This window comes from Theobroma cacao, chromosome 6 (genome assembly GCF_053813885.1).
Source record: "Theobroma cacao isolate CCN51 chromosome 6, ASM5381388v1, whole genome shotgun sequence".
NCBI classification, from domain to species: domain Eukaryota; kingdom Viridiplantae; phylum Streptophyta; class Magnoliopsida; order Malvales; family Malvaceae; genus Theobroma; species Theobroma cacao.
The window spans coordinates 27,624,627-27,746,522 of NC_142644.1; the positions used below are offsets into that span (position 1 = coordinate 27,624,627).

The window sequence follows — 121,896 nt, forward strand, 5'->3', positions numbered from 1 at the left end:
ATTAGCTCATATTAACTGTTTCACGACCTATCGCATCATGCCACGTCCCCATGCCGCCTAAATTATTGGGTCCTTGTTTTTTTTTACAAGCTTTCCCAACCATTCGTTGTCATTCATATTCATGCAGGTATATAATTTGGTAGGAGAAATGGCATTAACTTGGGATTACAATTGAGCTGACAAATGGTAGCAGAAACAAAAGAGTCTTTTTGACTTTAAGAAACCAGCTTTAATAGTGATGAAATGAAATGAAATGAAAAAAGAGAGAAAGAATCATCATTTTAGGGATTATATTCATACTAGCATATGCATGACTTTTCCTTTTTTTTCCTTGGTTTAAACAAAAGTCTCCACCAAAACCTAGAAAAGACATGGAGAGTGAATCTCTCATATCTTGATCGGATCTTTAAGCATGAGGATTCAGGAAAGTTGAGTAGTCTTTGTCCCAATGACAGCGCCAAACTTATATCGCATGATGGTGGTCCAATTATTCAGACTAATCATTCTTCACAATTTGATGCTGTAGCTAGCCTCTAGGTAGAATAATCTTTACATAAAGAACAACACCGTATGTATTGTTACTATACGCAATAATTTCAGCCGCGGCAAACAATCATTGCTTTCAGTTTCACGTACCAACTAGTGCATGCAGTGTCGCTGAGTCTTCATTTTCGCTTCTTATTACCCTAAGTTAATTAGCTTAGGTTAATTAACTAGTGTCATGATTAATATCAGAATATTTTTGTAACGTCAGGTGCTAATAACTACTGAATATGATGGAAGAACAGTTGGAGTATATTCGTGTCAAAAATAGAATCGAAATCAAATCATTTCTGTTTGAAAAGATAGGTGTTGGTAGTGGCGGAATCAAGATTTTATGTTTAGAAAGGTAAAAAATCGAAGATAATGTTTATAAATTAAACAATCATACTAGAAATTTAATGTTTGACAATAATATAAAACAACTTGGACAAAAAAAAGCTCACATAAAAATTATAAAAATAAATCTTAAAATTTATTCAAAGGAATCAATCTTAATAATTTACTTAAAGGAACTAACTAGTATTATCATAAATAATTTAATAATGACAATAATCTCAATTTTTAGATAAACTTAACAACAAACAAAAATTAACAAATATAATAACAAAAATCTCAATGGGAAGCAACCATTTAAAAATAATTAATACTATCAATAAACAATTCAATAGAGAAGCAATTCTCTCAAATTAATCACAGAAAATAAATACAATAGTAATAAACAATTCAATGAGAAAGCAATCTTCGAATAAAAAACATAATTGTTCAAAAGAATCTAAGCAAAAGAAAAAAGCACAACTAATTTGTAGGAAAACAATCAAGCAATCCCTAAATAAATAAGTAATAACTAACCTTAGGTGCTTAATCAAATTGCTTTCAACAACAAATATCTAAGACAGTAAATTCTAAATCAAAATCATCAAGTAAAAATTATTAAATAAAAAAAATTTAAAGTTGAAAATGTTAAAAATAAAATAAATAAATAAATCAATCTTACCAATTATTATGATATGAAAATTGAATTACTGACTAAAAATTTTTACACAGAGTATGCTGACAAGCAAAAAAATGTAAAAAAATATTTTTTTTGTTTCAATAGTATTTGGTAAATAGAAAAGAGAGTAAATGATGTTTGTGAGGTTTAAGAGTAGTGGAGTTTGAAAATAATTATATTGCAATTGATTTTTTTTTTTGAAAAATACAATTGGTTTTGTTTTAGTCTTATTAAAATTAGTTGTTGATTAATTGTTGTGTGATATTTTACTAAATAAAAAATTATTATAAGGTAAAATTTTAAAAAATTAAAAATTGTTAGGGAAGGGGGACCCAACTAGCCCCCCCACCCCCCCTCCATCTCTTGGTGTTGAGACATGTGTTCTGTTGTGAATAGTTTAGATATTCATGTCATTGTACTAGAAATGTAAAGTCAATCAAACTTGTGCTCTGTTTAGGATTGATTGACAATTGGAAAGGCAATGGAAAACCAGAGGCTATAATAATTGATCATTTTGTGTGGATGGTATACATGCAATCGGCGGGCCGCAATGACTTAACCTTTTTTATCCTTTTAATTTTTGAATAATATATATATGGCTACGGTGCGTTTTTTTCATTGATTTAGGGTATACATACAGGGAAATGGAAGGAAAAGTACTAGCTAGGAGAGCTAACCCTTGGAAGGGACATGAGAATTTCTCTATGGGTAATAATTAAGCTTAGTTCATTTTATATCTATCAAGAGTTTCTTGCACTTAATACTGAGTAAATTACAGGAGAAGAATAGTAGTGTTACTCAATACTGTTAATTAATATATGTGTATTTCCCAATCATTCAAGGGATAACTCAGCAAAGCAATCCTAGTTGGGGATTGCGGCACTTTTTTTCACGTTGAGACTGGATGATTGGTTTGATATGCCACGACAACAACACGTTTTTTCTGTCTTTAGTTGACTTTCTGAGCCACATGGGACATGGCTTCATATCAATTTCGAGCATTTGGTGATGAGAGGGACAGAGAGCATATACTTTTAGTGGAATTACGAAGGAAACTACCAAGGGGTATTATCTTTGGTTCGTCCGACCCATATTTTATATGAATGGAAATCTCCTGTCCCTAGTTAGTGCCTCCATTGGTGACTCTTCTTTAATTTAATGTCAAGTGCCTTTTAAGTTTTAATTGAATGATAAAAGTTAAGCAACGGTGTTAAACCTTAAAGGTATTAGGTTAGCTAATCGTGTTATAAAACTCTCACTGCTTGTTACTGTGCTGTCGGAATACCTCGAGCTGGACAACGAGACACTGCTTTTACAATCGGGAAATTCCTCTTTGACGACAACGTTATTACTTAGAGAAAACAAAGAAGGATCGAATTGTTGAAAAAGATAATCTAGATTTGGTCGTTTATAGCATTAGGAATTAAAGGCTGATGGAAATCCTTAAAGAAAATTTGGGTCTTGATTCTGAAAATGTGACTTACCTAAATAGCAGAAACAAGGAAGGTCACCTTCCATGTTACAACATATATGGTGCTTTGAGGAACAAGCTTGGTTCAAAAGAAAATTGCCAAAAGTTCTTAAGATAGAGAATTCAATGCATCACTCATGATCAAGAACATGTTATTTAGGAATGAAACAGATCCTTTATAGCAAATAAAACAAATAAAAGAAGAAAGAGATTCAAAATATTATTATTTATTTCAAGAAAATTGATGAGAAAAAAATAAAAAAAAAAAGGTGTGGCATCCTTTGCACGAGACCCACATTTAAAGACCCATAAATAAATTTGGTTAATTTCCCAAATCCTTTAAGAATCACGTTTTATAGTAACCCTTCATTTTATTGTCAAAATTTCTACAGAATATGAATCTTTTTGTCCATTTTTAATTTATTTTTCATTATTAATTTTTCTAGGAAAATAAATGAGAAACGATGATGACGGAACGATGATAATGAAGCAAAACAGCCTCCATAAATGATCAAATCTGGGTTCTCTCTTCAACAATCTAATCCTTCTTTGTTTTCTATAAGCAACAACGTTATCATCGAAGAGGAGTTTCCTGATCATAAAAGCAGTGCCTCTTTGGCTAGCCTGAGGTATTCCAACTGCCCAACGACACGCGGCGAGAGTTTTACAACACTATTAGTTAGCCTAGTACCGTTTAGTTCTACCACCGTTAAGTAACTGTTATCATTCAAGGACACTTAGCATCAAATTAGAGAAGAGGTACCAATCGGGGCACTAGCTAGGGGCAGGAGATTTCCATTCATTAAGGGGGTTTCCAAGTTGCAACAAAGGAATAGAGTTGTTGGTAGAATGGTGAACAGGATGGTTGTCCCAAACTAGACAAAGGCAAAGTTAGCAAATAATTTCAAGTTTCCGTTGTTAGTAATTTGCATTCCAACAGGTTTTTATTAGATTAGATAAGTAAATATGTCAGTGGCAGTGCAACGTCTAATCTGCATCTCATTGTTCCCCTAATTTTCTCATCTATAAAAAGAGTTCCCTCTAATTTTCATATATATAATATAGGGTGTCCTCTCCAAAAGTTGATATATAATTTGACACTTGAACAAAACGTGTCAACACATGCTCACGATAGAGATTCTCTCGTGAAAAAAGTGAATGCAATCACAGAGACTGATTCGTAGAGAAGAGAAAACCCTTCGATGAAAGATTAAGGTTTAATTGATTCCCTTTCAGATGCTAGATGAGAAAATGAACGTAATGAAGCTAATTAATCTTATTAGAGCTTAAATATATTAATAGTTGTTTAATAGCTCGGTTTTTATGAAAGAATTTTTTTTATTGTAGAAATAGAAGGAAAGTATTTAGTTTTCAAATTTTTAAAATTTTTTATCTTATATGGAAAGTTTATTTGGGTTTTTAGACAAAATTATGAATCAAAATTTTTTCAAAAAGTGTTCATTTTTAGTAAATATATATTGATATTTTTCTATATTTTCATTTTACCATTCAATAATTCATAAATTATAAGTAGAGTGATTTTTTTCACATTCATCTTTTTTTTATATGGTTCAATTTTTCTTCTTTGTTTTATTTATCTATTGTTTTAATTAATCAAAATTTATTCAATTTTACTCACTTCTTTTATTTTAAAACTTATGATTTAGTTTAAGAAAGTTGAATATTTATTTTATTATTTATTAATTAAGTTTGCCAAATACTGTTTGAACTTTTTTTTACGGTATTTTATTCGAAGAATACTTTTTTTAGAAGCTCCAGCCAAGCTAAACAATTATTAATAAGATCTGTTCTAATAGTTTAAGCTATTGAGATATATTTAATTGGTCACTCAAACTTGTTGGAATTTTTTACTCAAATTTTAATTATATTTGTTTATAATTGCCTTGATTTACAAGTTTCTTGATAACTAACCTTTAACTGAGTAAATAAGTTTAGAGTTTTTTAAGTGATTATAAAACGTGTGCTTTTATTTAAGGTTAAGAGTGTTGTTTTGAAAATTATATAAGATTATAAGAGTTATCAATAGAGTCAAGGGAATGACGGGTAGTAGTAATCGTCACTTTTTAATTTTTAATTTTTTTTGTTATTATATGTATAAAATTATATATATATAATTATAATTACTTTTATAATTACTCTTTTAACTATCTTTAATGTAAAATCATTGATTAATTACACTAAAAGGAAGAGAGAATAAAGAAAGAAGCAGAAAGCCAAGTTGTAATGGTAATGGCAAATACATAGTCCGACACCTAGGAACATAAATCCGCGTGGTATTCAAGTAGGCGGTGGATCCAAATTTTAGGAAACAGTAGGAAAGTGGGAACAAGCAAGATTTCCTAGAACCATGGGAGTTGGGTGTCGGAATGTTGTGAGTGGGAAAAACAAGAAATTCTCAAAGCTTGGCCCCATGTGAAAAAGAATATGCCCTGCCCTGCTGTGCGGGAAAATAAACATTGCAGGTTACCAGTGGCGGGGGCCGCTTTATAGAAATTGAGAGAGATGAAACGAGATAATTGCACTTACCATGTTTGCCTTTTTTTGGTCATGGCATGAGAGATATGATTGAGCCAATTGGAGAAGGTAAAATGTAATCTTCCCCTTTTGCATCTTACTGTGTATGCTTTGCTATGCATTATCACCATCATTATCTCCCAAAGGACTTCAATTTTGGTATCATTGAGAGATGAAATGTCCCATGTTTCAGTCTGAATTATTCATTCATACGTGGTGGTTATACTTATATATGTTGGAAATTAACTGAATCAGAATTACTAATTTGATGTGAAGATTATCCTTACCTTCGTCCTCATATCTCCCAAGCTAAAGCCAAGTACCCCACGACAAAGAATATTTCCCGAGGAAGCAAATTTATGGAGTTGACTAATGTCCAAACGTTTTCTCTAGCCGAAAGCTCTCATGCATTTTTTCAATATATAGAAAATTGAATTGGCGAGAATCCAAGGGCAGACCGAAAGTGATGACGATAGGTGAAACAGTTTTATGTTATAATTTAATTTTATTTTTAAAATAATTAATTTTTATTTCAAATCGAATCATTAATTTGATTTACGATTTTTTATAATTACCTTTTAATCACCTTTCACACAAAATTTTAAATCCGACTTGAATCGCTTTTTTTGATTTAGATGCAAAGAACACCTGTTTCTTTATTCTTTGGGTACGTATGATTAGCTAGTTTTTCACATATTTTCAGATTTCTTATGCCATTCTTTAATCCAACTTCATATCTCAGATCTTCCAGCTAGGCGGGACTCAAACCCAATCTTATCTTACTTAATGGCAAGACCACTATCTTATATTATCTGTAAGTGTCGAAGAGTACTACTAGCCGTGTTCACATAAATCATGTCGTAAGAAATTTAGAATGGAAAAACGATCATGAATGCACAATATTGGCAAACCAACTTGAACTTCTTTTTATTTTTTTCAAATCCTCGGTTGAATATATATGCAAACAAGGAATGTGGAATGGATACTCTTTCACCACTATTTCTGTCGTCTCAGTAGTTGAGAGAACGCACAGCAGCACCTTTCTTAGTGCTCCTCCTAGCTAACTCATCGCCTAGCAAACTAGTCACATCGCCTTATCCAGCCTTTTGTTCCTCTCTAATATGCTCTATCAGTAAGCCTACCACGAATATATAGATACTCAATTTTATCAAAATATTCATCAAGCCATTAAGCTAAGGATGAGCATTTTTCTTCTGCACGACCATGCACGGATTGATGTGATTTCTTATATCCATCTTTCTAGGTTTGGTGATGGTGAGGGGTAGTGGGTGCTGCCGTCCTCTTAATACTGGCAAAACAAAAATATGCGTAGTCTTGTCAAAGCATATGCGTTTGTTGTCATAGCCCAGCATTTTGTGAAAAGATTAAAAAACGAAAGGTATAGGTATAGCAGCAGAATGTACCGTATGAAATGATCAACCTAAAGAGACAGAAATATTAGAGATTGTGCATCCAATGAATTAAGTTCATATTAGAGATTGTGCATCCAATGAATTAAGTTCTTTCTTTCAAAAGATTACATGATGAGAAAGCCTACCACGTGCATATTGTGTACGCATCTCTTGTATCTTTCAGAGTATTTCTATTGGATAAAACTATCAGTGCTCTTATGGGACGTACTTCATCTTCCCTTGTCTTCTGTGCCCTTGTTTTTTCTTTCGAGAGAATGCCTTTTTGAAAACTTAAATTACATATTGAAATTACTTTAAGCTTAATTCTAACTAGATTTTTCTTTTAATGAGTTAGATGACATGGGCATGATGAATCGATGCCCCTTTAAATAACTTGAGTGGAAAGTGAAGTGGCTGGGACAAGAAGCCCTTGTAAATTTTATCTTTGAGAAAAAATTATTTGTGATGCACATCAATTGCCTTGTGGTACTGGTAGGGGATATTGTTTTCATAAAAATCTTTCTACGATATCCAGGGTCATTTTAGTGGTGGCAGATTCTTAGGCAAAGCTCATACATGAACCTTCATCGTTAGTACATGGGTTGGAATTCTTAATCATGCCCAGGATTTTTCTTTTCGTTTTGGGTAGAATTTTCTTTTCTTTTTGGGTAGACGCCCAGCTTGCTTGCCCACTGCTGTTTATGTTCTTCCATACCACTCATATCATTACAAAACACAAAAGATCGAATGAATAAATGTTAGATGGCCACCGGTATGCCGGACAGACAGGGTAGTGGCTTAGTGTTTTCCTTTCTTTTTCTTAAATCTTTTTTATTTGTCGTGGGTAGGTATGCCTGTATATGGCCATCTTCACCAAGCAGATAGCCATAAATCACTTTGGAAAATTACCTTTGCGCAGATTGGACGGTGGAAAGTCAGTCCATACAATTAGGGGTCACGTTGTTTGAAATTTCGTGAGGGTACCTTGAAAATATGGTAATAAGCTTATATAGAAAAAGTTATGGTCCAACTAGATCACTGGTTTTCATTCTCCAACTTATCAATCTTAATTTAGATAATAACAAGTTTATGTACAAATTGCACGTTAAACACAAACTAGAAACAAATTGCCGTACTTCATCTTTTAACTATGGGACATTAAGAAACATTTGGGACAAACAGACATCCCAGCCCTTTGAAGCTAACATGGCCTAATTTTGTCTAAAACATGGATGCTTGCTACTTCATACGGCCCATCAGTTCTGGCTGGATTTTAGTTTAGTACCGTAACGTATCAATTTTTGGCAATAGAAAAGAGTGACGGGGGCATTTGGTTTGGATAAAAAAGGATGATTACTTCCTATATGACAAAGCAAAATCAAACCATTTTTGTCTGCAATAACATAAATCATAACCACTTCTATAGCCATCCAGCTACATGTTCACGTGGCAATTCATCATCAGTTTTGCTGTAAGTCTCACTGAAAAAGGGCAGACCAAAACAAAAGGCTGCAACAAGATGCATTAATGCTTTGAGTAACTCACCATACTGTCATGACAATATGTGATCATGGTCAACGAGACTAACACACACTGCATCTTTTACAACCAAAGGTTTCAAAACACTAGATCAAAGCTCCTACGAGACACATGACCATGATATACAGCATTGAGTAACATCCCACTAGAATGAAAGGAGCCGTGGACAAACATATGGAGATGAGTTATGCCTTTGCTTTTCCAGCTTGATGAGATTGAATCCTCTGCTGCACCTTTAATATCTAGTGAATACAAAATTAATCAATAAAATTCAGTTGTTGCTTTCACTCAATACTATCATTTATTATGCTTAGCAAGAACAGCATATTCTTGCAGCTGTAACATTTTGCAAAATATAAATTAGCAAGTTTGCATGAGAGGAGGTAAACAAAGAGCAAAAAGCAAATATGGCTGGTAAATCTAATTACAATATATTCTCCACTCTAAGGTGATTGGATTGCTAGAATTCAATCTTAAGAGGACATAAACATCTTGCAACAGTTTCACATAATACTTCAGCAAGATTTGATTTCATATCTCGAAGACTTTAACCGAAACTCGCTTTGATGGTTGGTATTCCAGTTTATGGGATGACAACTTCCACAAAAGCCAAACATCAAGATGCATCCATGTAAAATGATCATGGTATTAAGATAAACCAAATGTAATCTGAACTACTAACACCTAAGTCTAACTCAGAGATGCCAAATGCAGACCAACAAACTTATAAACAGCAGAGATGTTTAAGAGAAGAACAAATTTAAATGAGTAACACAGAAGTAATCGGGAGTCAGCTTCCGACTTGACAAGTTCACCTCTAGACAAAGGAAACTGGACCTTGATGAATAAGGTACAATCAACTAAGTAAATAGTGCAAGTTGGGACCAAAAAATAGATAAAAAAAGTACCGAAAAATTAGCACCCGATGAAGTTATTTCTTATTTTCCAGGTACTCGATAAGATCCAAAAAACATTACAACCAGAATACACAATCAAACAAAACAAGGTTCTTAGTAGCAGGAGCAATCAATCCTTGCCTGATGCTTTGCACCATACTAACAATCAATCTTAGTCTCCAATCTTTCATTATGTCATAAAAAGTCATACTTCTGAATAATCATCTAATAGCTATTCAAGAGTTTAACAAGGCAAAATAGTATTAATTTGAACTTCCAAAAAACATGCTACTCTGCTGTTGTTTAAAGTCATATAGAGATAACTTATATAGCATCAAATGGCACATTTAAGGCAATAAAAGAGAAAGAATACAAACCGCTTCTCTCTTGCTGTACTGTTTCTCTTCCAAATCTTGAAGTGATGCATCAAGTCGCTTCCTGTTGACAGAGAAACAAAGTTCTAAAGTTCATAAACATGCAACAACAATCTTCAACAATATGGTAGGACAATTACAATGTTACATGGTGCAAAATATTGTAGAATCAGAAACAGCAGATACGAGGTTATTGGCTAGGCACATAAGATACAAGTAACAAAGGAAGTACATTTCATGACAACACCGCAAAACCTGGGGTTAATAGGACCATCTAATTCTACTTTCAACTAAACAAAAAATTGGCCTTTGATATTGATTGCCTCACTAACCACGTTATTATCAGAAATTTTCCAGATGACACTAGATATTTACTCAAGAAGCCAATGAGTCTGATAATCAAATATAAACCCTTGCAAAAATCATGCTTGAAAGCCACTCTATACATTCAAAACTCGTAATCCGATCAGCATTATGAGTGTGATCTAAACTACAGCTTTTGTATCCAACCCACAATGCCAAACATAAGCCTTAAAATGTCCCAGAAAAAGTAATATCAATAATTCTTTGACAAGATCAATAGAAACTGATCTAAACTATCCATAACCTTTCTCAACAACAAAGTAAAGGTCAAATGTAAAGGAAGCGTACAATTCAGCAGAGATGTACTCAATTCTCTTGCGAACATTCGCATTAGCCTCCGCTAAATCTTGTTTCACAAGCACCGGACCAATCAACTTGTACACATTTGCATCCTCATTTAATAAATCCAACTCCTAATAACATTTACAAAAAAATAATAATAATCATCATCAGCAAGTCATTTTAAGGCCAATTAATTAATCAATCAGATTATATATACAAGGTAAGAAAAATCAATCGACCTTGAGGACTAGCTCGTTCTCTCCTAACTGGATTGTGTACTTCTTCTTGACTTGATGATTCTTAGCTATATCTGGTGGGAGCATCAACAAAGAATATACAATAAAAAAAATCGTTAGGGTTTTGAATGCCAATAGTGAATAAACAAGAAGGCTGGGCATGGGTTTCGTTAGGCTTGCCTTTTTGGAGTTTGCTAAGATCGTTAGCTTTGTTTTCGAGGTCTCGCTGTAGTTCTCGAAGAGCTGTGGATGACGAACTCATGGTTTCCTTTTTTTTTTTTTTGCTGCTTGCTGCTACTGCTTTGTTCTTCCAGGCTCTAGCTGACTGGCTATGTTCTCGAACTTCGATCGAGAGAAGCTGGGTAAAATCTTTGGAAGGCCTGTTCTTTTTCAATTATTTGGGCCGGACCTTGGGTTAACCAATTTGACGTCCTGAGATCCGAAAGCCTGAAAATGCTTTGGGCTTTCTGTTGATTTAATATGAACTTAAGATATATCATGTCAAATGCCCAGTGGGCAAGTATTGGAGATCTATTATTAAATTATATTAATGATAAAATAAAATTAACGGTGCGAAGGAAAAATTATGAAAATAAAAGGTAATAAAATAATTAATATCCAATTTTAAATTTGAAAAATAAATTTACTCTAACTCTCCAAAATATTTATTGGTACCCTGCTTATTTGAGTGATAAATGCTAGTAGCATTAATAAGGAAGAGACGTGTAAGATTGGTGATGTATCATTGTTGAATGTTGACTAAAATGACTGAAATGAGAGAACAAGAGTCAGCACAAGTTTGAAAGTAAGAGGGGAAAATTACACTTCGCAGAGAGAACGAGAAATTGAGAGGAGAAAATGGAAGTCCTCCCAAAATTTGAAGCTGCCATTTGTAAAGATGTCTTCACTTAAATCTGGTCAGTAAAACAAGGAAAGAAAAATGAAACAAAATCTAACAAAAAAACTCTAATCTAGAAATGAAATTAAAACTTAAATATTGGGAGCGGTTTGGTTCCCGAGAAAGTGTGAAAAGCACCTTCAAATTTCTCAGTGGCAATGGCGGCGGCTACAGAAAGAGGGAGACAAAACGGTCTTGAGAAGCGGAGAGGTCTCTTAGGGGTTTTCCCTTCTTTTTTTTTTCAATTTTATTTTCTCCATTGGTTTAAAAGAGGATATAAAGAAAGTTAATTGGAGTCCGAATTATTAAGCCGTCTTGATCAATTTGCTACTATAAAGTTTCTAACCTTTGGAGTCGGCTCGGCTGTGGAAAACAGCTTCTAGACAACCGGCTCCAAAGGCCCATTTGGTGAAGTGTACACTCAAAGCAGGTCCCAATTAAATGCTCAAAGGTTTTAAGAGCTAAATTTTACAGAAAACAATAAATATGGTACTTGCTCATAGAATCAATCACTTGCCAGCTCAAAAGACATGGGAGACTGTTACAGAAGCTGGTTATTACTGAGGCCTTGGAGTGATTGGTATACAGTCTAACCTGAATCATAGGGAGACGGGCTCATGCAGTGTGCTTGCAAAAAAGTACTATGATGTTCCTACGATAGCAATTGAGGTAGATGTCAAAGTCGCTTTTCTCAAATCGTCGAACCGTGTCGATTCTAAGAAGTACACTCTCCGACCTTTACTTTGCCTAGACTTAATTTTTGGGAGCTTTACTTGGCGCTGAGTAAAGCTCCCAAAAGTTATAGTCTTTTTAACCTTCTCCCGCCGATCACGGAGCGGCCAAATTTGGCGCTCACGCCAGATCGCGCGCGGTAAGGACCCTAGCCCGCCCACATTGTTCCGCAGCTCTTATCCCTACGGTGGAGCGGCGAGGGCCAGAGTCGACCCTCCTTGTCAGCGCGAGAAGGAGAAAAGAGGAAAAATGGAGAGAAAATATATTTTTGATAAAAATTAATTTTATTTTTGAAAAAAAAATCAATTTAGCTCTTAATCATAAAATTATTATAATTTTACATTTAAATTATATATTTTTAGCTAAAGAACTTGAATAATAATTACAACCTACACAATTATAAATTAAAATAATATTTATTTTAAAAAACAATAATTTTATCTAATGAAAAAACCATCTTGTATATTTACAATTTTAAATGATAACGAGTAAAATATTTATTAATTTTAAAATACTCGAATCCAAATCTAATTACAAAATTTAATACCTATACTCTATCTAAACTTGATTAATAATCTCCCATTCAAATTCAATTAACCTAAACCTACTTATTTAGATAAAAATAATGTGAATACCTACTACAATATTCAAATTGACTCGAATTTAGTAATAAAAATTAAATTTAATCATATGTATGTATTTTGTTAGTTAAAATTAAATTAATAAATTCAAAGTATATTTTGTATTTAGATAATTTAAAAATTAAAATAAATAATTGCACAATTATAAGTAATACATACATTAAAAAATAGTATAAATATTAAAAAATCATTATCTACACTCAAGTATCCCAACATTTCTACATGTATGCTACTTGAACTTGTTTATAAAATACACTAATCTTCTCGAAACAAGTCGAATAGTTTTAAAAACTCATTTACATACTATCGCATTACCATCCTTACTTTCAATATTGCATATACCAAACACAATATGAGATAAAATTAATTATATATTACTCTTACTTCTTATATGTGCCAATTATAAAATAAAATGATATTAGATACGACATTTAAAAAAGCCCCCGAAACTACTAAAAAAATAAATAAATTTTTATTTGTTTATTATGATTAATTAAATTTTTATATTTATATTTTGAATTAAATAAGTCATTATGATTACTAATTAAGTAATTATTATCAATAAAAATATTATATATCATTTTTTATTATGTGATGCTGTCAAGATATTTTAATATGTCATAATAAATAATAATGTGACATGATGATATTTTTATCTTTTACGAAATGATAAGTGATATTTTAATTAATAATTTAAAAAAATTATTGATAAAAAATAAAAATACACAAATTTAATTAAATATAGTAAAATAATAATAATTGATTTAAATTTTTTTAAATAATTAAAAAAAACTTTTGAACAGTATGATATGATTTTATCTGATTCATTCAGTTTCATATTTTATTTTATCACATCCTATGAAAGTATATACACATTAAAAAAGAACATTATTAATCTATATTCAAACAGGCCGACGAGCCCAAGCCCTGAAGCCGAGTCGTCTTTTGGGAGGTATACTTAAAGGCTAGACTCAATTTTTTTTTTAGTCTTAATTTATTGAGATCAAAACGGATTTTTCAATTTTGCTAAAAAATTGATTGGGCTTACGATTTGCGAATCTGTAATGCTCAGTCCGGACATCCCTCGCAGCGAGCTTCAATGTTGTCGGATATTTATATAATGCAAAAACAAAAAAAAAAAGAAATCTGGATTGGATTGAACATAATGTCAATTTATGGCGGTAGACTGGGCCCGCCGCGCGACCACACTTCTCAAAACACGGAATTAAACTTTATTACTGGTATTATTAATAAGAACAAAAAAAGAAAACAGAAAGAAGCCGGAAGCCGATAAAAATCATAGTGGTGGGAACACCAGGTGGTCCTTTTTCTTTTACTCTTCAATAAAAAATTGGGAAAAAAAAAACCCCTTTCTGTCAATTTAACCATGCCTAAAGTAACAGCGATCAAATAAAATCACTGCTTATCTCGAAAAGCTAAAGTGTAAAGACGATATAGTACTTGGTCCGGAATCTTTGGATAAATAGACAGTGCCTGACCTGCCTCACTCCTCTCACAACAGAGTACGCAAAAGGAGGAGCAGTTCCGAAGAGAGAGACTGAAGCCTTTACTAAAGAAGAGAAAGAAGAAGGATACTTGGCCAAGAAGATGGCTGAGAGCTCCGCAAGTAGCAAATGGGTCTTCCTTTTTATGCTCATCTTTGCTCATTTGGCTACTCTATCACTAGCTGAAGATGGTATGTACTGTTTCTCTGTCTCCATCCTCCATCTGCATTTTATTTTCTCTGTCCATATTTGTCAAACTTAGATAGACATAAAACTTTATTTCTCTTATCTTTTCTTTCTTGCCTTTTCGAGTTCTTACATTGCTTCTGGAGTATGCTTCATGGGTTTCTGTTATGTTTGAGATCTGTTTATCACATTAGCTACAGTTTCTTGATAAATCTGCTATGTAGGAGATTTGATCGTTATTTGCTTTTATGTTTTTTTATTACTACGTGTTGGAATTGGGGTTTCAGTAGATTTACTTTAGAGAATGAGTTGTTCCATTCCTCGTCATTCCTTCAAAGTTCAAAGAGCAATAAATAGACTCAGGATTTTTATACAAAGCGGACCCAATTTTAATGCCCATAGGATTCAGTGACCACCTATTCAGTTTCCTGCAAATGTTCACATGAATTTCCTGCAAAGATGTCTCATCTTGCATTCTTCCCTTTCCGGTAAACTTGGTAATATCTTTCTATATTTTCCTTGATGAAAAGCCACTAAGATCACTGCCATTTTACTGGACGTTGTCTCTTTGTACTAGCAGTGAAGAGTGAGGTTTTGCCCTGCTCCAAAAGAGCCAGTAGAGAGATTTTGTGCCTTAATAACTTTGTACAACTCAAGTTAGTTTTAATTTTGGTAGTGTATCTATTTTTATTTAAAAGTCTAAACGTGGGCCTTAAATGTTTGTCCTAAGGACCTAGATCCTTTGCTCCTTTATCTTTGCTAATTCAAATTGTTTAATCATGCAGTTAGTGACTGTTTATAATTTGAAATTGGCTTTAAATGCAGTCTGTCCCACCATAATTGAGTGTTTCTTGGAGATCCCTTCTCACTTTAAGTATGCAAGCCTGTTATTCCTCTAAATGCTTACCCATTATCTGCTTATCCATTAATTAATTAGTAGTTTTCTTAGCAGATTCTATTAATTTCTTACAATTGAGGCAGCTTTAAATGGAAAAACTCCATCCCCAATAATTCGATGCATTTGGTGAATTTGTTTCCCGGTCGTTGTCGCCTACATTATCAGTCGCCCGTGGGGTAGTAGCATTTTGCATGAGTCATAGGTCCATTGGCCGAAAGCTATATTAACCTATGACTAGGTGCCGAAGTAATTGTACTAGCAAACTTTGAGCATGGCTTGCTGCCCTCTCTTCCAAGTGCGAGTTTTCATAGGTGCAACTGTTCAAGGTCTAATCTTTGGAAGTGTAAAACGTTGGTAGTATTAAAGGAAACGAAAACATAAGGGCAGTCAGAGGAAAATAAAGAGAAAAAAGAACTCGGCAATGTCAAAAAGTTAAAGGAGGTGGTGGGTAGCGTAGAGAAGAGAACTGGGAGTTTCACAAATGGGTCCCTCCATGTTTCCTTTCCCACATTCTAAGGTGGGTGAAATGACCAAAGAGGGACATATTCCCGCCAAATATCTGGTCCTTTTTACCTTAATTTAACAAACGACAAAGGGTTCTTTCCGCAAAATGACCAATCGCATCGAATTATTTCATCCCTGTTCTTTTTCAGCGCACCATCCAAATATCCAGCTCAGTTCTGTCCCATAAAAAGATTCACCTTCACGCTCATAAGCACACACTTCCTACTCACCCAATAAAAAAACAAAAGGAACAAAAAAGAGAAGGCACACATCTCTACCATTTAATGATTTTTTATTTTTTAACTTTCATTTGTCGAGTCAAAGCGGAGAGGACTAGTGTAGAAATGATGGGCTGAAACGGTGGGGTAGGGCCCACACGGTAAACTTAGGCCCACGTTTCAAGTTGGGTGGGACCAGTGTCACAGGCTTAATGTGCTCACATCACATCTTCATCTTTTGTCCCTATTTGGAAATGATGGCTTCTTTTTCTTCTGCAGCATATACCGTGCGAGTCTGTTGGTATTAACTCATTCTTGTTCATGCATGTTCTTAGACGAAGTTTCGTTATCTATCAGGGCATGAGCTCTCTCCTCCAATTCGAGGCTAGTGACTAGATAAGGTTATCCACGGCCTTTGTTATCTTCCCACTAGCTTATGGTTGCCATACATTATGTAGATGTAGATTCAACCACATGTTAACTAAGCCTAGGATTTGGTTCTAATTGAGTTTTAATCTAGGCTTTGTTTGGTATTATCATCCTTGATATGTTGTCTATCAAACTCCATTCTAATCGCACCAAACATATTCCTAGAATTTTAAGGACCGTATTTATGAAAAAGCATTCCCCCAACAAATTTCTCACGAGTTTCAATATTTTAACAGGAAGTTAGAAGTGGAATATATCTAGTATCCATACAGAGAAGATGGGTTGCTCATACATTAATGAGATTTAAATTTATTTAGTATTAATATCGCATACACAAAATTAATTGTTTCCACTTCTCATCTTTTATTTTTAGATTCTCTGTTTGGTAGGCAAGTAAAGTAGAGGTTGCAATATTTTTGTCTCATAGATAGATGGGCCAGCGGGGTCGACTGACCATCAAACAAAATTTCCTTGACAACGAAATATATCTGCTCATTCGTTCCTGTTGTACTTATTTTCTCTAATGTCGTGAACTGTATGGGCACGTGTACGGATAGGCACGCTTGCGTTGGTAAATAGTTCATGGTAGCAAAAATCGATCATCATGTTCGTGCAATCAGTACTATACTTTGGGAAAGAATTTACCAAATTTTATGGAAAATGTACATTGTATTTGATATACCCAGTGCTGAAAGTAATGTGGACAATTATTTTGTAGGGCTGGTGGCGAATGGTGATTTCGAGACAGCACCATCGAACGGCTTCCCGAGCGAGGCGATATCGGATGGGCCCACCGAGATTCCCAGCTGGAAAACCAAAGGCATAGTGGAGCTAGTGTCATCTGGGGAAAAAGTGGGCGGTGGGATGCTCCTCATCGTGCCCCGAGGCAGGCACGCCGCTAGATTGGGCAACGACGCGGAGATCAGCCAGGAACTGTCGGTAGAGAAAGGGTCCACGTACGCAGTTACTTTCAGTGCGGCCCGCACGTGTGCGCAGTTGGAGTCGTTGAACGTGTCCGTGCCACCTGCATCGCAGACGGTCGACCTCCAAACATTGTACAACGTGCAAGGGTGGGACCCGTACTCGATTTCTTTTGAGGCGGAGGACGATAGAGCGCGGTTGATTTTTAGGAACCCGGGCATGGAAGATGATCCGGAATGTGGGCCCATCATTGACGATATTGCCATCAAGAAACTTGTTGCACCCGATAAGCCCAAAGGTAAAACTAAAAACTCTCTCTTTTTTCTTTTTCTTTTTCTTTTTCAGTCACTTTTTTCCTTTCGCGATGCGTGATTTGTGTGGGTCACATCAAAACGTGGTTTCTTTTTCTTTGTTTGAAACCGAAGTGTGGAGGATTAGTCTCAAAATTGTTGTCTTGGGTTTAGGTCCATTGTTTGTCAAAGTAGGGTAACAGAAATTCAAAGCTCGTTGCCCCTATGAAACTGGCAGTAGTAAAGCTATGTTATGGCCTAGAAGGAAGATAATCTGGATTCCATTCCTGGACCCTATAATGGTGGGACCCTACCCTGGAAATTAGATTTTCTTTCTGTTTGTGAACGTGGACTTTAATGGAGTATCAAGTTAATTAAACGAACACTATCATCTTGAAAAATGTTCTGGTTTTCTTGCGCTACCAGAAAGCTGGATTGAAATTAATAAGACTGTCAACGCGGCCATTCTGTTCAAGTAGGGATCATTATTACGACAATCTCAGTCAACCTACCATCTGCAGAAATAAAGTATTAGTTGGTCTATGTCATATAATGTGGTTGTTATAAAGTTCTAATTAATATGTTAACTATGTCATACCAGTAAACTGCTTAACTGGTACTGGACAACCAAGCTCTAGATCAGATGTTAAATTTATAAGTTATAACCCCGAGAAATGTCCAACGAAAAAACACCATTGGCTATGTATTTTATACATCTTGAAGAACCTTAATGAATGCTCTGTGGACTGTGGCATAGGGAGCTGTCACAGGATGCTTGTTTTACTTTATTTTTTCCACGTTGTTGTGTTGATTGTGTTCTCTTTGCTGCTATGTTTTCTTCAGACAACGCAGTAGTTAATAGTGGCTTTGAATTTGGCCCCTGGATGTTCCCAAATGTATCTCTTGGTGTCCTGCTCCCAACCAACCTTGACGAGGAGACATCCCCATTACCGGGATGGATGGTCGAATCAAACAGGGCGGTTCGATACATTGACTCCAACCATTATGCAGTCCCAGAAGGCAAACGTGCCGTTGAGTTGGTCTCAGGCAAGGAAGGCATCATTTCTCAGATGGTCGAAACCACACCAGACAAGCTATATAGCTTGACCTTTTCTTTGGGCCATGCTAGGGACAAATGCAAGGAACCACTTGCAGTTATGGCCTTCGCCGGAGATCAGGCGCAAAATTTTCACTACACGCCTGACTCCAACTCCACCTTTCAAGTTGCTAGTGTCAACTTCACAGCCAAGGCAGAAAGGACACGTATCGCGTTCTACAGTGTGTATTACAATACAAGAACCGATGACATGAGTTCACTTTGTGGTCCTGTAGTGGACGACGTTCGGGTGTGGTTCTCAGGGTCCAGAAGAAACGAGGTTGGAGTATTGTTGGGGCTGGGACTTGCTTTTTGGGCTTTCCTTCTGCTTTTGGTTTAGGGTTGGGTTACGTAGGTAAAGGGTTAAAGTTATGCGTCCTATATGTAAGGTTTTCTGGCATGGTAATTGCTAGCAAAAGCAAAATATCCCACGTTTCTATTGTAATTTGTATGTGATCTTCCTTCCGAGTTTTGCTTTGAGAAATGAGAATCGCTTAAGTTGCATTTTCAGATTTTCTTTGTATCAAAGTAAAGTTAACCCAAAGATTTCCTAGAATCTAGTGCTTTAAAAGCATAATTAAACTAGCAGATGATCATCCTCCCCAATAAAAAGATTTGTGTCACACTTTCATGATTCTACTCCAAGCTGAAACTATCTATGTGTTTTGTTGTGCCTTCGAACGCGAGGGATCATTTGATTCTTTACAAGCAAGATCTCGAGATTTACCATTTTTTATGATGATCATGATTTGGTAGGGGATCGATGTTCTTTGAACGTCAAAGCTCGTGGGGATATTTCACATGCCAATTATCGTAATGAATCTGATTGCACGTCCAGGTCCAGGCAAATTTGATTCGGTATTGGAGAGCATGGTGAGGCTCGATTCCAATGTCCAATCACTATTTAAAGATTAATTTAAGGATTAATAAATTGTAGATTATCTAACACACCTTTTTTTTATATATTTTTTCCTTTCTTTCTTAACGAGGAGCTTCGTGTTCTTGTCGGGTTGTTGAGGATTATTCATTGAACAGAAGGATTGATTAATTAAATCAGTGATGACCGTGCAATTAATGTTGTCATCTTTTGTTGGTTGGGTAAGTCTTTACTTGTGAGATCTGAAAGTTCTTATATGTTAATGGTTTAAATCTTTTTGTATTTTCTAGTATTATTTGATTCAGAAAATATTATCATTTTATGTAGGTATACCAATGGGTATTTTATAATAAAGTATATTACTTAACTCACTCCGATTAAATAAGATTAGATTATTCTATAATCGAACTTAAATAGTAAATTTACCATTCAGCACAGATTTAGGTAAAGTTTGAATGGTATTATTAAAATGCTCATTACTCGAATTCGATTATAAATAATAATTTTTTATTTATTAATTTGTTGTAATTAATGTAATGCTTACTAAAACTAATTAATTGTTATACATATGATTTTAAGCTTTAATTTATTTTTTATGAACTAACCTTAATAATTAATCTTATTTTTTATTAATAATATACATAAAAATTAATTTAAAATTTAATTTAATCGAGTATTTGATAAGTAAGATATTTAATGAGAAATGCATATAATATTCAAATATCAATTTGGATAAAAATTCAAAAGTTTAATTAGATACCTGTAAAGTTCAATTACCTTTTTAAATAATAAGATTTAAATTAAATTACTCAAAAAATAACACAAACCTTATTCATTGACATTCCTAATTCAAAATTAAGTTGCAAAAGGATTGAGCTTACAAGAAATATTATTGTTAGGAAAACAGGGTCATCTCGCGTCCAAAGAAACTTATTTTTAGGTGACATTTGGTACTTTATAATATAATGTGATTGTAAGAAAAATAATATTACAGCATTTAGTATACAAATAAAATAATGATTAAAATACACAAAAAAAAACATTATAGTATTTGATTTACAAGTATTTTGTTGAGAATGTAATGTTAATTTTTAAAATTATCTTTATTTATTAAAATAAAAATTTAATACATTTGTATTTTTTATTATTAATTTTTATATAATATCATATCTTAAATATATTTTTAATGCCATATATTTTATTTTTATTATTATTATAATATTATATGTTTTATTTTCATTTCTTTAATATAATTTTTATATTATATATTTATTTTAATTTTTTTACCTATATTATATAATTTTAATTTCATATATTTTTATTTTACTTTAATTTTTATATTATATATTTTTATTTTTATTTTAATTATAACATTACCAAATATTTTTAATAAAATAATTAAGTTGAAGGGTAAAAATATTTTTAATAATATTATAAAACGCAATATAATACGATTGTATTAGTTTTCAACTGCAATTACATTAAAGCCGATTGTAATCACATTACATCTCTTGGCTTTAATGTGATTACATTATAATCTTATATTACAGTAGTATGTTGTAAAATAAATATTATAATATAATTTAATTAGACACATTATAAAAAATATGCTCTCACTTTTTTTGTACTAAATGTTATCTTAGTGTAATGAAAATCTTAGATAATATAAATGGAAAAAAAGAAAAAAAAACTTAAAAGAAGAAAATCTAAAAAAATTTTGCATTGTTACTTGTATGTAGTATTTCTAGCATGGAACGATTTGACCAAAACACCCTTGACTTGACAAAAATGGAAATTTCCCGGTTCAGTATAAAGAGCCCTGGGAAAACCAGAGAGAGCAGGAGAAAAAGAGAAAAAGAAAGGGCGGGAGGGTTTTGATTTTTGATCCGTTTAATCAAAACTTTTTCCCTTCCCCTCTCCTCTCTCTCCCCAAGATGGACAGCCACGTGGGGCCCACCACCGCCACCGCCACCGCCACCGCTGGCCCCACCCCGAACTCTCCGCCGCGTGATCTTCTTGATTTCATTCCCGTCGGATCCCCAGAGGAGGAGATTACATCGCCGCCGTCCGAAGAGGATCACGACCACGATCACGACCGCGACCATTACCATTACCACGAGCACGGTCAAGATCAGGATCAGAATCAGAGTCACGACAACTCGTCGGCGACTGGTGTCCTTACTGAGGATCTTAAAAACAAGATCATTAAGCAGGCAAGGGGCACAAAATCTTTCTCTCTCGCGTTGTTGGAATTAAAACCCTAGAATATGCCCTGCCTCTTTTATTTTTATATTTTCCCTTTTTTCGTTTTTATTTTCTTTTAGATGAACTTTGCTACTACGTTGGCTTCCATCTCATTTCTCATATTTTCGATTTGTACTTTGTAGGTGGAATACTACTTTAGCGATGTAAATTTGCCGACGGATAAGTATATGATGAGTTTGATTAAGAAAAACAAAGACGGTTTTGGTAAGTGCATAAACTTCTCGCTTGGTTTGATTTTTTTTTTTCATTTCTTTAAGTTGTAGCACTAAGAATTTAACATGCTTATTCCATCTGCACTATGTGTTGGAGGCTGATTTCGCTTTGAGAATATAATAAAATCTGTATTTTAACATTTTAGTTGAACTAAAATGTTTTGATTTGTAGCGTCACTGTATATAGTATTTCAGAATGTGAACTGGGATTCAGTTTGTTAGTAATTTATGGGATGAACGTATGATGTATAAGAATTAGTTTGGAAGGATGAGTTGGAGAAATAACAACTATTCATAGGTATGTCAAATTGACAAATTATTTAAGATTAATTAATAATTATGGTTGTGGTTTTGTGTAAAAAACTGAAACATCAGTTTTCCTCAAGCAATTAAAAGGGCTAGTTGATCATATATTTCCTGTACAAGTGACATGGGAACGGCTTAATTACCGTGTCCAAATTTCTCGCTTTTACTTATCTTGACAGTATTTTTGTTTGTTCAATTGGAAGAAAACTGCAGTGTCTTCTCTTTGCCTTATATTTTTCTCTCGTGTTTTCTCTTTCATTTTTTTGTGAGGAATTCAGTATATAATATATTGCACTTTTGAAATTTTTGTAGAAGGAAGCTAAACTGATGAGCACAGTATTAGATTAGGCTGGAACCGATCACAAGCATGCTTCTATAAAACCATCTTCCTTGTTATGTGACATATGAAGAAGAGATTGTTGATATCCTTGCTGTCCTTTTCTTCAAAAGCTATAGATTTCTAAGCTTTCAATGTGTGCTCTTTTGTTATGCTTGTCTAGGAAGAGCCGAAACCTTATAAATTGATTAATTAATCTGAAAATATATCTAACTGGTACAGAAAATATCTTTATACTTTCTTTAAAAGAAAAGATCCCATCTGGAACTCTTTTTTATTTAACAAGCAATAAATCTAGAGAGATTCTCTTGAATAGAGATGATGAAGGTGATGAAGTACAGCAGGTACTTATGACAGGTCTCAGCCTCAATGTTTTCCTGGTGTGGCCAATTTGTGCTGTGCCGAACTTCTGAGGTTGGTTTGACCAAATGAATGGACAACTTACTGCTCTCTGATTCATTCTCTATTCTTATAACTCCAATTTGACATCTCTCAATAAGTGATAGTTACGAAAATTGTCAATAGACCAACTATTTTGAGCTTAAACCCCTGTTTTCTGTTCTTTTGTATTTGATTCTGGTAATAAGTTTAAAAAATGAGATTTTTTTGTCAATTCCTTGTTAGTGTTGCAAAATGGATATACACAGTATTCACTTCATTAATGTGTGTCTCATTTTCTCATTCCACCTTGCTACTTTACTTGGAAAGTGAAGTGAAATATTTTATTTGTTTTTAATGAAGATCCTTTTTTGTTGTAAGTTAATATATAAATTTGCCAACGATAGTTGCATCCACTTGGAAGTGATTGTGTCTGCTTTCAACATTGTCCTGCCTGTGCATATGTACTCTGTTTATGAATGTTTGTTTTATGGATAATTCCAGTGATCAGTCGAAAATTATGTAAGTTCGAGAATAGGGTAACCCCCTTCATTTTCTAGCATTATTGTATGACTACTGTTATTATTTGAGGCCTTGTTCACTTGATTATTAATAGAGGGTTAATTGCCTTCATTTTTCAAATAGAATATCTATTTTTATTACCTTGATATCTTGTTATTAACAAATATAAGGTTTTTATTTTTTCTTGCAGTTCCTATTTCAGTTATTGCTTCTTTTAGGAAAATGAAAAAACTCACCAGAAATTATCCATCAATAATTACTGCACTCAAAGAGTCTTCCCTACTTGTATGTTTCTAGACTCTCACTCCTTATACAGATTGCTTTTTTTTCTTATGGATATAATGCTGAAATCTCAATTCCAAGAAACTTAGAAGGTTCTGTTTCTTTCTGGCATGTAATTTCTAGTTTTATCAAAACCTCTCAGGTTGTGAGTTCTGATGAGAAGAAGGTGAAGCGCAAAAATCCTCTGCCATTCATTGAGGTCAGGGATCCAAAGGTATTTATTTTATGGAACTTGATGGCTTCACTCTTATTTTCATTTGTTTAATTTTGTGGCATCTAATTTGTGGATCCTAGTTATTCACTGTTTTGGTAGAAAATCTTCCAGAGGATCATTCAGTGGAAAACATTAGGAGGATATTTGGTGAAGTTGGACGGTAAGCTTTTTATTTTTTTTAAAATAATGGTCATTCTTTCATCTTGCTGTTGCCTATGAGGTTTATACTTCTCTCATTTAGATGATTGTAGATTTCTTTCTGAAATTTCAGCATAAAGAACATATCCATTTATGATCCTCTTGCTGTGGAAGAATCAAAGAAAAAGGGTAGGGCAGATATTTTGATCAGTAGTAAGGTAAGAAAACTGGTTTTAACTTTGCAGATACTATGTTGTGAATTCATTTGCAGCCCTTTTCCCTTCTTTTTATCTGCTCAATTCTTTGTTATAATAACCTCATCAGCAGTCGTATTGAGATGACATTCTTTCTTGGATATTGAATAAAGCGTTGAAGTAAATAACTAATGAACAGCATTTTGTGTTATTTGTGGTTCGTTGGTTATAAATCAGTGGCATATTAGTTTGCATTTTTATTATGGAACTTGATCAAGTTTTATTGGTAAAATTTATGATATTTAACTTCTGTTTCTTTGAGTTTTGTGTAGATTGTGAGCAGGACATGACTTTCTTTACAATAGCTATGTACTGAAAATTTCTACCTATATTCCTTTTGTGTGAAAACCCCTTGAGTTTGTAACATAAGTGTTGTTAATGCTTTTAAGGAGCCTTTCTGAAATGGATTAGACAAAAAGATTCTTAATTCTAGTTAAAAGTTTAGACAGGAGGGAATTATGAGAATATGTATGGTTTATGGTCAAAATCAAATTTATAGGAGTTTAGGTGGGCTATAACTGGTTGACTGGGCAAACTGTAAGCTTAATGATTATTTTTCTGGTGTGCACTTTTAGACTTTTAGGCTTAGGCTAAGCTGCCCCTGAACAATACTTGGTAAAAGATGTGTAAACTACAAGTATAAAACCCTGTTGAGTATATTTGGGTTTATGTGATTTTTGAAGTTTGTTTTGATGCAGAATAGTTATCTTGCTTGTTCACTGGTTGTAAAATTACTGTCTTTACATGTTTTTAACCTGGTTTATGATCTGCTTAATTTCCTGGTTTTGGGATCTAGATACATGCTCTGGTGGAGTATGAGACTGTCGAGGCTGCTGAAAAAGCTGTAAGTGTCAAGGAAGTCTTCAATCTACTGTAACTGATATCATAATTAATCGATTAATTGATTTTGAGCACTTCTCTGGTTATTGGATAGGTGGCTACTTTGAATGATGAACAGGACTGGAGAAATGGCATGCGGGTTAAGCTTCTTAAGCGAGTGGTATTACTTCTTGCTTACTTAACTTCTCTAACTTAGGAATAAACTCGTATAATGTTAGTTCCCCTGTTACAGAGCAAGTATGGACAGCGAAGACAAGCTTGGAGGGGATCTGATCCTGAAAAGAACAGCACTGGTCGAGCATCTGATCAAACAGGAGATGAAGAGAATAATACATCAAGCGAGCATCATGAAGATATACCTGATGAGGAGGTAGGCTCTACGTTCTTTTATGGTAGTGTAAGTGTATCAAATTGCTCAACTGTTTTTGTTACATAGATTATTGATCATAGATACAGTCATGGAACTTAAAGAAAGAAAAGAGTAATGATAACAAGAGCAACAAATATTAGATAAGAAGGAAGAGGTTGTTTATCTTTTAAATTATTTCTTCGCTGCTGCATTTGAGGATGGGGAGCATTTATCCAAGGATAAGAATGGACATCGATTTAGAAATAGAGGACGTGCAAGGAGACAGAAACATCGTGGTACCAATGGACTAGGTATTGAAATAATCACAGCTCATGCTTTTGCAATATGTTGCTTCTTTCCCTATTTGACTAGAATTCATTATGTATCGTAGGCCATGGATCTACATCTGCTCATGCCATTGAACCATCAAAGCCACCCCCTGGCCCAAGAATGCCTGATGGAACCAGGGGATTCACAATGGGACGTGGACGACCTCTTGATTCTAAGCAGAGCTAAGTTAATTTGTGTCTGCGTTTGGTGTAATCTTGCATTTTGTGCTGTTTATTGTGCTTTGTACAGATGTGGGAGTTGGAAGCGGGTTTTCCAACTTGCTTTTAAGTTTGAAGGGCGAAGTGTAAAATCCAATGGATATGGTGTTAGTTTTATCTTTTGAAACTGGCATTACAACGAGATGTAATACGCGGCCTAATGGCTTGCGTTTTGGGTTATGTTTATACAAATTCTATTGGGTAGTTGAAATGTTTCTTCTGACAATTTTTTACTTGTCTCACACGTTAACTCTTGCCTTCTCCTGAAAGCTTTTTGGTTCTCAAAATGCCTAGGGATTCTAGTGCCAAAATTTGAAACCTCTTTAACGTTGAATTTTGGGGTGGGGATGACTGTTTCATTTTATACAATGAGAACAAAAGCTTTATCTGTTGCTGTGTAATTTAAAATTAAGTGAGTCCCAATATATATATATATATATACACGTAAACAAAAAATCATTCAACAAAAAGACTAGGAAAGGGAACTCAATTCAACATTATTCATACATCTTTTGGTTGCTTCATGCCTCTATGAGGAACTGTTTGTAAACCTTATGCCTAATTTTTTTTATTTAATAAATTATCTTCTCTTTTTTTGGTCCCAAAGGACAATATTAATTTATTTATAAAATTATGCAATATTTCTTTGGTTATTTCAAATTCAAAATTTTTCTTAATTCATTAATTACCAAAACTTTTAACCTTTTGAATATTTCAAAATGTTTCTAATTACAAAATTTGGGCTTGGTTGTGTCCTTTTTGGGTCAAATCTATCATATATTATCAAACGATATCCAATATTAATCCAGGCCACTTGAAATCCACAGATTTTTTAATGCCCCCTTCACGCTCTCAATGGGCGCGTCCCTTACGAAACCCAGACGGCCTTCCAAATCTCAACGTTTCTTCCGACTTCCGATATTTTCAAAGTTTCCTTTTTTTTTTTTTTTATTTGGTTTTGTTTTGGAACAAAAACAGCCCCCGGCTTTCCTCGCAACAACCATTTTCAGTTCGTCACTCGAAATCTCGAAATTATCGTTGTGGAATGGCCCCCGATATCTCCATCAAATGAATTTTTGATCTTATGTGTTGTTTTTGTTCTAAACAGTCATGCGATTCCATTCCTTGTCTCTGAATCTACAGTATTTCTCTTCTTCGGGACTCCTTCCATCCCCAAAACGACACAGCTTTGTCCCCGTTTTATCTCGCCTCGGGTTCCTGTCCTCTTCTCGGCTTCGCGGTGCTGCTGCTTCCAGTTTCTACTCGCCTCTCAAGTTACAGTTAAAACGATCAGAAAATGTACGGAAGCGAAGGAGACGATCTCGACACGACGTCGTTCAAGTTAACGCTACCGATGATGTAAGTAACAACATTGTTGTTCTTTGTCTAATTTTAATAATTTCCAATATGGTTTCTGAAATGCATTTTGTTGTTTTTTTTTGAAGGACTCGGCGGGAATTTCTTCGTTTGATGACTGGGTGGTTGACGATTCGGTGGCAGCGTATATGTTTTCTTCATCAAGTGATGGGGAAGATAGCGATGGGGAAATTTTATTAAACCCTTTGACTGAGGTGGATTTGCCACCTGTGAGAGTCTCGACTGATGATGCCATAACCATGACTACCCATCGGCTTGCTTTGATTGGAAGAGGCCAAAGAAGACACAGGCAAGTTTGCTGCTCTATTAGTAATTTGCCGACTCACGGGGCTTCCAATAGTTGTATTTGGTTGAATGAAAATTAATTAATTATTGGCAGTCTTCATGAAATCATCTTCTTTTCAAGGCTTTTGTTGATATATTGCTCAAAACAATCGCAGGATATATCTTGGGCTGTTAATCAACTTGGCTCTTGTAATCTTCCTGACAATGGTTCTTTTATTTGTGGATTGGTGCGGATGGAAAATTGTCAGGCTACCCTTGGCCCCATTCTACTTGACCTCCCCATTTTTCATATCTTTGATTTTGGCGGCATGTGCAGGTTATGTTTGTGTCCCGTTGCTTAAAGGTCTTAAGTTCCTCCAAATAATTAGGAAAGAAGGACCTGCTAGACATTCCAGAAAGAAGAGAACCCCAACGATGGGTGGACTGTTTTTTATTCCAGCTGGTATATCTGTTGCGAAATTCGTAACTGGTTTTTCTTCTATTGAAGTTTCTGCTGCCACAGCGGCAACCTTAGCATTTGCTGCAATTGGGCTACTTGATGACGTCTTAAGTTTCATCAAGCAACAAAACAGTGGCTTATCTCCGTGGTTAAGACTATTTTTGGAGGTAGCTCTTTCTTTAATTGTATATGCTTTGTCCTTGTCATTTTAGGAGCTCACTGTTGCCCCAGTTATTGGACTAATTTGAACTATTTGTCATTACAGGCAACTGTAGGTATTTGGTTTTCATTTTGGTTGGATGCTGCAAGTTTATCCTCACCCTATGGCATGTATATCTTCTTGTAACTAATCTGATCAACATTTATATGATGGTAACTCACATATCTATTCTTATGCCGTAAAAATCATGACAAAATACCAACTTTCCTTAACTTTCCATTTGAAAAATTTAGGCTTTTCCGATATTATTGAAGTTCTTTGACAGAAAAGCATGTTAGATAATCCATTCTTTTTTATATCTTAGATAATAAGCTTTTTTCTTTCTTATTGTACTCCAGACAATTTTGAAAACGCAGATAACACTTTGAAGAAGAATATCATTATAGGAACTATTTGGGAGAATTGTAGCACTTGGGTTAATGAATATCGATGTGAGTATGTTAGTGAGGGAAGCTGGAACTTAATGAAAAGAGGAAATACTAGCTACTTAAATAGAATAAATTGGCAACGTCAGTTCACTCGTCCTTTATTGACTTCCTATTTGACACTGGAACACAGTTTTTAAATATATGGATACCCATCTTTCTTGTCAATCAACCCCTTGGTCTTTAATGAATGCTTGCCTGATTAATAAAACTGCCACTTGGTCTTTCACATTTCTTCTCCCATTGCTTCAATTCCCACTTTTGTCTACCGTTTAAAGATTATACTGGTTGTTATTATCTTTTTTGCCCAAATGATAATTTTGGTTTTCACTCAGATCGTTTTATAACATTTTCATGCAGGAAAATGTTGGTTCCTCTACCTCCACCAATGGGCATCATTTACTTGGGAAAATATTACCTATTGTTGACTTCATTTTGTTTTGTTTCCATGGGAAATGGGGTTAACTTAACAGATGGTCTTGATGGTCTGGCTGGAGGAACTGCTGCATTAGCTTTCATTGGAATGTCAATTGCAGTGCTTCCAGTATGCCCTGGTTCGTATATATTTCTTTTGAACAAGCAATATAATTAGTTGGAGGAAAGGTGGGAAGTTTTCTCTATTCTCTGGAATGTCACATAGCTTTGTAGATCCCACATGCATTTTTGTTGTGTGTTTCCTTTTATATTTGATTCGGGAAAGTAGTTGTTTGATTTGTAGAAAATGCCAAAAATATGTGGGACAGTGAAATGTTGGTCAGATTTCGAGTTCTTTATCTTTGACAGGAAGATGCTGTTATTTTGGGAAACTATTTGTTGTCACTCCTTGTATTCTTACGTAAGTTTTTTATCTGCATAAATCCATTAATTCTCTAACTTATTTGTGTTTGAAGACCAATATTTAAGTATTTTTCTTCAAAACTTCAGATTTAATCCCCTTAAATGAGAAGACAATTTATATGATTGCACTTTCCAGTTACATCATCTGGATGACATGTGGAAGACAGTATTTTAAAGCTTACTGTTGGAAATTTTTTGCAGTTTTTTCACCTCTTCGATTGCTTTTCCATCTTATCATAACATTAAAATGTTATTCTTGCAATGGCCAGTTAATCCATCTTAGTGAAACACTAAAATATGATTATAATGTTGAAAGTTGTGATTGTGAATCTTCTTTGATGCTATTTTAAGTATGACAATGCTGTCATTTGCTGCATTCTTTTTCAACACTAAACGAGTTAATGTAAATTTTCTATCCCAATTAGAACTTGCTATATTTGGAGCATCAATGGCGGGGGCCTGTGTTGGTTTTCTTTTGCACAACCGGTATAAAGCATCTGTTTTTATGGGTGATACTGGATCCTTGGCCCTTGGTGGTGCATTAGCTGCAATGGCTGCTTGTACCGGAATGTTCTTTCCCTTATTCATTTCATCAGGTTTCTTTGTTTTGGAAGCATCATCGGTTATTTTGCAGGTATGCTATGTCAGTTATATGTCTTATTCTCCTGCAATTTTGGTGGAAAACTACCAAATGCAAATGTATCAACGTTTTCATCATGATGTGTTACGTTCAGTCACTTCTTGTAATAATCAATCAATGATGAGTATTTCTTCCATCTACGTTTTATTAAGTTGGCCTCAGTTACCCTCTTAACATTTACCTAATGGTTGCCCATGCTTTTGTTTTCCTTTGATTCTGAGTCATAAATAAGATATTTACATAAAGTAGTTTGGGTTTATCTGATCATCTTTCCAAGTTTGCATATGATAAAAGTGTTCTTTAGACTGCATGTCATTTTCTCTGGCATTATAACTGACACTGTATATTTGTTAGGTGTTATACTTCAAGACAACAAAGCACTTGCGAGGAAGTGGGCGCCGCCTGTTTAGAATGGCACCTTTTCATCATCATCTGGAATTATTGGGGCTCAAAGAACCAATGATTGTTGCTGTTGCATACATTGTATCCTGTGTGTTGGCCTTATTAGCTGGTTATATAGGACTTATATCGGCATAACATCTGCAATCATTTTTACTCACCCCCAATTTATTTCCTTAGTTAAAGTCATAAAATATTCATTTCCTCTTCTTTCTGAATCTATTATTTAAAATTTTCACCCTTCACACATTTAGCCTTTACAAAATTGGAAGAGAAAATGTACCCACATACAACTTCTGTATGCATTTTTTGACCTGGAGAACTGATTGTAACATGAGCCTATAAAACAAAACACAGCAGTTTATTTACCTTGGATGAATGAGAGTTATACTTTCAGAAGTTCTTTGGTTGTACTTGAGGTCATCCTCTAATTAAATGCAAGATAAGATATAGCATAGATGTCTTTGCATTTTCCTTATCATTCTCAAAACTCTTGCTTGGATCAGCACTACTCATGGGGAGGTTTTTGTTATATTTCCTTTTGTAGATTGTATAATATCACTCAAGCTCATTACAGAGAAATGTTAATGTGCCTACTTATGGGCCCTAACAATGGCAGGAGAATCCTGAATACCACCATCTACATCATGACAACTCCTATCATGCTTAAATTAGATATTGAATGTAATTTTTTTAATATGTCCTTTTAGGTAAATTTGTATATTATGTCATTTATTTCATATGAGATATTAATTCTTTGAAGCACTAAACATCATTGATCTTTATATGCATATGCTCTAGATTATTATCCTTGTAAATATGGAATATCAGCCTTGAAATATTTTTTAGCCCAGAAAAAAAAACCTTTAGAATTTTCCTAAGGACAGAAGGAAAAGAATAAATAAATGAGACCCATCAACAAATTGTTATACTGAAGGTAATTTCTGAAAAGCTATTCTGAGGCAGCTTCAACAGTTTAACACAAATCAAAGGGACCAATCAGTAAATTCAACATTGTTCCACCTTCATTCTAAAACCCTAATCCACCTTTTGTGTAATAGGTAATTAACCTAACCTAATTTTGAGCTCCCTTTTCTTTAGGGTTCACCGCGGATTGTTACTGCAAATAGAAAGTAGAGAAAGAGCCTTCCGAAACACTAGCTCTCTCATACTCTTCGTCTATCAGCCATGCTGAGCTATCCTTCCTAATCCATCCCAAATTTCACTTCTTTCTGCAACGTCTTATTTTTCCAGAGCTTAAATAATCATGCTTATTTCTACCTCTATGTAATTTTGATTCAATGCTTCAAAAGCTGGCTTATAATTGTTAATTATGTGTTGTAATTGATTGGATAAATTCTGGTGATGTGTGGGAAAAATGTATTGAATCTAAAGTTGGTTGATTTGTGAGGTGGGTTCTTACAGTCTAGGAGAAAAACTAGGGAACCCAAGGAAGAAAATTTGACACTTGGACCTGCTGTCAGAGAGGGAGAACATGTTTTCGGTGTCGCCCACATTTTTGCATCATTTAATGACACTTTCATTGTAAGTATACCAAATAGCAATTTGGGTTCTTTCAGTAGTTTCTGAATCCATGTCTTAATCGAATTGTCGTTTTGTTTGAAATGCAGCATGTGACTGATCTGTCTGGAAGAGAAACCATGGTTCGTATAACTGGTAAGAATTCCCTCCCTTTTGAGGTTTAATTAATGTAGTCTCATTAAATCTGCCATTGGAATGTAGTATAAGGTATCCACATCGTTTACACTTTGTTAAAACAGGTGGAATGAAAGTGAAAGCTGATAGAGACGAGTCATCACCATATGCTGCCATGCTTGCTGCGCAGGATGTTTCTCAAAGATGCAAGGTTATTATCTTTTTCTGACTTTCATCTGTAACTCAATATTGGCATGTTGCTCCTAGTTTACTATTGCTTCTTTCATATATATATATATATATTTATGTAACTGATGTGAAAAACCATGACTGTCAAACTATTTTCCTTTTATCTTCTTTTGTTTTAATTCTGGCTTAAATCACCTTAACTTAACATACTGTTGTCAAAGTTGTTCATTATTTCCTTGTTTTTTGCTGTTGCAAAATACATTCTTAATTTTGTTGTTTTGAACCAGGAACTAGGCATTACTGCTCTTCATATTAAGCTCCGAGCTACCGGTGGTAACAAGACTAAAACACCTGGTCCAGGTGCCCAGTCTGCTCTTCGTGCACTTGCTCGTTGTGGGATGAAAATTGGTCGTATTGGTAAGCTTCATATTAATTTTTGCAAAGCCTTATTGGCTCATCATACAGACTTCTGTACGGTTTTCCTACCTGTATCCCTTTGTGTCCTTTGAACTATTTCAAATAAACTCTTTTCAAATCGAAATACAACAAATAAAAACAGTGTCATAGTTGTTAGTTCTGTATGGCTTATCCGATGCTTGTTTCAAAGCAATTGATTAATACCAAAAACCATTTGTTGATAAATATTGCTTTTTTTAGCAGATTACAGTTTGAATCTGCATTCTGCCATGGATTCACCAAGTTGTCTCGTACCCATTTTTAAGTGGGCATCAGTAGAGTTGCTTTCAGGATACGGTTTAATTTACTCATTAAAATCACGTGGCCCCTTTTTTATGCTCAGCTGCTTAGGTCTACCGTTGATTTTCATTTTCATTACTTTCAACTGCTTACCTGTGCACTTCCTCATTGTTTTCCATTTCCATAGCCCTCTGCTCGGCTCCTTTTGGGGAATTCATTTAATCCATACATGCTCCTAATTTGTCATGAAATAAGCTAATATATCTCAAGGTACATGATGTTTTCACTGTTCTAATGTGTCAAACGGTATTGACATTTCAAGAATCCTTGTCTATTTTTTGATCCATTTCAAGGTTTTAACACCCCTATCTTCCTTCATTTGGTAAAGCTTTCTTCATGAGTGCTGTAAGCGGTGTAATATTTGGTATCTCTACATTTTATTTTACAGAGGATGCTACACCCATTCCAACAGACGGTACTCGCAGAAAGGGAGGTAGAAGAGGACGAAGGCTGTAAGCTTTTGCAGATTTGATTCAATGGGTTATGAGTGGGGTAATTATTCCTAAAAACTCTAGCTCAATCTGCTTGACAGTTTCGAAACTGATTGGTAGTCTTTTTTGTTTGAAGATAAACCTATATCATGAATTACTTGTAAAGACAAGTCATTGAGACTACCTGCAATCTACTGAAATTTGTAGATGAAAACATTTTGTTTTACATTCCATTCCACGTCTGTGAAAACTGCAGCTGTCTTGCTTTTCAATGACAATGATTATAGGGCCATGCATTTGCCATAATCTTTACATCTCTGAACGTTCTTGCCATCAGCAATTAAGTGCCAGGCTCTGGACCAATCACTAAAATGTCGAGTAAAAATGGCTCTTCCTGCCGGTTTAGGGGAAGCTATCTCCATGGGTTTTCCTCGTTTTTACCCCAAAAATTGCATTTGCCAGACGCAATGGGGGACCTTTGCTATTCAAAATTATAAACTTTGATTCTAAATGTGTTGTATAACTTGTAAGAGTCGTGTGGGCTTTGCTTGATATCTCAACTTTTAAGTAAAATCGTTTGGTGTTTCGAATAACAAATATTTTTTACCCAATGCAAATCCTTCCTTTGTAACCAATGCAGCTATCAGTCTATCACAACCATCTTTTTACCATTGAACAAACTCAATCAAATTAAAATGAAATCAACAAGAAAAACAACGACGAATCTCTGGAAAATAACACAAACAACAATTTCATGACTCAACAGCTTGTTTCAATCGAAAACCTCTTGTAAAGTTAAAGAAGCAATAAGCTACAAAATCATCTTTATCGAGTTTTTCCTCCTCTTGCAGCAAAGAAGAAAAAGAAACCATTAACAATCCCATTTTTATTATAAATTTTCTTTTAGAAGCACCCACAGCTTGAAAACTTGAAAAAAAAAAAAATGACGATTATTTGAATTATCTGGGGCTAGAGACATGATTTGGATGAGAAGGAGAGGGAGTTCCAAGGATGAATGAGGGAATTTGAGTGTGTTGGCGATCAGTTGATGGAGAAACAGAGAAAGGAAATGGGCAACTAGATTTGCTTATTAACATGGGAGTTTGGGGAGGAAAGAATAATTTTTGGAGAAGGAGAAGGGAGGTCGAAAGACGAGAGACGGAATACATGTGAGAGAAAGAGAGGAGACTCCGTATTGAATTTTTACCTTCCACTTTTATATTTTTTTACCTTTTAAACGAGAAAAAAAGTAGAATTTTTTTTTCAAAAAAATATTTACATGCTTCCCAAAATGGAAATCTTACGTTGAGCTACGTAAATGCAGAGTGTTATAACCCTTTTCCCTACTTGCTGGAGTAGGAAACGGCATGGCAGTAGGTTGAGCTGCATTTTTATCTAATGTTCCCGAAGGGACATCGGTTGACCCATAGTAATGGGGCACTTATAGGCTGAGCTATATAGCCATATATAGGTTAGATGGAGAAACGGAGAATGAAATACAATAATATTCGGAGAAGGAGAAGGAGGTCGAAAGGGGCTAGACGAAATTGGGTTTCACCGGCGGCTGTCGACGGAGATAATATATCGTCGATGTTTGTGAACACACGCGGGAGATGAGTTAATTTGACAAATGAGAGACAAAGAGTATTAAGCATAGAGTCTTTATTTTTTTCGAAATATTTAAACTCATTTATTTAAAAGAATTTATATTTTACTGATTTTAAACATGAAAAAAATGTTTGAAAAACTTTATCATAAAATATTTTCATGGTTTTGGAATGGAGTCTAATCCTACGCTGAGCTTTTACATAAACCTTACCTATCCCCTTGCCTGCTGGTGTATGAGATAGCATAGCAATAGATTGAGCCATATAGCTATATAAAAAAATGGGGCAGTTTGGGTAGTCGAGTGTATCACACGTTGGGTTTATGTAATTTAAGGATTTATTTAGTAACCGAAAAATAATTTTATAGAAAAAAAAAATTTATTTGTAAAATATTTTACAGAAAAATTTAATGTTTTTAGTTGTTTGAATAAACTGTTGAAAATATTTTTTGTTATTTGAATCATTTTATGAAAAGTATTTTTCATCATAGTAGACCTATTTAAGTGTTAAAATAATAAATAAGAGTTTATTGCAAAACAATATTGCTATTTAATTTTCACTAATTTTAGATCAAAATTAAGAATAAAAATGAAAATTGATAAAATCAATAATGATATTTTCTAAACTATTTAACCACATATTTGTAATGAAAATAAATTTTAATTTTTAAAACAAATTCTATCTAATCACTTTTTTATCATAATTATAAAAATATAAATATTCATAAATTGTGTAAGATATTCAAAACTTATATTTATAAATATGTATTAATTAAAGATAATAATTGAAATATTTTTTATTATAATTATTAGTAAGATTTTCTCTATTTATAAATAAAAAATTTAATTGTATTAAATGGCTTCATTAAAATAATATTTTTTAATTTTAATAGTATTGTATAATTTAAATATTAATATATTAAATTAATTATTTTATAGTTAGATATAAATATTTTTATTTTTTAATATTTTAAATTAAATATTAATATTCATTAAACTTATACTTATAAACTTAATATAAAAGTGTTTTTATTATTTTTAAAAAAATATCTTACGCCTTTCAAGGGCGTAAGACATTTCCGTAATTAATCTTGTTGACTAGTAAAATGTTTTACATTTAGAATTAATTTTTCATCTGCCAAATAAATATAAGTCTTGAAAACGTTTTTGAAAAAATATTTTACTGTAAAACAAACGGATCCTAAGTAAGACTAGATTTTTCATTTATCCAATAAAATGATTTCACATTCCCAATGATGTTGTTTTAATCTCAAGTCATCACTCATTAATCTTAGATAAAGATTTAACCAAACAATTTCAAAAATATTAAAAAAAATACATATTGAGTCAAAGATTTTTTAAGCATCCCTCGTTTTGGACATTGATTTTTCATTGAAGGGGTAACAATTCAATCCAGTGGTTGATTTACATTATGATTTTATACTGTCATTTTACTTGCCCATCTTACATCACAACTCAAATTCAAGATCTCAAAAGTTCTTCTTAAAAGAATAACATACCCCAATATTTAAAATATATTTATTTCTTAACTAGTTTACATGATTATTTTAAAGGGCAAAAACTCAATGAAAAGAATAGTAAAGCTTAAATTGCAAGCTTAATCAAGTTTTATGTGTAATTGTCACATATTTTATATCATTAAAAAATGAGATAGATTTTGAGTTTATAAATAAGATTTTTTTTCACTTAATAGATAATTTTCTTTTGTATTGATATCAAAACTTATTTAATTTTTCACAAACATGAGACTTTTCATGGGAAATATTAAAATTAAAATAAATCCGAGTTTAAATAAATATGATTAATAAACATATCTTTCATATTAAAAATCTGTAACCTTGCCTAACGGGGATGCCGAAGCCTCTTATTCGAAGCTCTTGCAAAGATGGTGCCTGGCGCTATGTGTCCCACACCTAACCCATCATTTTTAAGATTAAGACCACAACTTGGAAGTTAGGCTATTCCCTCGCTGCCCTAGCTAATTCATCAGGTCCTGCCTAAAGGTAAGTGTGGAAATATTAGTAGCTGATACGTATATGATTAAAAAGGCAAAACTCCAACTTGCGCTTTTTAGTAGCTCATCGAAAATTTCATGCATAAGTTTGGCACAAGTAAAAAAACCAGAACCTTCAACTTTCAGATGAGAACATGGAAAAGCCGATTTTCTATTTTCTTCTTTCAGGAAAAGGGGAAAAAAAAAGAAACCCTTCTATTTTGTCTTAATCGAAATACGCTGACTATGCCACTTCACCTCATACCTTTTTCCAGCTGGACCGCTGTTCCCCTTCATCCGCCGTCCTATTTATCCACCCCACAAACCTCCCTATCCTCTTCTCCTCCCCCGTAGGTGCTTCCCTTGTTCTCTCTTCCTCCCCGCCTCCGCTGGTCCAGTCTCTCCGTACAAAGTAAAGTAAAATGTGTAAAACCGCATTTTACATGAAGCTCGTTGGGTTGTGCTTCAGTCACCAGACACTCTTTAATTGAAAATTCAAACCCATAAACCTCTCTCTTTCTCCTTTGACTACCACTTCCCTTCTTCACCCTCTATTTAAACCCTTCTTGCTCCATCAATTTCCTCTCAAACAGAAACTTTAAAAAGAAAAAGAAAAATGACTTCTTTTCTATCCTTTCTTTCTTCTTTAACTCCATATTTGGTCACCTTTTTCGTTCTTGTACTTTTTTTGGAACAGATCTCTTACTTGCGAAAGAAACGAAATGCCCCTGGTCCAAACATCGTCCTTCCCTTCTTGGGCAACGCAATCTCATTGATCAGAAAGCCGACAAGATTCTGGGAGCTTCAAGCTGAGTTGGCAGCTTCCGTTGGATTTTCCGTTAATTATGTCGTCGGCAGATTCATCGTCTTTATCCGAAGCACTGAACTCTCTCACCTTATCTTCGCCAACGTCCGACCCGATGCTTTTTTACTTGTAGGACATCCTTTTGGTAAAAAACTCTTTGGCGAACATAACTTGATCTATATGTTCGGACAGGATCACAAAGATCTCCGCCGTCAGATCGCTCCTAACTTCACTCCCAGAGCACTGTCAACCTACACCACGTTGCAGCAGATCATCATTCTCAAACACTTAAAATTATGGGAGCGTCTTTCCTCGGAATCGCCGGTGGAGCCGATTTCTCTCCGCCTTTTAGCTCGCGAGATGAATCTAGAAACCTCTCAAACCGTTTTCGTTGGCAGGTATTTGTCTCGTGAATCTCGTGAGAAATTCAGGGACGATTATAATCTTTTCAACACTGGTTTAATGAAGCTCCCGTTTGATCTCCCCGGTTTCGCGTTCCGAAACGCCAGGCTGGCAGTTGAGCGATTGGTCAAAACCCTTACTGATTGCGCTGCTCAAAGTAAAGAGAGAATGCTCCAAGGAGACGAGCCTTCTTGTTTAATCGATTATTGGATGCAAGAAACCGTTAGAGAAATCACAGAGTCAAAAGCGGCGCCGCCTCGCTCCGCCGACGAAGAAATCGGCAGTTACCTCTTCGACTTCCTCTTCGCCGCACAAGATGCCTCCACGTCATCGCTTCTCTGGGCGGTGACGCTCCTCGACTCGCACCCCGATGTTCTTCGAAAAGTTCGGGAGGAAGTTTCGAGGATATGGTCGCCGGAATCGGATGTTTTAATAAGCGCCGATCAAGTGAGGGAAATGAAGTACACGCAAGCGGTGGCGCGTGAGGTGGTGAGATATCGGGCGCCGGCGACGTTAGTGCCGCACATTGCGATGGAGGACTTCCCGTTGACCGGGTCGTACACGATTCCCAAGGGCACGATTGTTTTCCCATCGGTTTTTGAGTCGTCATTCCAAGGGTTTACGGAGGCTGACCGGTTCGAACCGGAGCGGTTCTCGGAGGAGAGGCAAGAGGACGTGATTTTCAAGCGGAACTACCTGGCGTTCGGGGCTGGACCACACCAGTGTGTGGGCCAAAGGTACGCCTTGAATCATCTGGTTCTGTTCATTGCCATGTTCGCCACGTTGCTCGATTTCAAGAGGCACCGGACTGACGGCTGTGATGAAATCATGTATTGTCCTACCATTTGTCCGAAAGACGGGTGCAAGGTTTTCCTCTCCCGGCGGTGCGCACGCTATCCTAATCTCTCTATTAATTGACCAAAATGCCCTTCTTTTATTCCCTTGTTCTCTTTTCTCCGTGGCTTGGTGGTCTGCTGGGGTTGTCGTTGTTTCCCACGTTCTTCAAGGGGTGGAACAGTCAAACGTTGTTCTCGTTAATGATTCTTTGTGTGTGGGGGGTACGTGTATAGAGAAGTTGATGAACGCTTCAGATATATTCTTTTAAAAAAAAAAAAAAAATTGTGTTGGAGACATTGATTGGGGGCTAATTGGGTTGGTGTTTGTTTTAGGCGTCAAATAAAAATGTACTTCAAAACTTCAATCAGATTGTCCTTTGTATCTCACTGTTACATTGTTTCATAGAATTTGATTCTATTTTCAATTAATCATGGTTTGAGTACTAAGCGAAGAGAGTGAGTTAAGATAAGCGGTTCATAGCAATATGTTTAATTCGAGTCATTTGGATGGATGCGTACAAAAAGATATATTTAAAATAATTAAATGTACTAACTACTATAAAGGATAACCCTACTTAAAAAACATATTAATAACAACAAATTTATGCGTCATAGGTTTGGTTGGAAATTGACAACTCAAATAATTGAGGCATGTGATCATTATCTTTAAATAGAAAATATTTTGAAAAAACAATCCCTAACCTTCTTGGTTAGAAATTAATTCATCTATTGCATCATTGTTATGAGGCAAATTTCATATTGGCTTTGAAAATTTTTGCCTAACAATTCAACGGGACGGCGGCATCATAGCAAAGATAATTAGCTAATGTTGCGTCATTACTCATTGCTCGTTTAAGCTGTGGGACTTTTGTGAGTTTCAACTTGTTTGTGCATTAACTTTTGAATTTGTTTCACATTGTGTTTTGAAATGTAGCTAAATATGGCATTCCAAACTTACTTTTAAGGTCTCAATCGGAGTCTCTCAAGTTTCAACCGCAATGATAACGATAAGTCTTGTTTATTTTCGCTATCCAACACTCAAAAAATCATGGAAAACAAAGGAAAATAATTGAAGGTGTTGTACCATAAATTTTATGTACCATACGTTTTAAAAGGTGAAAAAGTATTATCTTTGGCGTGCTTTCTTTGGAATTGTGTCATGCATTGTCACATAGTACATGTTCAATTATCTGTGATTTCATTGTTGACAACGAAGGCCAACACGCATACCATTTATAGCAAATAATACTAGTATTTAATTATAAATATTAATACCAAATATCAAAAAACACAAAAATAGAAAAAAAAAAAAAAAAAAAAAGGCAACAAGAGGTCAAATATGCCCAAGGCGCGGCACTGTTTCTACCCTTTCACTTCATTCATTGACGGGAAGTTATTGAGAGGCTGAGCCAGTAGTACTTGACCTATAATTATAGACAGAATGTTTGAATTAAAATATACTTAGCATCTCCCTTCGAGTAAAAGCATATCAAGTATATGCACTTGTGTCCACCACCATTCTTTCTTTTCTCTCTTGAGTACTCTTAAAAATTTTATTATCAAAATGGCAATAAAAGGAGAAAAAAAATGACAGGTGCCGCTTTCAATCATTTAGTTGTAATAAAATGGAAAATGACAGGCATCTTAAAAATTATCCCTTCATTTGGTCCAAACTCCAAACGGATGCATAGACCACAGCATTTTACTTTTTTATTTGTTGGTTACCAAGCAAAACATTGTCAGCTCAACCAACAATCAACAATAACGGCTACCTGGACCTGCCTAAGTTCCTGGTCCAAACTAGTACCTATATGGAGATTCACATTTGGCAAATGGCACTTGAACCAAAGCCAAATTTTGCAGCCAATGGGTAAAAAAAGTCATAATTGTGTCTGAAAAGATTGGGTTGAATGGCTAATCTAAGATTTGATGCATGTATGACGCATTGAGAGCGCAGATGTTCCCTGGGAGAAGAGCTGTTTCAGTAGTGGGATTTTCCAACTACCCCAAGTCTTTAAGAAAGAAGATAACTTTGGAACCTGCTAGTGTTGTGCTGTGGTTTTTTTTTTTTTTTTCATTTGTGCTTTGACCGAAAATAATTAATGTTTAGAACATTTTGGCCCACTTAAATTCTTCAGGCAGAGCTGCAAAATGAGGCATTCTGTCAGAAGCTGGTGGGCTCCGTCACGTTTGAGCAGATGCAGGAGAATCCAAGAAAACTGAAAGAAAAAAACACGCTACTCCTACAACATACCACGTGGCAGAATGTGTTAGCAAATCAAAACCAAAATCATCTACATGGAATTGTGCATGGTCAACCGTATATGGCGGGGAAACCAATCACTCTTCACAAGCTGACATATATGCCTCATGCGTACCCCGTTGCAGGCAGGGGACCAAAAAGTTTTGAATTATTTTTTAAGCTATCCTAATTAATATAAACCTAATACTGGGCACAACTCAAAAGTTTCGAACTGCCACTCTGTTTAGGGAAGTCTAACTGTCTTTATACTCAAACTCATTCCCTAATGCTTATCAGGTACGGCCAAATGGTAGCTGTCCATGTGTATATTCAAAATCCATTTAAGATAAAATAAATAATATTTTTTATTATACCAAAACACCAACATTTGCCCGGCATTTTGTGTTTGCTAATTATTTAAAACAAAGTAAAAATTTGTGAACGTGATATTACTTTTTGATTAAGTTATTAATCAAGATATATGTTTATAGGCATAGCACCTAATTTAGCTTCATATCCTCTCAAAGTTTATTATCGGGTTTTTTAATTCTTTCCTTAAGAGAAGAATTTTGTGCATTTGGAGTTACAATTATAATTTAAAATCTAATTAGGATCTTCCATAATCATATAGGAGTATTAGTTGAAGTGAACCTGAACCTTACTTTTTAGTATTATTCTCTTGTAACTTAACATTCATCTTCATAATCAAATTTTTTTTTATTTGTAAAAAAATTAGCATGACATCACATTATTCATATCATAGGAATATAATATTATTTGCTGACGTTAGAAATGACTTTGATTCAAACATCTTGTTTTTGTTTCTTAATTTGGGAAAAATTAGAATTTGACCGTCTTTTTGGTATAAACTAATACACTTCCACCAACAACAAACCTTGCATTTGCCTTCTTTCTCCTTGTGGTGACTATGCTCTTGGCGTCTTGACACCTTATTCGACATTTCGATGAGACAGAAAGAAGTAGCCGTCCTAGGAAGATTTTGACACTAAAAAGGATGATTTATATGCATGAATGTGACAATTTCACCTGCGTGTCAATGTGGGTCTATTAATTATCCTTTTCTTGTTCTCAACGCCAATCAAATGGAAGATGGACCTTTCTCTAAAAGTATTTCTCCTACATCGGTCCATTGCGTAAGTTAGTTCAATTTCTTTTTTTATTTGAAAGACAAAAGGTAAAAGATGGAAAAGGTCGACAAAAGATGTACGTCGTATATTTGAAAAGTGATCGACATTTTTAGTAATAATAAGTGTGGGATATAATTTTATAATTTTAATATATAGTAAACTTTGAACAATGACATAAAATATAATGAAGAAGAGAGAAAGCAGCCTAGCAAACGTGGTTATTGATTTTGCCTTCTATGTTGCTTCCCTTTTTTTTAATTTTTAAATGAAGGGTTTCATTTCTTTTTGATTCAACACATGTAATCTTCTCCTGTTTTATAGCACATTGGTCGTATCTCTCGTTTCTCTGCCCCCTGATTCGTCATACAGGCTGCAAATAAACAATTGAATGGAAGACAGATATGTAATATAGTAATAACTTCTAGCATATCTTTGAAAATATAAATAGACTAAAACAACACAAGTTATCTTTGGGACAACCACGTGAGAAGAAAGAGACAGACATGAAAACTATGGAGGGCAGTGGATTGAGTCTGCCTTTCCCATCGTGCTCCAATCAATTCTCTTAATAACATGAACGTTGCCTTGCCTTATATTTGATTGGATTCGATAGGATCAAAACTTAAAAAACAATCCATAGTTTTAGATAATTTAATAATAAATATACGATTTCTCTATTCAAAGAATAGAATTCAAGTTCTCAAGTTTTTTTTTTTTCCAAATTAAACAAAAAAAAAAAGAAGAGAAAAATCAGATAATTTAATTCAGGCGCGCATGAAGCTTTTGCCTAATGATCAGTTGCAATGCAGAAGGGTCCGGCACCATTTGATTGATTCTGTAACTCTGGCAACACCTGTTTCTAGAACATTAGTTTCTTGTTCCTGAAGCTGCTCGGTCCAAGACGTAACCAAGAAAAGTAGTATTACCTTGAGTTTTCAAGTTGGTAATTCCTCTGGCTGCTGCATATAATTGCTGAGATTGTTCATGCTGAATGAGGAAAGAATCTGGTGGACCAGACCGGATTATATATGGATTTGCATTATTATTTTCGGCAGTATTGGAAACAGTGGAAAGGGGTTACAATATATATTGGCATCAAACCTATCAAATCGTTTGAAAGAAAATTTCAGGAAAGAGGGTGGTCCTGGTCAACATTGAAAGTTCAATGTCTTGGAAAAAGTATAAGAAAAATAATTATGTATTACTAGATAACTTAATCCATGTTTAGATTAACTCATTTGAAGCCTAATGGCCTTTCATATATACAAGATAGAATAAGTTTCATCATATATTAAATATATAATATGCATAAATCTAATCATTTTGATTACAATTTAATAACTCTAAAACGTCATGCTTTTCTTTTTTTTTTTAAATTTTGTCTTTTAAAGTAAATTTAAACAAAAAAAATTATGAGGATTTATTTTTAAAAATTTTTAATTTATTTATTAACATTGTGATAATATTTGATTCACTAATAGTGTCTACATACTATATACTGAAAATGCATCAAATAAAAATTCATTATTTTTAAGGTTTTCCGTAACATTATATAGTTTTTACATTTTTTTGTAAGTTTTTAGTAAGCATTTTATGAGAAGCAAAAGTATCATATATTTATATTATACCATTAATATAACACCCACCCTCTCCAAAGAAAGGAACAGAGAAAAAAAACCCAGTCCAATCGAAAAAGTAAAATCCTGGCCGTATCATTGTAAACCCAAAAAAATCTAGCCCAAATCCAGGAATTGGGAATTTAGGTCCAAAAACAAATTCTAATTGCCAGCTCTTAATCCGCCAAAACACCGTCAATTCCCAGCGAAAATAGCACGATCGATATTTTTAATCTATCAACCACCACTCTGCCGCTTACAATTTTCACCGCGGCGGAGGAGTTAATAGACGAAACGCCACCAACTCGAAACCCTCACGGGCAAAAAAAAAAAAAAAAATGAGCGAAGAAGGGAAAAATAGAGGCGTAACTTCCAACCCTCAAAGTCAATATCGATACGGCACGTTTCAAGGCGTAGCCAACTACTACCCTCCTTTCCCTCTACAACCGCCTCAGCCGTTTGTTGGCTTCCCTCAGCCGGTTCCTCCGCCGGGCTCCGCCAACCCCTATGTCCACGGCTACCAGACGGTTACAGGTACATGAAACATATTAAGAATTTTTTTTATATTGGTAAATATTCCCATAAATGAGATTTTATTACTGGTATTTATTTTGGTTTTCGTTGAGTGGGTTATTGATAATTAAAGTGAATTGAGTTTCTGAATCTTTGGTTGAATTTGATGTTATTGAAGGCTATCCTGTTGTAGAAGCAACGCCTTTGAGGCGACGTCGCCTTCCTGTTTGTGGTCTTGGAATGGGCTGGTTATTGTAAGTTTTGGATTTTAGTATTTGTTATTGTTTAATAACAATCTGGGAGTAGGTTTTCCCATAGATTCTTATGGCCATTTAGAGGTATTTTTTGTTGTGCATAGATTGTTAGGGATGCTGGCAGATAAACATACTGATGTAACTATGACTTGTTTTTTATCAGTTGTTTTGTTTTGGGTTCTGTCAAGTAATAAATATGCGTGTCATCTAGCTGTCAATATCGACATTTGTAAGCTGACTGGCTGCGAAAGACTCAGATATTGATTCCTTTAGGGTCTGCTTATATGAGATTTGATTCAGAAATTATTGTCCCTATTGTAGTCATTCGCAATCAGTTAAGGCACAAAAATGCATCTCATGGTAATGCCACCTATTTGATTGACTTAGTGAAAATTAGAACCTGTTTGAGTTGTGGGAAATGTGAACAAAGAAAAATATGCATGCTCCAAGAACTTGAGGTGTCAATGTATGGGAAAATAGATAGGTATTAGAGATACACTGTGTTGCTGGAATAATTTTCATGGAATGGAGCTCTAAATTGGACTGGATTAAATTGGTGTTTGATTCCTGTTCTCGCTTTTAGGATTTTGAGAAGCAAAAACTCCAGCATTTGTTGCTAGTCCAAATTTATTCCATCTTTTAAATGAGTTTCTTGTTAACTGGCTATAATTTTTTGGTTGCCATGGCTAGGTTTTTCCTTGGCTTCTTCTTTGGTGGCATTCCCTGGTACATTGGAACATTCATTCTACTCTGTGTCCAAGTGGATTGTAGAGAAAAAGCGGGATACCTCGCATGTGCAATTGCTGTAAGTGTTCATTTTCTATCATTTCTTTTCTTATTTGCCTATGGTTTCTTTGAGTACCATTCTTGTCTTGCTCTTTTATCCACTGTACTGGAGATTGATACTCATGCGTCTGCATTTTAAAAATATGTTTGGAAACTCACAAGGAAGTAATGAAAGCAAAAGTCCTCTTATTTTTGTATGTCATTCCATCATCAGTTGGGTGGACTACCCTATTTGCCACCCGATACTTATTACTGTAAAGTTACACGTTCAGTTTTCATGATTTAACAGGTGCTGATGTTGTTCTTTTGTCGTCTATGAATGCCGATAGAACTACTATTTGCCACTGCTTTCTTTCTGGCTGCTTCATTGTCTACTCTAGATAAGTCCCTTGTGTTCTAGTGCCTTGCTTGTTTCTTTTGCTTGTTTTTTTTTGTCGAAAAGATTTTTCAACATCATGAGTCATCATTGCCGATCATGCACTGATGCAACTTTGTTTATTTGATATAGGTTTCATAACTGTTTAAGAAGGGTTTTATCTGTTAAACTTATCTTGATTTCTAAGAAATTCAATTATGAGCAGTGCTGCCAGCAGACATAATGTTGTTTTACACTTTTACTTATTTGAGGCAACCAAAGGTATTGGCATGTGTGGTTGACATGATCACTGCGTTTTGAAACTGAGTGCTATACATAGCCTCACTGGTTTGTGCATCATGCTTCATTAATCTTGACTGCTCATTCCGCAGCTGTTTCTCTGGAAATTAAATATAGATGGTTCTTTTGTTTGTGAGAAATGAGGATCAATGCCTCCATTGCAGCCCACTAAAATCTTTTCCTTTTTGGTGCTCTCCATTCTAATTGTGCAGTCTGTTATCGCAATGATTGCTGTCACGTTTGGTGTGACAAAAGGAGCTCATGCCTGGTGAGGTCAAGATGGACTGTAAGGTGGCTGTACATTTGTGAAGCATCCCAGAATGATTGGTGGTTGTAATTTGTGAAAAATTTATTCAGAAAAACTCTTGTTCTATTCATTAAAGCCAACCCCCAGAATTGGGTATTCATGTTTATGCCTATAGTTGTATATACTTCGGAATTGCTGCCATTATTATGACTGACTTACTGATTTGAAAGAACCTGTGATTCCGCTCCCTAGTTACTTGAAATCGGGACTTCCTCATTGCGAGGATTTAATTTGAAGTTGGAAGCAAACCCAGTCTCTAATTGGACCGGGTAACATTTCTTAACGCCTGGTGAGTACGGGCGTAGACAACGGCTAATGAGAAGGAAAATCAACATTATAGCTAACAGAGCTGATCTCCACGATGATGCATATTGTTTTTCGGCAATTTTTAGTTTACTGATAGGATGAGAATATTAATGGGTAAGGTATCTGTTATTTTGAAAATATTTTATTTTTTCAATAAAATATTTGATTTTTATAAATATCTGATTTTTTTTAAATTATTACTTGAATTAAGATTTAAATATTTAAGATATTACTTGTTAAATATTTTTATCCATTAAATATCTTATTAAATTAAATTTAAAATTAATATATATATTTATTAATAAAAATTAGTTTAATGAATTAAAGTTCATAAAAAGTAAATTAAGTTTAGAATCATATTTAGGACAGTAATGAATTTTAGCAAGTATTACATTAATTATAAGAAATTCATGAATAAAAAAAATAATATATAAAATTAAAATTTAATATTAAAAATTATTATTTATAATCAAATTCGAATAGTAAGTTTTATAAGATCACTACTCAAAATCATGAATAGTGATTTTACCACTCAAACCCGTGGATAGAATATCTTCATTTTGCTTAATCGAATTAGATAACATACAGTACCCGAATATAAAAAACCCATTTATATATCTAAATGCGGTCTCGGAAAGAGAAAGGTGTTCTTTTTGGGTCAAAGCAGAAGATATCAAAAGATATAATGTTCACTATTGGGTTGATATTAGTTGGATTTTGGGCCGAAATGGAAAAAGGATCTAAGTTTCACCATGGGCTTTCATATAAGACCCAGAAGGCCAAAACTGACAGAATTTTGGACCGAGATGTAATGTGCCGACCCGGAACAAATGAGTGACATGAACTCAACTAAATACAACCCGACCCAGCCCCGTTTGAGAAGTCTAGGGTTTTGATCAGTCAAAGAGCTAGTATATAAGGGAAAGAAAATCCTACATTCCTCTTCTCCTACATCGAGCGAAAGAGTGAGAGAGAGAGGGCTGCGAATTTCTTCAGATATTCTCTTTCCTCAGAAATGGTTACTTTCAGGGTAAGTGGCCAATGATTCTCTTCTCTCAGATCTTCCCCCCTCTAACCCTCTCGATTTCCATCTTTAAGTTTCAAAGTTTTATAATTACTCCTCTGAAGGCAATTTTAGTTTGTTATGTTTGGTTTCGATCCATGCGAACTTTTCCTTTTTCATCTCGTTGGAAATGGTTTGTAAAATATAGGATAAAAAACTTCATTTTCTATCGTTTTAATGAGTTTTCTTAGCAACAAAGGGAGTTGTAACTCGTTTAAGCAAATGTTGAATTAATACAAGAAAAAAAAAGTCTTGATTTTGGTTTTGTTAATGGTTGCAGTATCACCAGTACCAGGTTGTTGGGAGGGCTCTCCCAACGGAGAGCGATGAGCACCCCAAGATCTACAGGATGAGGCTGTGGGCCACCAATGAGGTTCGGGCCAAGTCCAAGTTCTGGTTAGTGGTTATTTTTTGGGCGATTAATTTGATTCCCATTTGATTGAAGTTGTTGAAGGTTTCTGACTTTGGTGTTTGTCCATGAATATTCATCAGGTACTTCTTGAGGAAGCTGAAGAAGGTTAAGAAGAGCAATGGTCAGGTCCTTGCCATCAATGAGGTAATAATTTGATGGTGCACTCTATAACTAGTAATTTCTTATGGTATGATATTTTGAAATGTGAATAGGAGAAGTATCCTTTGGTATGTATGTTTAAATGTTTTTGTTAGAGCTAGGGTCATTTTGATTAGTGTCTGAAGTAATTTTATGTGACTTGCCAACATTTAGTTTATGTCTGTGCAATTTAGATGGGAATTTGTGTTTGATCAGCAGCTGTCTGTAAATTTGTTGTGTGAGAAACAGGGAAGTTAGATAGTAAAGAAACAACCTAAATTTGTCTAGGCTTTAAGCTTTTTATACATCTTGAATATAGAATTTCTGGTTCTTTATAGAAAAGTATTGTGAAGGCTTATTTGTGTTTTGTTTGTAAATGTCATTGCTTTGAATTATTGATTGCTCAATTTTTTGTGCTACATATTTAAGATTTTGAATTTGAAAGCGGTTGTTGGAATTTAAATTGGTTTGAAATCTTTGACAAGAAGATGCTACAGCAAGTTACATCTTTTACTTATTGTGGTTTCCTAACTTGTTGATCAAAAGTCATTAACTATCCGTATGGTGGCTTCTATTAAAAAAGAAAAAATTATAGTGATTGCATATTGATTATCTGATGCACCAAAGGGAACTTGATTTCTAATACATTCATCAGCTTTCTTTTCAATGCCCTTTGTCTAATTTAGATTCTCTGCAGATTTTTGAGAAGAATCCAACCAAGATTAAGAATTATGGTATTTGGCTTCGCTATCAAAGTCGTACTGGTTATCATAACATGTACAAGGAATACCGTGACACTACTTTGAATGGAGCTGTTGAGCAGATGTACAACGAGATGGCTTCTCGGCATAGGGTCAGGTTCCCTTGCATCCAGATTATCAAGACTGCAACCATCCCTGCTAAACTATGCAAGAGGGATAGCACCAAGCAGTTCCACAACTCCAAAATCAAGTTCCCCTTGGTGTTCAAGAAGGTGAGGCCACCTACCAGGAAGCTGAAGACAACCTACAAGGCATCAAGGCCCAACTTGTTTATGTAATTTCTCCCATTTCATAAAGGAGAGAGTTAAAATGGTTCTAATTCTGAAATTTTTGGTAGTGCACTTCTATCAGTTTGTTTATCGGATATTGTTTTTATTTGAGAAGCCTAGGCTGTCAGACAGGTTGAACTTGGTTCTTTTGGGTTTCAATATCTCATTTTCATTACTTATAAAAGCTGGTATGGTATGTGATTGTCGTCTCTCTTTCATTATAAAGTATAATAGTAAGTACAAGTTAATGTTTGAGTTAATTTCGTTAGGGTTTTGATTTCTGAATGCAACTTGCATTCAATTGTCAAAATGCTAGAAGAAATTTCTGCACGGTCCTTGAACAATTTACTTTCAAAAATTTGGACAGGAAAAGTTTAGATTTTTATATTTTTGGATTGGAAATGGAAATACAAACCTATTAAAAATTGTCACATTTTCCGTCAAAACTAGTAGAAAATGGGAAGTCTTAGCTGCAGGAATGTCAATTGGTTCTTCAAGTTAGGGATTTCTACTATTATTGCTTCTTCAAACTAGGGGTTTCTACCATTTTTCGGGCTAGTGGTGCAGTTACAAGGCGTCCCATCTGTGTTATAAAGTATTGCTGCACCTGTTATTTTTTTTTCGCTCTAGAGATATAACTGGTGAATTTTCCTCGGGTTGCCTGGAGCTAAGGGCTCCAAATGCTCATTTCTGCCATGCTTGGCCCTGTTTCATTGGGCGACAATGCATCAGAGAAACGTGGGATTTGACAACGGAAAAAGACATTTGTTTCTTTCTTCCAATCAAATAGCCCACAAAATTATGCAAGTCAAAACAAATTGCTCTCGTCTAATTATTCTACTTCCAGTCCTTGTTCAAATCATGCAATTATCACTTCACCAAATTTCGTGTGTTTCTGTCGATCGTATCTTCCGACATGGATGCAGTGCAAACCCTATCCTCACAGGGAAAGGGCAGTGAATAAATCAGTGGTCCGTCGTCTCTTCACGCATATGACACATCACATTTAGGACAGCATCGTCGTCTACCCATGGTAAACAAACGACGACGTTGGAAGCAACAGGAAAGTACTTGGTCAGACATCTACACATACATTGTTTAACTTTGGGTTATAACTTGCTATTCCATAAGATGTTGATAGATTCGCCATTGGGGACTTGAGTTGAGCTGATGATTAAGAAGATTGGGCCAGCTCTTCCTGCATAGTCTGGACACCCTGATAACCAGTTTTAATCATTTGGCTGGATGCCTTTATACACTTGCCCAAAGGAGGCTGTTGTGATTAAAAGAATTTATCAAATCTCTCCCTTCAATTTTTTGACTTTCTGTTTCACACGTATGAACCCAACTGTGATTTCTTAACCCCAATCGTTCCCATTCTCAACGTAAAATCTGAGTTAGGAACTAACGAAAGTCATCTCGCTTATCTAACCCGATGACTCAACTACTTCATTTGCAGCTCTACAAGTTAATACCGTAAGCATGACAGTTACCACTATGACTATGGAATCTTCCCCAAACCACCCTTTTTTTTTCTTTGTGATGAATACCCAATCACGCATATCCAGTTAGAAAATCATGAGGAGTCTTGAACAATAACTCCATCAGCATTTCACCCTCTAAGAAAAGAAGCTTCTTTTCCTCACTTTATACTAATCAATTATTAACTAATTGGCTGTTGCTAATTAATAGCAAATAACAATACTAATTCAGAAACACCCTACCCATCAAGAAAAGTATTAACCATAAACATAATCATATCAGCCAGCCAAGACCACTGAAACTTTTCCATCTTATAATTATAGTTTCGATATACTGGTAAAAATCGATATTAAACACTGCCTCTCTCATAAATTTTTATAACTAATAATGTTAATTTGTTGTTTTCCTTTTGAACTGGTACGAGAAAAGCAGATAGTGGCGCACTAAGGCACGGTACCCAAAGAAAAGAAAAGCAAAAGTTTTGCAAAGGTAAAGATCATTTGTTCTCCACTTTTGAGTTTGATATAAGAGGTGTAGGCTGTAGCATTTGACATTTGATGTATGAACTATATATAAATATGAAGCATACAAAATCTACCAGGTTAAACAATTTTCTTTTTGGTTAGCATAGGGCAAAGGATAATGAGGATGATGATGCTGATTGCCTACCAAATCTGTGATGATCTCCTTTGCTCTCTTTAAGAATTGCTCATTGAATATAATGCAATGGGTAATGATTACTACGACTTTGCAAAAGATCTAATGTCATTATTTAGTCGAGGAATTAGTGAAAAGAGATGTTTTGCTACATATATTTGAGAGGACCGTCTTAATCCGAAATACTCTTTTCAAGTTTTTTGCAGTCAATTTTCCAAACAAAAGGGTTTGGAAAACCAATAATTGGAATTTAGAGTACTTATAATAACTTTTAAGTTTCAAGTTTAAGCTCTCTTGATTAAAAAAATGAATGGTGTTTATAAGATAAAAAGATGATTATTTCTTGTTAAATAATGTAATATATTATAAGACTGAATGAACCTCTTCAAGCAAAAATAAAAAAGAAAATCCAGTAACGAAGTTCTTTGCCTACAAGTGAGGAGAGGAACTAATTGCAAGTTTTGGTTAGACGAGTTCAGGTTCAGCTGCAAGATTAATGATTCTGTGGGTGATTTTCTTTTTCTATGTCCATTTCCACTTTAATTAGCTGAAGTTGGCATTGAACTAAATTCATTGGATTTACTGGAAAGTTGTCAAATAGAATCATCTTCGTTCATACATATGGTAGCTCATTTCAAACAATAATTGGATTTAATCTGGATAATTGGAGTGAAGCATATTCACATGTGAGTTAACACGACTGGATTATCTTCATAAAATAGCCAAATTAATGGCAACCTCTCTGGATTCTGTCAGTTTGTGTTTGTGCGCGTCGTTATCTTGTATCTGAAGAAATCGAGTGCAGCGCTCAATTGCCCTGGTGGGACGAAGAGCAGTTGAAGTTTCAATCTCAAGCTTTGATTTTTGCCTGCACCAAAAGTTGCACTGTCTCTGTAAGCCCACATGTCTTGTACCATTCTCCCTATCTTTTTACCTTTACAATCCATGGAATAATATTGGTCATGCAAGTATATTTCTTCTCTTTTTCTCATGCATTACTTTGAAACTTTGTCAACATCAGCCAAAACAAAAAAGGGGATTGGAATAATGTAGAGTAAGTTTGAAATGCGGAATATGGTTGGTGTCTGTCTGTCCAAGAATTTGGTACATATCCCGTGTTGTGGGTTGAAGCGTCTTTTGTTTTGAACATAGGTCAAAAGATTGCTGATAAACTGAAAACGATGTTGCTAGCTAGCTGCTGCCATTATTGAGAACTAAGTAACTACCTAATGTCAAGCACAAGGCAGAGAAGAGAGATGGTAGATTGGAGAACAAAGGGGAAAGGGGAAAGGGAAAAGAGAAAGGAATATTGACTCTAGTCTTATTTCAAAACTATGAACATTGCCTCCTCAAGAGAGGGTCGGTGGATAAAATTTACTCATTTGTATGTCTCCCCTTTATATTGTAAAGCTCCATTTGTTCATAATTCTTTAAAGAACTTCAACACAGCAATAATTCTGTTGCTTTTAATGTTCAATGACCAATTATTGTTTTCAAAATGAAAGCAAATGGTAGAGATATCACATTTTGTTGTTGCTTTTCAAGCCTCTAAAACAGTGGTTATTGAACCATTAGATATGATTCAAGACTTACATATTTTCAGCATTAAGAACCTTAAATCTTAATCCATTACCTAGGTAGTGAATCAGATATTGTAATATTAAGATTTAATGAAGTCTAAATCATTGAGTAATCTAGGATTAGATCATAAGCTTCTTTATCAACTGTGTAATCCCACTACACCGCCCCCTTGTTCCATCCATTGAATCCTTGACCATCTTGTGTTTTTGGCCATTTTATGCAACCAAAAAGTGCAGGCAATGTCAACCCCACAATTTTGAAATTCTTATTTGTCTATTGATATCCCTCAGTTACTTTTTTACCCTATATAATAATCTTCTTTCTACAACCAACCATAGATTGCCCATGCTTATAAAATCTTTAGCCAATACTGAATGGTAGGTTGCACCTCCCCTTTTGTATTCACTAATTATAGCACATTAGCTTCTTTATACAAAAAGGAGAGATGCAGTTTCTTTAAGAGCTGACGCATTTAAACAACTTTTTCCTCTCCTCTCTAATGCTTTAATGGCCACTCAGATTAACTGTAGTCAAATGAGTCTTTCTTTACCTTCATAAAGAAAGATATGAAAAGCTGAGGTTTCTTAGAGGAAGGAAAAAGGAAAGAGAGGGTTGGTAGTTGAAGCAGGGTTATATGCTTTAAGTTCTTTTCTTCATTGCTTGGATATTGAAGATGCAAGTTTCTCATTTTCTAGGGTCATTCACCATTCCTGCATTATATGTTTTTCTTTTAGCCCTTGTTTCTTGTTCATCTCATGGGGAGGATACTGCATCCAGCAATCACAAGAGCATTAAAGAGAATGTACACAAGGTATGCCAAATTTTGTCCAAGTTTGTTTTGCTTCCAAGGAAGTTCGAATCAATTGATATATTACCTCTCTTAATTCCATCCTCATGTCATCTTCCCCTACTTTTGTTTTTGGAATGCATCAAGTACTAATAAATCTAAGTTCAGAAGATAATCAACATGATTGAGTTTAACCATTCCTCTTTAATGAACAATATTGCAGCTGAGTCCTCAAATGACATCTTATATCGCCATACACGGCCTTCTGCTCTGGGTTTCCATGGGGTTCTTAATGCCTGCTGGGATTCTTTTTATTAGAATGGCCAATAAAGAGGAAGGTGGGAGAAGGGTTAAAGTTTTATTCTATCTCCATGCCATGTTGCAGGTATCCTTCAATATTAACACTACATTCACCAAGGAAATATGCTTTTGTAACAAATTTTACTGATTGCTGCAGATATAACTCTTATTTGGGGTGCAAAGAAGAGATCACATAGAGCTGGTTGTTCGTTTTATTTCATTACTATTATAACCCACTTTCACTTTAATGATGCTGTCCACAATTTTTAATTTCTTCTAACAGCCCATGGTTTTTTTTTTTCCAGTAACTGATCTAAACCAACTTAATCATATTTATCATGAAGACTTGAATAAGAAGAAAGGGAGATCATGTTCTTTATTTGTCCATATAATCATGATCATGTGCCTGCTTCATGTGTCAATGTTTTTGTGCTTGGTTGGTTTGCTCGGTACTACATTTTTTATTGATTCCGATTTTCTTCTTAAATTTACTACGTTATATATATGGAGGTGTACTATAATTGCATAAGCAAACTATATAGTGAAGAGGAAAAAGAAGGTTGACAAGAAATTTAGAACCGGCTGCAATGATGGCCTCTCTGATCACAGGCTATGAATTACTTTAAAGCTAGAAGACTACATACATTTCTTACAGATCGAGATGGTTTAGAAATTGCTAGTTGTTGCCATGATTACTTAATTTCCCTTTCATTTAACTCTTTCTATTTTTGTTTCCCTATCTATACAGATACTTGCAGTGCTTCTTGCAACAATTGGAGCTATCATGTCCATAAAGAATTTTGAGAATTCATTCAATAACAGCCACCAAAGATTAGGTCTAGCCCTTTATGGTGCCATTTGGATGCAAGCCTTGATTGGATTTTTCAGGCCTCCTAGGTACCATTTATTCTCTGACATTTGAAATTAATACTGGTTCACCTAACCTCATACTTAATATTTCCATCTTTGTATCAATTCCTGGTTTACAGAGGAAATAAAAGAAGAAGTACATGGTACTTAACGCATTGGATTCTTGGAACAGCGGTATCTCTGGTGGGGATCATTAACATCTACACTGGCTTAAATGCCTACCATAAGAAAACATCGAGAAGTACTGGCATTTGGACTATACTTTTCACTGCTGAGGTCTCTTTCGTTGCTTTCTTTTACCTCTTCCAAGACAAATGGGAGTATATACAAAAGCAAGGGCTGATACTAGGCAATGCTCCCCAGCCAACCCCACCTTCTGATCAAGAGAATGCCACTGAGCAAAGAGATAACCAAAAGGTCATGTTGCCTGAACCATGTGGCAAGCGTAATGCACTTAGGAATTTGTTTGACTGACTTTGGATTCTTTTTCTTTTCTTTTTTTTTTTTTTTTTTGCAAATTGATCTTTATCTAGTAGTCAAAAGTTTCATACTCTACTTTTTGATGCCTTTCCTGGCTGATACAAAGCACACCCTTTGAAGAATACTTTTGATGGAGAACATATACATGCATCAAAAAGTGGAGTATGAACAACTTATCATTTTTCTCTTTTATATATATATAGATATATATATATTCATTGTGTTGTGATCAAAATTGGGGTGTCCAGGTAATTGAGATGTATGTATATATGTAGGAAATGAAATACTAGCATATAGTGTGGCTATGTTTGAGAAGTGTAATCAAAGTTTGTAAACCTCTATATCTGGAGATGCTGATGAATGAATGATAATTTATTAATGTTATTCTAATTTTTGTTTGATTAACCTAACCCAACGGAATTGTGATATCATGGGGCTCAATCTTTCTTTGCAGTAAACCAGGTGATTTGACAAGCCCATTACAAGGGATCCTCAATACTGACGGCCTGGCATATCCGGCGAATGAGCCAGAGACCCGAATAGAAATCTAACATCTCCCAACTTTTCTCTGTTCTACTTGGCTTATCCATGTACTGTCAATCATTGTTGCATGATGGTTTTAATTTCGAAACTTCAATACTTGTTCATAATTTCATTGATAATTCTGCTATTACCAATTCATGAATAATGGATTAGTGTTGCACTAATTAACTATTATTCATGCCGCAATTTGTAAAATTAGCTGCCATTAAACATTAAGTTTTGTCAACACTGAAAGATAGTTTTTGATCAGTTTTTGATCATAAAATAAGATTGTTGTCTCGAATGCCTCATCAATTCTTAATTAATACTATTATCTTACATTAAGATTCCCACTTATCATTTAGTAAATGCTCTCTTCTCAATCAGAATCCAACGAATGTACTAACCAGTCAAAGACAATGACAAAAGATACCGAATCACATGTGACAGGGGCATTGTTGTGATTTCATTATCCTAATCCATTAATCCTCATGTACTCCCCTCATTTCTCTTTGAACACACACGGAGAGGGACTCTCCCACAGTAAAACCTTTGCAGATTGTAGTCAAATGGCTTCCAATGATCACCATGTCCATGATCATCACCACCATGACCATGACCATGACCATGACCACCACCACCACCATCATGATCATGACCATGAGTAAGTAACAATCTCATAGTATAAATTTTGCTGTTTTAATGGGGTATAACTCTTTGATGATCTGGTTTCTGGTTAAATTTTGTTATGCAACAGTAAATCAACAACATCCTGGGTGGGAGCTGATGGGAGGGTTTACCATAGCCATGATGGACTGGCACCACACTCACATGAACCCATTTACTCACCTGGATTCTTCAGCAGAAGAGCTCCACCACTTGGCAATAGGGATTTCAATGAAAGAGCTTTTACTGTTGGTATTGGTGGTCCTGTTGGTACTGGGTATTTCCTAGTTTCCTTTAATTCTTCCTCAGTATCAACAATTAACATTGCTTTGACTTACTCAGTTACTCTGCATTTTTGTATATCAGTATCTGTTGTTATTCCTCGCTACAACTGTTTGAGAAATGATAAATTTATGCTACTTCACGAAGTTTCAACAAAGATGATGCTTTATTGTATATGAATTAGTGGAGACTCCGGCTTGGTGATTCCTGGTAAATTGTATGAAATGCGCTCCGCAAATTCCATAGTGTTACATTTTTTGTGAAGTCTCTTGTATTTTCCAATTCCCTGGAGTTTATACTCTTTTGGTCTTTGTTTGTTAAGTAATATTAGTTTTTCAAGGTTTTCGTGTTATGTTTTGCTGACATTCTTGAATTCTTTTGTCCTGGTTGCTTCTTTCTTTTCAAGTCAGGGTCTATCATTGTTTTTCCTCAGTTTATTATATGGGTATAATGCAACTCTTGGTTCTATGTTAAAACATCCTAATAAATTTCTGACATGATATTGGTTCATGCCATACAGGAAAACCGCTTTAATGCTGGCTTTGTGTAAATTCCTGCGGGATAAGTACAGTCTTGCTGCTGTAAGTATCATGCATCTTGTACTTTGAGATAGCATTTGATAGTAACAGTTTACCTACCTTTTTAAATTTAAATCTTTAGCTCTTTGACGTCCACATGCGCTCAGAGAGAGGTGTTCTGAATGTCATCTGGACTGTGGGATTAATTGATTAAGCTGTGCCATTGTGGTCATTCTTTAAGAAGATGCGACCCGGTGGCTGATAGTTTCTTTAAGTAGGCAGATTGATAGATTGACCCGAGGTGTACCATGTGATACAAAGCAGGGCCCCCACTTTTTATAAAATTTAAGAAAGGGCGTCAGGTCACTCATTGCATCTACAGCTGCAGCAAATTTGTTTACTGGATCTCCTAACTCTGCTTTTGAGTAAGGTTACATCGGAGATACCAAACTTAAGAATACATTGCTTACTTTGAGGAGAATCCATTTCTTTTGGACTGCCATTCAGCCTTCTTACTGATGGCTGGCATATATTAACAATCATCATTGCTTTGAGTTCTTCAAAATCAGCATGAGGACTTAAAAATGGGTTAAACTTAAATGATACATTGGGAAGCATGTCATAACTTCAGGTGACAAATGATATATTCACAAAGGAGGATGGTGAGTTCTTGGTGAAACACGGGGCACTTCCAGAGGAAAGGATACGTGCTGTAGAAACAGGAGGCTGCCCGCATGCTGCTATTCGTGAAGACATCAGCATCAATCTTGGTCCTCTTGAGGAGCTTTCTAACTTGTACAAAACAGATATCCTTCTTTGTGAATCTGGAGGAGGTAAGTATAATGTTTTATTGAAGTGATTTTGTATGTAAATTTTGAGAATGAAGCACATTGTGAAGATTACCTAAAAAAGATTTTTTTTTTCCTCAAAGAAAAATGAAAAAGAAAGAGTAGTAGATGGTGTTGTGAGTGAATCGTTTTTGAAATTCACAAATGAGGCATAAGGTACTGCTTAACATATATTGGAATTGCACCTTTAAATTAGTGAAACAGTTATAATTTCCGAGTGTCAGCGATGGAGGAATGAGTTCAAATCAGAAAAGTTCCACATTTATGGGAATCTTTGTGAGTGCAGATAATTTAGCTGCCAACTTCAGCAGAGAACTGGCTGACTATATCATCTATATCATAGATGTATCTGGAGGTGATAAAATCCCCAGGAAAGGGGGCCCAGGCATAACCCAAGCTGATCTCTTGGTATTTGATTTAATATTATTGTGCTGTTTGATACCCCTTTGATCTATTTATTGTCATGGTGTCCCCAGTTTTATAAGTAAAATTATTGGGATTTTGACATGAATTTTGTTATATCTAATTATAGGTGATAAACAAGACTGACCTTGCACCTGCAGTTGGAGCTGATTTGGGTGTCATGGAGCGTGATGCACTTCGCATGCGAGATGGAGGGCCCTTTGTTTTTGCTCAGGTTGGTTGAGTAACCATATTGTGAAATAAAAGCATACTATTTTTCTGTGTGTTGCATATCAATTACTGTACAAATCAACACATATGTCAATATCAGGAAACTTGTATCATTCCCTTCATTCCCTCAAACCTTATCTTGATTTCATCTTCCACAAAATGCAAAGTAGAAACACATTTTATTGCTTGGGGCCCTTGACATTACATTACAAAATTTAGTTGTTAATGATTTGAGTAAATTTTAAATTTGCAGGTGAAGCATGGGCATGGTGTCGAGGATATAGTAAACCACATATTACAGGCTTGGGAAGCAGCAACAGGAAAGAAGCGCAAATGATCTTTCTTTGAAGAGCCTGTAGTTCATACCCCGTATTATTATTCATTTTATTCTACTGGGTTTTTCTTTAGTAATAATTAACTATGAATAGGACTGTTAATAAGTTCATTAAACACTACAAACTAACTAGTCCGTCAAAGTGAAAAAGTTGGGGGTTCCACTGTTTCCCTGTTTACATTCTTGGAAAGCACAGAAAGAGTGAAATATCCACCTGTTAACTGAAATCTGATGCATATATGAAAGTCATGTATTTCATTCTTCTAAATTGAGTTTTATTTTTGTTGCTTGTTCTTCACTTTGAATAGGGTTAATAATAATAAAAAAAAAATCAAGGGTAGGAGAACAAATAGTTGGGGTCAATGTAGAATTTTAAAAAATTGAGGGAGAAAAGAAAAAAAAATCTGGGACACACCACAGCCCCACAAGCGAATTCGAAGTCGGCTAGTCTGCGTGCTATGCACGCGTCGGGTTTTTATTCAAAAATGAAAACCACCCGACCCGGGTTTTCACGGGAGGACAACTCGATATCTTTTCAACATTGGGGATTTGGAAGGAGACAACTTTACAACTGCAAGCATAAAATTTCCTTCTCTACAAATCTTTTCGTTTCGTAACGAAAGAAATTTCGGGGAATAGCATAGAACATAGAAACGTAAGATATCTGAATTGTAGAAATATTATAAAAAAAATGGGCGAGGAAGAGAGAAAGAAGAGGGTGGTGGTGGAGTCGTTAGGATGGCTAACGGAATCCTCCATCATGCCCAAGAAACACCGCGCCATCGAAGGCGTCGGCGCTTCTTCAATCCTAGAACTCAAAGCCCAACTCTACAAATCCCAGGAAGAATCGAAGAAATCCAAGGAATTGAGCGGTCCCGATGTCGAGTACCACCGCGCCAAGAGAAAGATCGCCCCACACGATACTTTCTCCCTCAAGAACTCCGGCGTCGAAGCCCGCGCCCTCAAGTAAATCTATTTACCCTTCTTTTTATTATTATTTGTATAAACGTTAACCTAATTGGGGGAAATTAGAGGTTTTTCTTTTCGGGGTGTCATAATTTTGTTGTTTGATTACAGGGACAAGCTTGAGCTGAAAGCGGTTAATGATGGATCAGTCAGCTACGCGGCTTTGGAGAAGAAAGCTGAGTTATATGATAAGTTAGTGAGAGGAGAATTGTCGGATGAGGAAGATAAGGAGAAGTATTGTGTTGACTTTTTCACGAAGGGTGTTGAGCAGGAGGAATCCCAGCAGCCGCAAGTTGATCGTGCTTCGGATAATGTACAGGCAGGAGATGAAGACGGCGACAGTGATGGTGGACCTTCACTGTTTAACACTAACTTTGTAGGGCCGGGAAGAACCGCTGGAATCATAGACAATGATGAGCATAAGCGTTTTGTAAGGTGAGGGTCTGAGTTTCCTTATTGGTTAATGTTTATAATAATTGAGGTAAATTTAAGATGAAATGTTCGATGGAGTTACTATTTCAAATGGTATGTTACTGCTATGACGGTTTGGATATTTGCCTATAGGATAGCTTTGGTTATAGCTTTGATTTGTTCATTTGAGGTACAACTGATAGGTTGGGTTTGAGATTTTAACCACTTAGTGTGGTGAAGCACTCTCCTAGTAGCCCGAGGTTTCATCCCTTGTTATCATTGGCCTTCATTCCCCTCATAGGATAGGTTGTTGATGGATTTTAGGTAATATTCTGCATAAGAGTAGAAAGGGTTACTTTTTATAGGAATGGAATGGTAAAGTTTAGGAATCAATGCCATAAAGTTGTGTTGACGTCCTTTTTCAACCCATTTACAAACCCATAGTTGGCTGGTTGTTTTTATCTTGCTTATTGTTTATGACTTAATTGCCTGATGGAGTGGTATACACTAGTCACTAGTCCATGGATTCACAGTTTAAAGTAGTTGATAAATGAAGATGCTAATCTAAAACATGACAAAAGGTACTGAAAATTGAAAGTAATTATTAAAACCTTGAACTTTATAGCTAACTAAGATGTTTTTGGATGGCCAGTTTACATTTTCACAAGGCCACGTTTTGTAACATATTAATATAGATGTTTTAGTCGTGAAACTAAGACTTAAGGCCTTAATTATTTAATCGGTGGTTATTCCCAGGGAAGTTCATGAAGAAGCAAATCAAGCAAGGGAAAAGGTGTCTGAGCTTAAATTGCGAAGGCAAGAGCAAGCAGCAGCTCGTCGTGAGAAACTCAGGCAGGCCTATCTTCGGAAACAACTAGAGAAACTGAAGGCTGCATCAAAAACAGAACAGACTTGACTGGGATAGCTAGAAAGGAGATTAGTGCATTATTTTATTAGCAAGGATCAGGCTGTAAGCTCGAGTAGCTGCCTTATTTCTGAGCTCAAGCATATGACAGGCTCTGTCATTGCTTTTATCTGCAATGACGAAAGGATGGATTTTTCTTGAGCGCTCTTTCTGAAACTCTCTTATTGTTGACTAACTTCTATTGATTTTCTCTTTTGTACATAACAGTTTTGACAATACAAATGAGCACCAGGTTTGCTCACTAGAATAGAATTATTCACTGGTTTTAATATCATTCTTCTCGCAGATATGGCCATTGTAGTCAAGCCATCCCCATTTATCCATCCAATGAGGTTGCTGTGTGGTCTTGAGGCCGCCTTTTCTGTCAAAAGTTATTTCATATTATGCCTGTGTAGGATTGCTGCATTGGTCTAGAAAATCAGTATGATCTTCGTTTGCTAGTATGTAGAATATGTTTTAACCAATGAACTTGCTTTAGGACTATTAATCTGAGACTTTCATTCATCTTTAGACTGTCAACAGTTTAACTTGGGTAGAGCAGGGCACTAAGTGAAGCTAATGTTTGTACACTGTAACTGTCAATCGCAAGTGAAGGACTGATAGATGGACTCATAGATTATATTTATATGATGGTATTAGTGATTTGTAGCAGTTGCTCCTTGTTTAGCCCAAAACAGAACTTTCGTTAACAAAGCTGTTTCTAGCAATGTTCAGGAAACAGAAGCAGAATGATCAAGTTACAAACCAAAAAAGACAAAGTATATTACTCCACTGGGGATCGAACTCAGAATCTCTGGTTCCGTAGACCAGCGCCTTATTCATGGGTGGAGTCGTGGATGCTTAGCACGGTGTCGAGTTAATTTCTTTTTTTTATTTCTATTAAATTTTTAAAAAAGGACCAACAATTTTGACCTATATTTTGGCTAACAAGTAACGACTCCGCTGGGGATCGAACCCAGAATCTCTGGTTCCGTAGACCAGCGCCTTATCCATTGGGCCACGGAGTCAGTTGCTGACGATGATTATTTTTCAGTCCTTTCATGGCTAGAGGATTTCTACTCTTTATCTACTCTTTATCTACATCTTTTTTGGTCATGACATCTATAACTTGATCAGTAAGAGAGTACAACAAATTAAAAAAAGTAATCAAATTTTTCATTGGAAGTCATATTTAAAAAAAAAAAAATTTGTTATAAAATTTAGTTTTAGGTGATCACATCATTAATAACTTGTATAAGTGATAAATCGTAATTGATAAGATTTGTTAGATTAAATTTTAATATATATTAAAATTCACTTGATATTTGAACATATGAAGTTCCAACCATGAATGTTCCTTGCTTTCATGCTGCATCGTAAAGTTCAACATTCAACCTACTCTTTAGATAAAAAAAATTATGTATAAATTAATGAAATAAATATTCGAGTGCAGCAACAAGCTTAAACTTGACACATGTCTTAGATGCACTCTTCCATGCCAAAAAACAAAAACATCACCCACCGTCTGCACCACCACTACTCACCCCTCCCCTGCCACCCTCAAGCGCAAGCACCACCTCTCTTTCAACCATCTCTTCCTCCGCCAACTCCTTCACGCTAAACGACAAAGATTCCCTCCTCATGAAGAACCTCCCCGTGGGTGGAACTCACAAGTTAAGTAACCCTTGGGGCCTACCCGAGCTCCTCCAAACATACACCGTCATGCTCTGGACCGGGTTATCAACCGGCTCGGAAGTATCCCCTCCTTTCAACACATCGCAAAGCAAAACCCTGGCGCCCCCCACAGGCTTCTCCCTCATGTGACCATGCGCGTATATGTCAAAATTCAGAGCGGCCAAGACATCCTTTTCCGGCAGCTTCGCATGGAACTTCACCTTCACCACTTCGTTCCACGAGGGGTTGGTCCCCCCATGCTCGTCCACGTGGGCTTTCGCCACGTGATCATCCTCCACGTAGACGACTGCGTATGTTTTCATTTTGGTCACGTGCTTCACGTTCTTGAGGTCTTGTGCTGAGATTATGAGAACTTCAATTTCTCTTAGTTGATCTTCCCGTCGTTGGGACTTTTTCCGGCAATCGGGGATGATGCTCACTATGTAGACCTTTTGATTTTGGTAACTGGATCTTGCTTTTCTTTTGATTTGCTAAGCAAACCAACCTTTCAATTTATCCATCCTCTGTTGGGCTCTGGTTTCAGTTTTATGGCCCAAAAAACCCAATTTCGTAAACCCTTTGAGGTGAGAATTTCCTTGGGCCAGAGTCAATTCTCGCCTTTTGTTTACGTAAATTGGGCCTACTGTTTCTATAATGGACCTATCTTTGGACTTTGGCCCAATATGCATTAAGCTAGAGCTGCTAGTAGCTATAAACAATGATCGACAAATAATACTGAAGAGCTTCCTGAATAAAAATGATCCAGCTGTTGCTGCTAACTGCTAAAGTGTTTCCGCTTCCAAAAGCAAGAAAATTACAATCAAAATGCCAACTAAACCATTGCCAACTTAATTATTTAAGCAGATTGTCCTGCTTAATTTATTCTTTTTAGGCTACTAACCACGTTACTTATATGTTAAACTATGCCTTAAGATGCCCTTATCATGTCTATTTGTCAATGTAAAGAATCTTCAGGGGTGATTCTCTAACAAGATCCCCCTTTTTCTGAATTGGCCAAAATTTTGTCACTGATTAAGGGAGATTGACAACTTCAATTTAGATGGAGTAATCAATATTGAAAGACTTAAGAAGATAATATATAGTCTAATAAGGATAAAGTTTCCAAGCCGATCGAAACCCAATTATCTAATGCTGGAATATAATCATTTGATACAGGATCATCCTCACTGGGGAGTGGGTACTAGCAAAAACTTGCCTGGATGGACTATATATTATATTCAATCCCATTTCCATGATTGTAAATAATGAATTAATGTGCCGTTATATAGTCAGTCCAGGCTGGCATAGAGTTTACAAGAGTGAGAAAGGAAAAAACAAAAGGAAAGGAAATTAGCTGACAACAAACACACTGCCTTCAAATGATTCTGTTTGTGGTTAAACCAACAAAACATAGCTGGCAAGTACTTGATTATTACCATAATCTTTCCCTATAAAAACATTTGAATTCTGCTCCCATTTCAGTCAGGCTCAAAACACTCACTTCAATAGCTTCTCTCACTTTGTTCTTAAAGAGTTCTTGTTTATCTGAGTTGGTCAGAAATGGCGGGTAGCAAAGAGGCCATGATTTTGATTGCCTACATCACGGTTCTTGCTGTTGTTGCGACGGGAGCCACAGCTGTGAGTGAAGATCTAGGGGCGACTGCTCCGTCGCCAATGCAAAGTGCTGGAGTGGCTCTGGGTGTTCCTGCTGCTCTTGCTGCCGTAGCTTGTATGGTTGCATGGTTCTTTTGAATTTAGTTACTTCATGTTTCCCTTTTCACTTGGTGAATATCGTCCAAGTGTTTTTCTTCTTTCGGAGTTTCGTTCTGTTGGTAGATTGCTTGAGTTTATTCCAAGCAACTGGTATTATGAACGGATTCATTGTTCTTTGAGGTAATTAAATGTTAATAAAATCTTGATTTATTCTCTTTGTTTATTCCACTCTCCACTGCAAAAAAATATGTTTCAAGGTTAACAACTTTATAATTCTATTTATCTTCTGAAAATTGGAATGGTAAATCCCATGACATAGTATTAGAATAGCACTGATCTTAGTCATGGTGAGTTGCTCCATGGTCAAGACTATCATACAGGACAATATTTCCATGATAATGGTAACTTGATCTTTGAAATTATCTGAGGATTAAGAAGGCAAATATTCAAGGGTGACAGAGAAAAGTATTCACATATTACAGTTATGGAATGAAGGCACCAAAGACGAGCCAATTCAGGTAAACAAATAACTGCACAGTGGAGAGCATGAAAATGAATGGTCAAAAATTATGTTTGCTTTATGGAACCAAAAAGATCCTTGTAAGAACGCTTGGGAGCCTCAGTGCGAGAAACTATCTCCACAACTTTGAAAGATGATTCTGGATGGACTAATGACTCAACAGCAACTTCTGCAACTTGATCACGGGATATGGTTCCTTCATAAAGAGTATCCTAAGAAGAGAAAGAAAAGCTTATGTTAGGTTACATGAGAAAAAGATGAAAAACAGCAGAAAACAAAATAAAAATCTCTTGGTGTTAAAGGTGGCAAAATGAATCCAAACCCGAAAACCAATTAAAAAAACTGAACTTGAATCAAACCTGACCAGACCTGAACTAACCAAAAAGTCAAAGACCCATATTTGAACAATCTGAACCCCAAATCAATCCGGTCTAAAACCATAATAATTCAAACTTAACATTAAAAATGTAAAATTTAATTATCAATTTCATTTTAACCCGAACATGAGCTCAGCCTATTCCTGAAATGTTCCAAGTCTGAAAAAATTCCAAATCTGAAATTATCTAAACCCGTTGTGACCCGAACCACAAAAGGACCCAATCCAAACTAACTGTTTACCACCTCTACATGGTATACATCATTACCTCCGGCTCCATGACAACATTTCCTGTTGGCGGCTCATTTCTCAACCCACCAGGCCTTATTATCGTGTAGTCAATACCAGATTTCCTGATATACTGCTCAGCTTGAAGTTTTGCTATCAAGGTGAGTCCAAAAACATTGAGAAAGATGTAAGCTGGATTAAAAAGCTGTCCCATTGCTGCTCCATTGACTAAAATAGAGCTGATAAGAATGAATCTGTTAACACCAAGTTTTCGGCATGCTTCAACAAGGTTTACGGTGCCAAAGTTATCAACCTGCACAAGATAATTGATTGAATACTAAAAACTATGGAAGAGTGCCAATGAGAAATTGCAGTCATGCAACTTTAAGGCTATCAAGTAAAGAAGGGCATATGAATTAAATTATAGCCTTTCAATGAAAAAAGGGGTCATATACTTGGGCTGCTTGTGGGAATTATCAAACTGCAAATTTAACATGACAGAATCATATGATATTATAAAGTATAACAAATTTCACTAATGAGCACTAACTACATATCCAATATACATGAAAATTATCTTTGAGCAGAAGATCTACATCCTGTCTTCTAAATGCAGGCAGCATATTCAATACAAGATCATGCTAACAGAATACAAATAAATGGCTATTGGTAAATGGTATTGCAATAACAAATGATATCAACTCATTACTGTGCTGGAGACAATCTGGCTATGGGGTTAATTAGCATCAACATCTACAGGTTAGTAGTTCTAAAATTAAAAGATCATATGCACAATGTATATATAGTTATTCGTGTTGATCATAGTTATGGCCATATGATTATTCACCACAACGTTTAACAAACAAGAATTTGACAATAGGGCATAGTCATCAGTACAGCGTCATTATGCAGCTCCATTTCAAAGCTTCAAATTTGGAAAAAGAAACATAAAAGAAAGCGGCAGGAAAGGGCAATACCAACCCCATCCTCTGCTGAACCCCTTGGAAAATAGACAGCCAAATGTACCATCAAGATGCACCACCACATCTCAAAAGGGCACATCATATCGTCATAACCCCAGAATTTTCTGGAGAACACAAGAATCACGGGAAAAAAACACAATAGACATTGTTGATACATTATTCCTCTAGATTATCGTAAATTAATTTAATATCAGGAAACAAAAAGTTGCAATATAAACGAAATAGCATAAATCTCAACTGGAATAGAAAGATTTAACCTTCCATGGAGCAAACAAGTCCCATCCTGGCCGAAATCCTGTAGCACATATCACAGCTTCTGAATCATCACCAATTGCTTCTACTAGCTTTGCAGAACCCTCCGTGACATCTGCTTTCACCTGCAAAACCGGATACTCACATTTCCAAAACCAAATAAACTCTATATAATGCACATAATGAACAGAAACAAATTACACAATCAGAGGACACTTTCACTTTGGAATTCTAACAAACGCCACCAAAATAATCTTAAACATAGATTTTATAGACACCCAATTGAACTTTCAGCGTGTAAGTTAAATTTTCACTTCAAGACCAGGAAAAGAACTAACAACTTGAAGAGCTGGGTTGTCCTTTGAAAGCAAATTTTTGGCCTTGTCCAAATCACGAACCCCAGCCTTGACAGCAAAACCCTTTGCAAGTAGCTGTTCAACAACCCGTTTCCCAGTACTTCCAGTAGCTCCAGCCACAAATATTTTCTTTTTTACATTCGCATTTGTCTCACTACTTTCAGAACGCTCCTCTGTTATTTCACTTCCTTCCATCTAACAAAAACACAGACAAAGAGCAAGGAATCAAATTCAAACAAAAAATAAAAACACTAAAAAGAGAGAAAAAGAAGAGAGCTTGTCCTAAGGTAAGTGTTACCTTAGTGGAATTTAGGGGACTGGTTCTGCTGGTGGTGGTTAAGGAAACGGAAGGAAAAGTTTTGGTGAAGGAGAGAGAGCAAAGGTGGAGATGTGACAGAAGAGAGTTTCTGAGATGAAGAGTGGCCATACATAGGTTTGGTGAACTCAAAATTATAGAAAAGCCGACCCCCGCTACAAGTCTCCCTTCTTCTTCTGCTCGATTGGAGGAAAGTTCTAGTTCTGCCACGTGCCGGGTTATATTTTGTGTTCTCAGGATTTTTTTGTTCACATGGAGATAAGAGTAATCCATTTTTCATTATTCCACCTTTTCTTTATACTCCTACTTATTTACTCTCTTTTTTCTTTTTAATTAATACAACTTAAACCTTTTGTGCTGTTCCCTCTCTCAAACTTGCTTCTCTTCTTTTATAATCTTTCATTAGCTATATTGGGACATGAACAGCCAATTCGGAGAGATCACCCACCAATCGATGACGCTAAAGAAGAATAAAAAGTGAACTACGCTGCCCATGTTGTAAATCAGTATCTGGATGAAGGCTTGGTTTTGTTAGAAGGAAAGCCAGTTTTACATCCGCATATTAATAAAAGATAAACAAAAAATAAGGTTTACAAGGTGATCCTAGTAAGTTCACAGTCATGAGTAACTTAACTAAGCTGGTCCAACTTCCGAGCAGTACTTGACTTTGTATAAACAAATGGGCTAAGTTCGACAAGCCTTTTGAAGAGATGAAAATACATCAAAACTTGCATGTGAAAAGAATTGATTGAGGAAAAGAGAGCAAGATCCATCCCCACAATGCCGCAGCCAGATTGCATGACACAAAGCAGCTCCGTAACTTGCTTAGTTTGGTGAATCCAGGTCTTCTCTTACATCTCATACTATCATATGCACTGTGTCGCCAGCTATCATCAATATATTATCATCTTGTAGTTTCTGACAATTGTGAAAAAGTGGCTGTTACTACATAGTTTTCATATATTTTGGCAAGTTGGAATAAAAAACATGTAAACTTCTGGTGTGACCCACATGTGGATATGAGCTTCAAAGTGTTGTACCAACTAAGAATTAAGGGGGGGAAAAACAAGTATCATTCATATTTAGAATATGAAAACTTCATATCAATATTCCCATCCACAACCATTTATCCATATTACCTCTAATAATGACTTGATCTCTGCACTTGAATAACGGACATCTGCTCTGGTGTTGACAACATCCTCCACTTCTGCAATAGATATAGTATCCTTGTGATTCGCACGCATATGCTGACCAAATATAGTTTTAAATGCTTCTATTCTGCAATCCATCAACAAGGAGATACATATAAGAATTTATGTGAACCATTGAACAATAAAGTAGAGCTGACTTTGGGTAATTCATAATTGAAGCATTTGTTAGGACTCAGACCTTTCAACTGAGTCAGTGGCAGTGGGCTGCTGGGCTGTTGGAGGATCATCTACTTCCATAGCATCTGTAGTTGGGCTAATCAAAGCAAAAGAAGAGAAGGTCAACCACATGAGTACAAATTTTGATCCAATACTAATTTTCTGCTGAAGTTTATAAGAACTAAAGCAAGTATCTGAATTATAAAGATAATTTAATTGCTTATAAGCAATATTTATTTGTAAAACTATAAGCAACTTGAATTTGTAAAACCCACAGCTTTTTTTTTTTTAAGGCTTATTGCATGCTCACCCTTGACGATCAGCTCTCCGAGTTCTCACTTCTTCTCTCTGTCGTTCTTGTTCACGCTCCTCCATATCTGACAATTCTTTATGATAAATAGCAAAATTTAGAACTTTCAGAGCAGCTTCAACATCAATATTTGTAACCTGCCATGATGAATCATCATGCAATAGAAGTATTAATAAGATTCATACCCAAATGTGTATAGAAGGAAATATAATGGAGCAGCCACAAGCAAGGGCCAAACATGCAATTCAAATAGACATATAAACATGAAATCAACATATAGTTTTGGTCACAGTTGATCCTACAGATTAAAATTTAAATTTAAAGAGCAATAAAAGCAAGTTTTGAAAAGAAAAAAAGAAGTTACAATGAACAGGCTGAGGTCCCAAATACTATAACATTACAGGAAATGGCTTTTCTTTTTTTCAGGAAATAAGATACCTTTCTGCTTAACTTCAATTTTGCATGAGCAGTTGACAGACGAATTATGGTTTCCAAGGTTCTAGCCGTGATTGGAAGGGTTCCACCAGTCTACAAGTACCAATCAGAGTATTAGAATTACCAATTGAGGTAAGTATATCAAGGTGTTTGTTGGTAGATTGCAAAAGCAAACCTTTGCATTTGAACTGGCATTTCTGAGCTCTGCATAAGCTGTTGCAATGTGTTCTGAAGCCTGCAGATTAGAATATTTTAGGGTAAGCCCAGGATAAGTATATTACAGATGGTTGGGGAGACAAGTTAACAGGTAATCAAGGTTTGTTTTAGAGAAGATATTGCGGAATACCATGCACAGTATTTCCACTGATTACAACAGAGGAAAGAAGAAAAGAAGAAAGCAATCAATTTAAATGACAGGATAATATAAATGAATACTGAAAAACGAAAAAATATACATTTAAAAAATAATAATCACAACCTCATCAGTCAGCTCAGGCTGAATCCTGTGTTTTGCATAATGAATATACTTTTTGAGAAATTTTATGGTAAGAGTATCACGCTTCCGACCTCTTTCTGTTTTTCTCCCATGTAGCATTCGGTTATACTTGACAAAAACAGATGAGTCAGCATCAGCTTCATCTTCTCTTCCATATCTTGAACTTCCATCAAGAGCTGCCTCGCCTGAATTACTAATTGCATTAGTACGTATACGTGCCACCGATCTTTAAGCACACAAGATAATTATTTGCCTACCTCCATCAATAGCTGAGCGATATCGATGCATTCTCAAGACATGCTCTGAGATTTGACGATCAATATCAGCATCCATTTGATCCAAAACAATAAACAGTAAATCAAAGCGAGAAAGCAAAGAGTCTGGAAGTCCAATGTTCTTTGTTGGAGTCAATGATCGATCATACTGCACATTCAACCAACAACTGGTGTAAACTCAAGATTCACAACCTTGCTAGTGGAGTGACAGTGCATCTTAGCAACCAATATATACTTACAGTTCCATATATGGGATTTGCTGCAGCCACAACACTGCAACGAGCATTCAATGATGCATGGATACCAGCTTTGGCAATAGTTACTGTCTGCTGCTCCATGACTTCATGTATCGCAACGCGATCTTGATCATTCATCTTGTCAAACTCATCAATGCAGACAACACCTCTATCACCAAGGACCATTGCACCTGCTTCCAGTCTTCTTTCTCCTGATCATAGAGATATTTAATTACCCCAACAGCACCAAAAATAAGACCATAGGCAGAAATGCTAGAATCATTGAAATACTTTACCTGTTTCTTGATCAGAGGTGACAGCAGCTGTCAAACCAACACCAGAAGAACCTCGACCAGTGGTTGAAATGGCCAAGGGAGCAATGTTCATGATTGCTCTTAAAAGTTGGGATTTTGCTACAGATGGATCACCAACCATCATCATGTTAATGTCCCTAAAAAAGAGCAGGAAATTAGCTTATGTTAAGGCCTAAACTCTACCTAATCCAAGGCATAGTTTTATAGATTGCATAAAGCATAAAATGAGAAGAAACAAGATGCAGCTTATAGGATGGAAAACAACCAGTAGGGCCATTATTTACCAGATATACAACTACAAAAACAATTAAATGATAAGAGTACAACTAACCCTCGTAAATGAGTGCCATTCTTCAAATTCTTTTCCACTCCACCAAGCATCAGTAAAACCACAGCTTTCTTTATCCATGAATGCCCAAATATAGAAGGTGCAAGGGAGTTACCAAGCAGGTCAAACGTGTCATCTCTCTCTGCTATCTTTTTAATGTTTTTCAGGTCTTCAGGACTGTAGATTGGTGCATTGGCCTCCTTGTTGAGCAGAGAGACATTATTAGCTATAAGGACAGTCCTACATTGCAAAATCACTCGTTAAAGATAGTAAACAGAAAAGACCAAACTACAATGAGGATTAAGATTTACTTCCAATGATGCACGACATAAGAGATACCTGAATACACCGTTCACACTACCCTTGCTTTTTCCTGGAAGAGCTTTATATATCCCTACAATAGCCAAACGATCTCCAGGCTTGCATGAGTCAACCAGGTCATCCTCTACTATAACATCCACAGTTCGTGGAAGCTGACCAGGTGCAGCATTCTCAGGAACTTCTTGAATTGATAAGGTCTGGTGATCTTTGTATTGGCACAACCCATACTCAGTCACCAATAAGTTGCCATTTTCATCCTGAAACAATATTCCCCACAAGTCAGGCTTAATCCAGTAGCCATACTGATACTAGAAGATCTAAAGCGTAGGAATTACCCTGGTAGGATACACAGACCCAGTTGGCAAACCATTGTTGGAGGTGATGTCTCGATATTCCCTAACAGTGAAGTTTTCAGTCGCAGGACAAAAGTGAACACTTTTGACAACCTTTGGTCTAACCAGAGAACCTAAACGGAGATAGGTTCATGTTAGATATATATACACACACAGAGCATAACATTAAAAACCATTGATGGGGAAAATGCCAAACCATATTACTAGGATTGCAAACCTTATCGACAGCATGCCAAAGCGTCTTTAGAGCATTAGGGACTTTCAGGGCCCAAAATAAGCAAATTTCAAAGCAAGTGCCCACTTTTTACAAAATCCCATATTCACATTTTTGTTACATTATGTGAACAAGTAAAGTAATTTATACTTGAATTTAGAAAGTAAAAGGGGGATAAAAAGGGTACATTTGGTGACAATGCCCTCGACGCAGACCATGGAGCCAATGAATTCGGAGAGGAGCTCTCTGGGTGTGACACGACGAGAAACAAAAGGGCCTTCAAAGCCCACCTGAAGTATTTCTCCTTCTTTCAAGTACTTTGGGTCAATGCTTCTAGCGGCTTCCGTCACCGCATCGCAAAATGGTTGCATATATTCACTCGGATTCTTCAGAATCCTAAAAGTCAGAACAATAAAAACAAAAACCCAATGCACTTAACTAAAGCTCAAAAGGGGGGAAAAAAAGAAAAGGAAAAGGAGAGAAGAGGAGCAGACCTAGGAGCCAAGTTGCTGAAGGAGTGGAGATCGGAGATGTTGACGATGAGGCGGCGGCGCTTGTGATTTATCATAGCCTTGATTTCATCTTGATAAATCTGATCAATTAGACAAAAATTAAAACCATGGATAAATTATTACTGGGAATTTATAAAGAATGAAAGAAAAATGAGAAGAGAGGGGAATGAATATAGATAGATTAAGGAAAAGTACATCTTGAGACAAGAATTGGCTGATATCTTTCTTCCGATCTGCATAATCTTGAGCTCCCATCTCCATCTTTTTGCTTCTCTCTTTTCTTTTCTTCTGTTACTAGTCTACGCTTTGAGAAGAAAACCAAACGTTATCGCAAATGAGCAGAAGAGGGGGGGAAATGAGGCTCTCTTTTCTGCTTTTTTTTCTTTGCCCTTTTTTCTTCAGCCGCACTGGAGAGATCGTGGTTTTGGCGGGAAGCACTGAGGGGATGTCTCTGTTTTGGCGGGAATTGAGCCGATACATCGTCCAGATGCCTATAGCATTGGAAGTCCTCCTAAACGACTCCATGGCCCAATGGATAAGGCGCTGGTCTACGGAACCAGAGATTCTGGGTTCGATCCCCAGTGGAGTCGAGCTAGCTTGCTAGCTGGCTTTTTAGACCTAGACTACTTGTCATTTAAAAAATGCAATAAAATTAATAGTGACCCTTTTTCACAAAATTTAGAAATGGATGAGTTTTTGCCCAATTAACTTTGTGGGGCCTCATTTACATATATAGGCTGTCCATCCTGGACATCGGAAGAACTCTTGGCCCAATTGATACAATAATTGATTCAAAAGATAGTGAGCCCCTAGGCCCAGTCTTCCATTCATTACATTATTCAGAACAGAACAGAACAAAATCTCTCATTGCTGATTAGCCTTTTAAATAAAATAAGTTTAAAGAAAAAAAAAATGAAATTGGTCCAGACTTCTTTGGCTATCTAGAATCCAACTCAAAATTATTACAACACTAACGATTACAAATTGCTCAAGAAAGTTACAAGAATGAAGCAGCCTGATCACAGATTAATAGCTGACTCATCTTCCATAATAAATGCAAACTAAGTGACCAACCACCGATGAGATTTTCATGGCTTGAAAGCAGAAAATGCCACGACCGAGTTGTGTCCACCAAATCCAAAAGAGTTGGAAATTGCTGAATCATAAACAGCTCAGTTAGTATTATGGTTTCAGTTCCAAATCCACAAAAAGTACGTAAAGTGGAGACAGGCTTGAAGAAATTGCAACAGGAACTAGTTATGTGGTTTCCAAGGGTTAGGAGTCTTACCAACATTAACCTCATGCTGCTGCTTTACATTGGCAACAGTGTCAAACTCAACTGAAGGCTCTGGATTCTGCATTCAAAAATTCAGCACTTCAAGCACTTAATCTATGAGAATAAAAATCACAAGATGTTCTGTTTTGAGGAGAAATCCTAAAATGGTTTTTGGGTAACCAAAAAAAGCCTATCGATAAAACTGAAAATTAAAAGTAATAATAACAGAGGAGGAGACCTGGTGTTTGGTGGACATTTAATAAAATAACAGAGACAGGTGCAGACTGGCAGTTTGAAGAAAAAGTAGAAATGGGCAACTATTGTATTATAATCATGCATGAACAAGGCTTACACACTATCTTAAGTTGGTTTAAATACATTTCCCAGTGCAAACATGGTGTTAGACAAGTAACTAATACGTACAAATTGATTTATGGAGGGATGCAGCCATCCTGTCGTAATGGCCTTCACAGTGGCAATGGCTTCTAAACCACCCGCTGCACCCAGGCAGTGCCCTATCATAGACTGAAACAAGAAGAAAAGCAATCAGCCAATAGCAAGAGAGCAACATTACAGTATGGTCATCTCAAATTTTTCATATTTTGGGATAGAAAGAGAAGGTACCTTTGTTGCATTGATTTTGATGTCTGATGTATTCTTGAATACTTTTTTAATAGCATTTATCTCAGCCAGGTCACCAGCAAGGGTAGAAGTTGCATGTGCGTTAATATGGTTAACCTGAAAAATAAGACTTGCTTAGTTTACTAATTTTCACCTTTGAATGAATATATTTCAGAAAATAATTACATTCTGAACCGTATTAGTAGCACTTTAACATCTGAAGTAGACAAAAACAATTACACAGTCACTGTACTGACTTATGAGATAATTATGAGGTCAGATTTCAACAGTCTCACTTAAATTGAAACCTAAATCTAATTGACAATAAAAGCAATGAGAAAATTAGAAGTTAACCATGGTCATATTTCAAGGAGTCTCAACTCAAAGACTATCATTACATTTACCATAAAACAGAATTAGCTGGTGCTATTGAATTTCTTTTTCAAAAAAAAAAAATGCTTGCAGAGGTGTCATCGGACCTTGATAAAAAGAAACAACATAAAATGGGAAATGAGAAATAACTGAAACCAGACCAAACTTGATTACTCTTATGAAAACATTATTCCTAACATATAACAAGAGAATTGGTCGAAAAGAAGAAAGAATTACCTCCTCAGGGGACACACCAGCATCTTCAAGGCTTCTCTCAATGCAGGAAGACACCCCAAGACCATCAGCTCTTGGATCAGTCATATGATAAGCATCACAATTAACAGCTCCGCCTAAGTACTCAGCAATAATTGGTGCACCTCTTTTCATTGCATGCTCCAAGCTTTCCATTACCTGGAAAGTAAAAAAATTATAACTCTTTGTAAAAGGCTCTTGCATCATCCCCCTCATCAAGATCAGTCAGTTTAATAACATGTAGAGACTGAGGGTTATATTCATAACAGCCAACTATGTCGAAATCAAACCAAGAATCGGCAAGCAAAAGCACCAATCCATTAACTGAATACTAAGTCCCATTATTCAACCAAGTAGTTCAACGTGATAAAAGAGGCGTAATGTATGCAAGTATTACTGGAAATCTTTGCCTCACTTTCCAAGTCAGTGAACATTTATACTTCATTCCTAACAATCGTACCAACAATCCGTTAGAAAGTTCACATAAATGGTGAATTAGGCTCCATCTCCATCAGAAAAACATACTCCAAGGACCAAGATTTCGACACTATGTTGGAAACAGTCAGTCTCTCGTTGCACACACACACACACACACCATATCCACGGTCCATCACAGGTACTCTTAAAGTATGGCAAAAATGCCTACTTCTCTTAACAACATTATCACATGTCACCAATGGAGGCAAAATAAGATGCTAACCAAAAATAGACAACATAAAAACCACAAGAAGCTAAATGATGCATCTATACAATTAGAATGTAACAAATGCAAGCTTACCAACACTCCAGAACCTTCACCCATAACAAAGCCATCTCTATCTTTGTCCCACGGCCTTGATGCAGTTTGAGGATCATCATTTCTTTGAGACAATGCCCTACATGCAACAAAACCCCCCAGCCCAATAGGAATAATTGCAGCTTCTGTTCCACCAGCAAGCATCAATTCAGCCTCACCTCGACGGATGTGGTTAGCAGCAGCATAGAAGCAATAATTGGAGGTAGCACAAGCAGTTGAAATTGAATAATTGGGACCCATGAAACCAAGCTCAATTCCAAGCAAAGCAGATGCCATGTTTGTTATGGCATAAGGAATGAAGAATGGTGTTATTTTTCTGTAACCTTTCTCTATCAGATTTTGAACACCATCAGAAAACACTGTAAGACCACCCATACCAGTTCCAACAAGAACTCCAGTTCGCTCCTTATCGATCTGCAATGAACACAAATCAATAAATTGTGCGAGCACAGGGGGAGAAAAAGTTGTAAGAGAACACATTGTTTTAATGAAGCACTACTAACAAAAGCTGAAATTTCAACACAAAGCTAAAGCACAAAATAAATTAAATAATGTATGATAAGCTAAAACACTTTACAAGAGAAAGAATGAGAATAATGATTCCAAAGTCCTGCGAGCGCTCATATTTTTCTTAAACAAAAAAAAAAAAACAGATATCACTATCAACACATCTATTATTCTCGGATCTTTTCATTTTGTAGGGTAAGAAATCATTCACAGGGATCATAAATTTAACTGATAATCTTATCTTTTCAAAAGACCTTATCCAAAGCATATTTCTGGTGCATGCATCACATGTATGTAAAATTAGTAAATTTCATAACGTAATTGCTTCCAAATATAAGATCACATTAATATTTTTTATAATTGTTCCAATGAAGGTTCTCTAAAGCAAATATAAAAGATAACTCAATTTTGCATTATCTAAGGATTCTCAATATGGAAACGTTGCATCAAGTTGTGGAAAGAAAAGCTTTGTGTTTGAGTGAAACAAAGAGATCGGAAGACCTAGTAAATAGAGTTTGAAAATGGAGCAAAAAAATTGTGATGAACCCATTACTTAAATCAAAACAAGTAATATATTTGTTCTAGTCAAAGGAAAATGAACTTATCTTTACATCACAATTATGAAATACATATAAATATGACGTGACACAAAGCATATCTACATAGATTCCTTGGAGAAAGAAAAGTTCTGATGGGGGAAAGGAGAAAGAGACGCTAAGAAAGAAATTCCAATGATCCGATTGCTTAACCAAACCAAGACTATAGAACATTCAACACAATTAAATATGCACAAAAAAGAATCTATCCAGTCAAATAACAAAACAATGACTACAAAACAATTGCACTAAGGACATATGCAGCAGCAACCACAGAAAAGCATCAGGATCCTTAGAATTAAGCTCTACCATGCTAAGTTTCAAAAGACACCTGTAATGAAAAACAAATTCACAAAAATAAAGAAGCAACTCTTTCTTGTAAATATCGCACATTGGGCAAGCCAGTAAACGAATAATCTTTGGATCAGTAATTCAAAAATTAAACATGCAAATCACTTGCAAAACAATAACTACCCATTTTATAAAACAGCTCAATTGACAAAACCCATCAAACAAAACCATAAAAAAAAAGGCCACCTTAGATAACTTATCACCCCCGAGATCAGCATCTTCCAACGCCTTCTTGCCCGCAACAATGCAGTACCTCAAGCAATCGTCAAGCCTCCTATCGTTCTTTCCATCAATGTACCCTTGAGAAGTGAATCCCCGGATCTGACCGCCGAACCGAGTTGGAAACTTGGAAGCATCGAAACGGTCGATAGGTCCGATCCCACTCTCTCCAGCCAGCAATTTATCATAGTAAGCATCGACATCATTTCCAAAAACGGAAACCAAGCCCATCCCCGTAATGACGACCCGTTTTTTGGGGTCCTTCTCGCGCTTGGGAGCGGAAACTGTGGGCGACGAAGCGGTAATGGAAGAGAATCTCTTGGTCGGCCTTGGTCGAAGCCTCGATACATTGGAAAAATGGGGATTGGGATTGGGTTTTTGGAGAGGGTTTAGAGGGGAACCTCGAAGCGATGGGGCTTGGAGAGCTTGCATGGTTGAGGGAGGTAGCAGAGGGGGCGATGACAACGAAGTGAAGAGGGAAACAAAAGAGAACGAGAGAAAAAAAAAGGCGTGTGTGGATTTCGTGTGTTGCGGAAAATTGGAATTGGCAGGTACAGCCGAAAACAAAAGCAGGCAAAACAGAACCAAACTCGACTGCTTATGAATGGAATTAAAAGAAAAATACTGGCCACTACTCTTATTTATGGACGCTCGCATCGGCACTCTAGCAATGGTTTGATGGGCCGCTGAGCTGCACTTACCTTCCACACAGGCATTCGACACGAGTTGATGTGATGAAATTTTTTTTGTCAAAGCTACAACCTTTTTTCCTTCTTTTTTACAAAACTAAATAAATTATGCTAATATCATGCTCAGTATTCTATCTTTTCTTAAAACATTATCTTAATAAAATATACAAGATCAAGGATTATAAGTTTTTCAAAAAACTCAAGTTTCACATCTTAATTATTTTTTTTTAAACTATTGACTCGACATCGTTTAATGAATTATTAATAAATAAATAAAATCATCAATGTCAATAATATGAATTCATATATATCAATAATAAAAAATTATTAAATTAATGAAAACTATGAATCTATTTCTTAAATGACTTCATAATTGATACAATAAGAAAATTTTATTTTATCATTTGTCATATCTATAAGTTAAACGTTTATTTCCTACAAAACCTTGTTTTTTACGTTACATCTTACAATAATCAATGCTTCTCGTGGCTTCTATTGTTCAATAACTCAAATATTAAATGCTAAGTACTTGTTATGATGTCAGGGGTTCGGATAAAATACCTAATTTTCTTAAATTTTGATCAAAATTATATAAAAATTTATTAATTTTTGAAATAAATATTCCGTCTCAATATTACAAACATAATTAATAAAAATAATAAAAATATAATTATATTATAAAAATTAATCAAATATAAAATTATCTTTCTATCCTTACCATGTCAGCAATTTAACGACAATACTAATGGTTGATTAATGGCTGAACTTACGTATGTAGCAAAAAATATTTTTTTTCAGTCGGAATATTCATTTCAAAAACTAATAAACCTTCGTATAATTTCGATCAAAACTTAAGGGATCAAAGTATTTTACCTTTAAGTGTTAACATGAAAGTTTGGAGTTTTGGATTATATTGATTTTTGATTTTTTTTCTTTCCTACATTTTGATATGTTACGTTCGGGATATTCCAAAATACACTTGTTAAATTGTGACATAAGAGAACATTGAAACATTATATACAATAAAAAGGATTTTATAATGGTTATTTTGCATAAGCAATTCACTTTCATTTAAATTTCGATATATGATAAATATCTAAATATTTTTTAATCACTTGTGAAATTCAAGTAATATAGTTTCTTTATGTGGTATATAAGTTAATTGTACCATTAGATTCTAATCTTTTTACAATATTTCATTTTGATATAATATTTCAAAAATTTTATGAATTATTAAGTAAAATTTAAATAAATTTTTATTATATTTAATCAAGTTATTAATTTTTATTTTAATTCAAATAAGTTTTTATAACTAATGATTAATTAAACTTTCATTAATTAAATGTCACTTGTCATTTTATAATACATGTTGATGATGTGACACACTGATATATAATAATGAATAATAACATGACATGTTAATGTAATATAATAAGACTGCAACATGACATTTTTATGTTCAATGTCATGTGAGATGAAAAAGCAAATAGTATTTTGACTAATACTAGTTAGTCAACCATTAATTAAAAAGTTTTATTTAGTCATTGATATGTCATAATAAATGATCATATGATATGTTGATGTAACATAATGAGATTGCCTTGTGATAGAGATTGCCATGTGACATTTTCATGGTATTTCAATTAATATTAATTAGTCAACTATTAATTTAAATATAAAACTTAATTGAATATAATAAAACAATAAAAATTTATTTAAAAATTTTAAATAATTTAAAAAACTTTTTAAAATATCATGCCTTTCTTTTATTCATCTATGAACATGTTTCTAAAATATAAATGAAAGTTGCCATATGTATATCTACCTAAGTATTATGTGGTAAATTTTGTTTATATATTATTATAATGATATGTTGTCGATGAATGAATAAATTCAAAAGAGTTTGAATTAAAAATATATTTTTAATTATAAATAAAAATAAAATATTATAAAAAAATCACAAACTAATAGAGCAATTTCCACTATGCCTAAGCAATTATTTTTCTCTATCTTTGGACAGGAAAACAGAAAAAAGAAATGAAATTTTGAGAAAATCATGACTAATTTGCTAATACAAAAAGAAAAAAAAAGAAAAACGGTAAGCAGTAGCAGCATGGAATTAGGCCTGTGGCAGAGTTAGCAAGAGCCCAAGTGTTTTGTTGTCAAAATTAACGGAAGCCCAAGCTTTTAGCTGTGAAATGAATCCTTTGCCGATAAAACCATGCCAACACTCAACCTCACGCGTGGAAGTCCAAATTCCAACCCGGTCGACTGGAAACGAACAGGTCACAGGTGAGTGGTGGTAACTGGAGAGAGCCGGCCGACGCGAAACAAAGAAGAGGCTCTCTGTCTCGGTCTCCTGCCTGACTGAGCGGTAGAGAGTTAAAAGAACAAAATGGCAAAGAAAGCTACAAAGTCGAAAAAATCTCGTTCATCCTCAACCTCCGCTGCATCTGCTAAGAACCCCTCAACACCCTCCAATCAGTATTTCTCTCTTTTCCTTGCTTTATAGTGTTTGTTGCTGTTCATCTCAATTTTCTTTGGTTGGGAGATTTGCAAAACAAAATTATAGCTTTCTTTGTTTGTTGTGTTTATTTGTATTGGTGGTGAGGATTTTTAGGGGTTAACAATAGATACTGTTTTTGCTTGGGAAAAATGTTAGGAAAATGGTGTTAAGGGTAAAATCAAGTGAGAAAATGAAGAGGTCAGCTCAACAGAGTGTTGTTAGCGAGAGAGAAAAGAGACGCACGTCGAAGTCAAGGCCCAAATCGAAGCAGAAGAAGAAAAACACACGAATTGATGCTAAAATGCCCAAGAAACCCCCTACTGCTTTCTTTTACTTCTTGTGAGTATTCCTCATGTATCATTTCTGTTCATAGGTTTGCTTAATTTTTGTTGTTAATAACATATCTTTATGGCTGCTGTTTCCCATGCTTCCTTGATTTTGTCTTTGTTGCTTTATTCGTTTGGCTTGGAAGATTTTCTTGTTGTGTTGAGTTGAAATCTATCTGCATATTCGCTGGCTGGCTGTCCTCATATGCAAAATTTGAGTTGTTTTCATTTTAGGTTTACCACTGAATTGTGTTTCCTTGCCTTAAGTTGTATATTCTTTATGGGGCCTTGGGAGGTCTTAGGTTCAAACGTATGTAAAAAATATATATATTTTGGGATGGTACGTGTTGGTGCTTTTATCAAACGAGTTGCCTGCTAGTTTCATTGACTCAAATCTAACTGAGTTTTCCTTCTCTTTTACTCAAGGGAGGATTTTCGTAAGGAATTTCAAGAGCAGAATCCAGATATTAAGTCAATGCGCGATGTATGTTATGGTTTGAAATCACAAATCCTAGTTTAGCCCACAATTCTTTCTGTGTGTGTCTCTCTCTTACATATATGTTACTGAATCTTGCAATATATTGTTTCAGATTGGGAGGGCGTGTGGTGAGAAGTGGAAGACAATGACATATGAGGTTCGTGCCTTAAAATCTTGCATTGGCTATCTTTATTCCCTGTCGCTTAAGAATTTATATAATCGGCATATGCTATTTTCAGTTCACCTGCAATATGAATTGTTCCATGTTCAGCCTGTAAATCGTAATCTGGCTGTTATCATGATATTGCAAAATAGTAGCAGTAGCAGTTATGATAACTTATATCGACCTTTTATGAATATGCTTATAAGAGTTAATTATTGGAGACATTTATTTTGGGATTGAGAGAAGCAATTTTAGTAATGATGTTTGTTCCTGTGCTAGTAAATATCAAAGCCATGATCATGGGTGACATTGGCTTGTCAAAGCCTACTTTAAGTTCCCTCTAAATACAAGGTGAACCACATTCATGATCCACTCATGCAATTATTTGCATAAAGTTGTAGAAAATACTTTTGACATCGTACTGCTTCATACTTTTAAGCATGTATAGAGATATTGTAGCAATCAATATTAGTGCATAGCAAGGACCCCAATGATCTTGAGGGGGCAAGTGGTGTTGATTGTTCTTCCCCATTTGGACTCGAAGAAAATAGAAATTAGCTTTAAATGGCAAATTAAGGACTTTATGGAGAAAATTAAGAAACAATTGTCAGGGTTTGCCTAACTTCGTGATTTCTATTTTGTCTTTGATAGGAAAAGGTTAAATATTATGATATCGCAACTGAGAAACGAGCAGAGTTTGATAGAGCCATGGCAGACTATATTAAAAGAAAGGTAAAGTTACTTTAGGTTTTCTCTTGTACTTTATCTCCAAAGAAGTCTTTAGTATTTATTTGCAGAACAGCTGCAATGGATTTTAAGCAGTTTAACTTGCTCAAAATTTTCATTGCAGGAAAATGGTGAAGATCAAGAAACTGAAGATGACTCAGAGTTTGATGAATAAACGTTAGGGTTGTTGTACTAAGAAATTTCATTGTTCAGTAGGAATAGGTGTATCAGTTACGACTTGCAAGATGTATATTAATGCATTGAATATGTTCATGTCTGTCATTTTTCTGTAAATCACTGCTTGGAGAACGAATGCCTTTATGTTATTGCCGCACAGATTTGACAGTTTATGCAACTATTCTTCTAGTAAATGTTCATGCCAATTAAGAGCTGCTTTTATTTTTCCTGGTTTGAAGCACTTTCTCTGGTCCTCTAGTAGTTGGAACTCGGGATCTGGCCTTTTCTGAGTTAGCTTTGGTTGATAATTAAATCCAATCTCTATTACTTCATGCTCTCTCTCTTTAGAATAGTGCTAGAATAGAGGATGGCCTTTTAATTTAACATGATTTCACTGAACAGTGGAATTCCTGGTAACAAAAATTTCAAAGAACGGATTTATTACTTTTTCAATTGTTCTCTTCATTGGCAAATTTATCAACTCGTGGTCGACCCACAATTCATTTGTAACAATATTGTTGGACTAAAATGAACAAAAAACACTCTAACCTAGATGTTGAAGCTCCTTTCTCTGGTTGTCGTTTGTCTATCAGCTACTGTGCTCAATGATTCAGCAATGCTTCTGACTTCTGCAACCATTGCTATGACATCGTTGAGCTTATTGACTGCTGAGCCCACACCCTGTGTTAGAAAATTATAGTACTAATTCAGTAGTTTACCACAGAAATAACAGATAAATATGTCACAAACCTTAAAATTGCAATATAGGGTATAAAATAATTACTATATTCTTCAGAATTGGGCAGTGTTTTACATACCACACCGGCAGCCCCTGCAGTGATTGCCATTGGTGCTGTAACTGCACTGAGTCCAGATGAGCACATAACGGGAATCCTTACAGCCCTTGAAATAGAATATGCTGCTGCTAAAGTTGGTGTAGCCTGTGGATACAAATAACAGAAAGAAGAAAGCGTGTACCATGTAATCAAACCAAGGAATTTTTTTGCTTTAACATAATTGGAACACAGGATAAGACTTCAAACATGCACGCATTGCATCAGATATTTCTTTTTTGTCTACCGAAGCACAATTACCTTCTCAATCAAACCAAGGACACCAGATTTTGAGGGAGTGGAACATTTGCCTCCTTCAGTTTGGATAATGTCAACACCTTCCCTTTCCAGCAGCTCTGCAAGCTTGACCTGTTGGTAAGTTGTAAAATGTTTAGTTCACGCCCCTTAAAATGGCGATAGTAAGGGCCGACATATTTAACTTGAAAACATTATATCTCTGTTGGTAACCTGATCAGGGAGGCTAAGTGTGTGAGGCACGGTTACTGACAGGGTCACAGAAGGAAGAATGCTCCTTGTCTCCTTTGTGAGCTTTAGTATCTGCAAAACATAATCAACAGAACTATAAATCTAGGCTGGTGAATGATGACCTTTACTGCTGAACTAGTAAACACATTTAACATGCTATATCATACTTACAGTAGTCTATTAGAATCCCATCAAGGCTAAAGTTTCTCTTTTAAAGCTATCTCCTTTCATTTTTGTCCTTAATTTTTCCATGAAAAGGATCTAACTTGTTTCAGTGAAGAAAACTTTTGGTATCTGAATATCTCGTAATTTCCCTCAAGTTTTAGCTCGACAGTTTTACAGTTAAATATAAGATTGCTTTATAGGGATCACAGGATTATATGTTTGGTACCTGTTCTGGAGAGAAAACTACACCTGTTTCGTAAAAGGAATCATAATTTCCAATCTCCACCTGCATTTGCCATCAACTTCATTAACTTAAACTAACAAATTTGATCTGATTTTCTTTTCATTGCATGTCACACTACAACATCAAAAACCAAACTGTCACAGAATTCAAGCTTATTAGTTTTGAACTTCAAATGGACAGTGAGTTTCCGGTCAAACCATCAATGCTCCTGCTTCAACAGCTGCTGAAAATGCAGCTGGATCTACTGATGAAACACAAACCTGCATAAAGGAGACATGTTCGGATTAGTAAGACCAGAATGTCACTCTGATGAAAACAAAGCTGCAAAATTATTGAGGCGGCCGCCTAGGAAGCCAGATTATATTTAACATGTCAGATCCTATAATTCCTGATTTACTCAATTTCGTGAGTAAATATTGTTTAGCTCTGCTCTGTTTGGGGTACCCACTGCTGTACTGTACCACCTTCTTCCTGTTATTAACATGGTGGCAATAAGCCCTAGGCAAGATTAAGAATTTACCGGAAGAGAAGTTAGGCTAATGGCCAGTTTCACTAATTCTGGGTCACAAGCTATATCCACATGAGTTGCTCCCCCCTGAATTACAATCACAGTTAAATTATCGATTTCAAATAAAAAAACAAAAACAATAGTAAAATGGAATGACCCTGACCTTATCTGCAGCAGTAACAACTGAAGCCACGTTGTTTCTATCGAAATTCTGTAACCCTGAGATAATCTGTAGAGGATAAAATTTGAATCAAATGACATTATTAAACAACAAAAGGGAAAAGGAATACATAAAAACGAGAAGTTGGGTTTTGGAATTACCTTGAGAGCTCTTCGTTCATGGAAGTCTTTCAACGCTGCTTCTTTAGTAGTTGATAGAAGTGCTTTTGCAGTAGTTACACAAGCACTTCTTCTGACATGTGCATATGGTTTTGAAGGGAGAAAGTTACCAAGAAAAGAGTTTAGGCTGTATTTTAAAGCAGTGTTAGAAGAAGGAGAAATTGACATGCAGATTGAACTATGCATGTTTCACTCTTTTTCTTTATCCAGGTAAGGTTGTAGCTGGAGTTGGAGGGAAGAGATAAGAGATGCTGGCAGCTTTGAAGATCTTTAAACTGCTTACACTACAGCAGATATTTTCGGTTGGCTACCTTGGGTTTGGGTTGTTCCCCAACTATTATTCGACCCTGGTGATTAATGGGCTGTTGGGCACAGATTTGCTAGAATGGGCCCCAATCATCAGTGGATATGCATCATATGATACGAATAGCATAAACAGGAAAGGGCAAATCCCCGTCAGGCATTTTAGACCAATTGACCATCAAATGAAAACCACATAAGAAGAAGATACCTTCACCAAATTGAGCGGATAACCTTGTATTCTTACACTTCCTCGTTAGAAGATAGAACCTAGTATTCCACAAAACGCTTGTCTTCTGTTTTTTTTTTGAGCCTTTTCCTCTCCCTCTCTCTCCTTCCACCTTTCTCCAAATTCAACCCACAACTCGGTGTATCCTCAGAGCCAACACAGCCACCAGTTGCCATACCGAGAGGATGTTGTGGCGGAGGAACCAAAAATGGATCCTGATATAGAAAATGCTGAACACAATGAAATAAACAATGCCTCTATTCAATGTTTTATTTTGAATATAACCAAACACAATGGAATTTGGCAAGGTGATAACCCCTTTACCGAGTCTCTCCCTCTCTTGGTCACCCAACTCGCCGCCATCCTAATCCTCACTCGCTCTCTTTACCACCTTCTCAAACCCCTCCGTCAACCCCGCATCATATCGGATATTCTTGTAAGTGGCATTGTTGATTGTTTTCCATTTCCATAGATCTTTTTACATATTACCAAGTTCATTATCTGAATTTATTCGCAAGAGATTCCTTATCATAAATGGAATGTAATGATTTATAAAGCCATATTTGATGTGCAGGGTGGCATCTTGTTAGGTCCATCTGCATTGGGGACGACAATTTACTTTGCAGATTTGTTTCCCACAATAAATGTTATTACAGTAGAAACGTTGGCGTACATGGCCCTTGTTTTTCACATGTTCTTAGTTGGCTTAGAGATTGACCTAAATGTCATCGGGCGCATAAGCAAAAAGGCAATAAGTTTCACTGTGACTGGACTTCTTTTCCCCTTCACCGTAGGGATTGGCTTCTTTTATCTATTGCATGCTTATTGGGAACATGATCAGTCTCAAGGTTTTGAAGTTAATGTACAAGGTAGTTTTCTATGGGCTGCTGCACTAGCAGTCACGAGCTTCCCTGTTGTTAGCGGAATTTTATCGGATCTCAAGCTACTGAACTCAGACATTGGACGACTGGCAATGCCCATTGCCCTTGTCAGCGATATGGGCTCTTGGGTTCTTATAGTCATTGTCATCCCATTCTGTGCTAATCCCACAAATGCACCATACATCATCACTACAACAATAGCCTACGTATTAGCCTGCGTTTACACATTTCGTCCATTCCTTGCATGGATCATTCGCCGCACTTCTAAAGGGAAGGACCAAAACTACAGTAAATTTTACTTGTGTTTTGTTCTTGTTGGGGTTGTACTGAGTGCATTTGTGACGGATGTGACTGGAACTCATTCCATTGTTGGGGCTTTCGTATTTGGGCTTATTCTGCCTACTGAGCTGGCGCTTGTGTTGATCGAGAGGTTCGAGTACTTTGTTTCAGGGCTTCTGATGCCGGTATTCTTTGCAGTTTCTGGGGTTAGAGTCGACATCTTCAAAATATCAGAGTGGAGGCTTGTATTGCTTATCGTAGTTTGGCTTTGCGCTGTTAAGATTATTAGTTTCCTACCAATTTCTTTAGTCTCTGACATTAAGCCTAAAGATAGTTTTGCTCTCGGATTACTCATGAACACAAAAGGAGTATGGGCGATTCTTATCATTCACACTGGCTTGGATAGAGGGGTACTTCCTTTTCTATATTTACACATTTATGCCAAGGTAATTGATGAAACATTATGATTTACATGTCAGTTTTCAACTCTATTTAGGTTTTGCAAGACGATGACTATGCGGTAATGATGATTACAATTCTATTAATGACCAGCATAGTTGCTCCTATCATTGCTGCCATTTACAAGCGGACCAATCTTTCTACAAGATACGAGCGTAGAACTATACAACATGCTAGTACAGAAGCAGAGCTGCGAATCCTCGCGTGCATCCATTCGTTTTGCAGTGTACCTGGAATATTAAAGCTCCTTGATGTATCTCAAACTACCCAAAATGGTCATATCACAGTTTTCACTCTTCACCTTGTTGAGCTCAGTGGCTGTGCATCAGCTATGCTTATAGTGCATGACTCACAGAACCGCAGGTTTGAGGATCCTGTCTTCGACCCTGACTATGGTGATAGCTCTGAAACGGAAAAAATCGTCAACGCCTTTAGAGAATATGAAAACAAGAACGGCAATATCAGCATCCAATCCCTTACTGCAGTTTCTCCTTTTGTGGCTATGCATGGGGATATTTGTAGTCTAGCTGAAGACAAGCAGGCGACATTCTTGATCTTACCATTCCACAAGCAAGCCACAAAAGAGGGGACTCTCCCGGAGATAAATGCTGCTTTTCGCGACATAAACAAAAACGTGCTTCTCAATGCTCCTTGTTCTGTAGGAATCTACATAGACCGTGGCCTTCAAGAGACCGCAGGTGCCAAATCCAACAATAAAATCCATCAAATAGCCATGGTATTCCTTGGTGGACCTGATGACTGTGAAGCATTAGCTTATGCATGGAGGATGGCAAAGAATCCAGGAGTTCGCCTAACGGTGATAAGATTATTAGAAATGGATACTATGGATTTCCCAAACGGCAAGGCCTCAATGCTATACTCAAGATCATACCTTGACAGGCAAAGGGAGATTGCTGATGAGTACATAAATGAGTTCAGGCTACGAACTGTTGGGGAGGAACTTATTCACTACGAAGAGAAGATTTTACTTAACGGAGAAGAGCTGGCTGTGACATTGAAAGAAATAGAAAATAAATTTGAGCTATTCATTGTAGGGAGAAGGGAAGGGTTAGAGTCACCCTTGACAACACTGTTAGTTACCAGGGTCGATTGTCCAGAACTAGGGGTCATTGGTGACTTGTTGGCTAATTCCAATTCTGCTACGGGTTCAGTCCTGGTGGTGCAACAGTTCATTGATTCTAGCCAAGGCATTGAAGATTTGGTTGCGACACCAAGGTCGTCAATGCACGGAACAGTACGGGAAGTCGGAAGTGGGCGGCTATCAACTGTGAGTGGTATTGGGTTAGGGATGTACACGAGGCAGAAATGAAGGATCGATGATAAGATTAAAAGAAAACTGTTTTGAGTTACGAAAAGACTTATGGTAGAATGCTAGATTCATAGGACACTAGAAAAATTAGGAAGATTTTTGATAGCAGAATCCTCCTTGTACCGTGGGATCACGTCTTTCCCTTTGCTCCCACTATTATTTGGAATTTTTAATTGAAAATCTTTTGTCATCTTTGTGGATGGTTCAAACCATTGTAATATTATTGTACATTGAATTTCTTCTCACCTGCAAGATAAATTGCTTTGCAAATTGCAAACTTCAGGACTCTAATGCATAAAACTGTTATAGCACGTTTGGTTCGTGGAATAGACAGAAATGGAATAGAATAGCTATTACGTGGAAATAGAATGAAATGAGAATAGAATAAAATAGGTATTACGTAGTTTGGTATGATAAATGGAACAGAGCAGGAATGATTATTATGACGTATTACAGTGTTTGGTTGGAAAAAATAACTTTGGAATAAGAAAAGAATAAAAATAAAAAGACAAAAATATCCTTTATTATATAATGATTATTTTATTTTTTAAATATTAATATTTTATTTATAATCTAATCATTAATATTACAAAATACTAATATTTTATTTATAATTTAAATGTTATAATGATTATTTATTTTTAAATTATTTTATTTTTAAACATTAATAATGTATAATTTATTTAAAATATTAAAAATTGATAGTTTAAATATTAATATTTTATTTATACTTTAATCATTAATATTAAATGTTATTGTGATTATTTATTTTTATTTTATTTTATCTTTTAAATATTAATAATTTATATTTTTAAATATTAATAGTTGATTATTTAAGTATTAATATTTTATTTGTAATTTAATCATTAATATTATAAAATACTACTATTTTATTTATAATTTAAATGTTATTATGATTATTTGTTTTTATTTTATTTTTTAAATATTAATAATTTATAATTGATTGAAATTATTAATAATTGGTAATTTAATTTATAAATTAAATATTATTATGATTAAAATATTAATACTTTTAATTAATTTTTAAATTCAAAATATTTTATAATATATAATTAATAACTTAACCTTTTTATTATAATAAGATTTATTTTTCTCTATTTGCATTTTTCATTTTTTAATTTAAATTTCACTTAATAATTTAAAAATTAATATTTTAAAATACTAATTTTTATTTATAATTTAAATATGTTATAATTAAAATATAAAAATATTAATATTTTTATATTTTAATTTAAAATATTAATTTTATAAATTTAAATTTGTAATTTTTAAAAATAAACAATGACATTTTAATCCAAAATGTATAAATTTTATTCCCATAGGTGTGGAATAGCTAATACCATGGGGATGGTGATATTAGCTATTCTAAGCTTTTGCCTAATTTTAAAGAATAGCCATTCCTTTTGAAATGGTTATTCCTTCCTCAAGAGCAAACCAAACAAGAAGATAAAATTTTGTAAGGAATAGAGGGAGAATGACTTAGTCATTCCACCTACCAAACATGACCTTAGTGTTCATATAATGTAAGTGTTTGGAAGGCTTGCGAGCATGCCAACTAAAACAGCACTCTTAAGGTTCAGATCATAGTATTTGGTTTTTCTTAAGGGCTAAGGTAAAGGATTATCCAATTTTGAGCTGGCTCGGTATTAAACTATAAAATCAATTGACCTATCTATCAAGATCAATATTGACTAGGGAAGAAAGTACAGTGTAAATGCGAGGAAAATGTATAAGTCGCTGAGCTGTCTCTTTTGATCGAGCCGCACATTTGAAAAGAATCCCGGTAAGCAACAAAATATTACAGCTTTAGGACTTAGGAGGATCATCCAATTGCTTATTAATCGGTTATGATCGGGCACTTAAATTGTTTTCGACCAAGATTGACTCTTTGCTTTATTTTGTCAAAGATTATAATACTGTATTCATGTATGTGCCCCCTCTATTCCTTCTCCTGGAGGAAAATTTTATAGTCTCATGTTACAGGCTTACAGGTTACAGCTAAGCCTGAATTTTGTCATTATATATATATGTATTTGTTGTTTATTTTGGAAAGTAAGGACAATGCGGCACACCTAACCGAAACCATTTCTTCAGCTTCACACGTTACCTGGAGCCCCCGTCTCTTCTGGAAAAGGATGCTGAGATCATTGTCGCGTCTCCTTGTCTTCATCGACGATTGTTTTGGACACGTAAAGCCACCTGCCCATATCTCTCAGCTATTGCCTAGTTAACTAGTTACTTAAAAAATTATTAACCTCCATCTTACAGTTCTAGTTGGGTACTTTTCTGAAATATCTAAAGCAAACAGGGGAGGAACCAAAACCCATGCCAGTGCTAATGGTGTCACGTTGCTTGAGTTGTTAAGTGGAAAATTTACTTTTTGAAAGGGTCAAGCGGCCTGGTTAATTACTGGGTTAGGTTTTAACAATTGGGCTGGAACTTTGCTTTGTCTAACACAGGCAAGCCAGATATCCACGCACTCACTGAACCATGGAGTTCGCAATTTCATTGCAATTATTGGTGGCAACGTGCAAGGGATTTTCTCAGCTCTATCTGCCTTTTTCGGTAAAGGTTCTGCAAACTTCAAAAGTACCTATAATGCTTGTGAACGAGCACATGGACTTAAAAATCAAATGCTTCGACCTTTCGATTGTCCCGAGATCCTAGGGGCTCTAGCTACATGAGAGCAGTTGGCTTTGCTCCTAGGTGCTTGCCTTTGCCTTTGTCTCGTTTCTTTTGTTAAATTTGGTTGCTATAGTCCTGTTTCCCCTAGGAAACAAAATTTTCCTGTCCTGCATAAGGCAACTCGTAAGTCATAATTTGGTGAATTCGGCAACTCTGTCCCTTAAACAGTATCACAGTAAGCAGCAAAATTCCTTGCATTTCCTTGGTTAGCATGGTTAATAATTTATTCATAGCAAAAGGAAGAAAAAGAATGCTTAATCAATAATGCATTGCAATGCCCTACTACTTAAAGCTACCGTATAACATCAATCCAGGATTCTGAATTATAAAAGCAAGCAAGAACATGTGCTTTTTCCATCAATGATTCAAGGAGCCAGCCATCTATATAAATATATTCTCAGGCGTCGTTGTATAAACACTCAGATTTGGAAATTGAAAGTGGCTCAATCAATCTTGTATAAATGCCAGAGAAGACTGTGTCTCCTCCTTTGTATTCACCATTTTTCAAAGAGGAAAACCACACTCATGGAACTTTATAAAACAAATAGAAAAGCTGAGAAAGAGAAAGAAAGAACATTTCTCCAACAGAGGTTAATTTAATTCACCATTAAGATCATTTCTCCAACAGAGGTTAATTTAATTCACCATTAACTTTATACATTAAGAAACTCGTGCAATTAGCACAAGAACTTCCTCAACAAAGGTGGAAGTTACCAAGTTAGCTTTGACCAAGTTAGCTTTCTTCTCTACGTCTCCAGTTTTCCACCACCCTTCAACCCTGGAATTCAAAGCTCACATAATGGTGAAAAGCAATTTCTTCTCCATGAAAACCACCATGCAGTCCTTTCCCTCTCAAAACCCAGGTCAGAACTCAGAATACTACTACACCCAGAAGGACAAAAAAAAAAGGAACAAAGAAAGAAAGAAAAGGAAGAAAGAACAACGAAGACAGATACATACATATACCGCTGTCAAAAGTGACAGCCACAACAAAGATAGAAGAAACAGAGAGTGGCCACCAAGAAAATAGCCTCTAAAACCGACGCAATCCGGAAAAGCACATCATCAACGAAGGAAAGCTGAATGTTTAGCCTCTTCCACTTGAAAGCAGACCCCAAAAACTTCCACCTCCATGACTCCTTCTTTATCAGCCTCTTGAACAACACCCATCTCTTCGTCCCACCCATCACTTCCTTTTTTTTCTTCTTGTTTTTTCTTTTTTTCCTTTTTGGCACTTTGGCCTTTGGTTGGAGAGGAAGACGAGTCTCGAGGCAGTTATATATTGGAGAAGAAAAGTTCAGTTTAAGAAGTACACGAATAAAAGGAATCGTGGGAGAAGGGGGATTAATTTTAGTCGGAGAGGGTAGTTTGGTAAACTTGAGACGACCAACCGCCCCGCGTTTTAGTGAGTCAAAATCAGAAATCGTATTGGTGTGGAACGTGGGGGGGGTCCTGGCCTCATGGAATTTTCAATTTTAATTTGCTATTTCCCAGTTTTCTAAAAACTGTCAAGTGGTGTTTGCGGTAGTGGAGGAAGTAAATTGGAATGGAAAATTTCTCGGCCTCCACGCCCGTCATCATGTTGAAGGGAAGAAACTGGGAAAGCACCCCGTGCGCGTGGACTGTTTGTCTTTGAAATCGAATGTTCCTTTCCTTCCATTCCTTTGTAAGAATAGTAGTAGTAGTGGTCGTATTTCTGTATTAGCATTATATTTGGACTTTGACCTCAAATACAGGTAGCTGATCGTGACTCAATTACTAAATATACTTGGTTAAAATTCAATAAAAAATTGCCTTTCATGTTGAAATATCCTTGTGCTTGATGTCATGGGAAGAAGAAATAAGACTGGTTTTGATTATATAAAACTAAATATTTTTTTTATTTATTAAATATGTTTTCTAGATTATAAATATAAATTTGTGACAATTGGAATGTGATGTCACGTTAGAAAGAACGGATTGTGTTAAGAAAAATAATTTTGATCCGTTTTAAGAAGAAGGAGGTGTGAAAGAACCTACTTTTCTTCTTTATTTTTGTTCCATGATGTGGCTGCCTTTGTGGATTCTGTGTCTTTATAGTCATTCATGAAGAAATGTCCTTAAATCAAATAAATTGCTTGGACGTCTCATTTTTCCTTATAAAGCTAAGAAAAGTCACATAATAATTAAAAAAAAAAACAAAATGGAAAAATATTATTCCATTTGATAATCACAACTATTTCCAGCTATAGCTTTAAAAAAGGGGCCAAATACTTGAATATGGGGCAATTGGGATCTTACCGAAAGGAGAAGAGAGCAACAAAGAACTTCGGAAGTTTGAAAACAACGTGTAGAGTATAATTTTATTTAAATTATTCACAAAAGTCAATTTAGTTGATAAAGAAAGAAGTTTTTTTCTTTATCAATTAGGTTTTGATTTTTGTGAAAGTATTTCAAAATAAAATTTTAAATGCGTTTCATTACTGTAAATGAGGGTGTCTTTAAAATCACTCAATTAATGGATTAGATTAAAGTAAAATCTAAGGATACTTTTGATTTTATAATCAAAACAAATATTTTAATTAAATTAACATTACTAATTTTTCACTTTAAAAGTGTTTATGTAAAAATTGCGATATCATTAATAATTAAAGATTATATTATAATTTTATATATAATGTGTTTTCATTTATGAGATGGAATGCAATTTAACAATCTTGACATCAATATGTTTTGACTAATAAGTAAGAGCACCGATGCCTCGTAGCCGGCTGTTGAACAATCTTTGCATCAACAAAGAGGAATTAATGCGTGATACTTAAATGATTTTTTTTTTTGTTATTTTCCAATTCAACGATAATTTGTTGGTCAGATTCTATTGTAAGTATAGTGTTTGAATTTGAGAGTGACCTTTGAGTTAAAAAAAAAAAAAGGTTATGGGTTCACCTTTTCAAAGTGCTCTTTTTCATGGCCATTTGTCTAACAAATCCAACTTTTTATTAACAGAAATGTTAATCAGTGGCTAGTGCCTGAAGAATGTGCAGCACCAAATCGAATCTTAGCTGCTGGAAACCATCAAAGACAGAATCTATAGGTTTCTGTCAATTAATTTGATGGTTATTGATGTTAATGCCAATGGTTCACATCTCCAACAAACGACTTGGTTACTCTTTCTTGATTGGGCTAGAGTGTAAAGTCTATGGAGGAATAAAGGTTTCAATCCTAGTTCCAGATGCCGTACTAGGTCGGTTTATACATAAGCATATATTTTCTTTCAAAGATTCACTTTTCAAGATTGGGGAATAATCTTTTTGTTTCCTTTTCATATTTTACCATGTGTATACCAAGCATGTTACAGATGCTCCAACTCATATTGGTTTTTATGGAAACTTTATATTTGAATGCATGGTTTAAAAAAAAACCAGCTAATGCAGGCATAATGTAAGCTGGATGGATTTGAATCTGAGCAAATCAAAAAAGGGCTTGTGGATACATGGGAAAAGAATTTCAGATTTGGAGGAAGAAGACCATAATGTTGTTAGAGTTCACCCATGTATGCTTCTTTTAATTACTAGCTGCAAAAAGAAATGGTATGCTAAAGAATCTGACCAAACAAGAAGAAATGTCACAAAAACCTTGCTGTCCAATGAATTCTATCTGTACAGCCATGTGTCTCAAGGAGCATCGTCACCAATAAAGTGGGGAAAGATCCTTTTTCCCCGTAAGTAACTAGAAAGGGCTCGTTCTAAAGATGGTGAGGAAACATTTATTAAGTGTTAACAAATTTATGTAGACCATGCAACCAGAAAACGTGATAGAGTTGGTCACTCCTTTTGCCAACAGTTTCAAGAAAATGCTCAAATTAAACAAATTGCATGCCAGCGCCTGTGCCCAAAAAGCAGGGGAGGGATGAGCATGAGCCCACATATTTTACCAATTCAAGTCTCCATAATCTATGCAGCTTCCAGCCGTATGGCCCTTTCCTGGTCTTCCAAAGCCTAGGACACCATCATTTTATCACCTTTTTAATATAACTTTGACTTGGCGTGCTTCATCAAAAGCCTCAGAAACTCACTGATTTGGTGCATGCACATGGCAGCTTATTGCCTTGCCAATTTGCCATGCAACAGTACTGTCATTAGGTACAATTTTTAATCTTCCCATCACTGATTAAAAAGTGCTGCTTGTTTGTATTTGCAATTGCAAAATCAAGGCAAGTTTTGACAGTGCTGCTTTCCCATGTAACATGTTCTTCATTTGCTCCAAAACATGTCCGAAATCAAAGTCGCAGAACAAACTTAATTCTTGCTGTCAAAACGATGCTGACTAGACTATAATTAACTTGCATGACAGCATGTACAGATCGGTAATCTTTTAGAGCCACCAAAATCATCCCTTAGGACTGTTCAATCTTGGTGGTGACTTTTTTATAAAGTGTTCATTCAAGTCAATAAGTGCTAATTTTAAGTTGGATTAACTAATGGATCAAATGCTAATTAATGGGCTTAATTCGGCCTAAAAAAGTTTTAGTGTACTAGCTATGCTTGCCTGCATCTAGGCTGTGGGCTTGTTAAATATTTGAAGTCTTTGATATAACCAGATAAAGTATGTTGACTCGAGTGCTTAATGGACAATTTATTTTCATGATGCATAAGATAATACCTAAAATTACATAACTTACCAAATCCAACTAAAAGATTATTTTTATATTTGAAATTTGAAAATGCCTAAAACTATACAACTTATCATAAGCATATAATTTTTGCCATTAAATTTATTTATTTTTCAATCTTTCTAATATGAAAATCATGCATATCCCTTTTATCTCTATTAATTTAATTAAAATATTTTATTATTAAGCTCTTTCTAAAATAAATAATCACTTCTTTTCATTTCATTTGCATATATCTTTATGCCCTTTTGCAGATCAATTTTAACGTTTGGTGGTTAGTTAGAACCTTAATTAATTTCAATCTAAGTATTAAAGCTTCATATGTGATTCTCAATTTAAATGTTGAACTATTTTTTTAATTCAAGGTTGAACTATGTTTGTTCTTAGAATCAAATACCGACCATTTAATTAATACGAGTGTCAAGATTGATAGACATTGGTAGTTACCAAAATATACATATCCATTTAAATAATAACAAGGATAATTTCTTGCAAAGAATTAAAAAATAGATAAATTAATTATATTAATAAGAACCTTAGCTCCTTCAAATAAAAGGTACAATTTTAAATGAAATTGTCATTTTTGAGATTTAACTAATATCTCTTTTAGCATAAGTATCACCGATACACCAAAATAAAAAAAATTGAAAGTTCTCGAGCACTTATATACCAATTTAATTTAAAATATATTGATCATGTAATACAGTATACAATTTTGTTATAACATAGTATATAATATTCATTTGGGCATGCTTAATTTAAAAGTTAAACGTTCAAATTGGGGTTAAACATTTAGGCACTTTTTCAATTAAGAGCCAAACATTTTAATTGTTACAATTAAAAGCGAAACGTTTTCAATTCTTTATACAATTAAGGGCTAAGTTGACAGGTGGATAAAATGTGTATCATACGTGACAAAAAATTATATGTAGTTATTACACATTATGTTGAAAATTTAGTTACCATACGTCATGTTGAAAAATGTAGTTATTACATGTGATGTTGAAAATTTAGTTGTTATATGTTGTGTTGAAATTTTAGTTTTTACATAACATATTGAAAATGTAGTTGTTATATGTTATGTTGAAGATTTAATTGTTACACGTCATGTTAAAAATTTAGTTATTACTCGTCATGATGAAAAAATTATAACATGTCACACCATAATTTGAACTGTTTTGACTTGACAAAAAAGACTTTCTAACAAAACCACTTTTTTGTCTCTTATCTTTCCAAGTTAGTGTCTATGTCATGTGCGTGTCCTACGCGCGTCCTACACATGCTAGACACCTCTTTTTTTAACTCTTAATCGTAAGGAACCAAAAATATTTGACTATTAATTATTTTTTTTAAAAAAATTTTGACTCTTAATTGTTATAATTAAAACATTAGACCTTAAATCGACAAAACTTAATAATTTTGACCCTAAATTGAACATTTAGTCTAATTTAAACAATTATGCTAAAGTTGCATTGATTCTTTGCTACCATGTGCATTTAACTATATCTCTTTGTTTAATACAATTGCCAAAACATTAATAGGAGGAATGAGTTTCACTTTTTATTAAAATGGTGGTTATTCACTTAAAATATGGGGAATGAATATTCATGTATATTGTTGGATTTTACCTTTTTGGAATAATATTAACCCATGTTTTTTAAGTATTTGATTATGCTTTCTAAGGTTATAGATTTTTACTATTATGTAATGCAATTAAGAGTAAATAATATCTATAATTCATTTGGCTATATTAAAAGTTGAGCAATAATTTGATTATACATATAAAAGTACTTTTTAATTGTTAATTTAAAATATTTTTAATTATAATTTCAAAAATTTTTAATTTATTTATATTATAATTTCATAAATTTTGATATCTAAACTAATTAAGTTCATATTAAGAAATTCATCTGAGTTTGGAGTTACAAAGTTATCAATATCGTACGATATGATATACTACTAGTAGAAAATAATACATATCAATAATTGTATCATAGTTGATCCAATATGGATAACGTATTGCACGATATGCGATTTGTATCTTACGATACAAAAGCATATCATATGATACGATTGATATGTTTTTTACACTACAACCAATTTGAGTTTTAATATAATGAAATTTTAAAAAATATAGCACTTTTAGCTTCACATTTTTCACATATGGTAGCAATATAAAAAAGTACAAACTTTGCTAATGTATGCAATTTCTATCATTACATTTTATTCATAATACATATAAAAATTTATATAGTGAAGTCAGATCTATAAAAATATTCTAAAAAGTATAAAAAAAGTATTATTAAAAATATTTTTAGTAATATATTTTAAAAATGTATTGTTTTAAGTCAAATTTGTTGTAGTGCTATAAGTTTAATTCTAACTAATTATTAAAAGGTTTTTTTATCTTTAAGATTTAGATTTTAAACAAAAAAATACTAAAAAATCAAATTCTTTTTTTACTTTTTACTTTTTAATTAATAAATCAATATGAACAATATATATTTTATTTAAAATATATATTATTAAGAAATATGTTGAGAGTTTAAATTTAAAAATTATCATGTTTTCAATTTATGCCTTATAATATTCAATTCTATTAAAAAATATATTTTAATTTTTTTATTTTACATATATAAATGTTATTTATAATTAATTTTAAAATTTTTTATCGTATTTTACTTGATACTAAAATTAAAATTTTGATTAACAACAATGGAGTTACCTTGTGGGAAAAAAATGAAACAGTGAATTACCCCACCGTTAGGGTTTCACCTAATTCATTCAGAATCATTAATATTCAAAATAAACATTTTGTCCCAAAATAATATATTTTATAAAACTCATAAGTCTTGCCGTTACTCCATAATTTGAGTTTTTATTAACTTAATGACGTGACATGAATTTTATACTCATTTTACCCTTCATGTATTAGAGAAATAATAAAGTTAGACTTAATACATTGGGTAGGGAAAGGAGTTCTTGGAAGGTTTATAAATGGTGGCGTTACACAGCTCATTAGGTTAGCTTTTTGGGGTAAGGTAGTGGCCTCGTGACAAATGGTATTAAAGCAAATTCGATTATGACTCAATCCACGCCAAGCACTTTCGAGGGAGATAGGCAGGGTGGTCGACGGTGACAAGGACGTCACTGGATTAGGTATTGTTGAACCAAGCACTTTCGAGGAGAGGCAAGCAAGGTAGCCGATAGTGACGAGGACGTTGCTGGATTAGGTACTATCGGACAGTGTTAGATTCTAAGCGGTTCAAGGAAGTAGGCAACGTCCTTCAATCCTACATTTGGGCAGGTATGGGAGTTCTTCGAAGGCTTATAAACAGTGACACCACAGACCCTATCAAGCTTGACAATATCTGGAGTTGAATTCATTAACGGCGACGTTCTAGGGCAAAGTATTGAATTCATTAACGGCGGCGATTCTAGGGCAAAGTATTCATTTTGAATACAATGGATCCAAAATGAATTAAGGTGAAACCCTAAGAGAGTGGGGGTAATTTATCAAAGAAAAAAAAACGCTATGAAAGAGAACTCATATTGGGATTATTTATATTCAAAAACCAATCATATGCTTGTATATTTAGATTTAGATGGAATGTGTGTAGAACAAATTAGTAGCAAGCATTCACCAGAATGTTACAAAATAAAGTTATGTCGGGAAAATTTTAAGAACAATGAAAAAGGAAATGATTTTGGAAAATATATTTGAGAAGAGAACAATCAAAAGTTACTGAAGAAAAAAAAAAAACATAACATAATGCTCTATCTAATGAACGAAGATACATAATTAAAATATCAAATTGCTCAAGCATGTATGAACATGGATAGACATGCAATTAGATATTTGCTAACATTACTAATTAAAACCATCAAAGAAATGATCACCTCAACACATTTATTTGGGAAATTGGGATCAATTCTATTCAAGAACAAACCATCTACTTGTATGCTCAGATTCAGGGTTATAGGAGATGGTTTACAACATTCTTTTCTTTTTTCGTTTTAATCAACTTGATTACTTAATTAGCAGGATCAGCTTCTTTCGCACCATTGTTTGACAGGAGCAGCAAAGAGGACGATGCCTCAATCTCGCTAACCCGCCCTTTCAGTTTCTCACGAAGCTCCTCCATTGATTGTTTCATCTGCAAAAGCTCATCCAGGCTAAGTTCGTTGACGGGTTTCTGGCACTTGTGTTTTCCACTTGCCTTGATCTCCTTATCAAGCATCTCTCCTCGTTTCTTCTCTGCTTGTATCTGCTTGAGAAGGTCATTAAGCTGCTGGCTAAGCTTTTCAACTTTCGCCTGCTGCTGAGACCCGACCTGAGCAGAAATAGAAACTTTTGGTTTCGTATCCTGATTTAGAAACTGCTGCGTCACTGCCTCAACGCTCGGATGGCCAAACGAAAAGGGCTTGCCTCCAGGGGAGAAAACGACGATGGCAACTTGAGCGCCGCAAAGGGTAGCAAGCTCGTTTGCTTTCTTGAAGAGCCCTGTTCGGCGCTTCGAGAAAGTGACCTGCCTCGAGCTGCTATCCTTCACCATTTCCATCTCAATTTTTCTCCGGCCCATGATTTTATTTTTATTTTTATTTTTGAGAGGAAAGAAAGAAAGGATATGACTTTGCTCTTAAAATGGACCAATATTTATAAGAAAAAACCTAGCGAAAATGGAAGGTTTTTGTTGAGTTGGAAATGTTTCTAATATTAGGTAGTACTAATTAATATCCTTCTTTGTTTCCATGTATTCTTAATTTTTCCTAATTATGGTAAGAATTTAAACATGTTTCCTTGTTAGGGTAACTCCTGCCATAATGAAACTTCAACATTGTTTTGCTGGCACAATTTAATTCTCTCAAGAGAAAATTATCAGATATTAGAAAGCAATTAAATTTTCAACTATTTTTATGGATTCTCCCTCTTTTTAAAATTATCAGTGTACAATGAATAATGATGCCATTAGGTGTACTGCTCTCCATGGATTGGTTCCCTTAGCCCTCCATGGTTTTCCACTGTTCTTGCATTGCCTCAGAGCCAAACTTGTTTGTAATTCACTTGGCTACTCTCGCTAAGAAGAGCAGAACGTTTGAACTCGGCTTGTCCAAATTCGATAAGAGAACAGCATGTGCGTAATCAACTCATTCAAAGCAAGTGGTCCCACTACGGTGCTTTCTTGGCACTGCTAACGTGTGCATTTATTCAATCTTTTATGAATTGATAGAAAGAATTAATTAGCACAAATTATACATTAAGAACCAACAAAACTTGCTGTAATATTTAAGTGTCCAGGCACAATCATCTTAAAATAGAGTGTCAAAGGCAAACTTACCATAAATCCTTCATTCTTGGGTCCACACAAATGAAATACACATAATTTTGGAAGTCATAGTTGTCAACCTGGGGCCATTCAAACACTTACCATCTAAACTTCTACTAAAATGGTAACCTATCCTATTCAGTTTTACTTTCCAAACTAATAGAAGGGTTTCTCCCTTAAAAAAGATCAAAAGCAAATAACAACAAAAGTCATCTAAACTTGGGATTTTCCCTTTTCCAAAGCAGGCTAGTCAGTGGCCCTTGCCTTGGTTTTTTTTAATACAATGAACGATGCCCAATTCTTGGTTCGTTTCTCATTTGGAACATCCATTATTCAAAATATCCTGATTTAGAATAAAGAGCTTGAGTAATTTAGACAATTAATATGTTCTGAGTGTAGATAGTAAGTACAATTGTAATCAATAATTAGACAATTAATGTAAGTCTAGTATAGATAAAAAGAATAATTGTAATATTATTAACAATAATTAGACAATTAATGATTGGTATGTGGTAGGGTTAATCTTATGTTTTGCATCAATAATTGGTTTTCTTAATTCTTCTTGTCATTTAATGTTAAGGAATGGAATCAAATATCAGCAAAAAACCACTGGAATCGTATGTAGCAACCAATTTTCAGGTTAAATCTAGGTGCTGTGGGACTTTTGATATGGAAATTGCTCTGAAGGTTTTGGGTTGCATGCAATGCAAAACACTAAAATAAGTAAACCCCAAACCTTTGCCTAAATTATTTATTGAAATTTGCCCCTTTTTGAAGGACTAGAATGACTAATTAACTGGAACTTAATGAATGGTGAAAAAAGAGAAGAAAAAGTGAATGCGGTTCTTCAAATCAATTATTTTAATTCCATTTACATTAATGCATTCAACACCATAAATTCACAATGCAACCTGTTTCCATGCAATATAATATTAGCAATGAGTCATATGAAGTGTGAAATTTATTAGAAGAAAGATTCCTACCACAAATTCCATACAGTATAATTAGTTTCTTAAAGATAGGTTTTGTCTGTCGACAAGAACTGTGCTCAATCCTGACGTGAAAACTAAGATAATTCATGGCAGAGGAGTCTTCCAGAAATTCCACTGATTGTAATAACTATACATCCCCATTTTTATCTGGCTGCAAAACCTGATACGAAAAGAGAGCATATTCCATTGTAATATATTTTCTATTTCCTTAATATGAAAACATTTTAAGTTTATCTTGAGAGTGAAGGTGCCACGGATGTAAGTCATGTTTAGTATCGAGCTCAAATGTTTACTTACAGATAAGTTTTCTCTTAAGGAGTAATAGTGATAAGAATGGATGAAAGACTTCATTATAATCACCAGTTTAATGAAAGAAGATAAGCAGGTACTGGTTCTCTGATGCATAACTGAAAGAGACCTAGGAAGATAACCTAGGAATACTATAACTGATCATTGACTTGATGTTCGCTGGTTACATGATCATGTATGTCTTCAGCGGTGCCAAAATTCACCAGCCTAAGATCAATACGAAAAAGATAAATAACAACTAACAAGGTAAACTTAATTTTGGCTTAAGTAAAAGATTTTACTTATCCAAACAAGCAGGGGAAAACTCCTCCTACCGAAACAAGGTAGTCTTTATTATTCCGCAAGATAGTTTCAGTTGGTCGGGACTACTGGCGACCAGGGCCGAAGCCAGGAGGAAAGAAACCAGGAACTTGCTCATTTAGATTGGTAGGGAATGGATTGGTAGGAAATGGAGTGGTCAGCTGAGCAGGAACTTGCACATTTAGATTGGTAGGGAATGGATTGGTAGGAAATGGAGCGTTCAGCTGAGCAGGAACTTGCTCATTTAGATTGGTAGGGAATGGATTGGTAGGAAATGGAGCGTTCAGCTGAGCAGGAACTTGCTCATTTAGATAGGTAGGGAATGGATTGGCAGGAAATGGAGTGGTCAGCTGAGCAGGATCCATTAGAGCAAGCTGTGACGAAGTGGCTTCAGCACTCTTCTCTTTCATCTTGCTATGGAGACTGGTGCGAAGCTCCGCAAAAGATAAATACAGTTTTTCGAGCTCCTGCTGGTTAAGTTGATCAATGGGAGCTTCCCACCAGCCTTTAGTTTCTTTCCCTCTGGTCAGCTGGTCGAGCATCTTTCCTCTCTCTTTCTCTGCATCCAGTTGGGTAACGAGCTCATTGTGCTGCTGGGCTAGAGTATTGATTCTGACCTTTCGGTGAGCCTCCACAAGAGGGTGAGTGTTGTCATTTGGAAGGGGGTTTTGGTTAAGATAGCGGTTAACAACAGATTCAACAGAGGGGTGACCATATGAAAAGGGCTTACCTGCTGGTGAGAAAACTATAAAAGCAATCTCAGCACCACACATAGTAGCTAGCTCACTTGCTTTCTTGTAGATCCCTGATCTGCGTTTTGAGAATGTGATCAACCTGTCATCCTCATTTTCGATCTTCTTCATCTCAATCTTTTGCCTGCCCCTAGTTTTCTTGCCAGAGCCTGACATCTTATGAGAACAGAAGAAACAAGGTTAGAAAGGAGTGTTAGACAAGCCTTCTAGGCTGTTTGGGATGAAGGTCTTGTTGGCTGGAGATGCATATATATAGGACAGGGAAACTCAAGAAATTAAATGCATAAGGTAGCCCTCTAGTTGTCTCCTTTCTGTCTTTGCCTCTCTTAGCATATGAAGAACAAATGTCTCCATTGGCACTATAAATTCTCACTTTAGAATGTTTAATACTAACCATCTCTCTCATATAATATAAGAAGTGTCTAATAAGCGATTAACCATGTATCATTAGGCTATGGCACTATGATGTATCCCTTTCAACAACTATTAACATCCATTGGATGTTTTTCATCAAGGATCATGTTAGCAATTGAGAGTCCGGTCTCCGATCAGTAGGTAGCTATGTTTCTTAAATTCTTTACATATAAAATCTTGACTCATCGATCGTGTTTTTAAGGATGCGATCATTGCCAAATAACGTGCTGATCAGCAGTGCAGTTGCGCTGTATAACTACCCGGTCTAGTATATAATTGTTGTGCAAAAATTTTAACTGATAGAATTAGGAGCATGCTTTGCCAGTGGGGAAGACTCATTAAGAGTCCTCTTAATGGTGAACAAATCAAGAGCTGTCTTTGATGCCAAGAAATTAAGATGGTAACAAATTAATTATCAGTAAAATAGTTTCTGATACAGCACTGCTTTCCTGTACAATATTAATTTCCAAGGCTGAGGATTACTTCTTTTACTATCTGCTATTCTGTGCCAAAATGAGTGCTTAAAGAGGGACAGTGCAAGTATGTTCAAAGTTACGTAGCTGCTATCTTATATATGCCTATAACAATAGTATTTCTTAAGGACAGTCATAAGTTGACACCTCAGCTATCATAAGTTGAAAAAGGTTTATCATGGTGCATTCTAAGTCAGTTATATCTTGAAAAGTATCAGGAAAAATTGATATGTACCATCACTCAGTAAAGTTAGAGGGCTTACCCTGGAATAACTGATTGAATTAGGGAAAAAAGTAAAGGAAGAAAAAGTGGGAGGACTTCAAAAGAAATCAAGAAAAACGACTCCAAGGACATAGAGGAAAATATCTGCTCTCTAATTTTTTACATAGCACGTTATTGTAAATTTAAGCAAAAGTCAGGCTGTAGCATTACCTGTTTCTATCAATGCTTTATGATGATGCTATCAGTAGCATCCACAATAAACCTGGTTTTGCATCTCTACTAAGCGTTACTATGAAAGAGTGCAATATTTGCAGCAGAGTAATATAGAATGGAATAGATGAAAGCATTGAGTTATTCTGATAATTCAACTTCTAGTGTTTTTGCAAATTGCAGTACTAAAAAGGTTCTTGGATGCAAACATTGTGTTGAAGTACTTTTAATATATCAGTCATATGGCCATGTATTACAAAGAAATTGTAAAAAAAGAGAAGCATTGCTGTATGGAAGACACAATAAACAACATAACTCCCCACAGAACAGGGTTATCCAGTTCAGCATTTTCCATATGCAAAAGCAAAAACCATGAAAAAAGATGTAGTATCAATTTTATTAATAATTAATGGTGAGTTCATTGCCTGCTTTCATGGAGTTCATTGGTTGGAGCGATAAGAATGAGGCTTGAATGATGACTGGTGATGGTACTCAATGGAGTTCTTCCTATCACCACTCCACTGTTTATTTGTTGGAGCTGTTGCATGTTCATTGGATCTATAGAAATGAAAGTACTGAACTTGATTGCTATAAATCAGTACTGCCATTCTGGTTATAGACTTAAAAGTGTTGTTCCAATGAAGCCAGCAGCGAAGTCCTTTGGCCATAAAGCGATAGAATTTGTTGCAGGTTTGCAGCCTACTTCAACCAAAATCCAGAACTCTCTCCACCTATAATATCAATCCCTCTCTTCTTGCTTTGGTATTTTTACACTTTTGGTTGTTTTAATTTGAAGGAAAGAAGAAGATAATTCTTTTTATTCTTTTATTGTTCTTAATTCATATACATAAATTGTAGGATTCTATTTATTTTCATAATTTAATTTCCATAGCATACATGCTCATATAACTGCACAGTGATAAATACCAACTACTTTGTTCACAGAAATGTTGCCATTTCTCTTATGGTCATCTTCATTTCTGAAGTATTCATGCCTGTAACTTGCAAATGGATTAGTTGCTTGAGCAGGATTTGTTGAAGGCAAGGACGAAGCAGAAGCTCTAATCTTAATCTCATATACACGTCTAAGCAAACTCCTATGGCGCAGGCACCTATTTGTAATGGATTCAATGGACGGATGGCCATAATAGAAGGGCTTGCCAGCTGATGAAAACACCAGTATGCCAATTCCATCTCCACATAAAGTGACGTGCAGCTCGATAGCTTTCTTGTAAATACCTGATTTTCTTTCAGAGAATGTTATGAACCTTTCACCATCATCTTCATTTCTCTTGATTTCAATCTTTTGGCAAGCTTTGGTCTGCTTGCCACAAATCCACGATCAAGAATTCAGCATATCAAACTTAAACAAGGAAGAGGGTTTATTTTAACTATTTATATGTACACAGTTGCACACAAGAAGGGATGCAATGGCAGTTCTTCTTCTATAATCAATCTAGGGATTTAACTATAAGAGGAAAACACAGGTTATCAGTGAATATCTAAAGGAGCCTAGATTCCTTGCAATGCCGAAATCTAAAACCATCCATTTTGTAGATACTTATACAGGAACCATATTCATGAATATGCTTCATATCATGACTGTACTCTGATGAAATGCATTGCAAGGGACTGTAGGGAAGATTTGGTCCTATGAAAACTGTCTAGGTTGTCACCTTTCCTATATTTAATTTTCCTTCCAAATTGAGCGTTTAGGATGATTGCATTTCTATGTATATAGAGAAAAAACAAATGCGGAACCCTCACAAAACTGAGTTGGCGTTTACCTGTTCTGGTTTAGTACTAATTAGATTTGTTTATATTATGTCAATATATACTATAATGCGAAAATTCAATTGGACAAGAGCTATATTACGAAGGGGCCACTTTTCGCATATGGAACATTATAGCATAAATATTTCATCTTAACTATCAAACCTGAGGGGATTAATTTACTTGTCATTTAGAATGAACTATTGTTCTGCATTAGATAAAAAGGAAAACTGAGTTACAATAACAATAGTTGAGTACTTGAGTTGGAGTGGGAGACATCTATAACCCTACTGCCTTTTTTTTTTGGTTTCATTACTATATTGTTGTCCATAGAATCTTTTCCAAGAATCAACACACGAGTCATGATTTGATGATGTTGGAAGCATTTCCCAAAACAAAATAATATGGTTAGTTCAGCTGTGCCCTCTCTAAAAGATGCTCGACCATCCAACCACTTTAATAACTTATTACTTATTTCTACACATAATTTTGTATTGTACAGCTTTTCAAACATTAGAGCCAGAGATACTGTCAATAATCATTCATTCATTATTGCTTTCGTGAAGATGGCATGAGGGCTAATTCCGACTAAACCAATTATGCATAGTCAGCCATAAGGAGGCAAAGGGCTTTGTCTTATAGGAGTGTGCCTATGTCTGCAAGAGAGAGTTTTCCAATACTACAAAGAGAAGATGCCAAGAGTGAAATATGTAATGAGAAAAGAACCACCTTATGAAACAAACCTTTTGTTTTTAATAGAGTAAAGTAGGCATGCACGTGATGAATTGAAAAAGCAAATTGCAATTGACTAATAACTAGGATAATCAGTGGTCTTTGTCGCAAAGTATAGAATATTAATTAAGCCAAACCTGACGTAAACCTTTTGTCCTCTCTTGTATTCTTTGCTGATGGTGGCGTGGTTGGAAAGTCCTGGCTTTTGGGATACATTTCATATGCCTAATAAAACAAGTGGAGCATGTTCGATGGTGATGGTGATGATGATGACGAGAAATGGCACTCTAAAACTGGATGCTAATATATTTAAATTAAAAAGAACTATCTCTTCGTTCACTGATAACATGTAAATAATATGATAAATTTAAGACTGTCAGAGGGAAAAAGATTTGTAGCTTGAATCCCAATCAGTTTAGATAGGGATGACAATGGTATCTTGTTACAAGATACCCGTGGATATTTGACCCGGTTATATAAAGTTAGAGTACTCTATAATCCAGTTTGAGATGAGTTTAGATAGTAAATTCACTATTCGTATTAGGTTTGAGTACTTTATTACTTAATCTTAAATCTGAATTTAGTTGAAGAAGGTTATGAAGTTAGACCTCTTCTGTTTGCATTTTTTAAGAGGAAAGGTGTGTATATGTCTACCAATATCTGTTCAGGGTCTCTTTATTTTCTATTTAAGGGAGAAGGAACGAAGTTCTCATTATGAACTTTCAACAAAGTTGGTCCAAAGTGAAGAGGGGGAAAAGAAAAGGAAAGAAAGAAATCAACTTGCAATATTAGGGAACTGAGAGACAAACAGTGGGATAAGATTAATGTTAAAACCAGTAGCATAGGCAAGGCTGTCTGTGGTCACGGTTGAAAGTGAATTGTCCCAAGACAATGAAGCTCTTGTAATTCTCAACATAGAACAGTGGTGCTGAATAATTATGGGACCTAATTGAATGAGGAGTGGTTAAAGTTGGTTGTAGAGTCTGATTCTCAAATTTCTCTTCATTTTATCATTAATGGGGTTTCCTCTTGTCATTCTCTTAGCACTCTTGTTAATGATTGCAGGTATCTGCTCCACCTCATTCCTAGTAGCAGGGTGAAGCATATCTACGGAGAGGAGAACAATTGTGCTGATCAGCTTGCCAAGTTAGGGGCCATGTTGGACTCTGATTTTGTTGGTATGAATTTAAAGTGCTTGGTGATGGAATGGGGATTACTTTCCCCAGGACCATCTAATTCCGGGCGTTGTTGCCTGCTATTTTGTGTGTTTTGATTGTATTCTCCTTTCTTCACCAAAAGACATAGAACAGTCGTTTTCTTCAAGCATTCAACCACAAAAGAAAGTCAACACAGGAGCAATTAAGAGCAACGAGAGATTGAAGGCCTAGTTTCTTCAGGCCCATCCATGCTCTGGCTGACTCAAGACAAGCATCTCCCATATATGGAGAAAGAATGGAAATTGATTGGTGGAACAATTATTGGTCATGGACCATTTCTGTTTCCCACCACTTTGCTTACTATCTCGCACACGTGTATCTGGTTTAGGGTTAAGTTTGTACAATAGTACTCTTCATAGGGAAAAACAAAGATGGTATAAAAAGGAAAAAAAAAATCAAAACATTGATAATACCTCTCTAATTTATATGACATCATAATTGGATTTTATTTTTGGGTGTGACTAAATAACAAAAATTATGAGAGTAGACCCTAGGGTAATGTTGATGGATTTTGATTCCATTCACCAAGGTTACTTGAACTTTTAAATGATTTCAGCAAAAGAAATGATCCAAAAAGGATGGAAAACAACTTTATATTTTTCTCTAATATCTCTTCATTTACGTGATTTTAATTCACGATTTTAAACAGTCCAATATCTAATAACACACATTAAAAGAAAAAAGAATATATATTTTATAATTATAATTTTTACAATATTCTCATTTCAATATATTAATCAATACCTTTTCATATATATCAAATGTTATAGTATTATTTTTTTAATAATCATATTTTTTGTAATTACATTTAAGTATTATAACATTGTCTAAAAATAAAACGATATCTTTATTATGATCACATGTGCCTAAAACAAACATTAGTTTATTTCCATAGAATTTTAATCGTAAAAATATAAACTTAAATTAAACAAAGGTTAAGTACTAAGAAAGTGAAAGTATATAATATATGAAAAAAAACTATATAAAAACTGTCATTTTTTAGGGTCCCTAATAAAGGTCAAAGCTTTGGGTCAAAAAGAGATCACACTATCACAGGTATCTGCTTGTTTTCTCAACGCTTGAAAGCCACCCGCGCGTTGGTCTCTGGCAAAAGCCCGTATCGTTTTTTCTCCACAAACTTCCATTAGAAAGTCTCCAATTTACCCTTCCCCAAGAGGACTAGAAAAGTACTGCGAAAATAAATAGCTTCCTCTTAATTAAGACCATATTGGTTTTATATTTTTCTGAGTATGGAAAAAGAAAAAAAATTCCCATAGATAGCAACTAAATCACTGAATCAGCAACAAAAAGGAAACAACAAGATCTTCCATGAAAGATACTTCGAAAAGATTTCATTTCGAGGCCGTACACTTCTTTGTTTTAAAGACCCAGAAGCGTTTTAGCCTCTTTTACTCTCTCTTTCTTTTTTCGAGCAGAGGGAATAATAATAGGATACAAATATAGTCCTTTATTTTTTGTTTTGTAAAGCAGGGGAAAAGGAGAGATAGACAAATGTTTGAAGAAAAGGAAAAGTCTTGTACTTTTCCGCGAGAACTAGTTGGAGTGAATGTGGGTCTTGCGTTCTTTGATGGCATTATTGCTGTTATTGCTTTTAGTCAGGTTTGTTCTTTTTTTTTTTTCCTTTTCTGAGTTCTTGTTGTAAAAAATTTGATATTTTTGGATGTTTAGTGAGCTTTTGATTGATGGGTAGTTTGAAATATGGGAGAAATGCGGGCAGCAATGTGTTTTAGGATTGTTCCATCTGGGTTTTGCATTCGGCATATTGTGATTATAGTTTCTGTTTTCTTCTTCATTTGATGATTGTAGAAAAGAAGACTTTGATAACTTGATGGATTGGTCATTGACTCATTGGTTTTTCTCTTTAATGTTAAATAAAGGTTATTTGGCATAGATGGAAAGGGTATGGTGTTGTGTTTAATTGTTAATTAACTTCCATTTATGACTAATACAATTAAATTCATGTTAGGAAAGTAATTGAAAAAAAAAAAAGGTCATTGTTAGCTGGAGAAAGAATAGTCCTACCAGGCTACTAAACTTAATTGTTGGCTCTGTTGATGAACCAAGTGTTAGCTGGTTGAATAAGCAGATTCTTAGATTCAATATATAGGTTGTGCTGTCATTCTTACTATATCTTTATGAACCATGTACCAAGTAGCATTTCATATTTATGGCTAAAAGGCGCACATATTAGTGATTTTGCATGCTCCTAAAAAAATTTGAAATTGGTAGTAGAAACAGAAAATATAAGAAAATTCTCCATGTTCAGGATTTAAGCAATATGTAACCTGGACCCTAGTGATATGAGCAATATATGCAGTTCTTTTCTTTGGAAAAAAAAAATTGAAGCCATGAAGTGAGACATCTTTATTTATTCAATTTGTGGTTGACTGGTTGGCAATCTTTCTTTTTTGTTTCCATGAAACCAAGACATAGCTACAACTTTGGTGCAATAGTTGGCTTGTTGATCATTGTACTGAAAAGTAGAGGGTTGCGTAGCTTGCACATCGAGGAAAGTTATATTTCTCTAAATCCAAAAGGCACTTGGTCCAAGCAATTCATGAAGAATATGTCTTACAAATGGTTGGTTCTTATGAGATAAGGAGGATTAACCTTAACTTTTCCATGGGTTCAGTATGCTTAATTTGAATATGAAATGGGCTGGTTGAGCAAGCCATGCTTAGTTGAATCAATTTCTTTATATCATAAGCATAGTTTGGAAGAACAGCATAAAGTGCTTGAATTGGGCTCAATCTGAGCTTTTCTCGAACTTAATAATTGAGCTTTCATAGTAATCTTGATATTTGGCTTAGCTTTCTTTTAGTTGCAACCTTATTTCTATTTCAATTGATAACTTAGCAACGATCCTATTTTTGCAGTTAGTCCAGCTCCACCCTTTTGCTTGCAGCCCTATTTGTTTACCCAAACGCAATGGTGGTTTGAGCTGCTGTAATCTTGGCATCCTTCCTATTCTCTAACATGTTCAAGATCTGTTGTTTTACATTACATCATATTCGTGTAGTTTGTTATACATCTTCCATACTGTATTGTGGTTATGAAAACTTTATTGGGCTGGCGAGTTATGCTTACAAGAGAAAGCAGGCCTGAAACAAAAGAAAAGGAACTTAGCTGCATCAACCACTCTTAGGCTTAACTAGTTGTTCGAGATAATGATATTGTCTTTATGTATATCAGACTGGTGAATTTTACACGCATTCATCATCCATAGGTGGCTGGGTTTATGCATATGTGCTGATAGATGTATCTGTCTTTTTGTAGAGAGTAACATCCAGGTGGTAATATTGTACATCAGAATTTGTTACTGTGATATACTAATAATGACAGAGAGATTATGGTGTTTCTTGTTTCTTTTCCTTTTTGGTTTGTTGTTTGTAATGACTATTTACTTTCACCACTTTGTGGCCAGCTAGCACGGATTCACTTCAGGAATTTACAACTAGGATGGACTCGCCAGAAAGTAAGTGCATATTGCCTTCTGTAACTTTTTAGTTGAATTAAAAAATTTCTATTTAAATGTAAACTAATTCATAGGCTAGCTAGATTAACCCTATGTCATCAGACAAGCTGGTTGAGTGGGGACTTGCACCTTGATCTGATCTGTTTGAGTCGTCTGACCCCTTAAGGCAGAACCTGGTGAAATTGTCTGAACAGGAAGGATTTTGGTGACTCTTCTGACTCCGCTTGAATTTGGAGAAACGGGTAGGTTGAAATTAAGTTGTAGCTACAACATGCATTAGTTTTAAAAAGTTTGGGCTGCAGGAGTTAATAGTTGGACCTTGCAGGAGACACCAATTTGACCAACATTCCCCGGGCTTCAACTCTTTCCACAATGTCTTGCTTGCTTTTATAGTTTCTAAACTTCTTGCAAGTAACAGAAGAATTTTTGTGTTTGGCCTTGAACTGGCAAAAAACCCACTGTTGGACTGTGTTTTACTTTTCTTTAAGCCTTATAAGTTATTGCCCATTGAGGAAACTGCAATAAAACATTAATATTTACTGAAAAAAAGTTCCAATAAGTTGTTTAGTTGTGTTTTGGAAACACTAAGAACCTTAATTGCGTAATAAAGTGGTTACATCATTAACCTAGTATCTGGCCCTTATACTGTGATGATTAAGCAACAGGGTATACCATTCTGGAATGAGTAGAATGGAAGAGAGAGGATCAATCTTATCTATGGTCCAGTGGAGGCAGAAGATAGACTTGGGGTTGAAGTCAATGTTTAGTAAGGTCCATGCATTGGTTCTCATATATGTTAACTGACAGATGTATGAATATGGTTCATGTTAGTGCTTGGGTATTGTTTTGTCTTTTCTCCTTTTTCCCCTCTTTTCTTTTCTAATGTGGTACAGCTAAGTTACTACGTTGATTTGTATTGTCAAGTGTATTGACTTGTTCTTGATCCAAATGAATGTGAATTACAGGTGTTCCATTTACTGATTGGTTCTACTAATGCTGGTAAGAATTTGTAGTTTACACTTATATTGACCTTTTGGCTTTATACGCATACCTTGATTTGAATCATATCTCTGATTCCAACTGAATTGCCAAATTCTCACCAAACCTGGCAGGTTACTTCGTTTATTTTGTCTTGACTCTGGTTGCTGCATGCAGAGGGTGGCTTTGCTGGTCATACTCTTGTGGTTTTATAGCCATGGGTATGTGTAGATGCTTGAAATATGAACCCCATTTCTTTCTTTCTTTGCAGCAGATAAGTTTAAGCATTAATTAGTGCAAATATGTTGTGTTGCAGCCTTCCCCAGAATTCTATTCTTTGCAACATTTCTTCTACTTTTGTCATTCTGGTATGTTCTCTGTTCAAATAACTTATTTATATTTTCTTTGAGTGAAATATGAAAATGTATCTAAGATAACTTTTCTGAATGCAAGGAAAATGTGGTCTCTAGAAATTTCCTCATACCAGATGGTATCATTATGTCAAGACATTCAAGAATGATATGAAAAGGGAAAATATGTGAAATAATTTCCAGCCATATCGATGTGGTAGAAATTGGACAGTCAAAACTCACTGTTCTTTTTGATGGAGATTTTAGAGCAAATTCAACTTTTTGTTATTCTGAAGTGTCAGGCTCTCTTTGCTAAATGATTTGCTGAACATCCACTTTCCTCTTTTCTGTGACTACCTTGTGTTTCTGCTGAAACAAATCACTAGTTGATTAGGCTGCACATGGTTGTTCTTGTCAGGTGTGAAATTATTTTCTTCTCTTTCAAATAGATTATGAATGAGAAGATTTATCATATGGATGCATATAAAATGCATGTGTCATCCTTTGTTCCCATCTCAGCAACCATTTTTTTATGCATTGGCTGGAAGCTGATTCTTGTATCTAAATATATAGTGGCATAAGTTTCTTTTTCTCCCCTTTCTTGACCAATTGATGTCAAGGAACTGGAGAGCATATTTCTGAGAATTAAGAAATTCACTTTTCATTTTTTCTAATAAAAATAAGAAAAAGGAAATAGAAAAAAGAAAAGGAAGATCGACTTTAGTGGCTGATTCTAAATCATATCGTGTTAATCATTTTATATACAGGACAGTTTTCTTTCTTCGTCTTCTTTTCCCAGGGTTATCCGATGCAATGTTACTGAAGCTTAGTGCAGGATGATATCTTTCCTAGTTTTAGTTACTTTCAAGTTTGATATTTTCTTTCAGAGTGAAAATTAGTGTTTCTTCATCAGCTATACCCCATGTCTCTCTGGCGGATTTTTTATAGGGTCGACCTTTGCCACCAGGCAGATGATGAAGAGGAAGAGGATGATGAACAGGGCTTTCTAGAAGCTTTACTACAAAATTCCTTAAATAGACCAAGGTCTTCAACTACAGATAGTCGCAGAATATGTTATCCTTTCCGTTTAATTCATGTTGGAAGCCGTCAAAAAATAGTGATTCTGGTATAGCAATGCAGTTTCTTCTTTTGTTTCTTATCACGGTTTGAATGTTTTGAATGTTTCTATATTACTTTCTTGTTGCATCATTGCGTAAAAACTTGTGTTCATGAACTCATTAATTCTGTTTTCTCTGACTAGGTTACTGTTTTAGTTTTTCTTTTTATGCTGACATTTGCTGTGCTAATCTGGATTGGGATGGAAGATAATCCTATTGATTCCTCAACTGTAGCTCGGGTATGGACATCTGGCAAGCTATTTTCGTTTTAACTATTATTACTTTCCTAGGGTACCGTCTATTTCAGTCTGATTGTCAGAGAGAAGGTTATGGTGAAGATAGTGTGTATAAATTTTCTCTTTTAATTTATTGGTTGGAAAATGACAAGAGAAAATGAAAACTTGAGTTTTCTGGACTTCCTTTGTGTTCTTTTATATCTTTTATAAATAGTGAAGCCATAAAGTTTGGACTGTCTATCTCATGCAGGTTTATGTAGATCTTTTTGCTGCTGCAATACTATTGTTAGGTGGAGCATTAGCATGTTATGGTAAGCAACTAGCAATATAGATGGACCTTTTTTTTCCTCATTGTTTGAAGATTTTGTCCCTTATTGTGATAACTTTGTGATGGCAAAGATTGTCTAATATCAGGCTACACACATTCTTATTCCATGTCTCTCATCCATAGTATTTAACAGCATGCATGTGTAGATGGCTTTGTTGATCAGTATGAAGTTTATTGCAACTTCTACTTAAATGGCTGATATGATTTAAGGCTGGCCTAAATGCATGGAAAAATTTTACTGGTTAGTCGTTGTAGTAGATTGACTAATTCCTATTTTTAAAGTGTCACCAGAATAGATGACTATTTTAACTTACATATATTTTTCTCTCTTGGAAGTCTTGGAGATACACACATGTTTTTATATATTTGTTTCTTTCTCATACTCAGGGCTCCTATTATGCCGTAAAATGAGAAATGTTAGATCTGAAAGAGCTTCATCTGAGATCTGGAAGGTAGTATTCTATTATCCTTTATATTTACGTGTCATTTTGGTATCAAGTTAGAAGATACCCTTTTCTTTGGCCTTTATGTTTACAGGTGATTTATTTATCTTTGTTTAAAATCCGGTGGCTTTATAGTTATCTGGTCTGTGCCTTAGTTATTTCATTGATGTTGTGTTGAAGTGCATTGGTTTCTGTAGGTTGCAGGTTTGGCCATTGTATCTGTTCTGTGTTTCACATCGAGTGCTTTGGTGGCTCTTTTGACTGATATTCCAGTACACATCTTTCTCTATTGGTTGTTTGTTCTATGTTTGAATTTCTAGCTTCATTAATCCTTCCAACTTAAATGTGTTATCATGATTGCAGGTACTTTATCACTGGCATGAACTGCACATAGATGGTGTTTATACTTCGCTTTTACTGATTTTATATTATTTTATAGGTACTTGTCTACTTTTCCCTTGATGTTTTCAAAATTTGCTCCAAATAGATTAATGGCTTTTGACTATTGATTGATGGTATCACTAGTCTACATTAGAGATCAGTTTTTAGGACTTGGAATATCCTAAACATTATGTACTATTGATCAATATTTTGCATTAATTCTGTATTAGAAATGTTTCGTGTGTAATTTCTCTTTTTTGTTCAACCTCATCTGGCAATCTAAAGTTGTAGAGAACATGTTGTGGATTGATGAGTATAAGAACCTTCTTCCACCGAACTCTGATAATAGACATTGTATGAGAAATCAGGATATATCCAGGGGAAGTAGAGATACACATGTTTTAAACTTTATATCTCAACAGAATGACTTGGGTGGTCTGGGAGTTTGGGACTGTTAAGAGTTTCCGATAGAGTATGTTGCTCCAACGTAAAAAAAACACTACTGTATTAGAATTGTGCCTTAAAACCTGTTCTTTTTTTTTAAATCCATCTACTCTTGTCGGACTGACAAATAATTTTCACGTGAAGATGGTAAATTCTTTTGTTGGATCCATGTTATCATTAAGTAGACTGCTAGCTGAATTTATGGATGGTGAATTGGTAATTGACATGGTTATGCCTTGTTGACAACAGAATTGAAACAGCATTATCATGATAATAGTGAAAGATATAAACTCTGAAACCCTATCTTTTTACGCTCGTCATCATTGCTGCCTTATTGAAAAGTAGGTCACGTAGTCCAGTTCATGATGGGATGTTCATATTGCTTTTCTAGGTTCAGCAGTGCCCTCAGCTTTTGTATTATGGGTCATGAGAGAATTACCACCCATGTCTGCTAACATACAAGAAGAATCAACAACAGTTTTCATTACTGATGATCCAGTTGAAATCCGTCGTCCCCAGAGCTGGGCTACCGCAGCAAGCTCGCAGAATCAGGTTCACATCCCTTCTTTGTCTTGTCTATATATTCAGTTTATTTACAGAATTTGCTTATTCAACAATGTTTTGTTCACACCATCAGCCTGATCTTTCAAATTTTAACTTGTATTTATATGAGATGTGGTCTTCTATTGCAACCTACCTGTATTGAGAATTTCTTAGGCATGATATTGTCTTTATATCAGATATACCCCCGAGACTGGCTCTGATTTAGTCAGGGATTGGTACAAAATATTGCAACATTTATTTGTAGCTGAGAATAAAAAACAAACTTTTATGCTGACTCATGTTTGAAGTTTAAAAAGATGAACATTGGATAACGTTAGTGGTGTTTTCTTGGCTCTTACAAACATCATTCCTCTAATTTATACATCGATAGGTAATTAATAAGACCTTTTTTCGCACTGGAAAATAGAGACAAAAGCTTACATCAGTTCAATAAAATATGTAATTAACAATATCTGATAGAATGGTTCTAAATTGCTCTAACAAGGCCAGGGTTCTTTTATCTCTATGCTGTGCTTCCCTAGTGGACTTAATCTTGTTGTATGCAGTTGATATTATTTCATGCATTGCTGCATCTTTCTTATTTGCTTTTTGATATTATTTTGTGCACTGCTACATCTTTTGTATTTGCTTGAATGATGTTCAATAAGATGGTTGTAGGATATACGGAAGGGACCCTTTGACTTGTGGCTGTTATCGCAGGGATCAAGAGGTAGTCCTATATAATTGCTCCGTCATTCGTAAACATGTATGCTTATCTTCCCAAGCGAGCAACGTCAGCTGGAAACTGGAAAAATCCGATGCAATAAGAGTGGATTGCGCAATGAGCAGCGATCAAAAGGTTACAATTGCTGACTTGACAGGGCAGTCGGAGTACAGCCGTAAGGTTGCCATTGCCCATGCCATGTTTTTGACATTTGGAGCATGGAAATAGCACCGGAATGCTGGATGATTTTTTCTGTTGGTCTTTTAACTTCCACATGGTTGTCCAATTGTAAAGACATTTGATATGCTTACGTCTTCACCACACACGTAGGTATTTAATGGTTCCTCAATAGATAAATTAAAGCCATTATTTTTTATGAAGGGTGTTCATATGTGCCTTTCCTTTCTAGATGATGAACCTACCAGCTGCTCCTTTCTATTCTTCCCCTGCCCCCTAGAATGGCATGCCTTGAGTTCAGGGCTATGGCGCATCATTGGAGAAATATGTTATCCCCAAGGATATATAAGCATGCCTCCTTGTGATTGTCACATGGATCATGTCGAAATTAACTTCATAAAATCAGCAGATCAACATTTAACTTCATAAAATCACCAGACATCAAGACTGCAAACAAACAAAGGCTGGACCTAAAATAGAATCTATCCAACTTCACACCATCTTCCTGAGAAGTCAAAACATAGATTTTTCAGTTGGACAAAACAATGTAATCCTTTTCCTACAACTTAGCGGCCACTCCTCTTCATTGCGCAGCCCGATGGAACTTTCAGGTTCGCTTCTGCCTCCAGCCAATTCTTGTGCGTGCGAGGCACTAAAAGAAAGCTGAAGAAGACAAGTTTACTAACAGAAGGATTTGTGTTAGGCAACTATTTTCACCAAAAGCAAATCTTTAAGAGATTAATACACGTAGCAAACTATACTTAAAAGTGTAGAAGTCCAATTAAAAACCAGAAGCTGTCTCAATATATCATAGTACAAAAGAGGAATTGATTTCAGAACATGCTGATAACAAGAATAATTGTTTATACAGGATAGTCTCCAAGGACCCCAAAGGTGCAAAACGATCCAGGATTAGTTTTCTACTATAATGACAAAACTATCAGATTTTACGTTCATTTCAAGTCATAGATTATCTTGTTATCATCATTATCAAATATCCAGCAAATTTTTGGACCAGACAAGCTTCAACGTAAAGCACCAGGTTTGAACTTTTATCTCATGGAAAACTATGGACATACAAATACAGATTGAAGCATACCTTATATGTAAAGATTGAAGCAATTATTTTGGTTTAGGTGCCAAGGATCCGAAATCTTTACGGGGCAATACCTGCAAACGAATATGATCAAATTTGTTAGTACCGTGAACAATATAGAACATATAAAAAACAAACAAACAAAAATAGTTAAAAATGAAGAAAAAAGGCTAACCGTCCAGAACACTCTGCCTTTAAGAAGGCCGTAAGGAACAGCTCCAAAATTCCTGGAATCCTTCGAAGCGTAGATGTTATCTCCCTCTACCCAAACATGCCCTTTGGGAACCTAAAGCAAATAAATACAACAATAACTGGAAAAAAAGAAAAAGAATTTTTGAGTATAGCAAAATTTGAAAGCACGGAAAAAGAAATACCACAACAGTTTGGCATCTATCACTGTTCATGGGGTCGACGACATAGGTGACCTGATCACCTTCCATTCCGATCAGCCGTTTGCAGACAATCTTCCTAGGAGACTCAGGGGAGCGTAGGATCACAACATCTCCGGGTCGAAGCTTGCCGGTGCGGGTCGAAATGCGCTCCGCCAACAACAAATTGCCTGATATGTTCAAGGTCGGGAGCATGCTGGGACCGTAAGTCTGTAACTTACCCAGCCATTGCCCAGAAGTAAAAAAAAGCTAAATTAAAACAGTCTCAAAACAGTAATAGAAATGATGAGTTTGAAAACAGCAGTTCGGGGATGGTTGAAAGATTGCTTACAAAAACGGCAGTGCCGAGATAGTTGTTGGTAACATGAAGCAAACAGAAGGCTCTCACTATAGAGATAAAGCTGCTCCATCCTCCCATTCCTCTTCTCTCCTCTCAAACCAATTTAGATTTGGCTCTAAAAGAAAAAGAAAAAGAAAAATCATGGTAATGAATTTTAAAAAACTAAGGAAAATGAACTTGGTTAGCTAATGCTGCTGGGCAGTGGGCTTACAAACCGGAATCCTTGATTCTTGAATCCAATACCTCCTATGGGTCATGACCCATTTAGCTTACTTTGGGCCTTATTCTCTTTTTGTTTTGGTCAAAGGGCTATTGCACAGCCTATACTTTTCCATGTCTGTGCAATTGGTTGGCTTTAAGATATATAAGCTTGAAAAAGATAGTGTTTCTCGTATATCTTTCAACTTATCAAAGGCACAAGTACAACAATCTACAGTAAGTGGCCTATTCAAGGTAAAAGTCATGGTGGATAATTAACAGCCTTCAAAGTTCTTGAATAAAAATACATCATCATGCCTTGAAATGTACTGCCAAAAACATTTATCTCGAGAAATTAGCATTTTCTCCAACATTT

At 35.2% G+C, this 121,896-nt stretch overlaps 21 protein-coding genes and 2 non-coding genes across 36 annotated transcripts; 14 read left to right on the forward strand and 9 right to left on the reverse strand.

The window, feature by feature from the left end:
- Nucleotides 1–8,338: 8,338 nt before the first annotated feature.
- Nucleotides 8,339–10,997, reverse strand: PFD6 (prefoldin 6). Its single transcript, XM_018122558.2, has 5 exons — nt 10,823–10,997; nt 10,646–10,716; nt 10,413–10,537; nt 9,765–9,825; nt 8,339–8,733 (listed from the first exon to the last, which is right to left on the reverse strand). The coding sequence occupies exons 1-5, from the start codon at nt 10,902–10,904 to the stop codon at nt 8,677–8,679; spliced, it is 396 nt and encodes a 131-aa protein (XP_017978047.1). The 5' UTR covers nt 10,905–10,997; the 3' UTR covers nt 8,339–8,676.
- Nucleotides 10,998–14,409: 3,412 nt separating this feature from the next.
- LOC18596513 (protein BIIDXI-like) lies at nt 14,410–19,470 on the forward strand. The gene is made up of 3 exons (XM_018123698.2): nt 14,410–14,609; nt 17,372–17,872; nt 18,708–19,470. The coding sequence occupies exons 1-3, from the start codon at nt 14,522–14,524 to the stop codon at nt 19,298–19,300; spliced, it is 1,182 nt and encodes a 393-aa protein (XP_017979187.2). The 5' UTR covers nt 14,410–14,521; the 3' UTR covers nt 19,301–19,470.
- Nucleotides 19,471–21,664: 2,194 nt separating this feature from the next.
- Nucleotides 21,665–26,708, forward strand: LARP6A (RNA-binding protein). Its single transcript, XM_018123939.2, has 11 exons — nt 21,665–22,050; nt 22,225–22,306; nt 24,048–24,142; nt 24,282–24,353; nt 24,434–24,513; nt 24,625–24,709; nt 25,542–25,589; nt 25,680–25,745; nt 25,818–25,955; nt 26,152–26,245; nt 26,326–26,708. Exons 1-11 carry the CDS (start codon nt 21,772–21,774, stop codon nt 26,448–26,450), a joined length of 1,164 nt encoding a protein of 387 aa, XP_017979428.2. The 5' UTR covers nt 21,665–21,771; the 3' UTR covers nt 26,451–26,708.
- Nucleotides 26,709–27,314: 606 nt separating this feature from the next.
- TRANS11 (translocase 11) lies at nt 27,315–31,503 on the forward strand. Of its 2 annotated transcripts, XR_001928553.2 has the most exons (8): nt 27,315–27,841; nt 27,928–28,148; nt 28,300–28,750; nt 28,849–28,913; nt 29,589–29,782; nt 30,012–30,063; nt 30,491–30,699; nt 31,060–31,503. XR_001928553.2 is itself a non-coding variant. In XM_018123768.2 (7 exons), the coding sequence occupies exons 1-7, from the start codon at nt 27,593–27,595 to the stop codon at nt 31,240–31,242; spliced, it is 1,572 nt and encodes a 523-aa protein (XP_017979257.2). In that variant the 5' UTR covers nt 27,352–27,592; the 3' UTR covers nt 31,243–31,503. The 2 variants fall into 2 exon arrangements, 1 of the variants encoding a protein (XP_017979257.2); XM_018123768.2 differs by lacking the exon at nt 30,012–30,063 and having other exon boundaries at nt 27,352–27,841.
- Nucleotides 31,504–31,648: 145 nt separating this feature from the next.
- On the forward strand, nt 31,649–34,350 carry LOC108662456 (small ribosomal subunit protein uS11z-like). The gene is made up of 5 exons (XM_088807442.1): nt 31,649–32,649; nt 32,736–32,781; nt 32,886–32,971; nt 33,237–33,366; nt 34,094–34,350. The coding sequence occupies exons 2-5, from the start codon at nt 32,766–32,768 to the stop codon at nt 34,159–34,161; spliced, it is 300 nt and encodes a 99-aa protein (XP_088663568.1). The 5' UTR covers nt 31,649–32,649; nt 32,736–32,765; the 3' UTR covers nt 34,162–34,350.
- Nucleotides 34,351–37,879: 3,529 nt separating this feature from the next.
- LOC18596516 (cytochrome P450 710A1-like) lies at nt 37,880–40,186 on the forward strand. The gene has a single exon (XM_007025041.3). It carries the CDS (start codon nt 38,373–38,375, stop codon nt 39,879–39,881), a length of 1,509 nt encoding a protein of 502 aa, XP_007025103.3. The 5' UTR covers nt 37,880–38,372; the 3' UTR covers nt 39,882–40,186.
- A 4,662-nt stretch (nt 40,187–44,848) lies between these two features.
- Nucleotides 44,849–47,492, forward strand: LOC148762243 (large ribosomal subunit protein eL20z-like). 2 transcript variants are annotated; one of them, XM_088807354.1, is made up of 4 exons: nt 44,849–45,339; nt 45,497–45,572; nt 46,263–46,377; nt 46,648–47,218. In XM_088807354.1, exons 1-4 carry the CDS (start codon nt 45,144–45,146, stop codon nt 46,675–46,677), a joined length of 417 nt encoding a protein of 138 aa, XP_088663480.1. In that variant the 5' UTR covers nt 44,849–45,143; the 3' UTR covers nt 46,678–47,218. The 2 variants fall into 2 exon arrangements, with proteins under 2 accessions (XP_088663480.1, XP_088663479.1); XM_088807353.1 differs by lacking the exon at nt 46,648–47,218 and adding an exon at nt 47,226–47,492 and having other exon boundaries at nt 44,855–45,339.
- Nucleotides 47,493–48,515: 1,023 nt separating this feature from the next.
- On the forward strand, nt 48,516–50,529 carry LOC18596518 (Ribosomal protein L18ae/LX family protein). The gene is made up of 4 exons (XM_007025043.3): nt 48,516–48,656; nt 48,970–49,085; nt 49,182–49,245; nt 49,937–50,529. Exons 1-4 carry the CDS (start codon nt 48,642–48,644, stop codon nt 50,276–50,278), a joined length of 537 nt encoding a protein of 178 aa, XP_007025105.3. The 5' UTR covers nt 48,516–48,641; the 3' UTR covers nt 50,279–50,529.
- A 3,812-nt stretch (nt 50,530–54,341) lies between these two features.
- Nucleotides 54,342–56,816, forward strand: LOC18596519 (Cytochrome b561/ferric reductase transmembrane protein family). The gene is made up of 4 exons (XM_007025044.3): nt 54,342–54,800; nt 55,000–55,161; nt 55,825–55,973; nt 56,066–56,816. The coding sequence occupies exons 1-4, from the start codon at nt 54,663–54,665 to the stop codon at nt 56,418–56,420; spliced, it is 804 nt and encodes a 267-aa protein (XP_007025106.3). The 5' UTR covers nt 54,342–54,662; the 3' UTR covers nt 56,421–56,816.
- A 625-nt stretch (nt 56,817–57,441) lies between these two features.
- On the forward strand, nt 57,442–60,497 carry UREG (urease accessory protein G). The gene is made up of 7 exons (XM_007025045.3): nt 57,442–57,612; nt 57,706–57,891; nt 58,417–58,477; nt 59,046–59,247; nt 59,549–59,670; nt 59,795–59,899; nt 60,149–60,497. Exons 1-7 carry the CDS (start codon nt 57,518–57,520, stop codon nt 60,230–60,232), a joined length of 855 nt encoding a protein of 284 aa, XP_007025107.3. The 5' UTR covers nt 57,442–57,517; the 3' UTR covers nt 60,233–60,497.
- A 134-nt stretch (nt 60,498–60,631) lies between these two features.
- LOC18596521 (uncharacterized protein At4g18257) lies at nt 60,632–62,805 on the forward strand. Its single transcript, XM_007025046.3, has 3 exons — nt 60,632–61,195; nt 61,307–61,630; nt 62,363–62,805. Exons 1-3 carry the CDS (start codon nt 60,921–60,923, stop codon nt 62,520–62,522), a joined length of 759 nt encoding a protein of 252 aa, XP_007025108.1. The 5' UTR covers nt 60,632–60,920; the 3' UTR covers nt 62,523–62,805.
- Nucleotides 62,806–63,465: 660 nt separating this feature from the next.
- TRNAR-ACG (transfer RNA arginine (anticodon ACG)) lies at nt 63,466–63,538 on the reverse strand. The gene has a single exon. It is a non-coding gene; the product is annotated as a tRNA-Arg (tRNA).
- A 2,746-nt stretch (nt 63,539–66,284) lies between these two features.
- On the reverse strand, nt 66,285–69,092 carry LOC18596523 (NAD(P)-binding Rossmann-fold superfamily protein). 2 transcript variants are annotated; one of them, XM_018124006.2, is made up of 5 exons: nt 68,911–69,092; nt 68,598–68,807; nt 68,262–68,381; nt 67,062–67,334; nt 66,285–66,629 (listed from the first exon to the last, which is right to left on the reverse strand). In XM_018124006.2, exons 1-5 carry the CDS (start codon nt 69,037–69,039, stop codon nt 66,465–66,467), a joined length of 897 nt encoding a protein of 298 aa, XP_017979495.2. In that variant the 5' UTR covers nt 69,040–69,092; the 3' UTR covers nt 66,285–66,464. The 2 variants fall into 2 exon arrangements, with proteins under 2 accessions (XP_017979495.2, XP_007025110.3); XM_007025048.3 differs by having other exon boundaries at nt 68,595–68,807; nt 68,911–69,089.
- Nucleotides 69,093–69,439: 347 nt separating this feature from the next.
- Nucleotides 69,440–74,532, reverse strand: MCM3 (Minichromosome maintenance (MCM2/3/5) family protein). The gene is made up of 16 exons (XM_018122487.2): nt 74,288–74,532; nt 74,075–74,172; nt 73,768–73,976; nt 73,349–73,479; nt 73,032–73,270; nt 72,696–72,932; nt 72,347–72,501; nt 72,054–72,262; nt 71,797–71,962; nt 71,522–71,724; nt 71,219–71,278; nt 71,047–71,136; nt 70,609–70,745; nt 70,321–70,395; nt 70,068–70,209; nt 69,440–69,846 (listed from the first exon to the last, which is right to left on the reverse strand). Exons 1-16 carry the CDS (start codon nt 74,351–74,353, stop codon nt 69,787–69,789), a joined length of 2,277 nt encoding a protein of 758 aa, XP_017977976.2. The 5' UTR covers nt 74,354–74,532; the 3' UTR covers nt 69,440–69,786.
- A 77-nt stretch (nt 74,533–74,609) lies between these two features.
- On the forward strand, nt 74,610–74,682 carry TRNAR-ACG (transfer RNA arginine (anticodon ACG)). The gene has a single exon. It is a non-coding gene; the product is annotated as a tRNA-Arg (tRNA).
- A 196-nt stretch (nt 74,683–74,878) lies between these two features.
- KASI (3-ketoacyl-acyl carrier protein synthase I) lies at nt 74,879–79,749 on the reverse strand. Its single transcript, XM_007025051.3, has 7 exons — nt 79,050–79,749; nt 77,392–77,823; nt 76,599–76,772; nt 75,993–76,106; nt 75,792–75,893; nt 75,381–75,447; nt 74,879–75,248 (listed from the first exon to the last, which is right to left on the reverse strand). The coding sequence occupies exons 1-7, from the start codon at nt 79,737–79,739 to the stop codon at nt 75,181–75,183; spliced, it is 1,647 nt and encodes a 548-aa protein (XP_007025113.3). The 5' UTR covers nt 79,740–79,749; the 3' UTR covers nt 74,879–75,180.
- A 2,219-nt stretch (nt 79,750–81,968) lies between these two features.
- LOC18596526 (HMG-box (high mobility group) DNA-binding family protein) lies at nt 81,969–84,353 on the forward strand. Its single transcript, XM_007025054.3, has 6 exons — nt 81,969–82,255; nt 82,434–82,616; nt 83,030–83,087; nt 83,194–83,238; nt 83,896–83,976; nt 84,095–84,353. Exons 1-6 carry the CDS (start codon nt 82,167–82,169, stop codon nt 84,143–84,145), a joined length of 507 nt encoding a protein of 168 aa, XP_007025116.3. The 5' UTR covers nt 81,969–82,166; the 3' UTR covers nt 84,146–84,353.
- Nucleotides 84,354–84,561: 208 nt separating this feature from the next.
- LOC18596527 (uncharacterized protein ycf23-like) lies at nt 84,562–87,013 on the reverse strand. Its single transcript, XM_007025056.3, has 9 exons — nt 86,705–87,013; nt 86,547–86,612; nt 86,396–86,470; nt 86,073–86,135; nt 85,858–85,917; nt 85,449–85,538; nt 85,242–85,349; nt 84,966–85,088; nt 84,562–84,828 (listed from the first exon to the last, which is right to left on the reverse strand). The coding sequence occupies exons 1-9, from the start codon at nt 86,906–86,908 to the stop codon at nt 84,697–84,699; spliced, it is 921 nt and encodes a 306-aa protein (XP_007025118.3). The 5' UTR covers nt 86,909–87,013; the 3' UTR covers nt 84,562–84,696.
- A 257-nt stretch (nt 87,014–87,270) lies between these two features.
- Nucleotides 87,271–90,443, forward strand: LOC18596528 (cation/H(+) antiporter 15-like). Its single transcript, XM_007025058.3, has 3 exons — nt 87,271–87,687; nt 87,826–88,821; nt 88,908–90,443. Exons 1-3 carry the CDS (start codon nt 87,460–87,462, stop codon nt 90,198–90,200), a joined length of 2,517 nt encoding a protein of 838 aa, XP_007025120.3. The 5' UTR covers nt 87,271–87,459; the 3' UTR covers nt 90,201–90,443.
- A 3,039-nt stretch (nt 90,444–93,482) lies between these two features.
- On the reverse strand, nt 93,483–94,209 carry LOC18596529 (uncharacterized). Its single transcript, XM_018122946.2, has one exon. It carries the CDS (start codon nt 94,091–94,093, stop codon nt 93,878–93,880), a length of 216 nt encoding a protein of 71 aa, XP_017978435.1. The 5' UTR covers nt 94,094–94,209; the 3' UTR covers nt 93,483–93,877.
- Nucleotides 94,210–101,526: 7,317 nt separating this feature from the next.
- AGL29 (AGAMOUS-like 29) lies at nt 101,527–105,393 on the reverse strand. The gene is made up of 2 exons (XM_018122840.2): nt 104,555–105,393; nt 101,527–102,144 (listed from the first exon to the last, which is right to left on the reverse strand). Exons 1-2 carry the CDS (start codon nt 105,391–105,393, stop codon nt 101,592–101,594), a joined length of 1,392 nt encoding a protein of 463 aa, XP_017978329.2. The 3' UTR covers nt 101,527–101,591.
- A 6,098-nt stretch (nt 105,394–111,491) lies between these two features.
- Nucleotides 111,492–119,696, forward strand: LOC18596532 (tobamovirus multiplication protein 1-like). Of its 6 annotated transcripts, XM_088807366.1 has the most exons (15): nt 111,492–111,899; nt 112,728–112,880; nt 113,177–113,246; nt 113,729–113,775; nt 114,741–114,774; nt 114,888–114,974; nt 115,070–115,121; nt 116,052–116,229; nt 116,365–116,460; nt 116,708–116,768; nt 117,173–117,237; nt 117,426–117,500; nt 117,592–117,667; nt 118,445–118,605; nt 119,275–119,696. In XM_088807366.1, the coding sequence occupies exons 2-15, from the start codon at nt 112,878–112,880 to the stop codon at nt 119,338–119,340; spliced, it is 1,071 nt and encodes a 356-aa protein (XP_088663492.1). In that variant the 5' UTR covers nt 111,492–111,899; nt 112,728–112,877; the 3' UTR covers nt 119,341–119,696. The 6 variants fall into 6 exon arrangements, with proteins under 6 accessions (XP_088663492.1, XP_017979012.2, XP_088663494.1 ...); XM_018123523.2 differs by lacking the exon at nt 112,728–112,880; XM_088807368.1 differs by lacking the exon at nt 113,177–113,246 and having other exon boundaries at nt 111,493–111,899; nt 113,725–113,775.
- A 181-nt stretch (nt 119,697–119,877) lies between these two features.
- Nucleotides 119,878–121,552, reverse strand: LOC18596533 (mitochondrial ATP-independent inner membrane protease subunit 1b-like). 6 transcript variants are annotated; one of them, XM_007025066.3, is made up of 6 exons: nt 121,534–121,552; nt 121,314–121,437; nt 120,968–121,198; nt 120,769–120,879; nt 120,597–120,667; nt 119,878–120,178 (listed from the first exon to the last, which is right to left on the reverse strand). In XM_007025066.3, the coding sequence occupies exons 2-5, from the start codon at nt 121,398–121,400 to the stop codon at nt 120,620–120,622; spliced, it is 477 nt and encodes a 158-aa protein (XP_007025128.3). In that variant the 5' UTR covers nt 121,401–121,437; nt 121,534–121,552; the 3' UTR covers nt 119,878–120,178; nt 120,597–120,619. The 6 variants fall into 6 exon arrangements, with proteins under 6 accessions (XP_007025128.3, XP_088663497.1, XP_088663496.1 ...); XM_088807371.1 differs by having other exon boundaries at nt 119,878–120,149; nt 120,968–121,231; nt 121,534–121,551; XM_088807370.1 differs by having other exon boundaries at nt 119,878–120,160; nt 120,968–121,231; nt 121,534–121,551.
- Nucleotides 121,553–121,896: the final 344 nt, after the last annotated feature.

Excerpts from the sequence above, each read along its gene's own strand:
- LOC18596528 (XM_007025058.3), top strand. The coding sequence starts at position 87,460 with ATGGATCCTGATATAGAAAATGCTGAACACAATGAAATAAACAATGCC. Across the intron at positions 87,688-87,825 it reads GCATCATATCGGATATTCTT|GGTGGCATCTTGTTAGGTCC; the intron begins GTAAGTGGCATT and ends TTTGATGTGCAG. Across the intron at positions 88,822-88,907 it reads ACACTGGCTTGGATAGAGGG|GTTTTGCAAGACGATGACTA; the intron begins GTACTTCCTTTT and ends AACTCTATTTAG.
- MCM3 (XM_018122487.2), bottom strand. The coding sequence starts at position 74,353 with ATGGAGATGGGAGCTCAAGATTATGCAGATCGGAAGAAAGATATCAGC. Across the intron at positions 72,263-72,346 it reads CACCTCTGATCAAGAAACAG|GAGAAAGAAGACTGGAAGCA; the intron begins GTAAAGTATTTC and ends CTCTATGATCAG. Across the intron at positions 71,279-71,521 it reads AGCCTGAGCTGACTGATGAG|GCTTCAGAACACATTGCAAC; the intron begins GTTGTGATTATT and ends TCTAATCTGCAG.
- LOC18596516 (XM_007025041.3), top strand. The coding sequence starts at position 38,373 with ATGACTTCTTTTCTATCCTTTCTTTCTTCTTTAACTCCATATTTGGTC.
- KASI (XM_007025051.3), bottom strand. The coding sequence starts at position 79,739 with ATGCGAGCGTCCATAAATAAGAGTAGTGGCCAGTATTTTTCTTTTAAT. Across the intron at positions 75,894-75,992 it reads TCAAAATCAATGCAACAAAG|TCTATGATAGGGCACTGCCT; the intron begins GTACCTTCTCTT and ends TTCTTGTTTCAG. Across the intron at positions 75,249-75,380 it reads GCAGCATGAGGTTAATGTTG|CAATTTCCAACTCTTTTGGA; the intron begins GTAAGACTCCTA and ends TTTATGATTCAG.
- LARP6A (XM_018123939.2), top strand. The coding sequence starts at position 21,772 with ATGGACAGCCACGTGGGGCCCACCACCGCCACCGCCACCGCCACCGCT. Across the intron at positions 22,307-24,047 it reads GAAAAACAAAGACGGTTTTG|TTCCTATTTCAGTTATTGCT; the intron begins GTAAGTGCATAA and ends TTTTTCTTGCAG. Across the intron at positions 25,956-26,151 it reads AAGATATACCTGATGAGGAG|GATGGGGAGCATTTATCCAA; the intron begins GTAGGCTCTACG and ends GCTGCATTTGAG.
- LOC18596532 (XM_018123523.2), top strand. The coding sequence starts at position 111,792 with ATGTTTGAAGAAAAGGAAAAGTCTTGTACTTTTCCGCGAGAACTAGTT. Across the intron at positions 114,775-114,887 it reads GATTGGTTCTACTAATGCTG|GTTACTTCGTTTATTTTGTC; the intron begins GTAAGAATTTGT and ends CAAACCTGGCAG. Across the intron at positions 114,975-115,069 it reads TTGTGGTTTTATAGCCATGG|CCTTCCCCAGAATTCTATTC; the intron begins GTATGTGTAGAT and ends GTTGTGTTGCAG.
- LOC18596533 (XM_088807371.1), bottom strand. The coding sequence starts at position 121,400 with ATGGGAGGATGGAGCAGCTTTATCTCTATAGTGAGAGCCTTCTGTTTG. Across the intron at positions 121,232-121,313 it reads ATCTCGGCACTGCCGTTTTT|CTTTTTTTTACTTCTGGGCA; the intron begins GTAAGCAATCTT and ends GTTTTAATTTAG. Across the intron at positions 120,668-120,768 it reads AAGGCAGAGTGTTCTGGACG|GTATTGCCCCGTAAAGATTT; the intron begins GTTAGCCTTTTT and ends ATTCGTTTGCAG.
- LOC18596521 (XM_007025046.3), top strand. The coding sequence starts at position 60,921 with ATGGGCGAGGAAGAGAGAAAGAAGAGGGTGGTGGTGGAGTCGTTAGGA. Across the intron at positions 61,196-61,306 it reads GTCGAAGCCCGCGCCCTCAA|GGACAAGCTTGAGCTGAAAG; the intron begins GTAAATCTATTT and ends GTTTGATTACAG. Across the intron at positions 61,631-62,362 it reads GAGCATAAGCGTTTTGTAAG|GGAAGTTCATGAAGAAGCAA; the intron begins GTGAGGGTCTGA and ends GGTTATTCCCAG.
- LOC18596513 (XM_018123698.2), top strand. The coding sequence starts at position 14,522 with ATGGCTGAGAGCTCCGCAAGTAGCAAATGGGTCTTCCTTTTTATGCTC. Across the intron at positions 14,610-17,371 it reads TCTATCACTAGCTGAAGATG|GGCTGGTGGCGAATGGTGAT; the intron begins GTATGTACTGTT and ends ATTATTTTGTAG. Across the intron at positions 17,873-18,707 it reads TGCACCCGATAAGCCCAAAG|ACAACGCAGTAGTTAATAGT; the intron begins GTAAAACTAAAA and ends TGTTTTCTTCAG.
- LOC18596526 (XM_007025054.3), top strand. The coding sequence starts at position 82,167 with ATGGCAAAGAAAGCTACAAAGTCGAAAAAATCTCGTTCATCCTCAACC. Across the intron at positions 82,617-83,029 it reads ACTGCTTTCTTTTACTTCTT|GGAGGATTTTCGTAAGGAAT; the intron begins GTGAGTATTCCT and ends CTTTTACTCAAG. Across the intron at positions 83,977-84,094 it reads CAGACTATATTAAAAGAAAG|GAAAATGGTGAAGATCAAGA; the intron begins GTAAAGTTACTT and ends TTTTCATTGCAG.
- LOC108662456 (XM_088807442.1), top strand. Across the intron at positions 32,972-33,236 it reads ATGTTTCTCAAAGATGCAAG|GAACTAGGCATTACTGCTCT; the intron begins GTTATTATCTTT and ends GTTTTGAACCAG. Across the intron at positions 33,367-34,093 it reads GATGAAAATTGGTCGTATTG|AGGATGCTACACCCATTCCA; the intron begins GTAAGCTTCATA and ends TTTATTTTACAG.
- LOC18596523 (XM_007025048.3), bottom strand. The coding sequence starts at position 69,039 with ATGGCCACTCTTCATCTCAGAAACTCTCTTCTGTCACATCTCCACCTT. Across the intron at positions 68,808-68,910 it reads GTCCCCTAAATTCCACTAAG|ATGGAAGGAAGTGAAATAAC; the intron begins GTAACACTTACC and ends TGTTTTTGTTAG. Across the intron at positions 66,630-67,061 it reads ATGTTGTCATGGAGCCGGAG|GATACTCTTTATGAAGGAAC; the intron begins GTAATGATGTAT and ends TTCTCTTCTTAG.
- LOC18596529 (XM_018122946.2), bottom strand. The coding sequence starts at position 94,093 with ATGGGTGGGACGAAGAGATGGGTGTTGTTCAAGAGGCTGATAAAGAAG.
- PFD6 (XM_018122558.2), bottom strand. The coding sequence starts at position 10,904 with ATGAGTTCGTCATCCACAGCTCTTCGAGAACTACAGCGAGACCTCGAA. Across the intron at positions 10,717-10,822 it reads TCTTAGCAAACTCCAAAAAG|ATATAGCTAAGAATCATCAA; the intron begins GCAAGCCTAACG and ends TGCTCCCACCAG. Across the intron at positions 9,826-10,412 it reads GAGTACATCTCTGCTGAATT|GAAGCGACTTGATGCATCAC; the intron begins GTACGCTTCCTT and ends CTCTGTCAACAG.
- AGL29 (XM_018122840.2), bottom strand. The coding sequence starts at position 105,393 with ATGTCAGGCTCTGGCAAGAAAACTAGGGGCAGGCAAAAGATTGAGATG. Across the intron at positions 102,145-104,554 it reads GGCTTCGGCCCTGGTCGCCA|AATCATGGGCCGGAGAAAAA; the intron begins GTAGTCCCGACC and ends AAATAAAAATAA.
- TRANS11 (XM_018123768.2), top strand. The coding sequence starts at position 27,593 with ATGCGATTCCATTCCTTGTCTCTGAATCTACAGTATTTCTCTTCTTCG. Across the intron at positions 27,842-27,927 it reads AAGTTAACGCTACCGATGAT|GACTCGGCGGGAATTTCTTC; the intron begins GTAAGTAACAAC and ends TTTTTTTTGAAG. Across the intron at positions 28,149-28,299 it reads AGAGGCCAAAGAAGACACAG|GATATATCTTGGGCTGTTAA; the intron begins GCAAGTTTGCTG and ends AAACAATCGCAG.
- LOC148762243 (XM_088807353.1), top strand. The coding sequence starts at position 45,144 with ATGAGCGAAGAAGGGAAAAATAGAGGCGTAACTTCCAACCCTCAAAGT. Across the intron at positions 45,340-45,496 it reads CGGCTACCAGACGGTTACAG|GCTATCCTGTTGTAGAAGCA; the intron begins GTACATGAAACA and ends ATGTTATTGAAG. Across the intron at positions 45,573-46,262 it reads CTTGGAATGGGCTGGTTATT|GTTTTTCCTTGGCTTCTTCT; the intron begins GTAAGTTTTGGA and ends TGCCATGGCTAG.
- LOC18596527 (XM_007025056.3), bottom strand. The coding sequence starts at position 86,908 with ATGCATAGTTCAATCTGCATGTCAATTTCTCCTTCTTCTAACACTGCT. Across the intron at positions 86,613-86,704 it reads ATGAACGAAGAGCTCTCAAG|ATTATCTCAGGGTTACAGAA; the intron begins GTAATTCCAAAA and ends TATCCTCTACAG. Across the intron at positions 86,136-86,395 it reads TTAGCCTAACTTCTCTTCCG|GTTTGTGTTTCATCAGTAGA; the intron begins GTAAATTCTTAA and ends TCCTTTATGCAG.
- UREG (XM_007025045.3), top strand. The coding sequence starts at position 57,518 with ATGGCTTCCAATGATCACCATGTCCATGATCATCACCACCATGACCAT. Across the intron at positions 57,613-57,705 it reads CATCATGATCATGACCATGA|TAAATCAACAACATCCTGGG; the intron begins GTAAGTAACAAT and ends GTTATGCAACAG. Across the intron at positions 57,892-58,416 it reads GGTGGTCCTGTTGGTACTGG|GAAAACCGCTTTAATGCTGG; the intron begins GTATTTCCTAGT and ends CATGCCATACAG.
- LOC18596519 (XM_007025044.3), top strand. The coding sequence starts at position 54,663 with ATGCAAGTTTCTCATTTTCTAGGGTCATTCACCATTCCTGCATTATAT. Across the intron at positions 54,801-54,999 it reads TTAAAGAGAATGTACACAAG|CTGAGTCCTCAAATGACATC; the intron begins GTATGCCAAATT and ends ACAATATTGCAG. Across the intron at positions 55,974-56,065 it reads GGATTTTTCAGGCCTCCTAG|AGGAAATAAAAGAAGAAGTA; the intron begins GTACCATTTATT and ends CCTGGTTTACAG.
- LOC18596518 (XM_007025043.3), top strand. Across the intron at positions 49,086-49,181 it reads CGGGCCAAGTCCAAGTTCTG|GTACTTCTTGAGGAAGCTGA; the intron begins GTTAGTGGTTAT and ends AATATTCATCAG. Across the intron at positions 49,246-49,936 it reads AGGTCCTTGCCATCAATGAG|ATTTTTGAGAAGAATCCAAC; the intron begins GTAATAATTTGA and ends GATTCTCTGCAG.